Source organism: Rhineura floridana, chromosome 4 (assembly GCF_030035675.1).
Source record: "Rhineura floridana isolate rRhiFlo1 chromosome 4, rRhiFlo1.hap2, whole genome shotgun sequence".
In the NCBI taxonomy this organism is placed as follows: domain Eukaryota; kingdom Metazoa; phylum Chordata; class Lepidosauria; order Squamata; family Rhineuridae; genus Rhineura; species Rhineura floridana.
This window is the reverse complement of record NC_084483.1, coordinates 103,080,092-103,211,369: the sequence shown is the minus strand read 5'-3', so window position 1 is coordinate 103,211,369 and position 131,278 is coordinate 103,080,092. Positions and strand designations below refer to the sequence as shown.

At 43.1% G+C, this 131,278-nt stretch overlaps 1 protein-coding gene across 3 annotated transcripts; it reads left to right on the top strand.

The window, feature by feature from the left end:
• Positions 1-18,882: 18,882 nt before the first annotated feature.
• On the top strand, positions 18,883-120,458 carry LOC133384403 (uncharacterized). Of its 3 annotated transcripts, XM_061626322.1 has the most exons (14): positions 18,883-19,055; positions 19,217-19,429; positions 30,519-30,640; positions 58,349-58,465; positions 61,776-61,830; positions 65,596-65,757; positions 68,330-68,426; positions 71,440-71,627; positions 73,721-73,805; positions 76,572-76,699; positions 78,674-78,766; positions 88,240-88,328; positions 107,257-107,464; positions 119,330-120,458. In XM_061626322.1, exons 1-14 carry the CDS (start codon positions 19,053-19,055, stop codon positions 119,498-119,500), a joined length of 1,731 nt encoding a protein of 576 aa, XP_061482306.1. In that variant the 5' UTR covers positions 18,883-19,052; the 3' UTR covers positions 119,501-120,458. The 3 variants fall into 3 exon arrangements, with proteins under 3 accessions (XP_061482306.1, XP_061482307.1, XP_061482308.1); XM_061626323.1 differs by having other exon boundaries at positions 18,883-19,429; XM_061626324.1 differs by lacking the exons at positions 107,257-107,464; positions 119,330-120,458 and adding an exon at positions 107,502-107,648.
• Positions 120,459-131,278: the final 10,820 nt, after the last annotated feature.

Here is a 131,278-nt window from a genome sequence, read left to right as displayed (position 1 = left end):
CATTTAAGAGAAATTGCGGGGGCGGAGGAGTGGCTGACGTTTTTATGTATATCTCTTGAAGCAGAACACCTAGAAATGTAATTTTTTTCTAATGAACGCTGAGAGTCTGGAGATTAAGGGGACTCAGCCAGAGACCCAGAGAGGACCCCAAAAATCCAGAGTCTCCAGGTGAAAACTTGAGGCCTGGCAACCCTTCTACTAAGAAGTAAGGCCTGTTTAGTTCAGTGGGAATTACTGTCAGGCAAGTATACAACCAATTTCTTAGTAAATAAAAACCAACTATGTTCAGAGCTGATGCTACAAATCCTTTAATCAGGAGACTGTTCTGGTGTGGCCAAATCCAACCTCCTAAGGATTTTTTTTTCCTGCCAGGAAGTACTTAAAACAATAACACTGGCTGTTATCTCAAGCCACCAATGAACTAGGAGCATTCCAACAAACAAAGAATACTGACTGTAAATTGCCAGTGGCAGGTATCTCCAGTCCTTTGTGAAACCAGGACTGGTCCTATCATTAAGCAGAGTGAGGCAGCTGCCTCAGGCAGCAGATTTTGCGTGTCATGACAGGGCAGCAAGATGATGATGATGTGATTGCCAGGGAGGGGGAAGAGGTGCTTGTGAAGTTTTCTGTCTGAAATGCCAAAATAACTTGGCTGGAGTTGATAGGTATGGGACACCATTTGCTTCTCCACCTCAGGCAGCAGAGTGTTCTCGGCCAACCTTGCATGAGGCCCTGCTCAGTGGTAAATGTAGACTTCTATGCCAGATCTGTAAACTTAGCAAATGAACATCTGAGATGTTTTCCTAGAACTCCATAATATTTTGCTCCAGCTCTATACTCGTCTGTGCCTTTCCACTTATTTTTACCTCTCTCTGCCAGTTCAAATGCAATGAAAATCTACAATTTATCCCACGCCCCACTCATTTGTCCAAGCTTTCAGTGTTGGGAATTTGGGTTTGTCTAACTGGCCACCCACTCTCGTTCCAGTTCAGATTCTATTTGCACCCTTTTATTTTGAGAAAGTTAGAGTGGCAAAGTATGAGCAAGCTAAACTAAGGTGCCAAAAATCCACAAACATCTGTTTCTCTGGTGGTGCAGGGATCCAAAGTCAAACAATATTTTCTTTAAGTTTGCCTGAGCAAGTATTGGATTTAATCAATGTTCTCATGCCCTGTCCAAACTTTGTGCATTTTCCATTTTATAAAGACATATGGAGGAGACACTCTTTAAATTGTAACAGAGACAAGAATGTTAGGTCAAAGTCAGATGCCTGAAGTCTATGGTTTCTTCTTCTCTTTCAAATTCTATTTTTCAGATGCAAAAAAAGATGAGCCGCTCACAAGAACTGTACTCTGCATCCCAGTCTAATTTCAAGTCTGATTCTGAAGGTGGGCTAAATGGGTTTTGGATATTTTTAGCCATAGAATATGCAAACCACAGAAAGTATGTAAACTACATGTGCATATTTGCCTGTCCTTTTCAAAGGAACTGCAGTAGAAAAAAAATTGTTGCCCACAGAAAGCTGGCAGCCTAGCAGTCAGTGTCACAGCAGAAGCCCCTGGAATGTTCCTGACTGCTTTGCATGCTAAAATGTACTGGATCATAAATAGTGTTAAATATCCTAAGGGCTAAAAAAAAAGAAAAGAATGTTGCACTTTCCTAAAAAGCATAGGGACAACACGCACCCCAAAAACATGATAATCAGCCACTCATAGCTGCCAGTCTCAGGAACTTTTAGAAATATAAAGCTGCCTAACAAAAGCATTTTTTCCATAAGAGAATTTGCTTTTCTGAACTTGCTTTTGACACTTGTCCTGTAATATTAGTGATCAGTTGGTCACAAGTGCCATCCTAAAACAAACACAAAATAAAAACAGTGCTATAAAAGTGTGGGGAAACATAGATCACACAGCATACATGTCTATATATAAGCATACGGGAACATCATTTGAGAAATATATTGAATAAGTGCTCACATCCTGTGTGATTGGCTTTAGTTGAGGGAATATAAAAATGTGTCTACCCCAGCTATTTATCCTGTGATATGCCCCAGGGACACCACATGTCAAGTGCTATTCCTGATTGGCTCTGCTTCTTGGTTGGGTGCTGAGAAGAAAGTACCCCATAACGGGTGATATCTAGTGTTGGTCATACTCAGAGTAAATGCCTTGAAATCAAAAGACTTAAGAAATTAAGTCTATGAGTATGACTTTAGTTAAATATCACCCAGTATTCCGTACAATGTCTAGGCAGACATCATACTAGGAACATCAACTCCACCATGTTTGCTGTTACAAAATGGAGTCTAGGATGCTTTTTCACAAATGGATTTTCTCAAGGGTGACTTTTCAAACAGCAAGCTAACTGGAGCATCCCCACCTGTTACATCTGCTGGGTGACGTGATAAATCCTAAGCTTTACCAAGTTGTTCTCTACAGCTATCCCTTTAAAATCCCCATTTTGTATTGCTTCCTTCCCCCATAAGTCAGTCTTTAAACATGTGGCTTTTTCTAGGAGAGACGTGGTACTACTAAGCCAGTAGTACATCTTTAGCACCCATGTATCTTTTTCAGGGGAGAAAAGATGCATGCATAGTAACTTCTCATGTTAAAACTTTTATACACAGAAGTGAATTACAGGGGTATTCCCATGATGCAATATGGGATCAGTCCTAAGTGTGTTGATTTACAGTGGCACACATCAGCATAACAAAACATATTACCATATTCTTGCTGCCAAAACTAACACAGAATCATATTGTAGTTGGAATCACTGTTCTTTTCCACCCTGTTCCTTTGACTCCCAGCTATCATTTGAACTCAGCCATGTAGGATTCCACTTGAAGGACTTCTGCTACTGTACTGAGACACCTGGGGTCTGCTCTGGGTTGGATTACTGGGTATCCTGTGACAATATTTATCATTTAGATAGTACTTGAAGTTTGAAAGTGTGATGCTTCTGTCTGTCCTTTTAGAACTCCTGCAAAGACACTATTATTCCCATTGTACAAATGAGGAGCTGAGGCTGACAGTAATTTAGGCCACTTTCAGATGACCTAATTATTGAACACTCCTCCTGATTTGTTTACACAAAACTTTCAGGAAGGTTATATGGCATTGGCTATTTAATGAGCACTCATTCTGATTTGATTGTGGAGAGGTTACATAATGTTGTGTCAAGAAATGTTTTCCCTCACTTTTCAGTGCATTTTGCTGATCATAAATATCTGGTTTATTTTATTTTATTTTATTTATTATTTGATTTATATCCCACCCTTCCTCCTGGCAGGAGCCCAGGGCAGCAAACAAAAGCACTAAAAACTTTAAAACATCATAAAAACAAACTTTAAAACATATTAAAATGAAAACATCTTTAAAAATATTTCTTAAAAAAGCTTTCAAAACATCTTCTAAGATTAAAAACATTTTCAAAAAGGTTTTTGAACATATTAAAAAGCAATTCCAGATGCAGACTGTGATGATTTAGAGGGAAATGGGTTTGTTGCTCAAGAGGTCAAAATCAATTTCAACTGTGCAACCTGAATTTGCTGATATGTAATCAAATCTCACTAGAAAACAGTGACAGTCTGGAAGGACCCTTACTCAGAACTACATAATGAGGGGCTGTTCACACAGCCCTTTGAGATTCTTAGCTGCCATGGTTTTCAATCAGCCCATGTTCTCAGTGTCCTGCTACTGAATACTAATCATGTGCAAAAGCTCAGTGTGGCTGTTAGAAATGGTAGAACTAACAAGACAGCTTTATCCACCTTGGATTTCCCACTTTCAGCCAACTAGACCTCTCTACTGCAAGTAATTCAGTACCACTGTGATTATACAAGGGTTTTCAGTGGTATGCTCTGTTTGCATGGATGGACAGAAGAGCCATCCAAAAACATGATTATTGCCAATCCACCCCTATACAAAGTGGGAGACAGCTTGGCAGAATCATCATTGCAAAAGGATGTGGGACATGTTCTCACTCTCACAGGAATAGAGGGGTATCTGTGAGACTGAAAAATAGGTGAATGATTTGTTCCTGTGTTGCTTGTAGTCTAGTAGATGCCTCTTTCCAGATAGGAAGAGGCAGAATGATGTGGTAAAGTTCTGAGGTGGCCAAGTAGACTGTACCACTTCAGATTGCATGTGGAGAACACTCCCCCACCCCAGTATGCATAACAAACCTGCATAGCAGGGATTAAGCCCAGCCCTTAGTGTGCTATGCTACTTTTGTACTTGCAGGGAGTTGTTTGTTTTTATTTTACATATAGGAGAACTTTGAGAAAAGGCACCCTTCTCCTGCAGCATGAAAAGGTACATTCAACCACTGCAGGTGTAAAGTGTAACATGAGATCATGCCCCCAGGGCCCTTGCAGAAGCCCCTGGAGATACATTCTCACTTCATACATTTCATAGGCCTTTACTGGTGGCTATATTTGAGTCCTGTACATCTGCCCTGGTGGCCTCACCCACTTGGTGGCTCTTCTACCCTTTGTCAGGCTAGCTGTTAACTTAACAGAAAATGTAATATTATTTCTTTAAAATAATGGATTGTTAATCTTTTATTAATCACTCTCCATCCACTGCTGGAGTGGAGGTAGCAGGCCTGAGGTAGCAGGCCTGTGAATACTAGTTGCTGGGAATTACAAGTAGGGAGAGTACTGTTGTATTTGGATCCTGCTTGCAGGTTTCCTGTAGGCATCTGGATGGCTGTGAGAACAAGGATCTGGACCAAATGGGCCTTTGGCCTGATCCAGCACAGCTCTTCTTATCTTCCCTCGTAGCTGTCTAGGGTTCTTTGAAATTTTTCTGTAGGCATGAAAAATAAAAGAATTAGAACACACATAGGATAGAAGTAAAATCTAGTTCCTGTCATACACAACTTTGCCTCTTACCTTGAGGAAGGGTGGGGGGTTGTTGCAAATTGGATGACAGATTAAGGTATTGACTAGTTTGTAAGTGTTTTTAAAAATTATTTTATTAAAGATTCCCAAGCACTTTTGGATACAGCTGTTGCAGAGTGAAATTTGTATAGCAATTAAGATTAGACGTTTAGGATTCCTATTGTTCAACAGATCTGGTGTCAAACATACAGGCCTGGATATGAAAACAAATTTTTATTTACAATGCATCTTTGTTGCAACAAGGGCTTAATTTTAGTGCAGCAAGGGCTTAAATTTAGACTTGTTTAAAATAATCTGCAAAGAATCATGAAAGAATATACTTTTTTAATCGTTTGAGTAAAAAAAGTCAAAAGCTGAAATGGCAACAGTTTCAGTCTCCGGCTGATAGACTGTCAAATGCCTGCCCAAGCAGTTCTTATAGATATCTGAGTTAGAAAGCATTGTGTGATCAAAACTTTTTGGTGCTAAAATAGCACTGAGAGGTCCAGAATGATCTGATTCCATCATTATTGGAAGGATGCTTTGCTTTTTGCCACTGGCATCAAATGCCCAACTTCTAGCTTTGACAGATCAACAATTCAAGACCCAGGAACTCTTTGGCGCTTTAGAATCTGAAAAGGGGGACATCTTCAATGTGCTGGCAAGCCTGGCCATGCACTGATGCTGCATTTCAGAAAGAATAACTCTGCAATATAAAGGAAAAACATAGCAGTCAGACGGTGGATCCTTTAAAAAACACCGTAAAAACTTTGTACACTTGAAGGGTTCTTTAAGTCTAGAAAGTTTGAAAAACAACATGGCAGACCACTGCATATCAGACACCTTTCTTTGTCATACCAGCTGGCTGGTATGCAGCGTAGCTCTCAGAAATATTGTCTGCTTTCATTAAAAAATATATGTTGTATTTCTTTTGACTCTGTAAAGAAGAACTTGGAAAAGTGTGTGTGTTGAGTGGGGCGGCAATGTCAGATGAACTCCTAAAAGACAAAGAGGGTCTGAGCCAGGATTTCCAGTGCTCACTCAGTAGCTGATGATCCAGTGCCCTTGATAATTCCGATCTCCTGTAGCTACCCTTTTCTGGTCATGGAAAGCTTTGGGTGCCAGATTTCACAACTTTAAAGAGTACTTGACTCCAGTTCAGCTAACATGAAAGATTAATTAAGACACAACAATTTCAGTGAAGCACATCCAAGCCAGGCTTTCCCCCTTTTTTTCCAAATTCATGTTTTGCCTCTCTCATTGCCTTGGATCAAGGTGCACCTTCATTCCAAGACATTTCCATGAGGACATGATGATGAGAGAGACCTTTCTGCGGTCTGTGGTCTGAGAATGCTCCAAGAGCTGCCAGTTTCAGTCCATTGCAATTGCAATGTGCCGAGGGAACCAGAAAAGATGCATATGGCCGATAAGTCAGGCATCCTTCATCTTTTCCTGACAATATTCTTGTATGGATTACAGAGTAATCTGAGAAGCAGGTTTTTCCAATTAAAACAGCCATGGAAATGACTGCAAATATTTGCCCTGGCAACATATGGCTGTTGTTACAATTTTAAATGAACACAGGTTAATTTGATTTACTGCAGGTGCAAAGTAGTATTCATAGGAGGATATCTCTCTCATTTTCAGTGTTTCTGATCAATCGTTTCCACTGATCCTGTCCCAATATTAGTGAGTAAAACTCTCTGATTTAAATCAGAAAGAGCTGAACAGTTTCTTGAGGAGGGGAAGTGGAAGTCCATTAATCACCTTTTAATGGAAGTCCTCATTAAAGGACTAAGATTCAGTTGTCTCAGTCAAATATTTAAGGAACGTGTTAAAAAGCTTCCCACCCATCTACATCCCTTCTGAAAAATGCAACCACATTTAAGATTTAACTTAATCATTGTCAGATAGGTGTGGAGAGCCAATGCCTCTCCAAAAGTTGCTGGATTACAACTCTCATCATCCCTGAACATTGACTGTGATAGGAAATGGAGTCCAACAACATATGGAGGGCCATATGTTCCCCACCTGTGCTGTAGGACCATTGAGGAACTGTGCATGACTAACTGCTATCAGTATGAGAGATATAAAGTTACCCAGGTAGAATAGTAAACAAACTAAAAAAAAGATGCTCCAAAATGTAGGGAGCACATATGCATCCACTTGACTGCTTTGATCTGTGGAACCAACTGTTGTAGGTGCCACATGACATTCATTCGGCACTTGTAAGAAATTGGCCTTTTAGTGTGGCAGCACCTGGAAGTCCCTGCCTATTGACATCAGGCGGACGCCTTCGCTGTGTTCCTTTTGATGCCTGCTTAAAACCTTTTTGTTAGGCAAGCCTATCCAGACATGTAGATGTTGATGTGTTTTAATCTCTTTTTAATTTAATGTTAACTATAATTATCTTTTAAATATCTAATTACTTATTTTGAACTGTTTTTACTGAAAATGTTAATATTTCTTGTAAACTGCTTAGAGCAGTGGTTCCCAAATTCCCCCCCCCCCAAGACCACTTGAAAATCGCTGAGGGTCTTGGCAGACCACTTGGTAATTTTTGTTCCTGTTATTGCAATTGTATTGCACCGGACTGTTGTTGTTGTTGTTATTTATATTTTTTAGCTGCTTTTTTCAAATAGAAAATTCAGAGCAACTTACATTAAAACAAATATAAAAGCAAGAATAAAAACATCCTAAAATACTTAAATTACATTAAAACAAAATCCAACTTCTCCCCACCCAACTAAAAAAAACAAGATGCTAGATGTTGTATGATTTTAGTTGTATATTTCTTGTTTATTTTATTTCCTATATTGTATTGTATTGTATTGCATTCCATATAATTCAAATGGTATTAAAATAAAAGAAGCAATAAGAAGGCAATTAAAATCAATATGAATATTTAATGTGTAGACGACCTGAATGAAACTTGTGGACCACTGGTGGTCTCTGGACCACAGTTTGGGAATCCCTGGCTTAGAAGTTTTATTACATTCAACAGTATATAAATTTTGTTAAATAGAAATAAATAAAAATATCTTGACATTAAAAATTATTAACTCTCCTATGTTATATCTGATTTAAACAGACTTTGCCACCTTTATTTCTGTTCTTGAATTCTTTCAGACAATCATAAAGTGAATAGTGTTCCAAATAAGGAAACCTCATTGCTGTCAACTGTATCTCTTCAATCAACTGGCATTTCTGAGGTTAGAAGCAAATTAGACATGAATTTACCCTTACAAATTAGAGCAAAAATCTACTGCATTTTAGTTACACTGTTACACAGAATTGCTTAAACCCTACATAGTCAAATTGGATAGAAATTTACAATATCATGTAGTCAGGACCGGCACCAAAGGGCGGCCAGGTTGGACCCTGGCTGAGGGCCTTTGGGACCCAACCCCTGAGGGGGCCCTCGATAAGGTGGGAGAGTAGTGCTCCCCGTCAACGATCCGCAGCAGGGTAGCTGCTACCGGTCACAGGGAGGGAGCTTCCAAGCCACCTGCCCTTTTGCTCGCTCCACCTACCTGTCTCTCCTGTCTTTTGCAGCTGCACGCACAGGCCTACCGTTAACTAAGATAGCGGCCAAGGTTTCCCTAAGGTGGTGATGCACCTGCCGGCATCTTGGTTGATGGCAGGGACGAACATGTGTAGCATGCATGCGTGCCATCAATGAAGATGGTGGTAGAGGCTTCAGGTAGGTGGAGCAAGCGAACAGGTGGGTGGCTTGGAAGCTCCCTCCCTGCAATCCGCAGTAGATACCCTGCTGCGCATTGTGGCAGGGGAGCACTACTCTCCCACCTTGGTTGATGGCAGGCAAGGTAGATAGGTGGGGCATGCGTGCGTGTGTTTGTGTGTCTGCCGGGCCCACGGGCAGGCTAGTGTCCAAGGGCCCTGGCATGCCTGGCGCCAGCCCTGCATGTAATGTGAAAATAGAAATGGACTGCCTTGAAGTCGGTCCCAGCTTATGGTGACCCTATGAATAGGATTTTCATGGTAAGTGGTATTCAGAGGGGGTTTACCATTGCCTCCCTCTGAGGCTAGTCCTCCCCAGCTGGCTAGGGCCTGCTCAGTTTGCCACAGCTACACAAGCCAGCCCCTTCCTGTCTGCAACTGCCAGCTGGGGGCAACTGGGCTCCTCGGGACTATGCAGCTTGCCCACAGCTGCACAGGTGGCAGGCACGTAACCCCTTAGCCATTCACTGTGGGGCTGATCTTTACCTGGCCCTTGACACCCAGGAGACACAAGCAGGGATTTGAACTCACAGACTCTCGACTCCCAGCCAGGCTCTCCTCCCACTGTGCTATACCAGCTGTTTGCATTATATATACATATATAGTACAGCATTTTCTATTTAGTAAGAGTTCATTATAAATGTAAAGATGGCTGTGCAATGCAATCTTACACTATGGGATTTGTTCAAGATTTATATTTTTAAAAATATATGGAAGGTGTGGTTCTGTGTGACTTTATTCACATTGTGCAGCTTTCCTAGCAGCCAAAGTATTCTGGAAAAAGGAGAATGAAACAATTGTGAAAATAATGATTCCTTAATTACCTTTAGATATCTTCATATTTTGTTGAACCATCTAAAAATTATTTCCTCTTTATAATTATATTACTTTATGCTCTGGTTGGAGCAAGATTGCCTTTTTATTAGAAAGCAAACACTGAAGTAAGTAAAACCGAATGGCTTAGATAGTTATGGGTGATAGCCAATAGTAGTCATACACAGAGAAGACTTACTAAAATCAATAGACTTAGATTGACTTAGATCCATTGATTTCAGTAGGTTTACTCTAAGTATGACTAATGCTGGATATTATCCTGTGAGAGTTACTTAGGTCACATCCACACCATACATTTAAAGCACATGGCTTCCCCTCCAGAATCCCGGGAACTGTAGTTTACCCCTCACAGAGCTACAATTGCCAGCACCCTTGACAAACTACATTTTCCATGATTCTTTGGGGAAGTCAGGTGCTTCACATGTGCTTTAAATGTACGGCATTGCTGTGGATTTGACTTTCCTTTGGTTAAGCTCTTAATCTTTTAAAAGTCACTGTTCCAATACATTTAATGGGCAATTGAAGTCTACTTATTTTAATTAATTAATTTATACAATTTCATAGCCCACTATACAGTCCAATACAATTGTCAGAGCATCTTACAGAATAATTAAAATGGAAGAGTAATAAAACTAAACACTACAAACAATTACAAAATGCAGTTCACAGTATGCCAATACCAGCATAAAACAAGAATAAAATCAGGTCAATTAAATAGGTAAAGAGAGTTTGAGGAAAGTCAGACTGCAATTAATGTTAGCTTTTGTAAGAGCAGTATTGCTCTTATGGAATTGTACATGAGTCCAGCAGATGGGACAGCATTCACAGCCCTGTTCAGATGATCAGCAATAGCATTGATCAGCTGTTTGGTGGAAGATGAGGAAGCAGGAAAAATGAATCCCCTGCTGAACAGGTGATCAGTGCTATTGCTGATTATATGACTGGGGCTATGCATGTTTTGCCTCTACAGCTAGATAGACTGGGCATCTAATGTGTAGCAGGTGTTAGCATGCAGAGTTCATAATCCCTTTCCCATATAGATGTGCCCCTAACTATTTCTTTAAATATTTTTGGCTACTAGCTGAATTTCTGATTCTCACCCATGTAATCAAGATTTTTGTAATGCTCTGTATTCCCATGTCATAGGTTTCTCTTTCCTTCAAACCAACAGAGGTCAATTGTATATGCATCCTCTAACTTCCATAGTCCTTCCCCCAATTAAGAAATGCTCCTCAATCATCCAAAACTGTGATAGCTAGTTTAAAGCGTAATCTGACTACCAGGATATCTCAACTGCATAGAGACTATTGAGGGAAAGCCTACATATCCTTGAAATGAATACACTAAGGCCAAGTCTGACACCAGGTTTATGGAATTTTCATCCACCTTGAGCCATGTCTAGGCTTTATAAACTACAAGGAATGGAAACTTTTCTCATTATGGGGCTACATTATATTTTCCCAAGCCAGCAATCAGCAAAGTTTGCTTTCACAGGATTTGTTATCTTCAGTGAAACTGGAGCACATAGGGGAGATTCACTGTGTGGGTGTGGTCATGTCCACCTTATTAAGTGCTGTGTCTTCATGAAACAGCCATCTGTGTTTAGTTACACAGTTTATTTGAAGGCAGCTATTTTTGTCCTGTTTCAAGGAAGATTCCATGACTGGAGTCCTCCGGGTCCATATGGCAACCCCCAAAATAGCTCTCTTTCCTTAAAAACAACGACACAACAACAGGTGCACAGGAATAAAGAAAACAAACTTAAAAGCAAAACAGTTAAAAAAGAACTTGAACAGTTCTGTGCTCTGTGGGTGTACGTTCATGTATCTGTGTATAAAAGACAGAAGAAGTAGAAATGGTTAGGAAAGAGACAAAGGTTGCCTTTGATAAAAGTGAGAGTTAAATGCATTTTCCAGCCATTACCTGCAAATGAGTAATAAATATACAAGGCTTTCAGACCATGTCCACTCAGGCAAGCAAACACCAGACCTAAAATGCTCTAGATGTTTGCTTTTTTAAAAAAAAAAAATTAAGATCTCTTTGAATAGTTTGATCCATCCTCCTACGTTTTTGTGTGTGCACACTTAACAATACCTTGTAAAGCACTGAGTATCTTGATGATACTAAATAAATAGTAATAGTGTAATAGAAGTAATCCTCATAAATCTTTGTCTTATGAGTTGACATTGGTATGTTGCAAACTCTTCCTGTATTATTTATTTTAGACACAAAAGAGGCATGTATTAATAGTGCCATGACTTGTAATATGGAGAAAGTCATTGAATTTGATTCACTTGTAATTGTATTGTCACCTAAGGAAGAATTGATTTTGCTTGTATTAAAAATGTTGTTGAAATGTTTTAAGATTTGGAACCTCAATTTTCTTGTCAATTTTTATATTTTTGCCAATGTGCTTGCCCACCTTATCCATTATTTGCTTTCTCAGTGGCAACCAAACACAACCAAACATCATCCAGAAGGACATTCTCAAGATATTTCTTATGGATTGGATACAGTGGTGAGTCAAGAGCAATCCTGAATTATACCTTGTTAAAAAAAGGTTTGCTATTCCAATGATTATTGGAAACTCTGGGCCTCATAAATGACACTGATAATCCTAACAGAGCTTGGAAGTAACTCGTTAGAAAAAGCAATATCATCGTTTTTCAGGGTTTCTCCCACCTTTTTATCTACAGCAGGCACATGTAGTTTCCCACCCAAATTTAAACCAAAGCTGTCGCTGGCCACATCTACACCAGACCTTTATTCCACTTTAAATAGTCATGGCATCCCCCAAAGAATCCTGGAAAGTGTAGTTTGTGAAGGGTGCTGAGAGTTGCTAGGAGACACCCTATTCTCCTCACAGAGCTACAATCACAAGAAGAAGGGCTGATTGTTAAACCACTCTGGCCACTAGAGCTCTGTCAGGGGAATAGGAGCCTCCTAACGCTCAGCACCCTTCACAAACTACTCTTTCCAGAATTATTTGGGAGAACCCATGACTGTTTAAATTGAAATAAAGGTGTGGTGTGGGTGTGGCCACCTGATTAGGTAAGCCAAACAGCTGTGAGTCTGGCTTTTAGAACACTGACACTTGGTTCTTACTGATCATGCCCGACATTATCATGGAGTTCAATGCAAAATTTCTTAAATTAATTAAAAATCAGCCATGCATTTTTTTTGTAACCTTTAAACTTCAGAGGATGAAGGTCAGAGTATGGGGCAAGGTCAGTAATAGGATTACAGGTACTCTGTGAACATGGTTGTTTTTTAATTAATTTCAGCAAATTGTGGGACCACTGACAGAAAAATGTCCAACAGGGATCTGGTTTTTTTCCTCTTGTTTTACACTTTAAACTCTAGATTCTCTCTGTTTTGTGTATTGCCATGAAAACGTAGAGGGCTGTTAAGCAAATGGCTGAGTTCAGGACTATAAGTTTTGTAAGGTTTTGTTTTGAAATGAGCTTATGGGAACCAGCAGAACGGCATGGGGGGTATTTTCAATTTAACATTGTGGAATGCAAAAAATCCATGCTGACTATAGTATACAGCCACTCTCATGACTGTATAATATTCTATCACTTTTCCCTTACATAACTTAATCATCATTAACTTAGGTTTTTTCCATCAGAAGTATGTATTGTTAGACTATTGGGCAGCTAATCAGCTCTAGAAGAGTCTTCTAATAAACACAGCCTGCTAAGACTGCTCCAATAATTTTATGTCAGTGGCCGTATTAACTTTTGATTAGGTCCAATTTTGGGGCGTGCTGATGCTAAAAGAGTCAATTGTTACAGAGGAACAAACTTGTTCAGTGTGTAACTTACTACCCACCAGTCAAATATTGTGCTACTCACATACCTCTAGTCCTAGGGAGGAGCAGAGATAGGAAGTTTATTAAACCCCTGCCCCTCTGGTAGGACACTAAGCAGAGTTGGTAGGTAAGATTCAACAACGGATTACAAGTTATGTAGGCCTGCTGTAGCACTCACCTTTGCACACACACAAACACCTGCACCATGCATCTAAGGTTGTCATTTGAATCAATTGGAATAGCTCATGCAAGTCATATGAATAACTCAATGAACATGAGTTATTGGTTGAATTAAAATGGAATCAATAATGGAAACAATGTTATGAAAATGCATCCTTTGCTGACATACATTTGTTTCAATACTTTTGTATTTGCTTTTTGTACAGCAAAGAGAAAATATTTCGGATACTAAGAAGAACAAGCACTTATTTTTTTCCACTGACCAAATGGAATATAATATGCCACATCAAAGAGAAACAGATTCCCTGGTACATCGTGGTATTTCTGCTCAAAGAATAAAACCATATCCTGTTCAACCACTCACACCCATGCCGTCTGATGCCTTAGAGGAATGTAAAAATGAGTGCAAACCAAAAGTAGTAAGTATATCAAAACCAAATTAACACCTGAAAGTAAAGATGTGGTTTTTTTTAAAAGGACTTCAAGCATGTTTGTGTGTGTGTGTATTACATGCATATGATTCTTATCTGTAAAATAAAAATATCAGCTATTAACTTAAGGAAAATATTCCCAGTTCCATTATTTTAAAGTGTGCCATAGTGAAATATCATTGACAGTGCAATCATATACATATCTACTTAGAAGTGAGCCACACTGAGTTCCTTGGGGTTTATTCCCAGCTAAGTAACTGCAGCCGATGAGTGAAATAAAGCACAGACAACAGCAGTTGAAATAAAGGGCCACTTTATTAAATTATACAAAACCCATTAAAGCGACCTGAAGAGGGTAAACCTAGGTGCGGGACTAAACCTTAGGCAAGCAGCTTGCCCCACAGCTCTTGGGCGACCAGCCCCTCCTGGGGCAAAGGGCAAGCCCCTTTTGCTTACCCCTTGCCCTGGCCACACCTTGTAAGTGAGTAGGGGGGCCTTCCCACGTCACCAACCCCCCAGGGCCATAGAACCCTCAGGTGGATGAGTTAAGTTGGCCCCAAAAGCAGCCCATATCCTGCCCTCAGGCTGTAAAACCCTGAGAAACAGGCCTCCGGAACTACCAATCACCTCCAAAGGTGCCTAAGGGGACCACCTAGCTGATCTTTACCTAATTCCCTTCCCGCACCTTACTGCCACAAAAGGGGGACAAATCTCTATTTAGTCCCCCTTTACCCCGCTGCCGAGAAGCACCTCTCACAGACACCTCTGCAGGTCCCCCAAAGATTGCCGTTCCCTGCATCTGACAGGTGAACACATTGGCTCTGTATAGTTCAACCTTCCAATGCTGCATGAGAGGATGCTGAATAACCAACCCCCCATGTTCCAGAAGAGCCAGCCGAATCTGCCAGTTGGCCTTCTTTTGCGCTCAGTCCATCCCTGTTGGGCTCCAGACACCATGCCAAACCCTTCATGGGAGCATGTCTGACCAAAGCAGATGTGCCCAAGGCCAACGTTGCCTTATTAACAGCATGTCCATACATGCCTGCCAACGGAGGGTCATGCCCTTACATTGCAACTGAGGGCCATGACCTTAAGTAACCGAGGCCATTGTTGCCTCCCGAACTGCATGTCCTCACACGCCTGCCAAGGTCATTTCCACCCAGGGGAATGACCACCACATGCAGAACCGTCCGTGTTGAATCTTGCTGGAACAAAGTGGGTAGGAGCCCATCCCAACGCATTTCTCTCTGGCCAAGCCACTGAGGCCCAACTGTGAGCCCATGCTCGCTCCGTCCCCGTCCAGCAACCTGTCAAAATAATTATAACTTTTTAGGCTTCTGAATTTCCAGGCCCTCTAAAAGGGGCAAATATAGCCCTTATAGGCACCAGAGGACCAGTATCCAAAGGCCTGCACCTTTGCCTGGGAGAACCCAAGACCTGCTGCCACAGAAGCACCTCCAATTCCAAAAGAGTGGATTCCAAATTCGGAGGGGTCATGACCTAGTCCCTGCAGACCCACTTTGTGAGAGCTCAAACTGTTATTTTGTGAGGGGATCCTCCCTTGCATGGGTGAATAAATATCCTTCTCTAGATTCCCTGGCCCCCAGGAACTCTCAAAGCCCACACAAAATAGACTGTGCCAGGTAGGCAATTCCACTACCATGTAGGCAACCAAATTCTGGAACAGCACACCCTTAAAACCCCCATGGGGTCCAAGGCCTTGGATGCTAAACCAAACTTTGTGTGGGGAGATCTCTCCTCTGGATATCAGACAACCATGCCTGGAGCCTCAAGTATCCAAGAACACTATAACTACCTCACAGGGCAGCTGTCCGGTGCTGGGGCAGGATAAAATGATGGTGTGACCCTTGCACCTCCGTTGTGCCTGATAACTAACCTCGGCCACAGGCTCGTAGGGAAGAGTCTGACCTGGCCTCATCAACCCCTGCCCCACCCAAAAGGCTCCCATTTAGTGAGGACCGTTGCATGCAACTGCTGAACTTTGAAGGGTGAGGACCACCGGGCACCCCCTGACTAATGTTCCCAGGTGGGGAGAATCAGGGGTATGGGGTGTTTACTGAAAGCCCTCTGTCTTGGCCTAAAAAGAACAACTCTGCCCACATACCTCGTAGCATACTGACCGATGGGTTTTTACTTCTACCATCCACGGAAATTCCAGTGCGCAATTCACAGGAATAGGCCACCTTTGCACAGCACCTGCGGCCCAGAACTCCTGGGAATCCCATAGGCTTATGGCCATCTCTGACTCCGTTCCCCAATCTCCCAATGTGGTTTGTACAGCACTGCCGAAACCTCTCCAAGGACAAAGGAAGAGACAAGGGCCCTAAACCTAGTGTTCCTAAATATATGGGAGTTACAAAAACTGGCCCATGATCATGAGCCATTCTGCCCATAAGTCAACCCCCAACACACCGGAAAGAATTAGTGAAAGGTGAAATCCCTAGTTAACTCCTCCCTAATCCAGGCCTGCAGCTGCAGGAAAGAGAGCCACATAGCCAGGTCGGCACCTAAAGCAGCCTGAATCCCGAACCTATTGTGAGGCTGTGAAAACTCTGCCATGGCATCATAACCCACCGTAAAAGACCCCTAACACCTGGAGGGCAGAAAAGAAACACTTTCATGGTCCATGAAAACTCAAGGATCCTGATCTGCAACTGTTCAAGCTTGTCCCCAGGCAGCCCGCAGCCCTGGGCCCCAGAGTCAATCTTGATACCAGAAAGGTGAACACTGGGGCAGGATCTACCATATTCCCCGCTGTCAAGGGAAACCCCAGTTACATAGCAATACTATAACTGTGACCTCAGGTGCTAACACGCACCCCAAGATCTGCCATACCTATGAACAGCCAATCAGATAGTACCTCCACTGCTTCTGAGCCCACTTGTCTCTATGACTGCCCCCCCAGAAGGAGCTGAAGCACTCCATGTGAGAAATATAGCAGTCCATAGATAATGCTCTGCCACATAAAAATGCATAAGGCATCTCTATCACAGGCGCCCACCATGTTGAATGAAGTGCAGCGCACTATCCCAGACTACCCAGTATAAACCCATCACTGCCTGACCCCTTAAATAGGACTGGTGGTGAATCAGGTGTAATATGCCCTCTGCATCCTAGGGCCATAACTACGACAGATTTAAGACTGTCAGCTGGGAGTTGGAATCTGGGATCAGGAATCCAAAAGAAAAACACCATAACACAGACAAACCTCCCTTTAAACCGGGTAGCCAGTAAGCGAAGTTCGTAGTACCTCAGGTCTAACTGGGGAGGGACACATGTCCCTGAGCAGCTTAAGCTGGGGGCTTCCTCTTACCCCCTTGAAGGCCTCCGGCCTAATATCTCACTGTTGCGCATATCCTTCTGCAAAGAAAGGAAGTAAATCATTTATGAGTAAGTACACTTTACCAACTACTATTTCATGGCAGCTAATCCAGTTCCCCTAAAGCACAGAGACTGAGGATATGCTGCTGTCACCAATATTTGAACACACTGCAGCTTTCTCCTAGTGGGTTTCCAAACAACCATCAGAATAAATGTTCAAATGCAAAAATGTGCATGCTACATTGATTTCAAGTAACATATCAAAATAGAAGTGCCAATGTATGCTATATATGACTGCAGGTAAATGATATCAGAAATCCTAACAAAGAAGGTTTTTGTTGTTGTTGTTACAAAATCATCAGGAAAGGGTGAAGAGTCTGCCTGGAACTTAAAAGCCAGCCTCTGTGTCAACAAGAATCTAAAATCCTGTCAAGGCAGCCCCTGCTTTAGTAAAGTCTAAGATCCTGGAATTAGGATAAGAGCCTTATAAGCAGTCTGGCTTTCCTTTTTATTCCTATCCTCCCATCAAGCCACATTATAATCTGCTAGACCTTCAATTCCCTGCAGAAGTTTGCATGTCCTTCTTTAAATACAACAAATGCCATATGCTTTGTTTTTGATACAAGACCAAATTCAAATAAATGCAACTTCTGTCTCAGAGGTAATAATTAGCGTGGCACTGACACTTGAAAAAGGATCACTGTCACCTAAGTTATGGTGATTTAGACATTTTCTAGCAAAACCTTGTCATCTGTGCACACCACTAGTATCTAAATAGGACAGGCACAAAGTCCCAGAAGGCTCACCCGGCCCCACAAAGGCCACCATATAATGTAATGATAATAGAATTAATTACCTCAACCTAATATATTCCTGGGCCTAGCAAGAAGTCGGAAGCTTAACCAAGAGCTCCATATCCCCCAGATACCACCTTTTCTCCCACAATCTGCCCTGGGCTAAGGGTGTGTGTGTAGCTTTAATGCCCAAAGGCCTAGGCAGCAAGGGGTTGCCAAATATATATATAGCATGCTTGTTAGTTTGATATGTTTATTGTATTTTACTTTATTTTATGAATGTGTTTCTTTCTTTTACCATCATCTGTCCAGACGCTTCCCGCCTGCTAGGACCTTTTAACGAGGCCTGCTGGCTAGACACAGGCAAGGCGTCATACTCCTTTTGTCCCAACTCTCCCCTTCTTAGGAGGCATTGGGCTCATATCTATTTATCATTAATTATTTAATATTTAATGTAAATGTTCAATATATCTAAGTGGTACTCTTATTATTACCTTCACCCCCTTCCTGTTTTATTGGGGAGGGGGGAGAAATCAGCAACCCACAGGGATGCGTCTGTCTGTCTGTCTGTCTGTCTGTCTGTCTGTCTGTCTGTCTATCTATCTATCTATCTATCTATCTATCTATCTATCTATCTATCTATCTATCTATCTATCTATCTATCTATCCCTTTAACTGCCTAAATATACTTGCTTAATATTTAAATGTATGTGGTTGTAATCCTTGTTTAACATCCACTCCCTCCTCCCTGTATTGGGGGGGATGTTTGTGTAATCTTGCTTAACTTGGCCAGCACCTGCAGCCACGCAGCAGCGTTAACAGTCGTTGCCCTCGTGGCTGCAACCTTAAATGGGCTGATCAGGCCCAGGCATCGACCATGCAGCCAGAAAATGGCAGCCGCTCTCTGTCCTTCGCTGTTCAGTAGCTCGTCTGTCCCACAACGTCTCGAGACAAAGAGGATGAAGGAGGGGCGGCGCAGGCTTAAATAAGCCTCTTGTCGTTCTTCCCCTCCATGCAGCACATCGCGCGCGCCTATGGTGTGCAACGCGCTACTCAGCCCTTCTTTCCAATGGTGGCTGTGGCTTCATGAGTTATTGGTTGAATTAAAATGGAATCAATAATGGAAACAATGTTATGAAAATGCATCCTTTGCTGACATACATTTGTTTCAATACTTTTGTATTTGCTTTTTGTACAGCAAAGAGAAAATATTTCGGATACTAAGAAGAACAAGCACTTATTTTTTTCCACTGACCAAATGGAATATAATATGCCACATCAAAGAGAAACAGATTCCCTGGTACATCGTGGTATTTCTGCTCAAAGAATAAAATCATATCCTGTTCAACCACTCACACCCATGCCGTCTGATGCCTTAGAGGAATGTAAAAACGAGTGCAAACCAAAAGTAGTAAGTATATCAAAACCAAATTAACACCTGAAAGTAAAGATGTGATTTTTTTAAAAAAGGATTTCAAGCATGTTTGTGTGTGTGTGTATTACATGCATATGATTCTTATCTGTGAAATAAAAATATCAGCTATTAACTTAAGGAAAATATTCCCAGTTCCATTATTTTAAAGTGTGCCATAGTGAAACATCATTGACAGTGCAATCATACACATATCTACTTAGAAGTGAGCCACACTGAGTTCCTTGGGGTTTATTCCCAGCTAAGTAAATATAGGAATGCAGCCCTGAGCATAGGAATGAACTCATCTACAATTCAGTTTCTCTGTTTCTCATTTTTCCAGTCTTAAATTCAGTTTCCCCCATTTCCACAGAAACTGGGGGGGGGGGGTTGCAAAAACATCCTTATGAAAATATATAGCATTTTAGTGCAAATTTCTCCTAATAAATACATTTTGTATGTAGTTTTGAGTAATATGCATATTTTGTAAGCAATTTCCCTAATATAATAAATCAATAAATGACATAATACATTTTAAAACATTATTTTCACTAATGTATTAATCTTTATGCACACTTTTATGTACATTATCCTTTTTGTGAAGACATTTTGGGATGCATTGTTTAATTGGAGAACTGCATTGCAAAGTTTGGAGAAGTGCACATTTCGAAGGGTGACTGTGTTTCAGTTCATCTCTTGGCTCATGGAGTGCAAATTAGGTCTTTTCTCAGAATTCAAACAAAATCAAATTTCTCCCCCATCTCTACCTGAGAATATTGTCACATGTGAATAATGGGTGATGTCCAATGTTAGTTCCATTTATTGCCATTGATTTCACTGTGTCTACTCAGAGTATGACTAATGTTGGACATCACCCAATGGAATTACAAGTCTGGAATGCATTTGAGGGCCCACCCTTTCCAACCTCCACTGTATGAAGGAGAAAGGAGCATCCTCCATGGCCAAACATTCCTAGGGATTGAAGACTGACATTCCAGAGAATTTACCACAAATTAAGTTGATTTTTGCCTTTCATTTAAGGGTTTGGGTTGAAGAAAAGAATTTGCAACATCAAGCAGAAGAAATTAAGCCACATAAGCTGCTGTTAGTAATAAAGACAGCAGGGAGTTCCGATGGGTACTTTAGATGTCAAAAGAAAATTACTCTGGTGAGACAGAAATTGTCTCAAATAATGTTTTCCCTGAAGTTTTTTCTCAAAACCCAATGGCAGTTCTTCCAAAAAAGAGAAAGAATGAGAGAGCTTCTTGGCACCTGAGAGGTCTTCCCATATTTCTGATTTTTCTTTTAATGCTATAAGTCTCCTTACAAAACACTTTCTGGAAAGTAAATTTATGATGTTGTTAATCAAATAAAGGAGAAAGGACAGGGCAAAATTTTGTATATGGAGCCAGCAAATAGAAATCTTTTAATATAAAAATACAGGCAAGCTCAATATATTAGAAATGTTATATGTCAGTAAAGAGTCATGCTGAATAAAAACAGGCAGTCATGAGCAGGATGGAGCAAAATAAACAGGGAAATATATTCATTCGATCTCAAAATTTAGAAAAGCTCTTGGCCTTCAAATTACAATAGACAGATGTTTAAGACAACGGAAAGAGATATCTCTTCACACAAAACATAACCAACTTGTGGAACTCATTGCCATAGGATTGTTATGGTTTCAGTTCATATTAAAGGCTTTACAAAAGAATTAAAGATATAGAAGATAGCCTTATTAATGTTGAGAAGTGGCAGTGACAGCCAAATGAGGACGTCCATTTTCAGAACTGTTCTTTTCACATGGCATGGATTTCATTACCATCAGCCTGCTTATGAACGCCCTAAGGTATAGTTCCCACCTGTCAGTAGACAGGATGTCAAAAATTACAGTTCATTTTCTTTTTCTGCATTCTAATGTCTTTAATGTGAATTCTTTAAATAAATAACTTGAATTAGAAGCTATATAGCAAGCTTTGTTGACCATATGCACACCAGGCCTAAAGCTATCTGGTTTCTTAAGGGGGCTGGAAGGGCCCCTCTCAGACCCTGCTTTCAGGAATATCACAGATGTTGATTCCATATTTCCAGATTTAGAATAATTAAAGAGATGGTGGTAGCTGCTAATTAGTAAAGAGAAAAACACCCCTCAGCATGTTCTACCTAGCAAGGAAGGTGGAAGCACATACACCCTTTGTTATACCCTGTTCCGGGCCTCCGGCTTCAGTCCTCTCAGCATACTCACCACCTCTCAGCATACTCACTCCCTGTTAGAAGGAGTGTTGCTTCCACTAAAAACAAATCCACAAGAATATTTATTAGTTTTTTAACAATGCATACTTCCTCCTGGTTAATTTGAGAACATAAAGCACTTCACATATATAACATTAATTATGTTATGTTGTATGTTTTTATCTTGTAAACCATCTTGAGAGGGCTTTTTCCCTTAAAGCCAGCCAAAAATAATTTTAAATAAAGAAGTTATTTCCTCTGAAAATAAAGCAGAAGAGGAGATATCTTTCTGCCACTTTGAAAACATAAAGGAACTTAACATTTGTTAAGTGGAAAGAGACCAATGCAAGTCAAACTTGACCATTTCCACAAAGTTCTTGACATTTGTGTCAGATGAAACAATGCCCAAACTCAATTCAGTTGTGAACAGAATGGGTTTGGATATGAATTTAAACATCACAAGGTGAAAACAATATGACCAAGTTCTGAAGTGCTCCAATTTCACATCTGCCCAGCTAATCCTATAGCTTTCAAACATCCCTAGATTTCCAGTACATAGAACACATGGAACTAATCCATATTTGTATATTTTGGTGGGGTTAGTGATGTGTTCTTGAGTGTTTTTGTATGCACTGTATTTTATTACATTTTACAGCGCCCTGGGCTCCCACGGGAGGAAGACCAATATACAATTTTTTTAAAACTTATGATGACGAAGATGCTGATGAATAAGTGACACTGTTGACTATATAGTTTTATTACCAGTGTTATTGCATGCACTGCTATTCTATGTACGTTTAACCTGACTAAATGCATTGAATGAGGTTCACTCTCAGATAGCTGTGCTCAGTGGGACTTACTTCTGAGTAAACATGCATGGGATCAGGCTGTTAGTCTCTTGTTGTCCATCCTGGTCCTTTATTAGGCTGTAATAGTTAGCTGCAAATGCCCCTGGCTCCATGTCTACCAGTTGTTTTCTAGGCTGTCGTCTTCTAGATACTGTAGGCTGGATGGCTTTGCGTAGACTGTTGTGTTTATTTTATTTATTCTTATTTATTTAACAAAAATATATATACCATTGGTATATATTGTAAAAAACCTCTAAGCAGTTCTCAAAATACATTAAAATTAGCTCAGTTGGATTGGCAGAGGCACATGACACTGTCCTCTAAATGTGCCTGCTTCAGTGTCATCTTGCTAAGTCAACAGATATAATATTATGTGGTCAGCTATGCTGTTCATTTGTGACTAGGAATGGGCAAGAAATTAGATTCAGTTCACATTTCAAGCTGAATCTATCAAAGCTGCACTTTCTGAAACAATACGAGAACTGAAACACAGCCATCCTTTGAAATTTGCACTTTTTTGAATTTTGCAATGCAGTTCGTCAGCCAAACAATATTTTCAAAAATGTATATGTTAGGGGAAAGTGTGCATAAAAATGAATAGATGAGTTAAAATAACATATAAAAATGAATTATATGAGAAATTGCTTGCAGAAATATGTGCATTCTGCCTAAAAATCTGTTTATTAGGAGAAATTCACACTAAATGCAGGGGATTTTCCATATGAGTCCGGCCCTCACTGCTGGTTATAGCTCCACCTATCGTGTGAAGGCAAGAATGTTTTTGAAGTCAAGACTAGGGGCGTCAGGCCCCTCCCACTCCCCAGTTCATTCTTGCCTTCGTACGAACAAGATTGATTTACTAAATAGCGTAGCGTCTGGCTAAGTCTTTTGTGTTTGTGTGTATATTGGTCTGACAGGGTGTGGAGGTATTGTTGTTTGTGTGTCTTCCAAGTGCTTTTCTTCCCTCTGTTTTGTTTTTTGTCACTGCCTTCTCAATCCCCGGGGATTTTCCTTGGGGCGGGGTGTTTCTCCCTTGCCCAGGCCGTTTCTTCCCTCTGTTTTTACCCTGACGGCTCCTAGAGAGATCGCGGCTGCGATTCTCCACGCTTTGGGCCATTTGACTTAATTTTCCCTGGGGTTTTTTGCCGCACCCCTCGGGTGCCTGCGACTGCGACTCCACTTAGCGGCTTTCCCCGCTGGACTGCTTCGAGCCGCGCTCCATGGCGATATTGGAGAGACCGCGGCTGCAGTTCTCTCTCTCATCTCAAGCGGGAGCTTGCGGCTGCAGCTCCTCCTTTCCCGTCGCCTGTTTTGTGCCTTCAGACACCCATGCAGCATTTATTCGTTTTTTTGACTGGCTCAACTCCTAAAGAAACCCCTGTCAGTCTGACCGCGGCTTATCATTGCGGCGGTTTATCTCAGAGCCTGCAGCTGCGGCTCTTCATAATTCCGTTCGGCTTGCTCTGCAGCCGCATTTTTTTTTCTTGCTGCGATGGTCTCCCGCTGTCAGCTAAGGTTCTCTCAGTATCCCCACTCGATCCCTTGTAGGGGATTCTGCTAGCCGTACTTCCTGCATGGCTGATTTTTCACCTTTTAAATTGGCGGCCATTTTTTCGTTTGCTGGCTGCCATTGCTTCTTTATCCTACTAGCCCTTTCCGATTGGCCACTTTTCCCACGCCTTTTCGCGGCCGCCATTTTGAGTGTCATTTTCTCTCGTCCGTTACTTTTACTCAAGGGGGGTTTACCTGACACGGTCCCTGGTAGCAGAGCCCAGGCTTTCTGTCAACTCCAACTGCGTAACTGCCCCTTGTGTGTGTGTGTGTGTCTTAGGACTCTATAGTTCTACATAGGTGCCTTCATCAAATCTGCCCTTTGCTGCTGGCCCTGACAACTAGTTGATTACTGCTGCAATCTGACCCAGTACAAAGCCTGTCTTTTGCTGCAAGGACTGTGCCCTGTGGCTGTTCATCAGATCAATTCATACTGCACTGACTGTGCATCTGACTAGCTGATACCTTGCAAGGTGTTGATACCATATACACCCTGGTGGGACCATACATTCTGTCCCTCATCTGTGGCCGCATATCAGAGCCATTGACACCGTGCACAGCGGTGCAAATATTATAAGACTGTTCATAGTGTACATTCTGCCCCATCGTGGCAGTGTACTTAGCCATCTGCCAGTGCATTCTGCCCCAGTCGTGTGCCGTGTACTGAGCCTCTTCGGATCTGTGCATTCTGCCCCAGTCGTGTGCCGTGCACTGCTACCCTTAATATCTATATGATGGCAGAACAGCCAGAGACCACCCAGGCGACCATGCCCAGACAACACACAGAGACAAACCAGATGACCAAGCCTAAACCACCTAAGGCGGTCAAGCATAAGCATGCGAAAGCAGTTGCCAAAACAAAGCACCTTTCCAGCCACAACACTACCAAGCGGCCTCGCTATGTCTCTGCTCCGGCTCCTCAGGGGTCAACACGTGCACAGCTAACTACCCTTTTTCAGTCTCCTGCGGCTTCCTCTGATAAGGAGGACTTTCCGGGCTTTCCTGAGCAGCCAACGGTCACCCAACCAGGAGCTTACTCTTCTACACTACCTGTGGGGCCGTCCACATTCCCGCCTGCCCAAGAGCAACTGTCCACAGTTTCAGGACTACAGCTGTCCCACAAATTTATTTCACAACTCCAAGGCATGCTCTCGTTTTTTGCTCAAAGACAGTCATTGTCACAAGTTTCCGCCATCCCGCAGCACAGCGGGGACCAATTTGTTCACAGTGAGACGAACCCGTCCTGTTCTCCAAATCCATTTGACGTTGCCAGGGGCAGGTTTGTGGATGACGTCTCTTACACGGAGGACTCCGCATTTGCGCCGCACAAGGAAGGAGACAACTGGAGTGATCATTCGGAACATGAACAGGATACTTCCTATCGCCTCTTCGATGCCTCAGATTACCAACCCCTGGCGCGTAGAGTGCTGAACACCCTCGGTCTTCAATCCACTTCAACTGCAGCTGCCACCCCCGCCTTAAAGAGGGCAGGTTCTTGAAATCCCCCACTCCAGCTGAAAACTACCTTCCCGTGCCAGACCCCATTGCCAAATTGGCCAAAGACGAATGGGCTCACCCTCTACAAGCACACCGATTTAATAACATTGCGGACAGACTTTATGCTTTGGCACCAGACTTTGCTGCCAAACTGGCCGTCCCTGGCATAGACGAGCCTATTTCCAGCTTAGTCTCCAGATCCCTCTTGCCAAGGGAAAGAGAATGTCATTTAAAGGATGCTACTGAGTGGAGACTGGACTTTGCGTTACGCAAGACTCATGAGGCCACCGCCTTTTCTATGCGTGCATCTACTTCAGCCTCTCTCTTCACCAGGGCAGCGATGATGTGGCTGGATGATCTCATCGAGGATCCCAATTCAGATCCTGTTTCAATGCGCAGATCGCTTATAAAATTGCGCAAAACAGCTGCCTTTGTGGCCGACGCCACCTTGGACACGAATCAGCTAGCAGCACGCGCAATGGCGTCTCAAGTCGTGGCCCGACGGACCCTCTGGCTGCGTCACTGGCAGGCCAACCCTACTGCCAGAGTTAATCTATCATGGGCACCCTATGCCGGGTCATTACTTTTCGGCGAGGAGGCACTAAAAGCAGTGCTTGTTGACCCTAAGGACACTCGAAAGCCCGTCTTGGCCGCCGTCAGAAACCTCGAGCGCAGACCCTTTAGGCATTTCGCTTCGTACCGCACGTCTCAGCCCTTTCAAGGAACGCGGCCCAGGGGACGAGGCCGAGAGTTCCCAACATATGATTTCCGCTCCTCCAGAGGAGGCTGGAATAGACGTTTCCAAGGTAGAGGTCAGTACCAGGGCCGCAGAGGAGCCTCCACGTCCTCATACAGGGGAGGGTCTCGCCAGCGCAGACAGTTTTAATGCAATACCAGTTGGGGGCAGACTGCTTCTGTTTAGCGGACAGTGGCTACGCCTGACTCAGGTCTCCTGGATCAGAGATCTTTTTAGTTATGGATATTCAGTTGAGTTTTGGGCAATACCTCCAGACAAGTTTCACCCCTCCCCTTGTCCCAGAACACCAGCCAGGCACTGCATCATGCAGACAGCTATACAGCATCTCTTGGACATAGCGGCAATAGAGCCAGTCCCCACTGCTGAGAGGTCGGAAGGGGTGTACTCCCTCCTATTTGCTGTGCCCAAACAAGATTTGTCATGGAGGGCGGTATTGGACCTCAAGTTCATCAACCATTTTGTTACATATTGCAGGTTCAAAATGGAATCCCTCCACTCCATTACAGAAAGTCTGCAAGAAGGAGATTTCCTGACTTCTATCGACCTAAAGGAAGCGTATCTCCATTTGCCCATTTGCATAGCCCACAGAAAGTTCCTTCGGTTTGCTTTTGGCCACCAGCACTTTCAATACAGAGCGATGCCGTTCGGCCTCTCCTCTGCTCCAAGAGTATTTACCAAAGTGCTACTCATCTTAGTGGCTTATCTCCGGATTCAGGGGGTCCATCTCTACCCATATCTGGATGATCTGTTAATACGGGCAAGTTCTGAGCAACTGACTCATTGTCATTTAACGCTCACCCTCAATGTCTTGCAGGCCCACGGTTGGCTAATCAACTTCAACAAAAGCCATCTACAACCAACACAATGTCTACAGCATCTAGGTGCAATGTTGGACACCCTGCAAGCGACAGTGTTCCTGTCATCAGATCGCATAACTGCTATCACAGACATCGCAAGATCTCTGATGCACAAAACCTTTGCAGATGTCATGCTTCTAGCCAGGGCGCTCGGAATGCTCATCTCTACTATCCATATTGTACCATGGGCTCGAGCTCATACTCGCCACCTTCAGTGGGCCTTGCTACCGTTCCAACACGACATTGCCAGCTCAAACCATCGAGCAATCCCCTTGAACTCCGCACTCCGCCTTTCATTCCGCTGGTGGACGAGGGTCCAACATCTTTCCAAGGGCACTCTGTTCAGAGAACCCCGCAGGACTGTTGTCACCACAGATGCCAGTCTCATCGGCTGGGGTGCCCACTGCAACTCCCAGTACGTTCAAGGGGTTTGGTCCACAGCAGAGCAGACTCAGAGCATCAATTGGCTGGAGCTAAAGGCTGTCCACTTGGCTCTACTTCATTTTCAGTCTCTGTTCCCTTTGGTCCATGTCCTCATTCGAACGGACAACACATGCGTAAAATCACATTTGAACAGACAGGGGGGCACCAGGTCCCGTCCTCTGCAGGACCTAGCTTTCCTCATCTTCGGCTGGGCAGAACAACATCTACAATCCCTGAAAGCAGAACATCTCAGAGGGATTTGGAATGTGACAGCAGACTGGCTCAGCAGACAACAAGTCTTCCCGGGAGAATGGAAACTCCATCCAACCATTTTCCATCATCTCCAGTGTCAGTTCGGCGTCTTCTCCATCGACCTGTTTGCTTCCAGTCGCAATTACCAGCTTCCCAGGTATTTTGCCCGATACCTGGACACAACAGCGGAAGCAGTGGATGCTCTGTCAACACCGTGGCCAGACGGTCTTTTGTACGCCTTCCCTCCAATACCATTGTTAGCCAAAACCTTGGGGAAGGCGCGGAGCGAGAGGGCACAGTTGGTTCTGATAGCACCATATTGGCCACGCCGACCGTGGTTCTCAGATCTTCTTGCAACATCGGTGATGGATCCTTGGACACTGCCAGTCAGGCCAGATCTTCTCTCCCAGGGTCCAGTATGGCATCAGGACCCCACTTGGCTCAATCTAACAGAGTGGCGTTTGAACGGGGACATTTGAGGTCAGCTGGCCTGTCTGACGCTGTTATTGATATTATCTTAGCCTCGAGACGACCATCTACCACCCGTATTTATCAACATACTTGGGTGGCCTTCTCCAAGTGGTGCCAGTCTCACCACTGCGATCCATCCCAGGCCACTATGCATCAGGTGCTGCAATATCTCCATAGCGGCTTTATGATGGGACTCAGACCCAACACTCTACATCAACATGCGTCCACTCTGTCGTCCATTCTCTCAGTGTCTTCCACTGGTGCCCCTATTTCCTCACATCCATTCATTAAACGCTTCCTCAGAGGCATTGCTTTACGTTCACTGGCCGTAGTTCACCGCTTTCCCTCATGGAGTCTGCCCAAGGTCCTCCAAGCTTTACAACGCCCTCCGTTTGAACCCATTAGGACTGTGCCTCTACGTCTACTGTCCTTCAAGGTCTTGTTCCTGATCGCCATCACTTCTGCCAGATGGGTTTCAGAACTGGGCGCATTGTCTTCTGCCCCCCATCTCTGTGTCTTTCACAAGGACTCTGTTGTGCTGAAAACTGATCCTTCCTTCCGTCCCAAGGTCAATTCAGTTTTTCATTGCAATCAGGACATTGTGCTTCCTTCGTTTTGCCCGAACCCCACTCATCCTCTAGAGAAGGCTTGGCATTCGTTGGATGTTCGGAGGGCTCTCAAGACCTACCTGTCTAGGACCCAGGAGATTCGACGAACGGAGTCTCTGTTTGTATCCTTTCATCCAAGGTCTATGGGGCATAAAGTAACCAATTCTACCTTATCCCGTTGGTTAAGGGCATGTATTACCTTAGCATATGAGTCCCTTAAGCTGCCAGTTCCAGCTAGTATAACAGCTCATTCTACTAGGTCAGCTGCCACTTTGGCTGCTTTTGCTACTAATGCTCCGGTTGCTGATATTTGCAGGGCTGCCGTTTGGTCTACCCCACACTCGTTTATAAGGCATTATAAAATAGATCGCTATGCCTCTGCTGATGCCTCTTTTGGCAGACGAGTGTTGCAACAGGTTCTTAATGAGGATTAGCATGTGGGTGGTCCCTCCCTGTATGGGCTGCTTTGGTACATCCCGCAGTGAGGGCCGGACTCATATGGAAAATGGACCATTGGTCTCACCTGAAGGGTGATTTTCATATGAGTACGGCCCTCACGACCCTCCCAGTTGGAGGATGACTAGATATTTTCTAATGTGTTATATATTACTGTTATGCTATTATACTTAAATTTTCTAGTGAAGTCAAGACTGCTAGTTCTGTTATCTCGCTATGTTGGAGTCACGTTATTATGAATGTATTATTGTGTTATTTTACTGCTGGCAGGCCTGTTGGCCTTGTTCTTGTGTTTTTAGATATTTCTCTTTAGACTCGCTGCGAATGAACTGGAGAGTGGGAGGGGCCTGACGCCCCTAGTCTTGACTTCAAAAACATTCTTGCCTTCGCACGATAGGTGGAGCTATAACCCGCAGTGAGGGCCGTACTCATATGAAAATCACCCTTCAGGTGAGACCAATGGTCCAGTTTGTATGAGGATTTTTTTTAAAAAAATCACAAAATGCTGTGGAAATGTGGAGAACTGCATTTAAGATTGGAAAGTTGAGAAACTGAGATAACAAAAATTAACAGATCTTTCTATCCCTATTTCTTTCTGAGAAAGGTGGTGGGCTCTGATTGTTTCACATACTTGACTGGAAAAAGTAAAAGTACCAAAGACCTGATTAATAAGGGCATTGTGCTTTATGAACCGACTATTTCCCACATAAGTTAGTTAAATACTATACTTTTCTAATGTTTCAGTTCTAGTCTTTTAAAGTAAAAGTAAAACTTGGGCAGCACAGAGAATGATTGCATTGTGGGGCCAGGGAATGTTTGAAAGACTGGTTAGTAGTTGCCCTGAAATGTAATCCTCATCAGGACTAGAGATCTGATTTGTCTCATTATTTGAATATCCTCTGCAGTTAAATAATGAACCTTGTCTATGTTCTGTCTTTCTTGAAGTGGCTTACTTAGACAAGTTTGTATGCTTAAGGTCTGTTTAGAATTAGTTCCAATATCTTCTCACTCTCCTCTCTCTTTCACCCCAAACTAGCATTTTTGCAGCTGAAGCAAAAGCCTTATGAACAGGAAACTCTGAAGCAAAACATTACCAAATATGTCTGCTCTCCTGCCCATATCTTTTTATTTCCACAGGAAAAGCCTCCAGACGCTGGTGATGACAGGCAGGCCAATGAAAAAGCAGCAGAGGCTATCGTCACTGGGAAAGAGGAGAGGGAAAGCCTGCCAAGAGTTAGCTTCACAAAGAGGAAGCCCTTGTAGGTACCACAGTCAGCTAATGTAAAAGGGACACTGTCAGCTAAAAGTTCAGCACCGTAAAAACATATCTGTTTGAAAAGCGTGCCCCACCTTTGGGTATTCTCTTATTTTCCTAACCAACTTTTTTTTTTAACAATTCTCTTTTTCTTTCAAAGCTGCATTTTACAGTTGGACATGTGATAAGTGCTCTTGTTTCTTAAAGAAGGTGGCTCATAAATTTCCCTTTCAGGCCACTTCCTTCTTCACTTTTAACACTTGCACATATTGCTGTCACCATCTGTGAAGTTAGTTTTCATGCATATCCAAATGCTGTCAGCAAAGCTGTGCTGTTAAACAGCATCTGCACTCAGATGCACATTTTGATGTGCACCCAATTTTTCATGGGTTTAAACTTGTTATTAATGATTTATACTTGATAGATTTGTTCAGGGAAAATGTATCTGCTGCAAAGATTTTGCGCTGTTGTTCCAGCTTGTCCTGCATAGTTTTCTGTGTAAGGATGAAGCTGTGCTTTGAAAATTACTGTTGCATGTATTTATGTTTGTTTGTTTTTGAGTGTATATATGACGCTATTAGAATAACAAAATCTGCATGTCCACTGTGGGTTTATTTTGGTCACTGCATAATGCTGCACACCGCTCAATAAGTAAACATGACAAGCACAACATCTCACATCTGTTTTTAGTAACGTCTCTGTTCACAGCATCAGTAAAACACAGCCTAGGGCTGCTTTTTATGTAGAAGCATTTCTTTCCCCCCTCCGCCTAAAAAATAGATATGTCCTTTCTCCCCTTTGAATGTGTCCATTTCTGCATGGTGGAGATGGCATGCAAAAGTGAAAACAGCAGCAAATTGCCCGTGCCAAGCTGCTGACAGTTGGAGGTTCTCCACAGATGAATTACTCCAGTGCTTTGCTCCCTGAAAAAGAATAGCCTGTATCAAGTCAGGAACAGACCTTTCTCCAGCATCTCCTTGTATATCTCTTTGAAAAAGTGGTTCCTCAGTAGCCGTTTCCTTGAATTGCTCTTTGTTTGAATGTTCGTTGTTGTTGTTTGCATTGAACCTAAGCACTCTTCCCGACTGTCACTATTTTGGGGTGGGATTCAATAACATACCAGCAAATTCAGGGTGTGCAATTAAAGTGATTTTGGTGCTCTTGTTCAACAATCTTGTCCCATCCCCCCCAGACTTTTTGCATCAGTAAAATGCACTGGAAACTATGGGATAACAATTGTTTTAGGTGATGTCATATGACAACACATACACATGACAGATGTCAGAATGAATGATTAATAAATAGCCAAGACCATCTAATCTCCCTGCAAACTTTATGCAAATCTGGAAGTGACCTAAATCTCCCTTCCCAATTATCATGATGCACAGTGGATAAGTTGGATGAATACTCTCCTTTTCTCCTTTGTTCCGACTGGTACATACAAAGATGTGAACATGTATGTTTGGTTTTAATGGGGTTTTTGGTTTCCGTGAGTTCACAGGCCAAAGAGACCATAGAGGAAGATAAATCTCTTCTCATGCATGGCTTTCAGAATGTGTGTGAATTTGAGTCCAGCAAAAGAACTGCTATCCTCAAGTGCCCAAAAGACAAGCAGACTGTGATAAAAATCAGCTCCACCACAGTTCTTTGAAGATGTGGGTGTATAATGGGGAAGGTGCATTCCACATTATGAGGACATAAAGGGTTTCCAGACCTTGATTTTACTTTTAGTCATTACAAACAACAGCAGTTTATAAGTTCCAGCTATGTCTGTCATTTCCTTTTAATCGTAGTTGTATGTAGAATCCCATTTCCTGTCTGCATCCTTGTTGGTTCTGAGCAGAAAACAGTTGAATTAAAGGAGAGAGAATTATTTGGGGGGAAGGGGAGTGGTTAAGTTCACAGTGTTCCTGTTCAGCCTTGCTCTGCTTAGATGCTTTACTCTGGCAGTTGTCCAAGTACAGCTTAGATAAAAATAGCCAGGACTAAATATTTACCTCTCTTCTAGCAGACAAACTCAGTATCAACCTTCTAACTGTGCAAATCCCAGGATTTACCAGTGTTTGTTAGCTGGAAATCTTTGAGGGGACCAATCTGATGAAATCCCAAATAAATGAATACTGCAACACAGAGTTTCACAAGATGTTGCAAGGGATTAGGGAAGAACTAAACACAGGGGTGCCATTTTTGGCAGCAATCCTTTGTCACCATAACATCTCATTCGGACCAAAATCTAACTGTTAGGGATGCAGATTCAAATCTGTGTTCTAGGGAAATTTATCACGAGTTCCTCAATGATAAGATCAGTAGTGGACAAGCTTCACAAAGAAGTAGGGAAGGGGGAGAAATTCAATTAAGTTCATGTTTTAAGGCAAACGTACCTAATTTATACCCTCTGAAACAACATGGAAGCCGAAACACAGCCATCCTTCAAAACTTTGCATTTCTCTGAATATTGCAATGCAGTTCTCCAGCCAAGTAGTGTTTACAACAATACATATATTAAGTGCTTGCAGGAGGAAGGGGACTACCACCACCCAGGGAAGGAGAGCCGTTTGCTGCTGCTGTCTGCCTGCCTACCTGCTTGCTTGCTGCTGCTGCTGAGCTACTGCCACCGCCTTCTCCCTCTTGGACTTCTGCTCTGCAGGTGTCACGCCTTGCAGGACCAGGCCCCCAGGCACTCAGCCAGCTGTTGCTGATATCGTCCACCCTTCCCTGGAGGGGATACATAAGCTGGCTGGCTGAGGTGGCTTGGGAGACCCAGTGCCTGCAGGAGGAAGGGGATCACCATCGCCCAGGGAAGAAGGAGAGCCTGCTGCCACTGCTGCCACTGCTGCCACTGCTGCCACTGCTGCCACTGCCGCCACTGCCGCCACCGCCGCCACCGCCGCCACCGCCGCCACCGCCGCCACCGCCGCCACCGCCGCCACCGCCGCCACCGCCGCCACCGCCGCCACCGCCGCCACCGCCGCCACCGCCGCCACCGCCGCCACCGCCGCCACCGCCGCCACCGCCGCCACCGCCGCCACCGCCGCCACCGCCGCCACCGCCGCCACCGCCGCCACCGCCGCCACCGCCGCCACCACTGCCACCACTGCCACCGCCCTCTCCCTGTTGGACTTCTGCTCTGCAGGTTGTCACACCTTGCAGGACCAGGTCCCCAGGCACTCAGCTGGCTGTTGCTGATATCATCCACCTGTCCCTTCCCTGGAGGAGATACATAAGCTGGCTGGCTGAGGTGGCTCCTGCTCCGCAGATTGCCTGGCTTTTTGCGGGTCTTGAATCATGTGCCTGGGAGAGAGGACTCAGAGCCAAGTGGGGAGACTTGAGGGGGCCACAATCAGTGTAGTGGCGGGTCGAGGGAGATATGGTGTTGTGAGGAGGACTTGCCAGGTAAGGGGAACACAGCCCAGGCAGTTAACGACTTAGCCTTGTTCCGGTCCTCCCCAGGCAGTTAACGACTTAGCCTTGTTCTGGTCCTCCCCACACCTGCAGGTTTGTTGGTTGCCCTATCAGCCAGCTCTCAGACCTCCGGATGCTGCTTCTAAATGCCAGATCGGTGCATAATAAGATCTCCCTCATTCATGGTTTAATTGTGGATGAGGCAGCCGATCTGGGTGGGCAAGCAGGGAGGAGTCATTCTCTCCCAGCTATGCCTACCAGGGTACCTGGTTCAGCATCAGGGTACTGGTTTTGAGTGTTTGTGACCCTTGTGTTGGGTCAGCAGGATAGACTGGGGATTCTGTTGGTGTACCACCCACCCCGCTGCCCAACAGACTCCCTAGCTGAGCTGACAGAGGTGGTCTCGGGTGTACTGTTGAGATCCCCCAGACTGTTGGTTCTGGGCAATGTCAACATCCATGCCGAGGCCACCTTATCCAGGGCGGCTCAGGATTTCATGGCCTCCATGATAACCACAGGACTGTCCCAATATGCCATTGGCCCAACACATGTAGCAGGGCATACTTTAGACTTCGTTTTTGCAACTGGACATGGAGATGGTGATCTGAATGTGGGGGGCCTACTTGCTGAAGTTTAGACTTACAGTGGCTTTTCCCCTCTGCAAGGGCAGGGGACCTATTAAGTTGGTCCGCCCCCAGAGACTAATGGATCTGAATGGTTTCCAAAGGGCTCTGGGGAGTTTTCCAGCTGATAGGGCTGGCGCTCCTGTCAAAACCCTGGTTGAACTGTGGAATACAGAAATGTCCCAAGCGGTTGACATGATTGTTCCTGAGCGCCCTCTCCTGTGTAGAGCTTGTACGGCTCCATGGTGTACCCCAGAGCTGAGAGCGATGAAACAATATAGGAGATGGCTTGAGTGCAGATGGAGACGAACTCCTGGTGGAGGCAATTACACACTGATAAGTGCCTGTGGTAAGCTGTATTTAGGGGCAGTGAGGGCAGCAAAAAAACAATATTTTGCTGCCACTATCAAATCAACAATCTGCCGCCCAGCGGAGCTCTTCAGAATTGTCCGGGGGCTATTGCACACTGGCCCCAAGGACATGGTAGAACCATCTGAGGCCCACTGTAATGAATTTGCTAGGTACTTCCAGGATAAAATCTTTAGCATCCACCAGGACTTAGACTCCAGTGTTATAGCAGGTGAATCAAGCGAGGTATCCATAGCACAACCTTGTCCCGATTTCTTGGATGAGTTTCAGTTGGTACAGCTTGAGGACGTTGACAGGGTGCTTGGACAGGTTTGTGCAACCACTTCTGTACTGGATCCTTGCCCTTCTTGGCTAATAAAAGCTAGCAGGGATGGAATAGCTGGCTGGGCCAGGGAATTGATTATTGCCTCTCTGAGAGACAGAGTGGTCCCTGGCTACCTGAAAGAGGTGGTAGTGAGACTCAGGGCCGGCTCCAGGCACGTGGGGGCCCTTGGACATCAGCTTGCCCTGGCCCCCTGGTGGGTGGGTGGGTGTGCACGCGTACGCATGCACGTGTGCCCCCCACGGCCCCCTACCTGTCTAGTCTTTACCATTGTCCTTAATGAAGATGGTGGCCATGGTTTCCCTAAGGGGAATGAAGCCTCTGCCACCATCTTTGTTGATGGCACACATGCGTGCTATGTGCGCACATCTCTGCCATCAACTAAGATGGTGGCAGCAACTTCAGTACCTTAGGGAAGCTGCGGCCGCCATCTTCATTAAGGGCAATGCTAAAAAGCCGGCTGACAGGTAAGTGGGGGTGTGGGGGGGCACAGATCGTGGAAGGGGAGCAGAAGGCCCCTCAGTGGCTCCTGTAGTTTTGGGGCCCTCGGGCCAGTGCCCAGCCTGGCCGCCCTTTAGAACCAGCCCTGGTGAGACCACTCCTGAAGAGACCCTCCGTGGACCCAGAAAATCTTAATAACTATAGGCAGGTGGCAAATGTTCCATCCCTGGGTAAGGTCCTTGAACGAGTGGTGGCAGGCCAGCTCCAGACACTCTTGGATGAGACCGATTATCTGGATCCATTTCAGTCGGGTTTCAGGCCTGGTTTTGGCACGGAAACAGCCTTGGTCGCCCTGTATGATGATCTCTGTTGGGAGAGAGACAGGGGGAGTGTGACTCTGTTGATTCTCCTTGATCTCTCAGCGGCTTTCGATACCATCGACCATGGTATCCTTCTGGGAAGACTGGCTGAGTTGGGAGTGGGAGGGCCTGCATGGCGCTGGTTCTGCTCCTACTTGGCGGGTGGGCTGCAGAAGGTGGTGCTTGGGGAACATTGCTCGGCACCCTGGACTCTTCAATATGGGGTTCCGCAGGGGTCAGTTCTGTCCCCCTGCTGTTCAACATCTACATGAAACCGTTGGGTGCGGTCATCCGGAGCTTTGGAGTGCATTGCCATCAGTATGCTGATGACATGCACCTCTTTCTCCTTTTCATGTTCTTCAGGTGAGGCTGTCAATGTGCTGAACCGGTGCCTGGCTGCGACAATGGACTGGATGAGGGCTAATAAACTGAAGCTCAATCCAGACAAGACTGAGATGCTGCTAGTGGGTGGTTCTTCTGACTGGATGGTGGATGTCCAACCTGTTCTGGATGGGGTTGCACTCCCCCTGAAGGAGCAGGTTCGTAGCTTGGGGGTTCTCCTAGAATCATCTCCGTCACTTGAGGCCCAGGTAGCCTCGGTGGCACGGAGTGCCTTCTACCAACTTCGGTTGGTGGCCCAACTACGTCCGCATCTGGACAGGGATAACCTGGCTTCAGTTGTCCATGCTCTGGTAACCTTCAAATTAGATTACTGCAATGCACTCTACGTGGGGCTGCCTTTGAAGATGGTTCGGAAACTGCAGCTTGTGCAAAATGCAGCTGCCAGATTGGTAACAGGGACCAGATGGTTCGAACATATAAAACCGATTCTGGCCCACTTGCATTGCCTGCCTGTATGTTTCAGAGCTCAATTCAGGGTGCTGGTTTTAACCTATAAAGCCTTACACAGCTTGAGACCACAATACCTGATGGAATGCCTGTCCTGACATGAACCGACCCGTACACTATGCTCAACATCAGAGGTTCTCCTCTGGGCGCCTACTCTGAGGGAAGCTGGGAGTCTGGCAACAAGGGAGAGGGCCTTCTCAGTGGTGGCCCCCAAATAATAGAATGATCTCTCTGACGAGGTGTGCCTGGCGCCAACACTGTTACCTTTTTGGTGCCAGGTCAAGATTTTCCTCTTCTCCCAGGCATTTTAGCATGTGTTTTTAAATTGCTGTTTAAAAATGTGTTTTTAAATTTATATATTTGCTTTTAATGTTTTTAATAGTTGTAAACTGCCCAGAGAGCTTTGGCTGTGGGGCGGTATACAAATGCAATAATAAATAAATAAATAAAAATGCATATAATACATTATTGCATTGCATTAGGGGAAGTTGCACTACCAACATTTGTTTGTTTATTTATTACTACATTTATTTCCCACCTGTCCTCAAAGGATGTCAGGGTGGGATACAAACATGGTTCTCCCCCTCTTCATTTTATCCTCACAACAACCTGCCAGACAGGTTAGGCTGAGAGAATATGACTGGCCCACGGCCACCCATTGAGCTTCAGGGCCAAGCAGGGGTTAGAACCTGGTCTCCCTGAACCCAGTCCAACACTCTAACCATTACACCATACTGGCTTTCTCCTAATATGTGTATATTAGGCAGAATGTGTACATTTGGAGAAATATGCACTAAAATACTGCTAAGAATCACTACCTAGAAGAGGTACCCTACAATTATCTATCTTTCCCTGTAATGTGCAGTCACAAGAATGTGCTAGATGCAGCACACTGTGCACTCTCTCTTCATGGAGGGCAATGGTGAAGCCCAGCTAAGTACCATTCATTCAATATGTGTGTGTCTTAGAATTTGTGTCACAATCCTTGGCAACACACTGTTATTATGAAGCAGATTTGCAAAGGTTCCTTGGCAGATGAGTCTTATCTGGATAGGGTTTCCTGATAGCTAAACATTTTTTTAAAATGCTGGTCATAGGACATACATGCACCAGCTGAGGTCCTGGGTCTGCCCTTGTATACACCTCTTGTATATATGGAAGAGTTTCCCTATTTTGAAGCACAAGCCTGGTGCCTGAAGGACATTGCTGGGCATTTTTTAGTACTACAGTTGTGTGTTTTATTTGTTCTTTGTATCAGTAGGAAAGGAACACAACTGAACAAGAATTTTAAACATTAAAAAAGCCATTGTTCATCTGTCTGTCCTTCCTTTTCCCTTTAATTAACAATAAATGAAGCTCAATCTGCCTTTCCATTTCCATCATGGCTATGTAACTGACATGCCTTGTTGTCATAACAAACTGCTGACTTTCTTTCTGACACCTAACACAATTCTACCCATCAGGCTAAGGAAACCTTTATATTGGCACATCTGTATTTAGACAGCCAGTTATGTGGCTACTGTGTGCTGATAACATACCTTCCCAGCCCACTGCCTTCACATACACACCTTTTACATGGCCTCTTCTACATTTGGGCTCCTATGTCTGCTTCGGGAAAGCCACAATGAATTTCTGCTCCTTGAACTTTGTTTTCTTGGATCTCTCTCCACATCCATTTCCCACTCCAGACTCATAATATTTTTCAGACTCTGAACAATGGATTAGCTGTTCTCTCCAAGTAGGTTTCCAGAAACAGGCTTTAGAGTTTTGCCATCTGTTTATCTTTCTTAGTATTCCAGTGAGTAGCTCCTTTATAAACCTTGCATGCAAATAACACCAAAACACTGAAAGGAGTTGTTTGTTTTTGCTTCTGAAGTGGATACCATGGCACATGAGTCTGTGCGCGGGCAGCAGATCACAGAAGTAGTGACAAAGGTGACAAACATTTCTTAGGGCCAACATTATGTATTTATGACGTATAGTGGACATGGTCTGGAGCAAAAAACACTATCGCAATTCACAGTTTAAGACATGGGACCATCAGCCATCTCAAGCAAAGAACCAAGGGTGGAGGCCCCTCCAGACTTCCTTTTTATTGTGCATTCATGATGATTTGTGATATCAGGGAGGTTACACACCATCCCATTTTTTAAACTGTTTGTGCCTGCAAAAGTTTGAGAGCAGACATATTGCTTTGTTTCTAATCTGTCCATGTCCCGTAGCTTGCTGCTGAATCCTGTAACATTTCATACTGCAAATGTTCCAGGGTGTGTGTGTGTGTTGCTTTTGTTGCACTATAGCACAAGAGTGTCCCTTCAGATGGCAAGAATATGGTAACATTGGAGAAGCATCGCAGAACAGCTAGTAAAGTAGAATGATGTGTAGATGACCAAGTATAAATCCATCAGCAATGTACTATTATTGCATCAATGACAGGTTGCATGGTACACCTACAAAACAACAAGACCTCAGTCTGGATGGCCTTGTGGAAGGAAATAAAAAGCAGGGCAAGTGTAGGAATTCACATGGGAAAGGGCACAGCTACAACTGGAGAGAATAGGACCAGCCATGCATCTGATAGAATCGGCTGCACAGGCTAATCAAAGCTATACTTGCAAGCAGAATAGTGTACATCAGAGGTGGGGAACCTGTGAACTTCCAGATGTTGTTGGACTCAACTTCCATCAGCCCAGCCAGCATGGCCAAAGGATGATGGAGGTTGCAATCCAGCAACAAATGGAGGGCCAAAATTTAGCCATGCCTGGTGTACAGGAATGTACTTTTCAAGTAACTGGATACTTCGTATCTGAAACTTACCAAGGGGAGAGAACATTTCAGTCAAATTCTAATAGGTGGAGTGCAGATTTTTTTGGTCATGCTTACCTTACTTTCAAAGTGGCCAAGGGGTGTTTGTGAGAGTCCTTTCTTTTGTGCTACAAATAAACTCTCTGGTGGTCTGTTCTCTACAGCCTTCCTAGGTGCTTTCATTTCCTGAAAAGCCTACAATGTCTTCAGCTAGGCTTTCCTATAAGCACAGGAAAGTCGAGAGGCTACCTACAGTATGTCTGCCAGTTATTTGTTGCTGTTTTGTAAGTGAAGTCTGTTTTACTTTTAAAGAAATTAGTATAGAAAGTTTTTTTTCTAAAGGTAAAAAAGTTAAAAAGGAAGACTTCCCTTAAAAAAGAAACCAGTGACCACACCGATCTCAGGCACTCAAGAGGCACTTAAATATCAGGGGAAGATGTCACAAAATAGCTTTTCCCAAGGGGTCAGGAAGTACAGGCAGCTAGGGAGGCTGCAGATCACTGGGAAAATCTTTAATGGAAAGAAACACACATACACCCACATACTACTCACAGTCATCTTGTGATGGTAATGTAAGCTCAACCATACACCCATCAGAATTATAAAGCAATTCTAAAGTTCCCTGAGAAAGAGGCAGCAAAATAGAACCCTATTTCATAGGGTAAAAGAACTTTTGAGAAACTGGAGGATAGGTTTCAACACAGTACTACTTGGAAGTATGTTCCATTGAGATCCGGAGAGATTACTACCATAGGCATCCCATTGCTCCTCATTGCAAGGACCAGCTCATAATTGGTTTTAATTTGTAACAAGATCTTATCTTCTCCAGCTTTGCAAATTTATACCTGCTTCTTGACCATCGTTGGTGAGTGAACCCCTTATGTAAATTAGTATGAGATGATCCCATAGATATGACTTTTCCCCACAGTTTGCTAGGAGACAAATCAAAGCAAGAAATTCAGCATTTTAGTGAGGAGAAGGTCAGCTTCTCATGAGAGTTGACAGTAGGACATTACATACCATATAAGATGGGAGGTCTTGCATCTGTAGGTCTGCTTATCCATCATCACTGGCTTGTGGCAAGACGCTGCTTCACTCTCTGGCTTCTGTAGAACTGCTGACATTATTGCTTCCAAACCCCCAAAACAATGATCTAATTATTTGTTTTTTATTTTTAGTCCATCTTTTGCACAGATGGAGATGTTGCAGTCTTATATCATCAGTTACACCCACATCAAGTATAAAGAGTAGAGTTTCTGTCCTTTGCTATTTTTTCTTCACAAGATACATGAGGATTTGAAATATTTGTAAACATGTTTCTCAGATTGCATTACTGACATTCAAGACGCAAGGTAGATACACAGTAAAAATGGTAGTAATTTTTCTTTTTTTCCCTCACAGCAGTTTTAAAAATGGTAGATCATGATAATTTTGATCATTTCCCCCCTCCTCCTAGTGAATCATTCTTTTTCTGAAGGTACATGTTTCAGGGCTTGATACAATATGGTGCCAGACTTCAGGAACATGACACCCTTCTGGGCCACCCTTTGGACTACTCTCCTGTAAAGGGCTGTCTTGATGGTGCAATATAAATAAAGTGAATATTGAAGGATTAGAGCCAACAAAGTCATTGCATGAGCTGAATAGCTTTTAACAGGACTTTCCCTCCTCTCTCCTTGCATGCCCCCCACATCCACTCAAATCTGGTCCAGCAAGTTGGGTAAAAACCAAGAGCAGATTTGGGGGGTTGCAGGGGGCACATAGCAGGAGGAGGTAAAATTCATTGCATGAACGGAATTCATTCCGTGCAATTTTATATATTTATTTCATTTATATCCTGCCTTTCTTTCATCATATAAGCCAAAGCAGCATACCTGTTACCAGGTGGTCTCCCATCCAGGCACTGCCAGACCCAGACCTGCTTAGCTTCAGCAAGGTGGTGGCCTCATGTGCCTTCAGACCATAGCCTGGGACCAATGACTTGTTGGATTCAACCCTATCACTAATAAGAAAAGTTTTCTCAGGTGACAGTTTCTACCACCAAGGAACTGCAGTAACAGGAGAAATTCTGCCTGGCAGACCTCCACTTGCCACACAATCTGTTACAAACACAGAGGATTTGTCTAGGTTGGGATCAGAAAATATTTTGTTCTCTGGTTTTGCTTTCTCTCTTTCTTCAGGCAGCATTCCCAGCCAGAAGGAAGTGAATTTCTGCCAGAATATAATGAATTTTAATCACCCTCATGTTCAAATGTAGGGTATAAAAAAAAACAACCCACCAAACCTTCTCCTTAGTTGTAAGTTGATTATTTGCTATGATCAACAATAACCAGAAGACCAACATTTCTTTTATAATAACGTAAACCTAAATGACATTTTGGTTAAATAATTTGACAATGTGGAAAATAATCCGGCTGCAGCACATTTCTATAAACTCCAAAGAGCAAACAATGATCTCATCGATACTGCAGTTGCTTGCCAATGGTAGTGGAAATTAGCAATTTGTAAGCACAGGAAGCCTCATTCACCCCAATGAAAAGTTCAATGAAGTCAACAGCACTCCATCACAAGGAGACCCCCATTGCATAAAAAGTCTTTAGTACGTGGTGCTCATATATGTTTCATATGTTGTCAGATGTATAATGTTTTGAACTTACCTGAGCCATAGGAAGCTGCCTTATGCTGAATCTGACCATTGGTCCATCTACTACCATTGGTCCGACTACTGCCAACATTGACTGGCAGTTGCTCTCCAGGATTTCCAGGGGTCCAGGATAGGGGTGTCTCTCAGCTCTAATTGGAGACTGCCAGGGAAACCTGGGACCTTTTGCCTGTAAAGCATGTGCTGTACCACTGAGCGACACACCCTGTTAGGATAGGGCGGTGTATGAATTAACATCAATATGCAAATAAATATCTTCTAACTTTATAAACAATGTTTATCTCTATTTTATGTAAAATAAATACACATAGTCAGATACAGATTAATATTCAGGAGACAAAATGTAAATACTGAGAGAAATACAACTAGCAGAGAGAAAGAGGTCAAGTTGGATGAGCCCAAAATCTGAGATTGCTCACCAAAATTGCATCAATAAGATACATAAGATAATACATATTATGGAAACTGAAGGTTGTGTTATTGACATATCCATTTTAGAAACATCTAGTAACTGTACATTCAAATATGACCAAACAATTTCATTGCACAGCATCATTTTTCCCATTACAGTTTTGCTTAGTGAATTAATGCCCATGCCATGCAATGCTAATGCCATTGCACTGGCCACTTTTCACTACCAGAATTGCTATTGGCATTTTGTAGAATTAGAAAGCAACTGAAAGTTATCTAAAATGCAAACCATTAAGATGGTTTTATTTGGGTATATATCATTGATGACCCCTCCCCCAAATATCTCTCCTTTAAAGGACTAGAGGAAGTAAACAATGCAAGATGGCTACTAGCCACGATGGCTAGATTCTGTCTCCACTGTCAGAGGCAGTATGTCTCTGAATACCAATTGCTGGGAATCACAGGTGGGGAGAGTCCTGTTGCTCTCAAGTCCTGCTTTCAGGTCTCCCTCAGGCATCTGGTGGCCACTTTGAGAATGGGATACATGACTAGATGGGCCATTGGCATGATCCAGCAGGCTCTTCATATGTTCTTAAGGGAAGTGCATTTGATTGTATCCAGTTCCACTTGTGACCAGTCAGCTAGTCTTAAATAAATGACATGTAGTCCCATGGTAGAGCACCTGCTTTGCACCAGGTTCAATCGCTGGCATCTCCTGGTAAGGCTGGGAAGGACCTCTGCCTGAAACCTTGAAGAGCCGCTGCCAGTCAGTGTAGACAATACTGAGCTTGATGGACCAAGGGTCAGACTCAGAATAAGGCAGCTCCCTATGTTCCTGGAATTTATCTACACTCTCAGTTGGGAAAGAGTAAAGAATTTTGTATTGGTTAATTAATGCAATATACAAAAGGGCAGCTTTTTGCTTTCGATTTGGCTAACAGTGATGGTTAAAGAGCAATCAAAGTAGCATACCTTCTTAGTCATTTGCTAAGCCAACTCAAATCCACCTGTATAAAGGGTGGCTATGAAATTGCCTGGTCTGGTGGCAGGTTGTGAGACAACAGCTCTGCACTTTGAATGAGGCTAGACAAAACCTCTAGAGAGCCAGTGTGGTGTAATTGTTAAGGTGTTGGACTACGACCTGGGAGACCAGGGTTCGAATCCCCACACAGCGATGAAGCTAGCTCACTGGTGACCTTGGGCCAGTCACTGCCTCACAGCCACAGAGGAAGGCAATGGTAAACTACCTCTGAATGCCACTTACCATGAAAACCCTATTTATAGGGTCGCCATAATTCGGAATCGACTTGAAGGCAGTCCATTTTTTTCAGACAAAACCTCTAGCCATTATGTCCATACAGAAAGAATGCATGTGAGGAAGTGGCACTGCAGCAGTGCGCTCCGCCCCCTGACCTAGGTGTGTGCAAAAGGCCTAGAAATGTTCAGCTTAGGACTACAGATGTGATGGTGGTGTTTTGGGGACTTTGCCTATTCCTGTTTGTTTGTTACCTGCTCAGTCTGTTTACTGGTAAATAAACAAAAGGAACTAGAACTCTCTCCAGTGCTCTCCAATCTAAGAGGAAAGTAATGCTGTAAAAGGCTGCATTATAATATTGTGCATACTTCAAGTGCAAATTCCTAGGGGAATAGGAAAGAATGGCCTTGATCTACATGAGGCCACAACTGGCCTAGTCAGGATGATTGTATGTTACCTCCAGAAATCAGAAGCAGCAGGCCTCTGAATACCAGTCCTGGGGAACAACAGTGTGAGAGGGCTATTGTGCTCAGAGCCTGCGTGTGGGTTTCCCTTATGGCATAAGCATCTAGTTGAGAAACAGGATGCTGGACTAGATGGGTCTTTGGTTTGATCCAGCAGTTCTTATGACCAGCTCCCTGCAGTAATGCTGATGCAACTTTCAAGGTTTTGCCCCAAAAGGTAAATATTATAAATATTTTAAATGAATGAAAAAACAAACAAGCAAAAACCATGGGCACACGATCTGTTGCAACAGGGATGTAAAAGCAGCCAAGGGTTCTGCTGTTCCAGATCTTGGCGCCTAGAGTATCATGCTGTAAAAATGCAGTTCATCGATATCAAAGGTTGATGAGCCAAGGACTGAATATTTGTGCTATATCAATCCTGTCATTAGGACCCATAGTCTTTTTTCCTAATCCAATGCAAATTGCACAGCATAAAGTTAGAAACTAAATATATTATTCAAATATTGTTTACAAATTGTGGCAATATTTTGATTCAATCTTCTACCCCTAAGAAGTACCAGACTGGGATTAGGGAGGTACTTATGGACATTGGTTTGGAAGAAATGCAGCCCTTTGTTGGATAGATTCTTCTGCACCTACTGCGATATGATGAGTTTGTGGATTATTTCATGTTTAGGGATTAATCTCCTAAAGAATTGCATTAGTCCATCTCTGCTATCATTCAACAACAGCATAACCAAGTGCTTTCAAATATCCTTGTTGGTATGGCACATTCTACATTTACATAAGAACATAAGAACATAAGAAGAGCCTGCTGGATCAGGCCAGTGGCCCATCTAGTCCAGCATCCTGTTCTCACAGTGGCCAACCAGGTGCCTGGGGGAAGCCCGCAAGCAGGACCCGAGTGCAAGAACACTCTCCCCTCCTGAGGCTTCCAGCAACTGGTTTTCAGAAGCATGCTGCCTCTGACTAGGGTGGCAGAGCACAGCCATCACAGCTAGTAGCCATTGATAGCCCTGTCCTCCATGAATTTGTCTAATCTTCTTTTAAAGACATCCAAGCTGGTGGCCATTACTGCATCTTGTGGGAGCAAATTCCATAGTTTAACTATGCGCTGAGTAAAGAAGTACTTCCTTTTGTCTTTCCTGAATCTTCCAACATTCAGCTTCTTTGAATGTCCATGAGTTCTAGTATTATGAGAGAGGGAGAAGAACTTTTCTCTATCCACTTTCTCAATGCCATGCATAATTTTATACACTTCTATCATGTCTCCTCTGACCCGCCTTTTCTCTAAACTAAAAAGCCCCAAATGCTGCAACCTTTCCTCGTAAGGGAGTCGCTCCATCCCCTTGATCATTCTGGTTGCCCTCTTCTGAACCTTTTCCAACTCTATAATATCCTTTTTGAGATGAGGCGACCAGAACTGTACACAGTATTCCAAATGCGGCCGCACCATAGATTTATACAACGGCATTATGATATCGGCTGTTTTATTTTCAATACCTTTCCTAATTATCGCTAGCATGGAATTTGCCTTTTTCACAGCTGCCGCACACTGGGTCGACATTTTCATCGTGCTGTCCACTACAACCCCGAGGTCTCTCTCCTGGTCGGTCACTGCCAGTTCAGACCCCATGAGCGTATATGTGAAATTCAGATTTTTTGCTCCAATATGCATAATTTTACACTTGTTTATATTGAATTGCATTTGCCATTTTTCTGCCCATTCACTCAGTTTGGAGAGGTCTTTTTGGAGCTCTTCGCAATCCCTTTTTGTTTTAACAACCCTGAACAATTTAGTGTCATCAGCAAACTTGGCCACTTCACTGCTCACTCCTAATTCTAGGTCATTAATGAACAAGTTGAAAAGTACAGGTCCCAATACCGATCCTTGAGGGACTCCACTTTCTACAGCCCTCCATTGGGAGAACTGTCCGTTTATTCCTACTCTCTGCTTTCTGCTTCTTAACCAATTCCTTATCCACAAGAGGACCTCTCCTCTTATTCCATGACATAGTAAATGTATACTTAAGAGTGATTGAAACCAATGGGACTACACTAATGGGAGTTCATTTTAGCATTTGACTAGGGTGCATGTGTGAGAAGAAACTACCACCAGATTTCACTCTGTAATTATCTGTAATATTCAGACAATTTCCTCTCAATGCATGTTGGGAAGCATAGCCTTTTGTCCTGCTATTAACATAACCTACTGGGGGTGGGGAGTGGAAAGAGAAAGAAATCCCAGCTTCTGATAAACCAGTAGAGAATGAAATGCCTGGGTTGAAATAAGCTTTTGTGGTAAATGTCACTTGGCTATTTACTGATTCCTTTGCTAATGAGCTGGTTTTGCAGTGACTTTCCTTAGCTGATATTCCTGGAGGGCCCTTGACATTCCATGAATATTTTTATTTTAAAAAAATGTTTTTGCTGCCTCACAGTCCCTTTCCAGTTGCAAATCTTTCACTCAGACGCTCAACTGATGGACGGGTTTTAATTAGCTGGAGTCTAATTGCCAAGGAGACCTCATTATTTAAACCAAATAAGAGGGGCTTCTTTCAAAATCAAATGTGCCCATAAAGGACAGCTTTTATACTTGGGAGGGGGCAATAATTTTATCACTGTGGTCACACATAATTCACATGGGTTATGTTGGAAAGAGACTTGCAATAATATTCATTTCTTGTCCCCATATTATAGCCCATTCGTTGCCAGGCTGCCAGGGAAATTAAATCTTTGTTGCAAAAACACAGGAAACAGTTGACATGGGTCTCCAAGCACTTTAATTTAGCCTCTCTTGGAGCTGCTGTAATAGTACCTATATTTTTAGTATGTTGCCCTTGGCATTTTGCATTCTGAGAGTCAGTTATAAAAATAATAACAACCAACCTAACTTGTTTTTATATAGTTGAGAACAGTCCAGTGTTCCGTCCACGTAGGCCCTGGGCTAGGAGGTGCTGAATGACCTTCACCCTATGAGTGATAGTGAAGGTCAAAGCAAGAAGTGAGAAACAGCACTGCAATACACAGCATTTCAACACCCCTGAAGACCGCACTAGAGAACAAACACTTCCGCCTACAAGTCAGTTTAAGTGAATTCTTTTTATACCATATCCTAACTGACTGTGGCAACACAAGATTAATAGACATTTAAATTAACAGCAAAGTACGCATGTAACATTTCACAAAAGGCACTCAGAATTTCACAGTACTGGGTGGTAAATAAATTTCAGTGGCTTTCGCTCACCATTTCACATTATACCTATGAAGTGAGCAGCAAGTATTCTGTGGAGAGTCATGGAAGCTATTTGCACATTCACATGCTTAAATGTCTAGTTGTACTGATCTAGAGCTCTAAATACAAGCACACTTGCTTGAAAATTATACTCTTTTGAAATCAGTGAAACTCAGATTTTTTAGTAAGCTGTTGGAGGAACCTACAGTTGTGGCATAGCCAAAAGAAAAGAGAAATAAAGATTGGCAAACTTTAGTTCTTTCTGTATTGTCCCTAGCCTCAGAAGTAGAAAGCCCCAACAGGCTGTGAAATGCATCATAGAATAAACTTTACTCACATGGAACTTTGAAAGTTCATGCTTCTGCTTCTTCTAATAGGCCACTACTTGGCACCCATCAGTCTTTCTCAGGGCTGAGAAGTGGGAATGGGGAGGTATTAATTGGGACCATCACAAGGCAGAGAGGTTAATCCTCTCTCCCCACATACCATAGTTACAATCCTATATTTTTAGTATGTTGCCCATGGATTAAAAAAAAAAAGCTGATTTTTTTAACTTATAAAACTAACATATAGTTTGGTTTTTAGCTGAGTTAGATCACAAGGAAATAGCCTACTAGGTGACAGCTTCTTCTTTTTTAAAAAAAAAGGAGGCACCCAGCATGAATACATAATAGTTTTCATTCTGAAAAGGCACATTAAAACTGGGGGAGGCATTTCAAATTTAACAGACCTGAACGGAGCTGTGTTCTTAGGCTCTTAACTCTGGAGCCTTGTGTGTTCTGATTTAAATGTTAGCCTCAGCAGTACAGAGGAGAGGAAAGGCTTCAGTGGTACCCTGGACTGCTATGTGCAGGGCTCAGGCTGGAAACCCTGTAAGAGCAGAGCTCAGATGTTGTTCCAGCAGCAGTCATCTGCACACTAAGCGTTTAAAAAATGCTGCTGGTCTATCTCAGGAGTTGGCTCTGCCCTGTGTAAGAGGAATGTCATCATTTAAATGAGCCCAGCCTTCTTTTGAAGTTGTCAATTCTGACAGTGCAGGGGAGGTTGTGATTCCACTAGGGCTTCCAACGTGGAATACTCAAGGTCAGCTGAGGGCAATGCAACCTTCTTAGACTGGAGAGTTACTAGCACAATGGTATCCTATTGTGCAAGCATTTCTGGTGTAGTATGTACATCTGGGGCTGGCCCTGAAGGAGAGTCCCACTCTGAATCCCCAGCCCCATCCCTTGAAGAAAGGGAGTCTGACCCTAGGGTTATAAGACTGCCCATAATCAATACTTCCAGAAGGGTCAATTATGGACCTAAAATCTAATGAGGAATTAGAATCTGCTAAAGAAGGGCCCCTAAAGGGCTCCTGCTGGGAGGAAGGGCAGGATATAAATAAAATAATAAATAAAACAAATAAAGGCATCATATCATTTAAAGATGATCACCCTAGGGACCCCAACAACCATCTCCCTCCTATATTCAATCCCTGTGTTGATATTTGGCTTGTACTTTTCACTAACAGAATTTCCATGAAATAAGAATCCAGCATCAACTGCTCTAATTTTCCTCAAATGGCTCAACCACCAGAACCCCAAGATGTGATGCAAAAAACATGTGGTTTAATTTAACAAATGATTCTGATAGACCAATTCTATGGTCTCCAAAGTCCCCCTTAACACTGGGCTTCTTGACTCAAAGCTGTCAAAGCTGGACCCAGAAATATTTAGCAACTATTGCCGAGTGGCAAACATCTCCTTTTTGGGCAAGGTGCTTGAGTGGATGGTAGCAGTCCAGCTTGAGGCATACTTGCTCTAAACTGATTACCTGGATCCATTACAGTATGACTTCAGGCCTGGCCATGGAACTGAAACTGCTTTGGTTGGCCTGATTGATAACTTTTGTTGGGAGAAAGATGGGCAGGGGAGTGCAACCCTTCTCACTCTCCTTGATCTCTCAGCTATGTTTAATACTGTTGACCACTGTATTCTTCTGGTGCATCTGAAGGAGGTGGGGGGCACTGTGCTTCAGTAGTTCTGCTCCTACCTCCATTGCCGTTTCCAGAATGTAGTTATGGGAGGCTACTGTTTGGTGCCATGAGAGCTGTCCTGTGGTGTTCTGCAGGATTCCATCTTGTCCCCCATATTATTTAGCCACTGGGAGCTGTCATCAGGAGATTTGGAGTGAGGTGTCATCAATAAGCATGTGACACCCAGGTCTCTCTGTTCAGTCTGAATTCAGAGAGGTAGTTGAGGTGTTAGACCAGTACTTGGAAGCAGTGATGTGCTGGATGTGGGCCAATAAATTGAAGCTGAATCCTGAGAAGACAGAAGTGTTATGTGTGCTGAGCAGGGCTGGAGGCAAGCATGCCAGGGCCCTTGGGCACCAGCCTGCTCTTGGCCCCAGCACCCACATACACACATACAGTCAGGCATGCACCCTGGGCTCGTGGCTCCTGCCTGTTCCACCTACCTCTCTCCTGTGTCCTGCTGCTGCGTGCACAGATCTGCCATCAACCAAAATGGCAGCGGAGGCTTCTCTAAGGGGCTGATACCCCTGCCGCCATCTTGGTTGATGGCACACATGCACGGTACGCTATGCGCACATGCCTGCCATCAACCAAGATGGCAGTAGGTGCATCAGCCCCTTAAAGAAGCCTCCACTGCCATCTTGGTTGATGGTAGCTCTGGGCGCGTAGCGCGTGCAGCAGCAGCAGACAGGAGAGAGGTAGGTAGAGAGAGCAAACAGGCGGGTGGCCTGGAAGGTGTTTCCCTGTGATCCACAGCAGAAACCCTGCCATGGATTTCGGAAGGGGAGCGCTACTCCTCTCCCTAACAAGGGGCCTTTTAGGGGGCCCTGTGGGCCACGGAGCCCTTGGCCAGGGCCCAACCTGGCCACCCTTTGGCACCAGCCCTTGTGCTGAGCGTGGGAGGTGAGGAGATGGTCTATAAATAAATAAATAAATTTAATTTCTATGTCGCCTATCTGGCCAATGGCCACTCCAGGCGACTTACAAAATCGTTAAGATACAATTGATAAAATACAGTGATACAATATAAAAACAATACATCTGCAACAACAATATTAAAACTGGGCAGGAGGCATTACAGTTATAACAATTAACCCTCCCTGGATACCCCGAAGGCCTGTTGAAAGAGCCAGGTCTTTAAGGCTTTCCGAAATACATTTAGGGAAGAGGCGTGCCGGAGATCTTGTGGGAGGGAGTTCCAAAGAGTGGGGGCCGCCACTGAGAATGCCCTCTCTCTTGTACCCGCCAATCTGGCTGTTTTTGTTGGCGGGATTGAGAGAAGGCCCTGTGTGGCCGATCTTGTCGGGCGGCATAATTGGTGGCGTTGAAGGCGCTCCGTGAGATAAACTGGGCCGAAACCGTGTAGGTATTTAAAGGTCAATACCAACACCTTGAATTGGGCTCGGAAAACAACTGGAAGCCAGTGTAGATCGAACAACACTGGTGTGATGTGATCTCGGCGGCGACTATTCGTAAGTAGTCGAGCCGCCGCATTTTGTATAAGTTGTAATTTCCGGACCGTTTTCAAGGGTAACCCCACGTAGAGCGCATTACAGTAGTCCAAATGAGAGGTGACCAGGGCGTGTACCTCTAGTGGGAGCTGATGAACAGGAAGGTAGGGTTGCAGCCTTCGTATGAGGTGTAGTTGGTACCAGGCTGCCCGGCTCACTGCCAAAATCTGAGCCTCCATGGACAGCCTGGAATCAAGCACAACCCCAAGGCTGCGGACCTGGTCCTTTAGGGGTAGACTCACCCCATTGAACTTCAGGTCAATATCGCCCAACCTTCTCTTGTCCCCCACAAGTAGTACCTCAGTCTTATCAGGGTTCAACTTCAGCTTGTTCCTTCCCATCCATCCACTCACGGATTCCAGGCACTTGGACAAGGTCACCACAGCCAACTCTGGTGAAGATTTAAACGAGAGATAGAGCTGAGTGTCATCCGCATTCCCCTGGAAGGAACTGGTACATAGCTGGGGTACTTCTGGATTCAACAATGTCACTGGAGGCTCAGGTGGACTCAGTGTCTAGAAGTGCCTATTTCCATCTCCTTCAGGTTTGCCAGGTACAGTTCCTTCTGGACAGAGAAAACTTGGCCACAGTACTCCATGCTCTGGTTGCTTCTAGACCGGACAATTTCAATGCACTCCACATGGGGCTACCCTTGAAGATAACTCGGAAACTTCAATTGGTTCAAAATGAAGTGGCCAGAGTACTGGCTGGTGTTCCATTTAGATCTTGTATAATTCCCGTTTTAAAACAGCTGGATTGGTTTCCATTTCATTTCTGAGCCAATTGAAAGTGCTCACATTAGTGTTTAAAGCCACAAATTACTTAGGCCTCAAATATATGAAAGACTACCTCCTTCCCTACAGACCCTCTCAGATGTTAAGGTCAGCAGAGGGGGCCCTATTGGTAGTTCCACCACCTTCAGAAGCTGGGGAGGGTGGCCTGGAAGAGGGCATTCTCTGTAGCAGCCCTAAGTTGTGGAACTCCCTCCCCACAAAAGTGCATCTGGCAATTTCACTGTGCAGTTTCCAGTGAATGCTGAAGATGCACCACTTTGCCCTGGCCTTTGATACCTGGGATGTATATTTTTAGGACCCACCCTACTTTTGTGATTGAAATTTGTTTTAAAAAGTTTTTAATGTTGTGTTTAAATTGTTGTAACCTGTCTTGGGACCTTAAGGTGAAGGGCTGGAAAACAACAACAACAACAATGCGACAGAAACAACAAATGCAGGCCGGCAAAGATGCCAGCATATGAGAAGGAATTTCCAACAAGAGCGATCATAGATCTGGGTCTGGCCATGCCTGGATGGGAGACGGGTGTCTTGAGTTTTATGGTGGAAGAAAGATGGAATATAAATATACTAAAATATAAATATACTAAAATATACTAGAATAAGAAAAGTAAATTGAACAAGAAAGGGCATATAAATCTGGGGAGATTTCAAAGAGACATGTTATGATTGGTCATAGTCATGCACTGTGTACCACCTGCATTGTATTAGATTTCTGTCACATGCATTAGATTTCTGGCACATGCATTGCCCCACATTCCTGCTTTTTCCATTGCCAGGAACTGACACCAAGAACTGGCCACAAGAACTAAAATAGGGCCTATGTATGATGTATGGGTACACTTTCTTGGGGATGCTCTCTGATGCTATAGATTAAAGCATTAACCTTGTCAGAACATCTCCACAGTTAGAATAAAAACACAAACTGTCCCAAACTGAAAATGATAGAAGTCACTTTGCCTTCCGGAAATGTTTTGCAGTAGCTGTAATCTTTTGTTGCTATTGACAGAAAATAAGCAGCTAACTGGTAAACAACAATGCTTTCAATTAGTCATTATGGTCATTCTCTGGAAGTCGTACTGTCACTTTTCTGCTGAAAAGAACATTAAGTGCCAGCAGTGATAAATTTATCCTGGCTTATTCTTCCAGAAAAGCTCTTTAATACATGAGTTCCATTTCTTCTTACTCCCTTTACATGTATACTGTACATAGGTCTTAATTCTTCCAAATCCGTGGGTGATCACATGGATTTCCAAAGAATGGAAATCTAACACATGCTGAGGATCTCACAAAACACCAAGTAATGGTGGTGTGTGTGTTTTAACAGAAGTATTTGTTTCAATGAAAACTGAAGGAAACATGAAAACAATGATTTTTTTATTTTTATTTTTTGCTGTAAAATTATTTTTTATGGTTAGGTTGATTGCCTGGCTGCCATGTGTACACCAGAGTCCACCCGGAGGATGGGTGGTATGTAAATACAATAAATCAACCAATAAAATGCAGTCAAGGATAGTGTGGTAGGGCATCGGCACTCACCTGACCTCCAGCCAGTCACATTGCTGCTGCTTATCAGGAGGTAGAGGGGCAGGGGCGAGGCAATAGAGAGGCTGGGACAATGCAAATGTACTGTTGAAGCCGCTGCTACCTCGCTACTCCCCCTCGCCACTCCTCCTCTACCTCCTGGTAGCAGAAGCATACAACCTACCTGAGGTCAGGTGACCCCACCATGCCTTCTGCAACTGATAAAATGTGAGTCCCTACTACAGTGAAGCAGTCAGCTTCCACATGGTGGCCATAATGTAAGAATCACCCCTCAGTGATTTGATTGCATGCTTCACTCTTCCATTTTCGATACTGCTAACAAATGTCTTTCTTATACCATTTAATCATTAGAATTCCTGCCTTTAGCCAAAATTGGTTAGAAGAGACAACAACAATTTGTCGATGACCCATATGTACCAAACAGACATCAGCAAAACAGATACATTAGAGCCTTTGTGTATAGTTTAGTACACTGTATTCAGTTCAGATCTGCAACAGAAGCCTGCTTCTCTGTTCAGATTCCTCTTGTTAGATCATTGTGCTCATCTGCCCCAATGAATTGGCTGGATATGTATTTTGATGATGGTGGGACTGTGCATTTCCACCCAGAGCCAATAATGGTTGCAAGCCACTAGTTAAGTATCCTTGGGTAGTTACTGGGGACTCAGCCTCAGGCAGGAGTCCACTTCTGACATGCTTGCATACCCTGCACCTTAAAAATGTTCAGCAATTTAATACAATGAGATCTCATCTGGGTCTGGGGGAATTGCCAGATGAGTGCTCATTGCATCAGAGTGCTGGGATTTTTAAAAAGGCAGCCCAGGGTAGGCAATGTATCCCGGCAACCCCATCAAGAAGCAACCACTGATATGGGAAGGCACTTTGCCTTGTGCCCTCTGAAACACGAAGTCAGCCCTGCATATGGCTAGGGCTGGATTGGGAACTGTCAGTTTAATGGCTAGTTGAAATGTCACATTTCTGAGGCAAGGTCACTATATTAAAATAAAAACAGGAATTAGAGCATCCAAAGAAAATCAAGCCTGATCAGCCTGTATTGGTGAACAACAGTGTGTTCTTCCAGCCCATTGACAAAGAGACACTTTAAAAAAAGATGCTGGCAGGTGCACAGTAGGCAGCTTCCCCACTTTCCTGTACTTACGGGGGTGCTTACAGAAAACCCCAGCTGGGGCCGCCATTATCTTTTCAGGACATGCTGGCACCCAGGAAGGGTGCAGTGTGCAGGCCACAGGAAAGACAGTTTGTATCATGAAAGAAAGGATACCCTTGGTCATCTTGAATATAAGGTAAGCACAAAAAACCATACACCACACCTATTATTACGGTTGTTATTATTTACATTTCTTACTGGTCCTTTATCATGAGATCACAGGGTAGGTTACAACAACTTAAAAATATAATATTAAAAAAAGTTTAAACAGTTTTTAATATGAAAATTTGACCAAAATATTCTCTTCCCTTTCATAATTTTTGAATGCAATTTCTTTTCCCATAAATTGATGGAGAATGGTTGGAAACATGCAGGAGGAATTTTGGGCATAGCATTACCATCACAGTAGCTGCTGTCATGACTGAGTTGGAGAGAGCACAGCCCTCATGAAAGCAGATGATGATGATGATGGGGACACTATCAAAGAAATGTCTGTTAGGACTTGTACTAAATTATCCAGGAGGGTGAGTTAAGGACATGGTGTCGGCTGTCCTTGTGAATATTCTGGCTAGAACTGAATCCTTTTATTAATGTATTTTGAAAGCTTATAGACTGAAATTTCCTGTGATCCTCCTCACATTAAGGCTTTGTCCTGCACACAAGGAGCTATCTGATCTTTACAGATGTTGCTTTGTAAGCCCTTGCACCATATCCTTACAGCTGTCCTATTTCACATAATGCTCTAATTGAAAGATGTGACTTCAAAATCTGTTGATGAGATCATGGTGCATTTCTTTAAACTGTTAATAAAACAAAGAAAGTCTGAGAGGGGTGGGTAGGTTGATTTTTTTTTTACTTGCATGGATTATAGAAGAGATTTTCAAAATCCTTTAACGCTGACTTCACTGCAGAAAAGCATCCGTGCACTAGACTATCATTTTGAATCTGGTTCAAGAATATCCATCATCGTCCTATTGTTTGTGCACTCTTTTTCATCCTCACCCATTCCCCATTTGCAATATGAGAGTAGTGCAGACCTGCCTTGCAGAACAGTTGTAAGAATTACTGAGATAAATATATGTGAAACACTTCAATCATTTGTTCCTAACACCATAGCCTCATAGGAAGCTGCTGTATACCAGGTCAGACCATTTATTACTCTGCCCCAGTATTATCTACTCTGAGTGGCAGCAGATCTTCAGAGTGTGTGGCAGAGAGGTCTTTCCCATCACTTGCTATGTAACCCTTTTAACTGGACTTGCTGGGGATTAAGCCTGTGATCTTTGGCATGCATAGCATGTGCTTAGTCACTGAATGATGGCCTCTCTCCTGCATTCCATGTATGTATAGCTCCACCCTCTTTTTTATTTCTTGGTCACATCAGAGTGTGAAAAAAAAGATGAAAATCGGAAATGCTTGTCTCTCAATATAAAAATGTAAGTCATCATGATGTCACAGCAAGACGGTACGAGTGGGGCGCAGCAGCAAAGACCATTGAGCGAGCCAGCAAACTACATGATGGGTTCAGTTTCTGTGGCTTAGGCCTTGGCCTGGGTGGGAGGCCAGTGGCAGCATCAGCTGCAGTGTGGGCTGGAGGCCAGTGGCAGCGGCAGCAGCAGCAGCTCAGAGGCTGGGTGGGAGGCTGGGTGGCAGCTTTGGTGACCCATGGGCGGCGTGGGAGCTTTGATGACCTGGGAGAAGGTGGGAGCTTTCAACTCGGGGGGGGGAAGGGGAGAACTTTGGTGATCCATGGAGGGAAGGTGAAGCTTTAAGGGATAAAATGGAGGGGTGGGGGAACAATGGTGATGGTAGGAGGGGGGGTGTCACAATAATATAAGATAAAACACACCATTAAGCATCAAAACAGCAATATCATGGAAATTGTTAAACAGATCATTTGACCTGCCCCCTCAGGCCATAGAAATAATTCCATCACTCTCTCTAATAGCAAACTGAGCTGGTGTATGCTTGCAGAATTATAGCCAACACGGGGCCACTGAAAAACAAGATGGAGGTATCAGCATTCTTGGGGAAATCCAAGTTTGCAGACAAACAAAAAATCAGTTTGGGGGACCCAGGACCTGACCCAGGCATACCGGGGCCCTTGGGCACCAGCTTGCCCTGGGCCCCGGCATGTGTGTGCATACATGCACACACACACTCGCAGTCATGCACATGTCCCACCTACCTGTCTCCTGTCATTTGCAGCTATGTGGGCTGCTCACGCAGCACTACCATTAACCAAGATGGTGACCAAGGTTTCCCTAAGGGGCTGAAGCCTCCACCGCCATCTTGGTTGATGGCACTCATGCGTTCTATGTGCATGCATCTCTGCCATCAACCAAAATGGCGGCAGGGGCATCAGCACCTTAGGGAAACCTCGGCCGCCATCTTGGTTAATGGCAGCCACAAAAGAAGTCAGCAGAGAAAGGTAGGTGGAGCGAGGGAATGGTGGGCAGCTTGGAAGCTCTGCAGATGGGGAGTGGAGGGACCCTCAGGGACCCTTGTAGCCCCAGGGGCCCTCAGCCAGGGCTCCACCTAGCCGCCCTTTGGAGCCGACCCTGGGGGGACCTAAGACAGCCAAAAAGAATAACCAACCCATTCCAGTTTGGAGCACACTAGTCACCACAGAATAATAAGTGTCTATTGAGGGAAAACTGGGTAGGGAAGGGAAGAGAAATGCAATCCAGCATTCTGGAAGAGGGTATTGCTGGTCAGCTGGCTGATTGGCTGGAACAGTGAACAGGAACAGTTCACATTTTGTTTCAGGACCCACTTCGCTTTGCCAAAATGTGGAGTAACCCCTTTGCAAATTGGCTAGCATAAGAGGATGGGGGGGATGATTAACATCTATGTCGGGTAGGCAACATGGTGCCCTCCAGCTGTTGTTGGATTCCAGGTCCCATAAGCCCCAGCCAGCATGACTAATTATTAAAGCTGGTGAGAGTTGTAACCCAACAATATCTGGAGGGCACCACATTGCCTACGCCAATCTATGTTGTTCTCTCTGTAAATGTGAGGCTGGCACTGCAGGCATGCCAATACTCCTGATGCTGTCTGGATCTCCTAGATCCAGAAAGGAGCTGGTTCAACAGCACTAACAGGAAACAGCATGTTAAATTACTAGTTTATGATAACAGAGACTAACTGAGACTTTTAATCAGGACATTAGTGGAGTTGAGAGCAAATTACTGAGTGGGATCAAATATTTTCCTACTGAAGTTTATTTATTTTATTTTAAAAATACTGTTTTGCCCCATATCCACTTTCGGTACAGGCTGAGAATGGTGGCTCTTCCAGATTATGTCATAAACCTTCCGTGAGGCTGCTGGATTATGCTGATATCATACATTCCCCCAAAACTCCATAATATTTTCTCATTCTTCTAAAGGAACAATGTGCAAAGTGTGCTTTTCTTTCAAAATCCCAGTTATGACTCATTGTCTCCTATTATGTGGGTGTTGTTCTTGTTTGTTGCCACAGGCCAAGTATCAAGAGAGGCCTTCAGAGGAATAGCCAAAATAGTAGAGTTATGATGGAAGAAACACAAAGATTCAGGCCAAGCATTCTGGATTTTTTAACCAAGTACTGCATCATTAAGTAAGTCTCACCCACTGTTAGTTATAAATAGACACTTGTGCTTATCATATTCACTCACTGGGAAAGAATGTAAACCAGTTTAAGAATGAAACACCCAGGAAAGCTGCCTAAATAATATTAGTAGCTTCATGGTGGAAAGACACGTACATGTATATTTTACCCCCCCTCCCAGCCTAGTGGAATGACGCGATGGTTTATGTACAAAAGTGTTTGAAGGAAGGCTGTGTCACTGGAAAATATGTGCTGAAATAAGATTTTTTTTCCCCTTCTCACCGGCCTTTAAAGGAATTCTGATAGCCAGAACAAGAAGCCTTACTGTGAGTAATAATGCCTTTAAAAACCTGAAGACCATTTTGGTCATGGTATGAGCCATGAGGTTTAAAATGCCATGGAGACAGGCGGAGAACGCCCTGTTCAAATGTAAGGATGGGAAGGAATTTGACTCAGTCTGCATTTAAAGGTGAAAGTACCTAATTCACACTCTCTAAAATGCTATGTGAACCGAAACACAGCCATCCTTTGAAACTTGCACTTTTTCCAATTTTGTAGTGCAGTTTGATCAAATAATGTATACAAAAATGCACAGATTATTGGGAAGTGTGCAAAAAATGCATATATTAGCAAAAACAAAATACAAAAATGCATTATCACAGGGGAAATTGCTTTGCAAAAATGTGCATAGGCAAAAGTGCATACAAAAATGTGTATATTAGAAGAAATTTGCACTAAAATACTGGTGAATATTCATGAGGGCTTTTTTTTAAAAAAAATCACCAACTGATGCGGAAATGTGGGGAACTGAACTTAAAGTTGAACAAAGCAGAAAATTAGAGAAACTTAAATTGTCAGATTTGTCCATCTCCACTCAAAAGTCAGTATAGCCCAATATTCCTTTTCTCCAGCTGGGCCAATGCTAAATTGGCCATTTTTTTTCCTGACAGAGGTTATTTAAAACCACACCTACATCCAGAAATTTATAGGTGCAGCTTCACACTGGAAAAGGCTGCACCAGTTGAATTTCATAGGTGTTAAGAGCACAAAGCCACTGCCCCCCAAAAGGTGATAACCCTGGTCTTGGACCTGTATGCTATAACCCAGCTAAGAGGAATAACTTGATTTGTTTTTTATCTGTTTCTTCAATTTAAGATGTACCATCTACCTTTTCACTTATCTAAATGCTGTCAGCTATATTCAGGCTTTTAAAAAAAATCAATGCAATTTTTAAAAAACAATCCTAATCTTAAAAAAAAAAGGAATCAGAGCTTGGAAAAGTTACTTTCTTGAACTACAACTCCCATCACCCCCAGCCAGCATGGCCACTGGATTGGGCTGATGGGAGTTGTAGTTCAAAAAAGTAACTTTTCCAAGCTCTGCAAAGGATTGTGTCCAAATGAAGTCATTCCGTTTGTACAAGGACTTCACCTTGTGCCACAAACCTTCCCCTCCTTCTCATTTTCCCATGTGCTCCCTGTGTGCCCCCAAATAGGGTTGCCAGGGCCTGAGACTGATCCTGTATCTTTAGGAGAAGAGAAAGTCAGCCAAGTGCAGGTGTTCTTGCAACACTATAATGGGAAAAACCACAAGGTGGAATTCTCCCTTCCCCCTGCCCAACTTTTAAAGATACAGAAGACCTCTTGGTTGCCAGAGGGGGAGAAGGGGAGTTCCATTGTGCAGGCAACAGTTCTTGTGCGAACAGGACAACTTCACTGGATTCCCAATCCAAAACACTAGTAGTAGCAGCGAACTGAGACAATGTCAGAGCAGGACAGTTGATGGAGTCTTTAAGGACCTCCCCCTCTCCTACCTAAGTAAAGCCATGGGTGCTACTTTGTGCACACATGCCCTCGCTTAGGAAAAGTAGTGAAAAGACCCCCCAAAAAATCAGGCAGGTACATAATTAGCTAAATGTTACTATAGACAAGGATGCCAAGGCTAGGATACAATATTCTCATTTGATCAGAGTGTCCTGCATCAAAGATTCAGAGCTGCTCACCAAACTGATGCACACCCTTTGTGCTTGGAAGCTGCCGCCTTTGATCTCTTGTTACAGTTCAAACCACAGGTGGGTTCCAATTTCCCTTTCTTCACATTTTAAATGTCTCAGACCCAGTGTCAGCAAGTTCTCATCCTCTCCTGCACCTGGGCAAAGTGCAGGCCAAAAAAGGATGGGAGAACCTGCCAAAAGAAAAAAAAGAGGAGTGTTCTTAGGCTGCCTTCTCATTACACTCCTTTTCTCTGGAATAAGAAAAACAGACCTTGAAGGAAAAGGTTGAGTAAAATAATACTGTCGAGGAATACTACTTACTCCTGCATTATTTCACTATAACCTCAGCAGTTCTTGAAGATTAGTCAAATGCAGATGTTAAAACATGGAAAGTCTACAAATTGGTGGGTGAAGACAGATGTAAGATTAAAAAGCAAGCCCAGAAGTTTTCTTCACTCTTGGTGTGAGACTGGCTTGGCAATCTGCATGATAGACATACCAGAAAGTTGAAAACTGGTTCACCATCCATCGTGCCTTTCCCTTCATGCTTTAGGCAGACTGTTCTCCCCTAAAATAAAGAAAGTGACACATGCACACTTATTAGGATATATATGGTCATTTGTCATCTTATTTGAAAGCTTGCAAATAATAGATGGGGCTAAGAGATTAGGCTCAAAAGAAATTAAGGCATTTGTTGTAATTATTGGGTTGTACACACAATGACATACAGAAATGGTCTTCCTTGTCAGAATGCTAGTCTGGTTTTACAGACCTAGCTTTGGATAGATATCCAAATGGCCTACAGTCCAGGATATGTTTTGCCCTTAAGGCAAGAGTGGGATACCTGTGGCCCTCCAGATGTTGTTGAATTACCATTGGCCATGCTGGCCAGGTCTGATGGAGGTTGGAGTCCAACAATATCTGGAGAGATATTGGTCAAGATCTGGTCTCCCCCTCCCCTTCTTTAAGGGCAAAAAGGTACTTAAAAAATACCTCCACCTATTTACACCCCAGCTTCTGCTGCCCTGGGCTATTTTTTGGAGGAAGTGTGGGACATAAATTTAATAAATAAAGTAAATAAATTAGTATGACCATTCTGCCGGTCCCATGTCAAGAAGGCCTGAATATGCATGTCCATAATCAGTGGCTCTCGACTGAATGTGTAAACTACCTGCATTGGAGTGTGTTGTATTTGAGATTAAATGTGATAATAAAATTATACTTGTGGTGTTTGATCTATTATGGCCATTTTATACAGGCATGTTATCATTTGATGCAAGATAACTCTGCTTTCCTAATTTTTAATTTATTTACCTTCTTTCAAAGTCCAGAACGCTTATCATTTTATGAGAGAATTTTTCTCAAATACTGCAATCATGAGGTAAGGCACCTTGGAAGAGAAAATATAACTTAACTTGTGTTCTGTTCAAACAGGAGTTCAGCCTCTACCAAACTGCTGCTCTGGTGGGCTACTGTGATGTAATAGTTGGAGTACTGGATTATGACTAGCACTGGGGAGGCCCAGATTCAAATCCCCACATGGCCATAAAGCTCACTGGTTGCCCTTGGGCCAGTCATTGTCTCTCACCTTAACCTACCTCACTAGGTGTTTGTGAGGATAAAATGGAGGGGGGAAATCACGTATGTTGCCTTGAACTCCTTGAAAGAATGGTAGAATATAAAATCACTGCTAAATAATATAAATCAACTGCAAGGATAGGGTGCGAATGAATAGTATGATACAACAATAGAATACCTCTGTATTCTGTTACTGTACTCTGTAGTCTGTGACTGCCAGAAACATGCAATATAATGAATTCCTTTACATGCTATGAAATTTGAAAAAAAACAGTTGGTCTAGTTTCTCTTGTTGCTTTAATTTACTAACAGGTCAATTCAAACCCAAGATACGCTGGGATGACAGAGTTTGGATTGGGTGGATCTTGGACTTCCCTAGTTAAGCTGGGAGTTGATGAAGTCATGCTAGTGTAAATCCCTCACCCTGGCCGAACCAGAGATACACCGGTGTAAATCCCTCAATACCTGGTTATACATGAAAAATCGTTATGAAAGAAAGAAAAATACTTGTTAACAATATACGGGACAACAAAGACGGCTTTGATGACCTTGAGGCAGTGTACCAGTTTCTATTTCCCCTTTAATCTTGTCCTCTTTGCCACTATCGTACCCTCTGTTTTGATATCTGACAATCAGAAGCTAAAATATTTCCAGTTTCTCCTAATTGTGACTGGAGCCATAGCAACTGTGACAAACGTAGTATGCTATTGAAATAGAAGATAAGGACATATATCCTGTTCAACAGCTTGGAACTTTTTGGCCCCCAAGTGTATCTCTTAGCTTTTATCATTTCTTTTTCAATACCACAGAATAGTTTATTGGTAATTCCTTTTGTCCATTTCCCTGAGAATGGTACAAACCACATTGCTTTATCTGTTCTGGCAGACCTTTCCTTACCACTGCATTTACATTGTCTTTAGCAGTGGAGACTGGTGGTTCTGATGTCTGTGGAACAGTGAATCTGCTCTGGGCTTTTAATATGAACTTGCAGGTTCAGACTAGTCAGACTAGTCAAATTCAGGCTAAAACCTGGGCCACATTCACACTGTACATTTATTCCACTGTTATTCCACTTTAAATAGTCATGGTTTCCCCCAAAGAATCCTGTAGTTTGTGAAGAGTGCTGAGAGTTGCTAGGAGATTCCTATTCTCCTCACAGAGCTACAACTGGCAGAGTGGATTAACAGTCAGTCCTTCCCAGGGAACTCTGGGAATTGCAAGTCTGTCAGAGGAGTATGGCTTTCCTCAGCACGCTTCACAAACTACACTTCCCAGGATTCTTTGGGGAAAACCATGACTGTTTAAAGTGGAATAATAGTGGGATAAATGTACAGTGTGAATGTGGCCCTGGAGCAGATTCACTACCCCACCGACATCAGAGTCACCAGTTACCACTGGTCTTTAGGCTGAAAACTCAATCAGAAGAATGCACATCGCACTGGCTATCCTTTACTTGCATATATTAATTCATTTTCCAGTGAATGCAAATGTACACACTTCTCCTTGACTAGCATGAGGGAGGAATTTAAAAAAATAACCTGCCAGAATGTATAATAATAATAATAATAATAATAATAATAATAATAATAATAATAATAATAATAATAATAATAATAATTTCATTTATGAATTGCTTCCTAAGAAAGTCTCAAAGCTATTTAACAATTCAATAAAAACATATGAAACAATTGTATATTTAAAAGCAATTAAAAACCACTACATACATAAACACAGTTAAAATAATTGCATATATAAATGGAAAATGGAAATGGACTGCCTTCAAGTCAGGGTTTTCATGGTAAGCGGCATTCAGAGATGGTTTACCATTGCCTTTCGCTGAGGCAGTGACTGGCCCAAGGACTCTCAGTGAGCTTCATGGCTGTGTGAGGACCCTTACCCTGGTCTCCCAGGTCCTAGTCCAACACTCCCACCACTATGCCAAAAACAACTTCAAATGCAATACAATTACCAAATGGGTTTTTTAAAAATTAGTCTAGAAAATTTAAACAAAGCAGGCAGGTAGTAGGTGTCAGGGTGTTGCATTTTGAGTTTTTTATCACCAGGTTTTCTATAACAAGCATCAGTTTGGATTTTTATCCTTCAGCCTAAAAATATTAAATATGAAGCTTGGGGGGGGGGAGGGATAAAAAGAAAATGAAGCTTTCCTGGAATACTTATAATCAGGTGCTCTCCTTCAGAAGTCAGGATGTTTGAAAACCTTGTGACATCTGAACAGGAGTGGGCTAAACATATAAAAAAAATAAAAAGTATTATCTGAATTTCTCAAAAGAGATCAGGATGGTGTGCATTGTTCTCTCTGCCCCTTCTCATATTTATCTTCACAACAGCCGTGTGAGGTAGCCCTCTGTGGGGATTAGCCTTAGACAGCTATCAATCAGCCCAAATCCTAACCTAACTGACCTATAGTACTTGGACTTAAACTGAACCACTATCTAGAATTTAAAGAAGCCTTTGCAGAAAGCCCACTTCTGATGCCAGATTAATATCACAGTTGTTGCTGAGAAAGTAAACATCATGGATGCCTGTATGTATAGGAAGGTTTTGTGTGAAGCAGTTCCCATATGGCTCAGGCCAGTTTTAACTATGCCAGCAAAACACCCAAAAAGAGAGATTTGATTGGTTAAAATCAACCTCAACCACATAGGAGCCACTTCACATAAATGGCTTCCTCCATTAACTAGAAATGGTTGAGTTGTATCCAGCAAAGTTGTCCCATCCCTTCAAGGACTTCTGTTTGCACAATGCAATTTCCCCTTCCTCTCCTCTTGCCATGTCCCTGCGCAACACCCTTCCCCCCAAAAAAATCTGCTCTGGAGGGTTGGGGGAAAAAACAGAATAGATTCAGGGGTGCATGAGGGAAGAGAAGTTGGGGAAGTTCTGTTGCACAAATGGAAGTCTTTGGACAAGAGGAAACTCTTCAACCAATTATGTTTATTTTCCGTCAGTGTAACATTGAAGAAGGCCTAAGCTTGTTCATAGCAAAGAGATAACAGCTGATGTCCTGCCTCCTACCCACCACCTTTAGTGTTTGGGTGTTTAAATATTAATATTGTAAATGATCGTTGAAATATTGCAGATAGACTGTTGTTTTTTAACTCATTGGATTTTCTCTGGAAAGGGCAAATCAGGATTATATGGGGGGGTGTAATACAGTCTGACAATGATATTATGTGGACACTGCCAAAAAAACCCAAACTTCCATGCATGAGGAACACCAGTCCCAGAACAACCTGTCTGAAACATCTTCTGTCATACTTTTTCCCCTTTGACAGGACAAGTACGTGTATTTATTTTTGAAAGGAAACAGTCCTCAGACATTTCTATGTAACAACTAACATATGAAAAATGGGAAAGATGTTTTAAAGTGATCTCTTGACATGGCAAATTCTGCTCCCCCCCCACACGCATTTCACATGTCAGGGCTCCCCTTTGTGTTGCCCCCTCTTTTGAGCCAATGTGCACCAGCCCGGCGGGTGCATCATGGTACACTTGAAGCTCAAGTGCTTGTATTTTAAAAGTATAACAGTTCATTCTTCATATTTTTAAGGACACGGAGGAAGTACCTAGACATCAGAAATCTATTGATACATCAAATGTAAATTTCAATGAAATGCCTGGTGGCTTTGATCATCTAGAAGAAATTTTTATACAGAAGAAAGCAAAAGAAAACATAGACATTGAAAGAAATATTCAAATGATTCTTGAAAGCGTGAGTGGAGATTTTTGGTCTGTGTGAGCACAATCTGCATTCCATTAATGCTAATGATGAATTTTCATTGATGTATATACATATATCACTGTAGATGTAGACAGAGAGACTGACATGCCCATAGCTTCCGAACACAAACTTCTCTAGATGATTATTTCTGTGGAACAGTGGAAACTCTACACCTAACCACTACTATAGCATTCAACTTGAAGCTTGGTAATTGTGTACAGACATAATGGAAAGGGCAGGGAACCAGGATGCCATTGTATGGTGAGCAAGCCTATCATGCTGTCTTCTTGCAATTGCTTCCTGAATCCCATTTAAGTTAAAGGAGTGGTGAAATTGACTCGTTCAGGTCACTGAGAGTCTAGTGCAGCCTTTCCCAACCAGTGTGCCTCCAGATGTTGTTGGACCACAACTCCCATCAGCCTCAGCTAGCATTGCCAATGGTCAGGAAGATGGGAGTTGTAGTCCAACAACATCCGGAGACACACTGGTTGGGAAAGGCTGGTCTAGTGTAATAAATATTTCCCCAGAGAAATGTTAAACAGAATAGCTAGGAAGGAGAGGTAGTACTGTATTTCTTCTTTTTAAATGACAACTTGAGTTGATATGTAGATAAGCACTCTTTATTTTCACACAACAATAACTTGTTATTATTGTTACTGAATACAATAACAATATTGTAGTTATTGTATTCAATACAATTCAATTGAACTGGACTATCAATTGGTGATAGTCTATTGGTGGACTATCAGCTTCCACCACTGAGCACCACTAAATGTGGTGGTGTTGGGGGACCCAGTGCTCTGTATCAGAGCTGAGGACTGTTGGATGGAGGAAGGAAATCTGGTGCCGCAACTAGACAGCACCACAAGGTAGCGGCAGTGGTACTGTGGCTTCTACTTCAGCATCATGCAGGGACATGACTGCTGAATGGATACTGGCACACAGTATAGTTTATTATTTATCATTTATTTACAATATTCTAGGCCACTTTTCAGGGCCCAGAACCTGCCCAAAGTGGCTAACACTCAAAGCCAGAAGATTAAAAATAGTACAAAATTCAACGCTTTAAAAATTAATGCTACAAAAGTATCGCAGATTCAGAGACAACATAATTTACATAGACCATCACCTAGCTAATGAATATGATCCCTGGAAAGCCAGCTGAAAAAAAGACAAGTCTTCAGGGCCTCCAAAAAAAGCCTGCAGCATAGTGATTTGGCACAGAGTTAATGAGAGGGAGTTCAATAGCTCTGGGGTCACCATAGAGAAGGACCTCTTTCTTGTGCTCACCCACCTGACTGACCCAGACGCTGGACAGACCAGGAAAGCCTTTGAAGCAGATCTTAAGATGGTATGGGTGCAAACGGTCCAATAAACTAGTATAAGCTACTCTTTTCATCACACATGCCAGGTGCTGCTATTTACTGGCATCTATGTGTCTGCATGGTACTGAACTTGCAGCCCTGGTGCTTTTGCCGCTGCCTTGTGGTGCTGTCAAGGAAGGGCACCAGATTCCTTTCCTCCATCCAACAGTGCTCAGCAGTGCAAGGTGGTAGCCTGCCAGGGAATTGCTTCAAAAGCTGCTGCTGCTGCTTTTACATACTTAAAAAAACCTATAAAACATTTCTAATTTCTGTAGGCATTGGTGGTGTAGGGGACCAAGTGACACTCAATCCATTGCACATATTGCACATACAACAGGCACAGACAGGCATGCTCAAATGGTTATTTTAACTGTGAACGCCTCAGTTCATTGATTTTTGTGCATTTAGGGAGCCCCAAAGGTACACAGTATGCCACTCTATAATAAGAGCCCTTTTCTTTGTGAGTGTCTCAGGGTACACACAGAGCTCTAGGCCAAGCTCAGGGCAAGAAGATCGAGACATCTGCTTGACTATTATTTAGTTGCATAATTTGTAGACTATAAATGCAAAACTCTATACTCTGTTGGGGACAAGATTTGGATATTCAGAAGCTGATTTACTCAAAGAAAAAATGAACACAGAGACATAAATCAAAGCACATTTTACCTTTACATGAAAATGGGAATCCAGCCTAACAGTACAATTCTTTAGATGTTTACTAATAAGTTTCATTATATTCAATGGGGTTTATTCCAAGGCATGTGTTTATAGGGTTGTAGCTGCATTATGGGTTGGTTTTTCTTCTTCAAATTGTTTTTCTCCTCAAATGTCACTGAAACATTTGGAGCATCATACCTTCATCCCTCAAAGCTCTTTTGATACTTGAAATAAACAGTAAAATAGGAAAGGGGGCCTTTCTAATTTTCAAAAGCCTCTTGCTAAAATAACTAGGATCCAAGAATACTGTGATGGCTGCATTTGCCTGGGTCCATTTGATACAACAGCGGGGGGGGGGAAACACCCCCAGCTTTAAAGAACACAGACACCTCTAACTGTGCTCTGACATAATTATGGATGGAACTTAGACAAGCCTTTTTATTTCTTACTTCACATTAACAGGGGAGAACAAATATGAATGGTTGAACATTTTTCTCTCGCCACTTTAAAATCCCAAAGTGCTGTTCCTTTTTACTTCATAGGGATCTGTATCAGACCAACTGGAAAAAATGCAGTTTAAGATGAAGAGGCTTTTGGAAAGAAAAGAGTACATTGTGAACACAGTACAAGAACTTCAAGGCAAGATTGTTTAAACAATGAATAAGCTTACAGAAAAACAGGAATAATACTTTGGAAAAGAAAGTGCCGTGGAAAATAACAGATTCTATAAACACTTGAGGTGCAATAAAAAAGAGTTAGGCCTCTTTTTTACTTGACACTGGTGATGTAAGTGCTGCTACTGCAAGGCAGCCGCTTTCACATATTGTGTGAAGCTCTAAATCACATGAGAGAAGCCTTGCAGTGCAGCAATTCCCCATGCTAGCATACTTCCAAAAAAATAGGGACAGTGCCATTGTAGGGAGTGTGGGCTCCTCTCATGTACTCCAGGGATGGGAGCTGAGTTCAGCAACATATGGAGGATCAAAGATTCCCCACACGTGATTTACAATATATTAAGCATGAAAGAAAAATGGAGGGGGAAGAAGAGGAAAATAAACAAATTCTGGTATCAACTATTTAATAATGTTGAATAATGAAGTTATGTAATAGAGCTGGAAGGGAAAGTTCTGAGAGGAAAAAAGCCAAATGGCAGTTGGCCCATCTGAGCAGATGAAGGGGGTCTTACTGCCTCAACTTTTCCTCCGATGCGGCCAGGTGGAATGTCTACTGATGACATCTGTGTGATGGATAATGTATTGAATGGTTCATTAAAAGTAATGAAATGAAACCTGCCCAGTGCCAGCAGTCAGCCAAAGGCCCTGGAGGCTCAGAAGGGCTCCTCACTCGTGTGACCCAGCTGTGCCACCTTTATCTGTTCTTCCTGCCAAGACGTGAGAAGCCGTTCCATTGGGGGGGGGCAATTTTCTAAATTCCTCTCATCTATTGTGGCCACCCACATATATCCAAAATGTAGTGTCCCTAGCCTCTAGATTTATAAAATAGATTTCATTGCTCTATAAGCCAGCTAACATTTTGGATGGGAGCCATGCTTGACCTTCCTCTTTCAACAAGCCTTTTAAGTTGAGACCTTATCCCAGTCTGTGTCTGTGTTGGAACTGCTTTCTAATATGTTTTAAAACCTTTTTTTAACAATATGTCTGCACCTCTTCATAACTTCATTCTTGATTGCACAGTTTGCTCATTGTTCCACACTGTGAACTGTTCCATGTTCATGTTCTGGAGCACAACCACTTGGAACAGGAAGAATGTGCCACTACCACATGATCTCATATTACTGTTGATCAAAAGATCACAGCTAGCCATGACTTCCCAGAGATGCCTTTTCATTCTTCCCAAAACTGGCAGTGAATAGAAGCAATGAAAGTCCTCCTCCACTAGGCCACAATGGAGGTCTGTAGTTCACCCATCGCAGCTCAGGGAAACTGCCAAAGCTTGGGAACTAAAGCTTGTCTGACCATGAGTTAGAAAGCTCCCTATCACAACTGAGTGAAAGCTTCAGCAAAGTATCTTTGCGTACTCTCTATAAGCACTCAACCCCATCCAGCCCATGTGACTGGACCCTCCAAAAGCCTTGCCACCATCACATAAACTAAAGGCAAACTTACAGAAAGTATATAAAGGACCACTGCCTAAGCCTTAGTTCAGTTGGCTGTGGGACCAAACCATATTTGGGATAATTTTCCTAGCTCTGCATGAGCTGTGATTAAAATTCAGGACTTGGAGGAAAAGTAAAGAAATACATTCATTTTTGTACAAGTTGCTTAGCTGTTGGGCAAAAGGTTTTATCTCACTGAATATGCAAATGTTGACATGAAAATGAAACTCATCAATATTTGGCTTGATTCTGTTTGGTAATTTCCCACCAATTTTGTGGCTATTGTGCACTTCTGAACATAGTATTCTGTAAAACTGACTTTTGCATACATTTTGTTATGCAAACAGATCATACATTTTCAAATCTCAAACCTTTTCAAATTTTAAACCTTTTTTTAATAATATGTTTTTTAACCTTTTTTTAAAGTCTTCAAAGCTTTTAAAAATGTTTTTAAAGATGTTTTAATGCATTTTAATGTCTGCTTTTATGATGTTTTAAAGTGTTTTTAGTGCTTTTGTTTGCCACCCTGGGCTCCTGCTGGGAGGAAGGGCAGGATATAAAACAAACAAACAAACAAATTTTTGTACAAATGGATGGAATGTTTTCATATCTACAATCTTCATTTTTCAATTTTCTGAATGACTATCTTATTCAAAATGAAGAAAGAAAGCCCTCACTTGAATAAACAAGCTTTCTTTATGCTTGGAAATGTTGCATATTTGCTTATAAATGGTAGCCAATCCTGGTAAAATCCTACAAGGGTGCCAGTTCATGAACAGTCGTTTCTTGGGGGAGTCAAACTAGATGCTATGTGAAACATGTGATTGCAGTTCATGTATCCATTTTGTTTTTATTTTATTTTATTAAAAAAACCCAAAACCCAATTTTTAAAAAGCAAGCTGATCAAAATCAGGATGATGAAGAAAGGGGTGGGATTAATCAATGGTAGTTTCTCTCTCTGAGTGATGAATGGCTTTGGGGAGCAATTTTCGTTGGGATTATAGTGCAGGAGGGAAGGGTTAACCAGACATTTCATGTATCATCTAATTTGGTCCTCATGATTAAGCTGAATGTTGCATAGCTGGCTGTGACAGAATATCAGAATTTCTCCTATGTTCTGGGGGGACATGTAAGTACAATTTTCAAAAACCTGAGAAAGCATTGCCTGGCCAGGATCATAATTAGTAATCTCCATATCCTATTGCTTATGCTGTGTTTGATGTTAGTTACATTCAAAATCTACCTATGTCAGATATTGCTTTCTTGCAAATTGCACGATACACCCCATGATGTGGTCTTCAAGAAAGTACAAATTAATTTGCCACATTACATGCCACTTTTCTGCAAACAACACTAGATCATTCTGGCTTCACGGAATATCCAAACAAACTCTGCCAATAGCTCCCAGTGTTGAAAGTAGATTATGTGTTTTCCTGCAACTTCCATCATGTAATGCTGGCAGTCTCAGCCTAGTGATGAATGTGTGCCAAACAGACATTATAAAATGGCCAAAGCTTCATCTTTCTTAATGGTCAGATCAAAGAATGCAGCTCCAGGCAACACTGATCAAGCAGCTGTCGAATACAACTAAGCAAAAGAGGAAAAAGAAGAGAAAAGAAGGCAAAGACACAACACTTCTAAACATGAATGGAAAGGAAGGCAACCTTTGTGGAATCCCATCCTCTGAACTCTCATCTATGTCTTCATGTGTCCCAGTCAAGCAGGTAAAAGAAGCTGCAAGCACCACTCCGTTCATGTTCATTATTTGATAAAATATTGGCACATAAAGTAATGATGTTTATCCAAGAGGGTAAAATACATTTTGTCCTTAGCTATATGGGTGCAAGTCATGTTAAAATCAATTGACTTCACTGCATTTATATAATAGGAAATGCGAGTTGACCCCCTAGAGCTTCACTATGCGTACTCAATTGTAAGCACTCAAGACAGAACATACTAGTTTATACAAGGTTCAAAGGCACAAGCTTTCTAAATGGGCATTTGGCCATACAAAGGCCAGCTCTGCCTGCTGTTGTATCACATTTTGCATTCTGCCTTCAGACTGAGGGCCAGCCGTTTAAGCATAATAAAAAAATGAAAATAGCACTTATAATGCACGTAGGTAATTGTGCTGAGTTAGCATGCAAGAAAAATCTCTCCCCAGTTTTTGCAGAGATAGATATGTGCTGAAAGTGCTACATGCATTTTAAATGCTAAGTGTCCTCAACTAACACTCGAATAGCATAGTGTGAGAAAAGCTGTGCAATATGCCATTCGCAGGGTAGCTGCTGCAGCATAATCAGTCACAACAGCTAATCAAGATCGCACCATAAAGGGAATATTACTGCTATTAACCAATCAGATATTGGCTTTATGCAGACATCGCTGAAGGGAATTAAAATCAATTCAGAGTGAGGGCAAAGCTTCCTGAATTAAAGTTAAAAACTTACAAACTTGAGCTTCTGGGATCTGGGGGCAGCTGCTCAATGCGGTGAGTGACTGAACTGCAGGTAACAGCTTCTTTTGTGTCTTCATGTCCTGGACTGACTCTTCCCACTGAGCCTGACCATTGGATCCTCCTGAACAGGAAGACATATAAGAGGACTTCCTGTTCCAGTTGAAGCTTGCTTGAGCAACAAGCTTTCCTGAGCTCTGGGACATTCCAGTATCCCATGTGGCTTACATGCAATTTACATGGCCCTGATAGCTGGGTTGTCCTACATCCTGGTTTGTCCCACACCTTGTGGTTCACATCAGATTGCTGCACACAGCCCATCCCTGACACAAACATGTTTAAAGGAACCTCTGAAAAATTGCCAAGAAAAGAGGGCATCTTTTGATGATGCTGAAAATGTTCGTGCAAAGCAGTAATTACTTTCAGCTGAGTCCCACCAACTGAGTCCCATCTTTTGTATCCTACCAAAGTTCTCATACATTTAACCTGAGAATTTTAGATTCTTCTTGTAAATTTTACTTTGGGCAAACTTTGTTAGCAACTCTAGGGAAAGCAAACATTTGGGAATGGAAGGCAGTAGTGAAAGTTTTACACAGGAAATCATGAGAGCAGCTACTCTCCAAGAATCAGAGAAACTACTTATTTGTCATTCAGGAAGTATGCTTCTCCAAACTCCACCCCAGTAATAAAGCCTCTTGCTTGGATGGATGGAGCAATGTACATGTATAAACCTCTGACATGCATGGCTGAACTGTTGCCTGCTGTACAAAGATAGGAGTCGCATCCATTATCCCACCACAACTGACATGTAGCCCCACGAAGGTTGTTTGCTAGGCAGTGATAGCTGAAACACCTTGGACAGCTCCTTAAAGTTCAGACTAAAACCCTGAGTGGATTCCACTGCCCCACTGACATGGAGCCACCAGTCGGCATTGCCACTGCCACTAGGTTTTTATGTATTGTGTATGTATTTTAGGATGTTTTTATATCTGTTTTTCATATTGTAAGTCACTTTGAGTTTGTTTTTTTTAAAAGCAACTAATAAATATAATAGTAGTAGCAGTAGTAACAACAACAACAATAATAGGAAAGGTGGTCCTTGCACTGAAAAGGTTTCCGCAGCCCTGTGTAGACAACATTGACCTACATGGACTGACAGGTACAAGGCAGCTTCCTGTGTTTCTATGTCCCAGCACACAGAAAAGGCAAAGCAGAAAAGACAATAGTTCTGACCTGTATGAACAAGTGCAAATTGCAAAGAGGTCTTCTTTACTGTGTTTATCTATTCATAAAAGAAGGCATGAAAATATGTTTGACAGGTTCAGTTTAAACTGAAGCTAACTTTTTTTTTTCCAATTTGAGGCTGCATACAAAAATCTTGATCTTAAAATAAAATTCTTCTGGAACAAATACAAAGAAATCACTTCAAGATTATCAGAGCTGAGTGGTAAGTATTTTGATGAACATGACTTTTTTAAAAAAAAAATACTAAAACATGAACCACTTTTCATTGTACAGATATGATGACCACTACTCCAGCCTCACATTTCCTGATCTTATTGTGGAGATTGACATCTCTATAAATTTCTGTTTCTCAGTTTCTCATTTTTCCAGTTTTAAATTCAGTTCTCCACATTTCCACAGAACTGAAGGATGAGTTATGAAGGAAGAAATTTGTGGGGTGGGGGTGTAAAAAAAATCCTTACAAAATTAACCCACATTTTAGTGTGAATTTCTCCTAATAAATACATTTTTGTATGCAGTTTTAACTAATATACACATTTAGCAAGCAATAGTCCCTAATATAATGCATTATATTTTACTAATGTATAGATTTTTATACACACCTCCAAAAATGTGCATTTTTGTACACATCAGTTCGTTGGAGAATTGCATCTTGACTCTTAGACTGGCAGAGGGAGGGGGCTGGATGGGAGAAAAGTGAGAAGGAGAGGGATCAGGCAGAGGAAGGGTTCGGTCTCCCCTTTTATCTGCTTCTTTACAGCATTTTGGTGCAACTGAGGTTGCATGATAGCTGCACTGGGCCCTCCTATACTAGCTTGGGAGATCATTTTCCTTGGGGTCATGGCATGGGAGAAAAGGGTAGCTGTATGTTCTGGTCACAGAACTGCTCAGAGGCCCCAACAGATGCTGTTTACAGTTGTTGTTGTTTTTAAAAATCACACAATGTTAAATTCACATGTTTCATGTAACATGTAGTTTTGACTTTAAACTGACTCCAGTTAAAGGACCACTGCAGCTTTCACCTGCACATCTATTCTGATTGTTTTATATCAAAGGTGGGCAAACCCTAAGCTACTTTCTGTGCATGCTCACACATCCCTCTCTATCCTCCATCCAGGCAAACAAGAAGCTTTATCAGAGTTCGGGAACACATTCCTGCCAGGGAAAAAACACTCAATAAGAGTGTAAAACTGGGTTGGTGAGGGGTATGGCTCGGAAGGATGTGTGATCTCAGGAGATTCCCAAGGGTCAGATAGAGAGGTCTGGAGGACCATATTTGGCCTCCAGGTCTCAGGTTCCCCGTCTCCCTTTTACATCATGATACTCTACTATGAAGGTTTTCTGACCATGAGTTTTGTCTTTCCGAACTCCTGTTGAGCTCCTGTTTGCTGTTGGAAGGGTTCATTTCTTAGCCCATAGCAGCACATGAGACTTGGGCATGGTCCAGTTCCATTCTAAGCTCCCCCATCCCAAAAGGAGGAGATAAACTCTGTAGGGACAAATATCCCTTTAAATGATGGATGAGGAGTCAAGGAAAATTAAATATGGAGGCAAAGAGTTGGTCATCATTTCTGTTTTTTCCTTCCTGCTATGACATTGTCAGATAAGAGAGTGAAAAGGACTTCCTGAAGTTCCATGGGGATATTTTTGTTTCTCAGATGAAGACAAATTTGCCAGTAAATGAGAACCCACAAGAATGTGATGTCCAAGTTCAGCTTGAAAGTGGCCATAGTAAACAACTGGAGGGCTCTGATAGCATATTATATGGCATGTCTTCTCCACAACATCCTTGTGCAAGTCATTAAAAAAAAGATTTCCTGCCTGGGAACAAGGCAAATACTCTGGAATTAGACAAACTATCGTCATTCAAGTAGCAATATTAGTTCAGAGTCACATTGTATCACCTTTGTACTGGAATATTTTGAAAATGTGTTAATAAGAAAAAAATGAATGTGACTTGCAGGGGGGGGTTGTTCCACTATGGCAGGGCTAGCCAACTTGGTGCCCTCCAGATATTGTTGAACTAACAACTTCCATCATTCTTGACCACTGACAATGCTCCGGCAACATCTGCAGGTTGGCTGCTCTACAGGGTCACACTCAGTGGGACAGGTTATCTACCTTTTTATTTTTAAAAACTCATTTATTTGTATATCTATGCATTTAAAAGTTAAGTCAGTGGTAGGAACTCAATCATTTTTTTCATCACTTCATATACTTCATGTACACATAAGGGTGAGTTAGAGGTGACCCCCTAGGTATAGATAAATCAGCCTATTTCTGGTCTATGTCACATTCTTGTGTGTTCACCCATCAGTCTTGTTCATTTGCCACATTAATCTACTATTTTAATCAGCATTAAAATTTGTGTTTACTACAGGCTCCTCTAGATGTCCTGCATTATTTTTGTTCCAGTTTTGTTGCAGTACAGCCCTTCTGGACAGCAATAATATGATAGCTATTGGAGAAATATCACAAAACAAAGAGAATAAATCCACTGCCATAATGCACTGTTATTGTTTCACAAACATGTTACAGAATAGACCTGCAATAAAACACCGGTCTGGAGAGGCCCTACATATTTTAAGACATGTTTTGTCTTGAAATATACATGTCAAAATGTATTTTCTCTCCAAATACACATTTTAATACATATTTTGATTGAATTATTTATTGAATGGAGAACTGAATCAAAATATTAAGGAAGTGTGAAAAGTGTGGTGGATAGCTAAAAGTTGATCTACACATTAGTTTGTGAGGTGCAGATCAGGTCAGTTTGGATTCACAAAGATAACATTTTGCAGATATCCTTTGTGGCTGCCATATGCTTCAGAGACCACAAAGAACTAAGATTCTGCAGATTATTTCAGAATCTGGAGAATCTGTTTATTTATTTATTTTAAAAAGTTGTTTTATTTTGTTGTTTTTCTTTGTTCATTATTTGTCTCCTTCTCCTTCCATTTTCTAGATACAAAAAGGATTTTAGAACAGAAAAATAAAGATGCTTATTTAGAAGCAATTGTTCAGAATTCCAAGATTCCTCCAGAAGAAAGAAGGTTACAAAGTGCTCTGTATCGGAGATTACACCCAAATAAGGTACCTATTCACTACTTTGTAAACATATTTAAGTCTGTGGGATAACAGACTATGGGAGCAATCCTACTCGGAGGCTGGCATCAATGGAGCCGGTGCAACGAAAGTTAGTATAAACCACATCCTTCCTCCATTCAGAGGCCCCTGGGAGGAGAGCATGCTGGCTGCACTGGCAGAGGGCAAAGAACATCAGATAAGACAGACAACATAGTATTGCTAGCTCAGCTGCCATCACCATAAACTTCCATTAGGTATGCTTACTTAACGCCACCCTTTTCCCGGCATATTGTATGGGGGCCGTAGGAGCAAGCAGAGCATGCTCATGATGCAGCATAAGTCCCCCTCCCTTCAGTTCTGCCCCAACACACCCCCAGAACACCCCTTTTTCTGGCCTTGTGCTGGCTTCCCTTATGCCAGTCTCAGCTGAGCCACCTGGGCCTGGGTGGTTGCACATTTCCACAGCTGTGCTGCAGCTGTGCCCAGGTGGGGGACTTCTGTTGGTGCGGCCCAGCTTTGCTGACACCCTCCCTCCTCCCTCCCTCCGCCACCAGAAATATACCACAGTTTGTATCCCCTGGATCCGGCCTAAGTACCAGAAGGATTGCACCCTGTGAGTCAGTGCTCACATTAATGTAAAAATCCTGAAGATGAAAACTCCCCGGATTTTAAATTATAAAAATAATTATTTCCAATTATTTATAACCTGTTGTAAGGCTGTGGCCAACGTGGCTGATTAACTATTATTTGTCAGTCCTTAAGGAAACACCATTTTCCTAGAGAGCATTGTGTTTCCACTTTGCAAGTGCAATGACATTTCCATTTATACCAGTGGCTTGGGAGACATTCAAAAATTAAAGCACAGCTGTCAAGTCAACCTCTTTCCCAGAGCACTACCATACTGAAGCTGCCAATGGCTGATCAAATTTAACCAAAAACTATTTGACAGTACCAGCCCTACCACAAGGTAAGTTTAGTCCTTTGCCTCAGGAGGCAGATTGAGATGGGCAGCAGAGTGAGCATGCACCTACCCACTGCTGCACATTTGCCAAGCATTTAGGATTAGGGATAGAAGGACCTGTTAATTTTGGTTCTTTTGGTTTCTAATTTTTCCAATCTGTAATTTTCTTAATCCTCATGAAAATTCTTCAGCTCTTTTAGTACAAATTGTTCCTAATAAGCACATTTTGATTGCGTTTTTGACGAATACACAAGAAACTTGTCCTATGATGCAGTTTTGAATGTTTAAGTAAAAACATTTATGCAAGTATATGCATTTTTATGCACAATTACCCCTAATATGGGCATTTTTGTAAGCAGAACTGTATCACAAAATTCAGATAAGTGCAAATTTTGAAGGAATTTCAGCTCTCATGTTGTTTCGGAAAGTGTGAATTTGATAGATTCGACTTCTCACCCATTCCTATTTCTCTTGCATGGAAGTGTGCTGCATGGGTGCTGCCTCTCATCACACTTCAATCCAGTGCAAAGGCTGCCGTCTGCCACTTTGCCACTCATGGGTAGGAGCTGGTGCCACCTCAAATCTCATTCCTGAGAGGTGATGCCTGTAGAAGCTCATTGTCGTCTTGCCACAGCAGGAAAAATTGTTTTAAAAAACAAATATTGCCTGCTGATGAAAAGGAACATCAATGGCACTCCTATGGCTGAGTACAGGTATTGAGGGACGAGATCTGAGATGGAGCCAGACTCACCTGTAGGAGCCACTTCACTTCAGCAGATGAGCCAACAGGAACACAATCATGGGGACAGAGCCAGCAGGCATGATGGAGAACACTCATGTAAGGCTACTTGATACGGCTAATGTAGGCTCTGCTGTACTGTGAAATGTGGGAGATACCCTAAAGAAAAATGTTAAATGCCAGTAGTCCAGAACACAGCTCTCAGAAGCAAGTTGCACAAAGCAGAGAGATGTAGACTGAGTTTTCATCCAAGAAAAGTTTTTGCATATTTTCTTTCCAGGATCTTGTGCTTGACCTAAACGACCTCGAAGAAGCTCTCCAGGATGTTAATAAATGCCTGGTTTCTCCAAAAGAGTTCTCTTATATTTTCCATGTAAGTATCACTACTGTACCATTTGTCAGCAGTTAGACTGTTGTCACACAAACTGTCCAAGACTTCTGCATTGGGGCCAAAGGCAAGATGTTGGAGCGTCTTCTGTGTGTCTTGGAGATTACAAAAAAAAAAATTAGTGACTGACTCATGAGGTTTATATTTTATCAATTTTGCCAACATTGTGTTCAGTGTCTGGAAAGCCAGTGCAGTGTATAGCTATGTGTATTGGTAGTAGCAGTGGTTGACTGAAATAGTCTGCAGTGTATTAGGCTCATGTGATAGGATTAACATTTTTCTCCTACTTGCAAAACAACTACTTAAATGGGCCTTCAACTCATCCTTTTGCCCTAGCATTCAGATGCCACCTGGGTGAATCACGTGTGCCAATCAGACTAAATTCTTCCCTCTCAGCCTGCCCAGCTATGATAATGTAAGGCAGAGGGGTCGAGCCACACACGTCTGGGCATCTTCAGAAGCTGATAATACCTCTTAGTGTGGAATGTGCCTCTGATGACTATTGTTATTACTATGGGAGAGAAAGCAGAAGAGAACTGTTTGTAAATCAAATATATATTCCAGCCATTCTGGAAGGATTCCAGCCAATGCCTGTTTCATATTCAAAGTCAAAATATAGAAAATGCACATACACGACAACTACCTCACAAAAAAAAATCAAAATGTCACACATGCAAAAAAAAAATTAGCTACATTTCCATTCCCAAGTTCCTTCATGAACTTTGCAATCTCTGACCTTTGGTCTTTGATCAAGGGAGTGGAGCAACTCCCCTATGAGGAAAGGAAGGCTTTTTAGTTTAGAGAAAAGGCAAATAAGTGGTGACATGATACACATGTAATAAAATTATGCATGGGAGAAGAGGAAAGTCTTGACCTGGCGCCAAAAAGATAACAGTGTTAAAAGATAGCACTAGAAGTCATGGGCATCCAGTGAAGCTGAATGTTGGAAGTTTCAGGACAAACCAAAGGAAGTACTTCTTTACACAGCACATAGTTAAACTATGGAATTCGCTCCCACAGGAGGCAGTGTGATGGCCCCCAACGTGGATGGCTTTAAAAGAGGATTAGACAAATGCATGGAGTAGAAGGCTATCAAGACCCCACTTTTCACTATATGTCTTGAAGTGGCTTATAGAAGAAAGCATACAATATTCAAAATTCAGTTCATAGATTAAAACATCAGAGAGCAGAACATTAGAACAGCACTCTCATGTTGTCAGAATGTGCCCTGCTGGATCAGGCCAATAGCCCATCTAGTCCAGCCCTCTGTTCTCACAGTGGCTAACAAGATGTCCATGGAAGCCCATATTTCAGGAGGCAGAGGCCTCCTGAAATAAAACCTCTTCATGCTGATGGATGAACCTTAACAGGAACGGTGCCGGTCTGATTTCTAATGGAAGGCAGTTGACCCCACTACACTGAAGGCATGACTCTTGGTTGACATGAGTCATGCTTCAGCTTCATGGGTAACCACTAATAGTGCTCCCCCAGATGATCTCAGTGATCACTTTAGGGCATACAGGGTAAGGTAGTAATGCTTCATGTGCAGTATCTCAGTAAGCTTTACAACAGCCCTGCAGGATAGGCCAGTGTTATTAGCCCCATATTGCAATTGGATGTGGAAGTGAGGGCTGAAGAAATAGTTGCTGATCTAAGGCCAGTTTGTGAGGTGATGTTTTAACAGAGGACTTCCAGCTCACCCTCTTAGCCACTATGCTACACAAGTTCTCAAGAGACTTCATTCCTATACAATTCCTTTTTATTATGATTTGTGTTTCTGAAAACTTGACTAGTAATTCTCAGAGCTTGGAAAAGTTACTTTTTTAAAACTACAACTCCCATCAGCCCCAGCCAGCATGGCCACTGGATTGGGCTGCTGGGAGTTGTAGTTCAAAAAAACAACTTTTCCAAGCTCTGGTAATTCTATATGCCCCCACCATCCTAGAGTTCTTTGCTCAGGTTGTGACTGACAGGCATGAAGAGCCAGTATGGTGTAGTGGTTGGAGTGTTGGACTAGGACCTAAGAGACCAGGGTTCAAATCCTCACTCAGCCATGAAATCACAAGGTGGCGTGGGGCCAGTCACAGTCTCTCAGCCTAACCTACTTCGCAGGGATGTTGCAAGGTTAAAATGGAGAGGGAGGAGAACCATGAACACCACCTTGAGCTCCTTGGAGGAGAGGTAAGATACAAATGTAATAATAAATAAATAAATAATAAAATAAGATAATTCTGAGAATTAAAAAAAACCAGTTCAGAGCATTAATCAGATGAAGATGTGTTAACAATAGTGATGGGCAGCACCCACCTGGCTGATGTTTGCTTGACTCAGGAAAAAGCTGAGCTACTTCTTCCAAAACTGGGAAGATCAGCTTAATTATGACCCATAGCTGAATTCCCTACCATGAAGCATAACCTGCTGTCCCTCCCACCCAGCAGTGGCAGCAAAGGAGGCATTGCTTCCGCTACACAGAGACAGAAGAAGGAAGATCTCCTTCCACACTTCTAGGTCACACCATGATGGGGAAATATCTATTTTCCAAGTGTACTAGGGCTTTGCATGTCAGCTCACTGCTACTACTCTCCTGATAGGGGGGAAATTGTGAGATTTCTGTTCCTGTGACCAGAATGCCACCAGCAGCAACTTATTTGGTAAGTGGGGAAGAGGATAGGTTTTGAGGGTGGGAGGGGGTAAACCGGAAATTCTCTGGTTCAGATTTTAATCCAAGCCAGAAAAGGATTCAGGGTTTTTATTGCTCCCTTCTTTGCAGCCACCAATGGGTAAATTTCACTGGCATCATTATTTAGCAGCACTGCAGTAGATAATAGGCCAATGACATTGTAATGTAACAGTGATACTATCTACAGATTATCTGTTGTAATTTCACCATGTTTAAAAATGGTGCTGTAAACAAAAACGTAAATTCTCCACATTCTGACTGGACAGTTTTTTTATAAGCTGAAGGATAGCTCTTTTAAGTGCAAAGGTTTCAAATGAGCAGTTCACCTAACCCCAGCATCCTTATTTTGGACTTACCAAAGTACCATTCAGGACAAAATGGAAGTCCCATTCCAATGTCAAGCACTACTGCTTCCAGGATCAGATGTGCAATGCTTCTGAATTACTGTTGCTGGCGAACAACTGCAGGAGAGATCTCTTGCCCTTAGGTTCTGCCTGTGGACTTCCTAAGAGCCATCTGGCTAGCCACTGTGGGCAACAAGTTGTTGGATTAGATAGGCCTTTGATCTGAACCAGCACGGTTGTTGCTGTGCTGTTATGAGAACTTTTCGGCTTTGAGAATCAGCTGCATTTACAGTGTTTGCTTTAAATTTTGAATGTGCTCCAAGTTATGGAAATGAAGCACTGGGACAGAAACAGTTGTGTGAAGTATTGCACTTAATAAATATAGCCTCATATTCAAAAAAGCAGCTGGAAATGGTAACTGGAGAGTCTCCTGATTGGTTTGAAGAGCCAATAAATCTGGACTTAAGACATTCCAGTGGTTTCAAGAGGGATGTTTCCTTGGTCCATTTGTGACACATGTTATTTTCACTCTTAGCAATATAATTAGCGTTATAATATAGAGTTCATTATTTTGTAAAGAAAATCTATGGAAAACATGCTGTACAAAATAATATTTGAGGCTGATGTGGCCCCAAAAAATAAAACTGGGCCTACAATTTATAATTTGTGAATTATAGGTTCAAGTGTATTGGGAGGGAAATGGTTTAGTCCACTTCACACCTCAAACACCCAGGCTTCCCATCACTTTACGTCAGGGTTAAGTTGCAGTGCTCTTGTGTGTAGCCCTTCAGCCTGAGTACATTTGCGAATGCCAACACAGAATGACATTGACCCATTTCTTCCCCACTCCCCAACTATCTTTAATGGGAAGTGTGAATGTTTACAGATTAACTGAGGGCTAATCACTGAACTTCCTAGCTGAAGAAGAAAAACAGTTTGGTCATATTTTGCCATTCTTTTGGGGGGCTGGAGGGGAGATGTAAAAACATTTGCATTGGCCTGAAATAAAAGCACATGCTTCACACACTTGTAACCAACCCCAGAAAGGGGAAAAAAGGCCCAGTCTTCTTGGCTTTGAACATTTTGAACAGGAAGCCATTTAGAGCTGGAATGCATGCTTAGCAAGTCCAAGAAACACCCGTTCTTATTGCTTCTGGGCTATCAAAAAAAACTTGAGGTGAAAAAAGTACAATTTATAAGCAGAAACTCTTTTCCTGACTTGTTTTGATTTTTTTTTCTGCCTCTGCCAAGTCTGTTTTTCAAACGCATTAGGAAACACGCTTTCCCTCTTCTCTACTTATCTTTCGTTTTATTTACTCAGCTGTGCAACCACCTCAATTGATAGCTGCTGCTCTTACCTGACTTCAAATCCAACAAAGAGAGAGAAAGGTGCATGTTATCCTTTCATGGTTTCTGAGGCAAAGGAGGAATCTGGGTGGAGGTGAGGGTGCTGTGGGATTGATATCAAGGCGAGTTACCAGCAGAATTTCTTCCTTTAAACATATTCAAAACTGTGTGCTTTAGGGGGTAATGCAGAAGGCATGAAAAGGCGAGTAGCACAAGGGGAATGTCTATACCAGTGGTTCCCAAACTATTTTCTCCATGGACTATTTGAAAACTGCTGAGGGTCTGGATGGACCACTTAATTATTTTTCTGCCTGTTGCATCAATTATAATGTGCTATGCTAGATGCTGTATACAATAAAATATAAAACAAATATAAGAAAAATCAATATGAAAATTTAATACAATGGGTGTGTCATCTCCCACCACAAATCCCCAGACATGCCACAGACCACCTTAATGAAATTTGTGGACCCAGTTTGGAAACCTCTGTTCTATACCATAAAGTACTCTAATCCGTGGGTACAATTTCTTTTGCTTAACCCAAGTGTAATTTCTACTTATGCCAGGTTCAGAAATTACTGTATCGTTTATTTATGCATTACTATCCTATGGATGCATCAGTGCTTTTTCATAAAAGAATACACCCCCAAATAAATATTCCTATAATTTTCTAAGTGTTGGCAGCCCTTTCAACTATACTAATTGTTGTTGTTGTTGTGTGCTTTCAAGTCGATTACGACTTATAGCGACCCTATAAATCAGCAACCTCCAATAGCATCTGTCATGAACCACCCTGTTCAGATCTTGTAAGTTCAGGTCTGTGGCTTTCTTTATGGAATCAATCCATCTCTTCTTTGGCCTTCCTCTTTTTCTACTCCCTTCTGTTTTCCCCAGCATTATTGTCTTTTCTAGTGAATCATGGCTTCTCATTATGTGTCCAAAGTATGATAACCTTAGTTTCATCATTTTAGCTTCTAATGATAGTTCTGGTTTAATTTGTTCTAACACCCAGCTATTTGTCTTTTTCGCAGTCCATGGTATCCGCAAAGCTCTTCTCCAACACCACATTTCAAATGCGTTGATTTTTCTCTTATCCCCTTTTTTTACTGTCGAACTCTCACATCTATACATAGAGATCTGGAATACCATGGTCTTAATGATCCTGACTTTAGTGTTCAGTGATACATCTTTGCATTTGAGGACCTTTTCTAGTTCTCTTATCGCTGCCCTCCCCAGTCCTAGCCTTCTTCTGATTTCTTGACTATACTAATAAATATCCTTAAAACTGCAAATATGGATGTGGTATGTTGTGGACACCAGTACAGACACAATATGTCAATTTCCAGTCCTTTTAGAATGTTCTATAATTTGCCACATTCAAGCTGACCAAGCATCTCCATTTCATGGAAAGGGAGGCAACATTTCCTGAAGAGACCAACACTTTTTAAACACTATCAAAACAATTTCAAATAATAATGATAATAACCAAGAGGGTGTTTTCCAGTACTGCTGCAAAGCATCATCTTCTGGCTTAACTCTAACACAGAGGGTTGAATCCAGTGAATTCATTACACATGCAGAACTTGTCGAGTGGAACTTCTCTTCCCTCCCCCCATGCATCCTTCCCCAAAATCTGGTCCAGAGGGTTGGGGGGAGCATATGGAGGAGGAAAGGGGAGGGGATGTGTGCAAATGGAACTCATTCCACTTTTGCAATGACTTCATTGGATATAATACCTAATATGTTTAGAAAGTCACGGAAGCATACAGGGACACAAGGGTCATTCAACCACACATGCGAGTCACCACTTGATTCTGGTCATGAAATAATGAGCATGCATGTGTGTATTCCAACCAGCTCTTGAAATATATTTTACCTGCATACAATGTCCATTGAAGTCCAGAGCTTGTGGAGTTCTGCACCTAATTTAAAATATGAACAACAAAGGATGCTGTCAAAGGATGTTCAATAGGGCGTGTTTTGATTTGACATCTCACCCATGTCTGAATTTGGAAGTCAGATATAGGGAGCCTTTGCTGCTGCAGCACATATCACCTAGCTCATGAGGAAAAGGTATTGAGTGCTTGCTATTTTAGCTATTTAAAAAAAAATCTGCAAGAGATGAATCCCACCTTCAGACACTGCAGGTGGGGAAAGACCTCTTCAGTCTGACAAAGTGTTTGCAATACAAATTTGGGTTATGACGTTTCCTTACCAACTGTAGTATAATTTTTTTTCTACATCATGGACTATTTCAAAGTTTATAAGGTAACCACTACCAATAAACATATTGCTTCAGTAATTTAATGCAGGAATTATGGTAGGCAAGATGCTATTTGGGGTCTAGTGTGGAATTCTGCAATAAAATCCAAGCCTTGGTAGAATGTTCTTATCTCACTGCGAGGACTTGCATACACACTACGTTTTTATTAATGAAAGGGGCATTAAAGTATTTGAGGAAAGGCTATTTTATTCAAGAACTCTGATAGTGGCACCACTGCTAGTAAGCTATTTAACCATTCTCCAACATGTATGGTTCTTTGTATTAATATCACTGCAGCCTGAAGTAGTGAAGAGCTGATATAGTCCTGAATACCCAGCTGCCCAGGACAAACAACTCGAGATGGTCATGATCTTCATACCTTCCTTGTGAACTTTTGGGGAGATCAAGCTTAGTGCAACCAAAAGCGGAATGCAGAACTAGATTGCTCTGATCCATTAAGCTAGTTCTTATGTTTTTATCCTGAGGTATAGCCCCTAAGCTAAATATTCCATTTTTTACCATTTCTGGATCCACTATTAATTTTGGGACTCATGTCATATTTGAGCAATTTATTTCAACCCTGGCTGAGGAACCAAATGTGCCTCTCTATCTGGACCTTACTGGGCCAGACCCTTTCCCAATCCACATCCATTCTACCCAGTCTACCCACCTCAATAGCCCTGACCTGTACCCTCCATAAGTGCTTTTTCTTGAACTTTGTTAATGCCTCTTGCTTGTCTGGCTGGCTGGAGATACAGAGATGTGTATGAGTTATGTGAGCATATATGGAAAAACCTGACTGTACAAATAAGCTGTACAAAAATAAAAATCACACATGTTTCACCCACTTTTGCATCTGGCCCCACCCACCACTGGCATGTGCCCCCCAGAAGGTTGTCCATGAAAGGACAGACAGCTTCCCTACCCCTGACTAAAGCCTTGCCCAGTCTCCAGTTTTCTTCTGGGATACTCTGCAGAACTTCCTTTTTCCTTCTGGCTGTATCTCTTCATAACTCCTGTTTAGCAAAGGTTCCTCTTTATTGAACCTTTATAATGATTCAATAAACAGTTATAAAATCACTTTGGCAATCCAGGGTCTTGAAATGACAGAGGGTGTATATGATCATATCACACTTTCATCCCTCCTGTTTCAATGATAGCAAATTCTATCACAACAGTTCAATGAATGGAGTATGGATCCTCAACTGCAAATGAAAACAAAACATTGTTTTACTGGGTAGCTTTGGGCAAATCACTGCTTCTCAGCCTCAGTTCCCCATTTGTAAAAGAGACATCATAATGATTCACAGAGAGGCCTGGCATCAGAACATGGCATGGTTGGGCAAATGCTGGAGCCTCAGAGGGCCCACTCTAGCCAACAACATTTTAAACAAATGTTAAGGGCTTGTTGCTAAGAGGAGAAGCCCCAGGCCAGGTAGCTAAAGAGGCCTCCATCTTTCCCTCTGAGTCTTGTCCTCATCATAGCACCCCTTTGCAATGTGCATCAGGACCCAGAATCATTTGGGGGAAAGAAGATTGTGGGCACTGCACCCATCTGGCCCATCACTTGCCTCTTGGCACTGGGCCCTTTAAAGAAAAAAAAGTACTAAGTTCATCAGCACTGCTGCATTTTCAAAGCACCTTTCTTGTGAACCTTCACACACTTACACACACACACACACACACACTTAAAACAGGCACACATGTGGTGCAAAGTACCATGGAGAAATCACAATAAAGGCCAGTTCAGATACATCCAAAACCTCTCCTTAACTTTGCTTCCAGTTGTGCCTCAAACGCAGTAACTTTTTCAAGAGTCCAAAACGTCAGATCTTTATCAATATGCCTTAGATCTACAAAATTTTGCAGTCTTTCTTCCTAATACAGCTTTTGTGTTCACAGATTCTCCTTTTGACCTTTCTCATAGACATTTCAACATAAATAAGGTTAAATGGATATGCAGCACAACTTTGTATTGCAATCGAAAAACTTCTTGAAATATGTTTCTTTTCATCCACAGGATTTACAAATTCCTTTAGCTTAACACAATTAGTATATACACTACAATGGTTACAAGAAAATGGTCCATGATTTTATTAATTCAATGATGAATTATTATGTTTCCTGACACTGCTGCATATTAACATATCTCTTAAGTCAGAAATGGAAATGGAAATGGATTGCCTTCAAGTCGATCCCGACTTATGGCGACCCTATGAATAGGGTTTTCATGGTAAGCGGTATTCAGAGGGGATTTACCATTGCCTTCCTCTGAGGCTGAGAGGCAGTGACTGGCACAAGGTCACCCAGTGAGCTTCATGGCTGTGTGGGGATTCGAACCCTGGTCTCCCAGGTCGTAGTCCAACACCTTAAATACAAAAGGGGGGTTTTCCTTCTATGACTTCCTGACAGCAGCTTTGTACTTGACTTGCTTCAGACTTTTTTAAAGATGTCGAACAACCTTGGTGGTCCACCATTTGTTTTTAAAGCATTGATACATTGGCCCTGTGTTGTGCACATGGTTCCTGATGCAGTGCTGAAACATGAATATTATCACCAAGTATTGGCGGGAGAGTTCTAGGTCCAGTAACCATGCTGTTCAGTACACATGATTTCCTATCTAGCAGAGGATGCTTAATCGTCTCCATGCACACTGACCTCCCTAGATCAGCCAGTGACGCATGAGATCAACATCATAAACCATTATGTTACATTTGCCGGCCAATGCATCACTTAAAAGTCACAGGACAAAGGTTTCATTACTTTAGCCCTAATTGTTAAACCAAATGACCTTCATCTGTAGCATTTTTTCCTTCTTTTCCAGATTCTTGAACTTCCAGGTCAACAATACAGGCTAAACCTTGAACTCTTCTGTATAATAGCAGCTCTGTCTGAGAAAGTGACACAGCTAGAGTAAGTAAATATATAAACCTAAACCCATCTGAAATTACTAAACTGATTAGTGACTATGGCCATTTTGTAGTCTCAGATTTAGCACAAGAAGGAGACCAAGACTTCTGGAGAAAGATGTTTAGATGGAAACCAATTCATACAATCAGTTTTGGGGCTTTGGGACATGCTTTTAGTCTTAGACCCTCCAGTTAAAATATTCCCATAGGTGCTAATCTGAAAACATTTCAGTAGATAAATCTTGCTGCTCTAATATAAATTATATCATGGTCATTTGATCATCAGAGTAGAAAAGTAAATAAATTCATGTATATATAGGTACCATTATACCTGAGATATTTTTTTCTACCTGCTTCTGATTTCTGGTTTTGAAGGATTCATATTTTTACTGGTTAATTTAAAGCCTATATGAAGAGTACAGTTCCTGCAGTAAGTATTGAAACAAGACACTTAATCATTACAACTACTGACCGGTCCATGCTCAAATAACTTCAGAGGTACTTGGTCTGACCGACCACAGTTTATGTTAGTAGTTTGATCCTGCTTAAGATCTATTGGGTTCATCAGGAATTTATGCAAGTGTTTTGTCTACTTATATAAAAACCCAAAATAATTTTTATCATCTTCAAGTGACTTCATATCAATTTACTCATTTTACAAGGACCAAGTTGTTTATTTTTCTAGCAGTCAGTCTGATGAAGTCATCCTTGGATGGGAATGTCAAGCCTTCTGGTTAATGTGTCATCTTCATCCTTTTTGTCAATGAATATTAGTTAGCTGAGGCAAAGTATAATATATAGTCAGGCTGTGGTAGAGGGCAGAACTCACAATACATATTGCTCATGAAAATATTTTGTTCCTAAAGGAAGTTCATTTATTCTTAAAACTAGGTGCTAGCATGAAAACCAGTCAAATGAAGAATTCAGGAGTTCCTCAAAAGATGTATGAGCATTTTGTATTCTCACTGTGCCTGCCTCCTTCTAAACTATATCAAAGAGGCATATGGAATAAATATGCATGTGTAATAATGGCTTATGTTTTTAGATTCTGTAGCTCAAGCCTAACTATGTTAAACTAATTTAAGGAATTCTCTGCATTGCAGGCATAGTAAGGTTTCAGGCTGAGCCTTGGTGATTTTCCTTGGAATGAGAGATGGGAGAGAAATTTGATTCAGTTCATATTTAAAGCTGGATCTATCAAATTTGCACTTTCTGAAACAATATGTGAACCCAGCCATCCTTCAAAATTCGCACATATACCAATTTTGCAATACAGTTCTCCAACCAAACAATGTTTACATAAAGGTAAATATTGGGTAAAAGTGTGAATGAAAATGAATATATTAGTAAATATTATATACAAAAATGTGCTATATCAGGTGAGATTGCTTGCAAAAATGTGTACATTATAACAACAACAAAAATTGCATGAAATGCATAACATTTGTTAATTTGGAGAAACTGATTTTTATGAGGAATTTTGAAAAAACTGTATACAAAAAAAGTGTTTATTTGGATAAATTTGCACTAAAATGCTGAAGAACTTTCAGGAGGATTTTTTACAAAATAAATCTGAACATTGCTGCAGAAACTGAATTTAAGATTGGAAAAATGAGAAAAGAGAGAATCGAAATTGACAGATCCTTCCATTTCTATGGTCAGCTAGTGCTGTTTAGACAGTTATTTGAAATAATCAATAATAAAATGAAGATGGGATCCCAGATCTAGAGCACTTCAATATGAACACAGAGATCTAAACTGAACTAAAATCAGAGCTTGGAAAAGTTACTTTTTTGAACTACAACTCCCATCAGCGCAATCCAGTGGCCATGCTGGCTGGGGCTGATGGGAGTTGTAGTTCCAAAAAGTAACTTTTCCAAGCTCTGACTGAAATGGAACTAAAATGGAATTGTCGTAATCTAGCCATTTACTAAATTATGTGGTTAGGCTTAAAATATTCACATAGCTTCAGCAGATTATTCCTCAAGTGTCCAACCTGTTCTATGCCATAGCTTTTATCTTGATCATTGCCCAGTCTCTGGACATTCCAGTGATGCATGCTTCAGTTGCAGTTACTTCATATCATGGGTTTGGGTACATGGGTCTGCTGTAACCAGGGTGTATGAGAACATCCAATGTATACGTAAAAGACGTGGCAACACACACAAGAATGACTGGAACATGATGGACCAGGTAGAACTTTGCAGGAGAACTTGGGGAGCCCCTTAGGGAGTCCAAGGGCAAGGGTGCTACCCATTTCTATCTCTTTCTTTTCTTTTTTCTAACCAATCTGGAGGAGAATATGGCTCATGTGTAGTTCCTGCACAGGGTGAGAGCCTGTGCAGTGAATTGAATGATAGGAGAAAGTTCATGACAACCATGGGGCTGTCTCAAGTTGTCAACAGCTTGACGCATAGGGCAGGGCACACTCTTGACTTGGTTTTTGCTCCAGATGGAGGAAGGGGTGGTCTGGAGATGGGGTGTGGAAGTCACTGCATTGTCATGGTCAGATCACTTCCTGGTGATGTTTAGACCTATGGCTCCGATCCTTCCCTGCAGGGGTCGTGGACAGATTAAGATGGTCCACCCCCGGAGACCAATGGAATCCAGTGGATTCTTGAATGCCCTAGGGGAGTTCCCAGTAGATAGAGCAGGTAACCCTGTTGAAGCCCTTGTCACACTGTGGAACAGAGAGGCATTTTGGGCTCTTGACACTGGAGCCCAGCTTGCACCTTGGTACACCAGTGAGCTAAGGACAATGAAACAGGTTGGACGACGGCTACAGCACAAGTGGTGAAAGACGTGCTGTGAAGCTGATCAGGCACGAGTAAAACATCATAAGTGTGCCTACTGTGCGGTGATGAGGGTGGCGAAGAAGGCCCACTTCTCTGCCTCCATGCATCCTCAAATAGCTGTCCAGTGGAGCTTTTCTTATAGTCAGGGTCTGTTGACATCAACTCCAGGAAATGGAGTTTTAGACCCTTTGGAGGCCCACTGTGAATTGTTCACAAGGTATTTTGAGGGTAAAGTTGCTCGTCTCCGTAGCAGTCTTGATGCCCCATCCACATCTACTGTAGTCCCCAGTGAGGTGTCCAGTGCAATGTCTGCTGCAACTTCTTGGGAACGGTTACAGTTAATGCGGCCTGATGATGTAGACAAGGTGCTTGCGATGATGCTGCCAGCTGCAATGATGCAGCCAGAAACGTGTCCTCTCAACCTTTGCCCTTCTTGCCTTATTAAAGCTTGCCTAGGGAGTTTGACTGATTGGATCCAGGGTGTGCTCAACGCATCCTTGTGGGAGGGAGTGGTTCCAGGTGCCCTGAAAGAGGCAGTGATCTGACCACTCCTGAAAAAGCTCACCCTGGACCCATTGGTCTGTGACAATTACTGACCAGTCGCAAATAACCCCTTCTTAGGGAAGGTGATTGAGAGGGTTGTGGTGCAGCAACTGCAAGTACTCTTGGATGAAACAGATTTTCTTGAGCCATTCTAGTCTGGGTTCAGGCCTGGTTATGGGACTGAATCGGTCTTGATCATCCTGATGGATAACATTTAATGGGAGAAGGATAGGAGGAGTGTGACCCTGTTACTCTTACTTCATCTCTCTGTGGCTTTTGATACCATTCACCATGGTATTCTTCTGGGTCAACTTGAAGATATGGGTATTGGAGGCACTGTTTTACAGTGGTTCCAATCCTATCTGCAGGGTTGTTTTCAGAGAATAGCATTGGGTGATTGTCTTTTGGCCCCCTGGCAGTTGTGCTGTGGGGTGCTGCAGGGTACCATTTTGTCCCCCATGCTGTTTAACATCTATATGAAGCCCTTGGGGGTGGTCATCAGGAGATTTGGGGCAAGGTGTCAGCAGTACGCTGATGATACCCAGCTCTATTTCTCTGTGACATCTGAATCGGGAGATGCCGTGCAAGCTCTGGACTGCTGCCTGGACTTGGTGGTGGGCTGGATGAGGGCTAATAAACTGACTTTGAATCCTAGCAAGACAGAGGCGCTGGGTTGGTGGTTCCCGAGTTTGGATAATTGGTCAGTTGCCTGCTTTGGATGGGGTCATACTCCCTCTGAAAGAGCAGGTCCGTAGTCTGGAGGTGCTCCTGGATCCATCTTTGTCACTAGAGGCCCAGGTGACCTCAGTGGCTAGGAATGCCTTTTACCAGCTTCGGCTGGTAAGGCAGCTATGGACGTTTCTGGACCAGGATAGCCTGACCACTGTTGTCCACCCACTGGTAACCTCCAGGCTGGATTACTATAACGCGCTCTATGTGGGGCTGCCTTTGAGGTTGGTTTGGAAGCTGCAGCTGGTGCAAAATGTGGTGGACTGCTCCCTGGGGCAGGGTATCACCAACATGTCACCCTGCTGCTCAAAGAATTGCACTGGCTGCCCATTTGCTACCGGGCCAAGTTCAAAGTTCTAGTTTTGGCGTACAAAGCCCTTTACAGCTTGGGACCAGGATACCTGAAAGACTGTCTTGTCCCTTATATACCCAGTTGATCACTGCACTCTGCAGGTAAGGGCCTTCTGCAGATACCATCTTATCAGGAGGTCTGTTTTGCACAACATAGGAAACAGACCTTTAGTGTGGTGGCACCTACCCTGTGGAATTCCCTCCCCTTAAATATTAGACAGGTGTCATCTCTGTTGTCTTTTTGGCACCTTATGAAGACCTTCCTCCTTCAACGAGCCTTTTGAGTTGAGACCTTGTCCTAATCTACATCTGTGTCGGAATTGCTTTTTAATATGTTTTTAAACTTTTTTTAAAGATGTCTTGAAAGCTTTTTAAAAAGAAGTTTTTAAAGATGTTTTCTTTTAATGTATTTTAAAGTCTGTTTTTATGATGTTTTGAAGTGTTTGTAGTGCTTTTGTTTGCCGCCCTGAGCTCCTGCTGGGAGGAAGGGCAGGATATAAACCAAATAAATAAATAAATAATCCCTAGACCTAGATTTCATTATGGAAAGGATTTCATTTCTGCCTGGGGGTTTCACATCCCCCTTTAAAAGGAGGACAAACCTTGACAGAGGGATAACAAACAACAGGCCAGAGGAGTTTTTGGAAAATAAGTGGGATTTAAAGAGACATTTTAAAGGGAAGATAGAGTTGATTTTTATGGATAGAGTGGGGAAGACTGACATCTCTTTGATATGTCAGCTGGACAGTTAGAGACAATCACAGATATATAACTGGAAAGGTATTGTAGTGACATCATGTCATCAGCAAAGTCACATGTTTTTATTTTATTTATTTATTTATTTAAATATTTCTATCCCGCCCTTTTACCCAATAATAGGGCACTCAGGGCATCTTACAATAAGATCAAACACATACATAATAAAACTGTACACAATAAATAAAAAAAAACATTAAAATAAATTAATATACAAAAAATACTATATATATACATACACACACATATACAGATAAGACAGTTTTGAAAGCAACAAACAGAACTTCACTCAGGCTTGCTCTGGATCCCTATAAGGATTCCATTAATCACCTAAAAATATGTATGAACATAATTGTGATTAACATAACATAACAGCGATAGAGTTGCCAGCAGATCCAGCAGCATTGACCAAAAGGGAGAACTTTTGGATATACTCTCTGGACACACTGGCACCACATGGCCTGAACCTGGAGGGCAGTACCACCACTACTTAGCTTCTGCAAAGGAAGCCCCTCTGAGCATTCCATCCTCAAAGCTCTATAACTGCCACCTCGGTAACAGCATTTGTGTGTTAGCAGCTGATGAAGGCGGAAGCCGAAATGTTTTGGTATTACAATAAAAACGTCTGTTTTGTTAATCACAATTACGTTCTTACACACACATATACATATATATACACACACACACACACACACACATATGGGTGTAAGCGGTCCCTCAGGTACATTGGTCCAAGGCCATTTAGGCCTTTAAAGGTCAGAACCAGCACTTTGAATTGGGTCCAGAAACAAATTGAGAGCCAGTGGAGTCGATAAAGCACAAGGGTTATATGCTCCCTGCACTGTGCTCCAGTTAACATTCTGGCTGCTGCATTTTGAACCAACTGTAATTTCTGAACTGTTTTCAAAGGCAGCACCGCATAGAGTGCATTACAGTAATCAAGCCTCAATGTCAACAAGACATGTGTCACTGTGGCCAATTCAACTGCTTCCAGGAATGGGTGCAGCTGGTAGACCAGTTTGAGTAGGCCAAAAGCACTCCTGGCTACCGCAGCCACCTGATGTTCAAGCAGCAGGGCAGGATCCAGGAGGACTCTCAAACTGCGGACCTGCTCTTTCAAAGGGGGTGCAACCCCATCCAGAATAGGTTGCAACCCTATCCCTGGTGCAGTTTTCCCCTTGACCAGCAACACTTCCATTTTGTCTGGATTAAGTTTCAGTTTGTTAGCACAGATCCAGCCCTTCACAGCCTCTAGGCACCAGTTTAGGATGAGCACTCCCTCCCTGCAATCAGGTGGTAGGGAGAGATAGGGTCATCAGCATATTGATGACATTGTACTCCAAATCTCCAGATGACCTCTCCCAGTGGTTTCATATATTTGTTAAAGAGCATGGGAGACAGAATGTAACCTTACGGTATCTGAGCAGTAGTCTCCCAGCACTACTTTCTGGGTCCTGTCCATCAGGTAGGACCAGAGCCACCGTAAAACAGTGCCTCCCAATCCCATCCCAGCTAGATGGCCCAGAAGGATACCATGGTCAATGGTATCGAAGGCCACCGAGAGATCCAACACTTCCCCTGTCTGATGCCCAGGGTAGGTCATCAAGCAGGACAACCAAGGCAGTCTCTGTCCCATGACCAGGCCTGAAGCCTGATTGAAAACGGTCTAGACCAGCCTTTCCCAACCAGTGTGCCTCCAGATGTTGTTGGACCACAACTCCCATCTTTCCTGACCATTGGCAATGCTGGCTGAGGCTGATGGGAGTTGTGGTCCAACAACATCTAGAGGCACACTGTTTGGGAAAGGCTGGTCTAGACAGTCCGATTCATCCAGGAAAACTTGGAGCTGAGCAGCCACTACCTTCTCAATCACCTTGCCGAAAAATAGCACCCACAGCAGATTATCTCAGACCACTTTGACCCTCTCTTAATGAAAATGGCACATAGATGTTTTTCAAAGCAAGTCTAGCAGTCCAGGCTACAAATTTTGACTTGTAGGTGGGTAAGAAGAGACATGGAGAGAACACAAACAAATTATTTTGTCCAAGCATGCCTTTTATTGACAGCTACACCATTCACATGATAAAAGTGCTGTATCTGTGAAACTTGACGGGAATGTGATAGCAGCTGTGCATAAGCATACTACCAAGAAAAACATTCCTATTTTCCTCCACTGACTGCAATATTGAAAGCACGCTTGTCACTACAAACAGTGGTCCAGCTGATCCTGGAAGCTTTCTGTCAGGGAAATGACCTGTTCAGTTCCACAACACTTGCAAGTGTGAAAAACTGTGGTGTCAAATTGGAGTGATGCCATGGTGGGCTTATTAGTCCCTGTGTCCCTGAAGCTAAACCATACCCTTGGGCAATATCTAAATCAGCTTCCTGTGCAAAATTAAAAATAGAACACGTGTCCTTTTGCTTCTCTCTATAGTATTGAATATTTTCTGCCACCTAAGAAAGCTAGACAGTTTTGGTCTCCAAGGAAGTGAGCCTGTTACCTTGGAGACTGTTTCCTTCAGACGCAGCAGACTTGCTGAGGGAATGCCTTTACTGCTTACCTTGGCAACCATGAATTGCAAAATACTCTTCCCATGAATGCAGGCCTTTCAGTGCTCTTGCCCACAGGTATAAACATTCTTTCATGAAAAAAAGGTTGGCAGGGCTGTACGCTACATAGATTTTGTAAAAGTACAATAAACAAATGCATATTATCTGAAAGAATAATTCCATGAAAACACAATTGGCTTGAAGAAGAGGTGCGCCTTTAATTAGGTGGATCCTGATTATGGTCCAATTTCCTGTTCCATGATCAGCAGCCATAGTGGGCTATGGCCATGAAGAAAGGGAGCAAGGAAGAGTTGAATGGGAAGTTTTGTGGTTTATGTTAAATGGTACACCATAGGTGATATATATGTGGAAGATAGCTGCATAGGAAAAGCATGATCCCCACTGGTGTTTCTTACTGGCATGAGGCTCAAGAGGTTGAGTGCAGCAAAGATATGACTGAATAGTGTCAGTAGGGAAACACTAGAGGCAAAATTCTCAAAATATTTACCAATACAGTCCTTGTGCTGGAGTAAAAAGGGATTTGTTTTTCTCTTTTAGTAAAAGAGGCAGCTGGATCAAAAATAATTCACTGTCCTGCCTAGTAAACTGGAATTTGGGGCATACTGTATCAGTCATGGGGTTTTATATTACATTTTCTAAACGAGTTAGCCGTTCCTGTAACTTCATGAATACTTCACGTGGTTGGGAGGGAGTGTGAGAAGGTTTAAAAAACATAATGGGCATAATAGCTTCTTTGTACTTACTGAATGGAATATGTCCATACTGCATAAGCAAAATACTAGATGAAAACCTTCACAAAAGTATGGTTGGGGTGTGGTTTCTTTTTTCTGCCTATGAGACATTTAATGAGTTTGATTGATCAAGAGCCAGTGTTAAAGTAATTTAACCTAAAGCAGATAGTACCTTTGCCTGAGAAAACAGCCTGAAGGTGGCCAATGCACTTCCATTATTGATTTGATTGTGTCAGTTCTTGGAGTTGGCAGCTTCACAAGTTTCCACTGTGTTGTAGGTTGGAGACAATCCATACAAAGGAGAAGAACCCTGATGGAGCAGATCAAATGTTCCTCTGGTCTAGTATCCAGTTTCCAAAAGGGGCCAATCAGATTCTTATGGGAAACCTCCAAGCAGAGTATGAAGGCAAAAGCAATTCCCCACTTACCTCCCTAGCAACTTCAGTGGCATATTTCTGAACATAAAACTTCCATCTAGCTATCATAGCTAAAAGCCACTGATAGCATTAAACAGAAGCCATTTTAGCCATTGATAGTTTTTTGTTGTTATGTGCCTTCAAGTTGACCACAACTTATGGCAACCCTATGAATCAGTGACCTCCAAGAGCATCTGTCATGAACCACCCTATTCAGATCTTGTAAGTATTGATAGTTTTACGCAGAGGTTATTTTGAAACCTAATGAATCGTAGAGAGAACCATGCATGCTAGTTTAAGAGTTTGTAAATCTGGTTGGTTTACTCAAGCATATAGCATAAAATATCAGCAGGCAAAGCACAAAAATATATTTCTCAGACATTAGACCATAACATGCGCCTGAGTTCACAATGTTAATCTTTTCTGTTTCTCTCGGTGACATGGACAGCGAAGTATGACGGAGTGTTCAACTTCTGATGTTGTCAGTTTCTTGTTTGCCTTCCATTTGATCTGAATCTTTGGATGTTTACTAGTGGATTCTTATATTACAACTCTTCAGTGCAGTCCAATGCAACTCTGTTCAGGAGTCACAGAAAACATCTCTCATTATAGTTCTCACAGATATTTGGGCTCTTCTCCTCAGACATTGTTTTTACTGCTGCAGAAAGATAAAACACTCCTAGCTTTTTGTATTAATTTATTTGACAATTTTATAACTCACCAACAACAACAACTAGCTAAGGCACTCAAGATGCTTCATACAATTCAGAATCACAAATTCTATGAACCTTCATCCAGAGTGTTAAAAAAACCTCACACTGGCTGATTTTGGGGTATATTTGGACCGCAATGAGATTTCCAGTGGAAGGGTGAAGTCACTTTGTCCCTCAGATACCATTTTTTTCTGTGCTGTCAGCACAAGCGTGCTTGACAATACCAAAAGACCTTGAGCCAAAAAAACCCCACACCACTTATTCAGAGAAGGTAGAATTTTTCTGAGTGGTAACCTTCCCCTACCACATTGATTAAATAAACAATTTCTGGGGTAAATTTGACCCCAGGTGTTTTTTTTATTTCCAGAAGAAAAATAGTAAGTGGTAAGTGGCTGAAATTTGGGGGTGTTATACAGGTGACAGTTTGTGACAATGTCCTAGATTAGGAGAATCCTGTAGGACTACTCAGGTGTGAATGACACTATAAAAAACAGAAATTTGCCCCCAGGGCTTTTTGCTGGGCTAAACTTATATCCTAGTTGTGTTTTGTTTCCAGAAGGAAAACAGTAAGTAGTAACTGGGTGAAATTTGGAGACATTGTGCAGGTTAAAATTTGCAACGCTGTCCTAGAAGGACAACATCATAGGTCTACCCATGTGTAAATTACACAATAAAAGGCAGAAAATTGCCCCTAGGGCTTTTGGGTTATTTTTGGGGCCCAGTGGGTTTTTGTTTCCAGAAGGAAAATGGTAAGTGGTAACTGGCTGAAATTTGGGGTTGTTGTACGGATGACACTGTCCTAAAAGGACAACCCTGATTGTCTACTCATGTGTAAATTACACAATAAAAGGCAGAAATAGGCCCCAAAGGCTTTTTGCTGGGGTATTTTTGGACCCCTGAGTTTTTTTCCAGGAGGAAAACAGTAAAATTATGCTGCAGAAATATAGTACAGTGTGGTACTTGACTTTTACAATATACATATTTTATGTACAATTTTGCAGATAATTAGTGGACTTTTAAAAAAAATGGCAATGCATGAGTGGCTGAGACATAAGCAAGCACTCAGTACAAGATGCAGTCCTATGCAAGCAAAGCTAGATAGAATCAGAACTGCCAAATTCCATGTATAAAATCCATTTCCTCCTGCTCAGTCCCTACTCAAAAGCAACCTGGGGATCACATCATGTAAACCATGGGTAGTCAACATGGTGCCCTCCAGATGTTTTTGGCAACAACTCCCATCAGTCCCAGGGGCAAAGACAGAGCTTGGAAAAGTTACTTTTTTAAACTACAACTCGCATCAGCCCCAGGCAGCATGGCCACTAGATTGGGCTGATGGGAGTTGTAGTTCAAAAATGTAACTTTTCCAAGCTCTGGACAAAGAGAGTTGAAAGCCAAAACATCTGGAGTGCCCTACATTGGCTACCCTTGATGTAAGCCTAGGATTACCAAATTAAACATGCAGAGTACATCATCCATTACAAGTAGGAAATGCACACCAAGAGAGTCTGGAGGGCAATCAACAGTGGAAAAACCTCTTTGCCATTTTCTTCACTTCCTGGATGGAATGTGAATACATGAGAAATTTGTGAAGAAGAAAAAATACAGTACATCCTAAGCCTAGTTTAGAACTAGGTAGCCAAAACAAGAGCAGCCTTTTATTGGCTAAAGGATTAGCAGATGAAATCTGTTTCATCACACTGAAACATTAGTCTGATAGAGAAAACATTTCCTTTTCAACAGTTCCTTTTCTTCTTACAGTTGCACTCGTTTTTTATTCCTTGTTGATAACATAAAGTTGTTGGGTGTGTATTTTTAGCAAGTCCATCAAAAAATGCTGTAACTAGCATACTTAATACAACTTACTTTACTGGTCATCTTATGACATACTGGTCTCCTCAGCATGCGCTGCCTTTCTTTTTCCCCTTAGTATCACTTCCTCTTCAACATCTTTGTGCCAAATTGGCTTCCTCCCAGTAATACATCAGGTTGGCACCATCATACTTCAAACTGTGTCCCAAATGGAAGGCTGCCCATTGCCCTGTGAGTGCCAACAATTAATCCAGCAGTCTGTGCCATTTATATGGCACATGGTCAACTCCTTTTTACTGTCTTCTTAAGGCTTTGTGGAACAAAACGTAGTGCTCATTGCTTAGAAAATTAAGGAAATAATGCCACTAAATTGCTACTGGGATTACAATCCTGAAACCATTAGCCAGAAAGTGTTTCTTTTGATATCATTACTCCTAAAGAGTCAAGTAGTCTCAACAGCTTGAGGAGCCCAGAACAATAGTGCTGGGTGATTTCAATGTCCATGCTGAGGCTGCCTCTAGTGTTCCGGCTTCGGACTTCATGGCCTCCATGACAACCATGGGGCTGTCTCAAGTTGTTACTGGCCCAACACATAGGGCAGGGCACACCCTCGACTTGGTTTTTGCTCCAGATGAAGGAAGGGGTGGTCTGGAGATGGGGGCTGGACGTCACCCATTGTCATGGTCAGATCACTTCCTGGTGAAGTTTAGACTTATGGCTCTGATCCTTCCCTGCAGGGATCGTGGACAGATGAAGATGGTCTGCCCCCAGAGCCTAATGGAATCCACTGGATTCCTGAATGCCCTAGGGGAGTTCCCAGTAGATAGAGCAGGTGACCCTGTTGAAGCCCTTGTCACGCTGTAGAACAGTGAGGCACGTCGGGTTCTTGACAAGGTTGCCCCCAAGCACCCTCTCTTGCTTGCACCTTGGTACACCAGTGAGCTAAGGGCAATGAAACAGGTTGGATGATGGCTAGAGCGCAAGTGGTGAAAGACATGCTGTGAGGCTGATCGGGCATGAGTAAAACATCATAACCGTACCTACTGTGTGGCAGTGAGGGCGGCGATGAAGGCCCACTTCTCTGCCACCATTGCATCCTCAAGTAGCCGTCTGGTGGAGCTTTTCTGTATTGTCAGGGGTCTGTTGACATCAACTCCAGGAAATGGAGTTTTAAACCCTTCAGAGGCCCACTGTGAATTGTTCACAAGGCACTTTGAGGGTAAAGTTGCTTGCCTCCATAGCAGTCTTGATGCCCCATCCACATCTACTGTAGTCCCCAATGAGGTGTCCAGTGCAACATCTGCTGCAACTTCTTGGGAACGGTTTCAGTTGATGTGGCCTGATGACATAGACAAGGTGCTTGTGATGATGCGGCCAGAAACGTGTCCTCTAGACCCTTGCCCTTCTTGGCTTATTAAAGCTTGCCGACTAGGTCTGACCAAGTGGATCCAGGGTGCGGTAAACGTATCATTGCGGGAGGGAGTGGTTCCAGCCGCACTGAAAGAGGCGATGATCCAACCACTCCTGAAAAAGCTCACCCTGGACCCATTGCTTTGTGACAACTACCGACCGGTTGCAAATAACCCCTTTTTAGGGAAGGTGATTGAGAGGGTAGTAGTGCAGCAGTTGCAAATACTCTTGGATGAAACAGATTATCTTGACCCATCCCAGTCTGGGTTCAGGCCTGGTAATGGGACTGAATCGACCTTGGTCGCCCTGATGGATGACCTTTATCGGGAGAAGGACGGGGGGAGTGCGACCTTGTTATTCTTACTTGATCTCTCAGCAGCTTTTGATGCCATTGACCATGGTATCCTTCTGGGCCGACTTGGTGAGATGCGTATTGGAGGCACTGTTTTACAGTGGTTCTCATCCTATCTCCAGGGTCACTCTCAGAGAATAGCATTGGATGACTGTCTTTCGGCCCCCTGGCAGTTGTGCTGTGGGGTGCCGCAGGGTACCATTTTGTCCCCCATGCTGTTTAACATCTATATGAAGCCCTTGGGAGCAGTCATCAGGAGCTTTGGGGGAGGTGTCAGCAGTATGCTGATGATACCCTGCTCTGTTTCACCATAACATCTGAATCAAGAGAGGCCGTGCAAGCCCTGGACTGCTGCCTGGACTTGGTGGTGGGCTGGATGAGGGCCAATAAACTGACTCTGAATCCTAGCAAGGCGGAGGCGCTGTGGGTTGGTGGTCAGTTGCCTGCTTTGGATGGGGTCATACTCCCTATGAAAGAGCAGGTCCGTAGTCTGGGGGTGCTCCTGGATCCATTTTTGTCACTAGAGGCCCAGGTGACCTCAGTGGCTAGGAGTACTTTTTACCAGCTTCAGCTGGTAAGACAGCTGCTGCCATTTGTGGACCAGGATAGCCTGGCCACTGTTGTCCACACACTGGTAACCTCCAGGCTGGATTATTGTAATGTGCTCTATGTTGGGCTGCCCTTGAGGCTGGTCCGGAAACTGCAGCTGGTGCAAACTGCGGCAGCCAGGCTACTTCCTGGGGCAAGGTATCACCAAGATGTCACCCCGCTGCTGAAAGAATTGCACTGGATGCCCATTTGCTACCGGGCCAAGTTCAAGGTTCTAGTTTTGGTGTACAAAGCCCTATACAGCTTGGGACCATGATACCTGAAAGACCGTCTTACCCCTTATATACCCAGTCGATCACTGTGCTCTGCAGGTGAGGGCTGTCAGGCCCCTTCCTGTGGTCACCGCCTTGTCATGGTCCCACCTCAGGGTCCTGCTCTCAAAACAGTTTTCTCACCGGCTCTAACAAAGATCTCTCAAGATCCCCCTGCTAAGCAGCACCACCAGACACTCTCTGTAAACAATATTGCCTTGAGACTGTGCCTTCATCTCCTCCTGGCTTATTGCTACTTTGTGTCTGAGTGCACTTACAGGCCTCAACCCCCCTGTATATTTGTGCCTATAAAGATTACAGCCCTGATGATGTTACACTATCTCTTCACTGCTGCCACCATTGGTACTGTTTCCCAACCTTGGTATATGCCCTGCCCACCCTTCTGGTCTGTGTAAACCCAGCCAAGGATCAGGCGTTTTGGTAAACCAAGAAATATTTATTTATATACACAGGGAATAACAAGATTACTTAAAGGTATAGTCAACAAGCTTGTGGTTTCATAAGATGTGTTACTCTTTGTTCTTAGTCATCAATAACCTGCCTTACTACCTGCCTAATCCAATCCACCCTCCAAAACCAACCCACTCTCAACTGTCATCCTCTCATTTATACCTTCAGACACTCAAGCGCTCAGCCAATCATAATACAACACTCATCAACATTCCAACCCATGTACTCCCCCCTCTCACTCAGTCTACTTACCACATATACTCTAATAAACCCGCACTTACCATATTTACAGTATTATATATATACAGGGACATCACAAGGGCCTCCTGCAGATATCATCTTATCAGGAGGTTTGTTCTGCACAATATAAGAAATGGACCTTTAGTGTGGTGGCACCTAACCTGTGGAATTTCCTCCACTTAAATATTAGACAGACGCCATCTCTGCTATATTTTCGGCACCTTTTGAAGACTTTCCTCTTTCAAAAAGCCTTTTAAGTTGAGGCCTGCGTCTGTGTTAGAATTGCTTGTTAATATGTTTTTTAAAGATGTTTTTAAAGCTTTTTAAAAAAATGTTTTTAATGTTTTGTTTTAATGTATTTTAAGGTCTGTTTTCATGATGTTTTAAAGTGTTTTTAGTGTTTTTGTTTGCCGCCCTGGGCTCCTGCTGGGAGGAAGGGCAGGATATAAATCAAATAATAAATAAATAAAATAAAATAAAATAAATAGACATTGTAGGCTTCTCCCATGGCTGACATGAACAAGAGATTCCAGTTCACAAAAGGGCAGAGAAATAGGGCTCCTCCAGACAACCATTTTCTTGAGCATTCCTTCTGATATGCTTATGTGGAGGCTAGATTGTATGAAGTCTTCATTATTTCTTCTGATTTGCTTGTGAAGTGGTTTTTATGGTAACGAATATCCATCCTGATTTGCTTGTGGGTTGTTTACATGTCTTCCCATTAAACATTTGTTTATCCCCTCGTTTTAGTATACAGTATTTCCCCATCAGTTTCCTAACTGCAAAAAATCCATTTTAAAGGGGGGGATTTGCTGCAAAAGGGCCACAGAACATTTTAATTCACTTCAAATGCATAAATCTAAATTTCCTGTAAGGGCTCATCTACATGGTGATTTAGTGTGTTTGGTGCTATTCACATCTCCTTTAAATTTGCATAGTTCACATGACATTACCAGCAAACAGAAGCTATCACACAGTTTTCCCCTGTCAATTTGTACTAACCTAATCCTCTAATAATATGAAAAGGGAAGGAAAAGATGTCTTCACTCCATATCTCTAGTGCTTGCAGACACTTTGCTCCAATGCTTTTAGGTGGGTATGTTAATCATTCCCCTCTCCATGCCTCCTCCCTTCATTCATTTTATTTCCTGTAGGCTGACAAGCAACTTCCAGCTGCTGTCCCCCATTCTGCTAGCCTTTTTTATGTTGCTAAAAACGATGCCTTATTTTTCTTTTCTCCCTAACTTGTGCGTTAAAGCATAACACTGGTCAAGCAAAGATTTGTATTTCAGCTGTATTATACCAGTGAAAATACAAATAATCACACTTCTGGATTGTTGTTTTTTAAATGAAACTTACCAGTAGAACAAACTGAGCATGCTTGGTTGCCAATTAACCAGAGGGAATGGAAATGTTAAATTAGAGTGCATGGTCATCAGGAAACTGCGTGATTGATCCTTCCCCTCAGTGTGAATAGAAAACACCATGTTTTCAGCTGGCATTGAGTCCTTACTGTGGATGGTGCAAATAGAAAACAGATATAAAAACAGCATATTTAGTGTGGTGTAGTGGTTAAGGTGTTGGACTACAACCTGGGAGACCAGGGTAAGAATCCCCACACAGCCATGAAGCCCACTAGGTGACCTTGGGCCAGTCACTGCCTCTCAGCCTCAGAGGAAGGCAATGGTAAACCACCTCTGAATATCGTTTACCATGAAAACCCTATTCATTGGGTCGCCATAAGTCGGGATTGACTTGAAGGCAGACCATTTCCATTTTTTTAGTATGAACTAATGCTCCCATGTGGATACGCTCAGTGCTTGAATCCCTCTTGCAAAACAATGAGAAACTGGAAACACCCATAATTATTAGAGTAATATATACATTCTTTCATCTTTGAGCTTGAAGTCAAGATCTGCAAATTCAGAGCTGCATTTGTGCACACAACCTGTTGCAAAATTTATTATTATTGTTATTGTTGTTGTTATTACTACTACTACTACGACTACTTATTCATCACTTGTTACTCGAAGTTCTACAAGTAACTTACAACACATTAAAAACATAAATACATAATACCATAAAAACAGAACGCAAAACTCCCATAACAGCCACAGGAAGCTTGACAGTGCACTAATAAAAGAACATAATTTCAGTTTATCAAATGCCTGGAGGAAAAAAATAAGTGTTTACTTGGCACTGGAAAAGAAATCAATGAAGGCTTCTCGAAAGCTGTACTACTGATGTGCAATTGGCAGCCATTCTAAACAATCACTATTGCCTTTCTCATAAAAAACAGCCATTGGTGCCATTTTGCAAATTTTTTGTGGTTTACTTGGGGACTGCATGGAGATTTAGTGTTGGGATGACAGTTACTTTGGACCTAAGATTGGCACAAGGGGAAAAGATGAAAAGCTCCTCTACATTTCACCAGCATAACATTAGGGCACAGAATAATGCATGGGCTCTGTAGATCAGGAGGAATTTTATGTGGAGGGAATTATGAGTTTGCTCATTTAAAAGAACACAGATGCTAAGATAGCTGATGGGGAAGGGAGTGCTTGCAGGATTATTTTGTCGTTTTCTTGTCTTTCCTCTTGATCCTCATGCACACCATTTATATTGTCAGCCCTTGAGGAAGATAGGGTGCCATCTAGCAATAGAAGGATCTGTCAATTTCAGTTCTATTTCTCATTTTTCCAGTCTTAAATTTGGTTCTCCACACTTTTGCAGCAATATGTGAATTCTTTTTTTAAATCCTCATGAAAATTCTCCACCATTTTAGTATAAATTTCTCCAAATAAACACATTTTTGTGTGCAGTTTTGACTAGTGTACACATTTTTGCAGGCAATTTCTCCTAATGTAATGCATTTTATATATTGTTTTCACTGACATATTCATTTTTATGCACACTTCCCCTTAACATTAATTTCTGCAAACATTGCTTAGTTGGAGAACAGAATCACAAAATTTGGATACGTGCAAATCTCAGAGGATGACTCTGTTTTGGTTCTTATGTTGTTTCAGAAAATGTGGATTTGGTAAATTCTGCTTTAAATGTGAACTGAATAAAAAATTTCACCCATCCCTAGTGCTCTCTCCTTTTACCATTGCTGAGCTCTAATAAGCCTTTGGATAAGGCAGGCAAGCTTTCTAAGTATAAATGTGACTAAAATATTCCAACTGAGATACTTGAGTGGCACATCCACCAGGTAGTACATCAAAGATGAATGATGCACAGGCATTCAAAGTGGCCAGCTTCCTCTAATAGACATGGAAACAACTATCAAGAAAGGACGGCGTTTATTACTGGGAAACAGCTATTTAAAGGCACTTGCACTACTCTTGATCTGCTGTGTATATATTTTGTATCTGCATACCTATTCCAATGTACAAAAAGTAAAGTATGGATTAATTACTGATTAATTATCTGATTTGGTGACTGCTCCATTTGCACCATTTGTATTAGATTTGAAAAAGATATGTAATTACTTTATTATTATTATTATAATGATAATGATAATATAATGATAATAAATACTGAAATAATAATAATAATTGTCCGTTTCTCTCACCCTGTTGCAGAGGGTACTTGTGGGCATAAAATAACCCCATGTATGGAAAGAGTTATGTAATTAATAAACATTCTGTTGAACCACTCCAGTATGAATAATGTTCAAAGAGAAAAAGACCGTGATGTTAGTGATCTAATTCTGTCAAACTCTGAATTATATTTCTTTCAGCTTTCATTCATTGTGTGAGTTTTATCAATGAAAGACATCTACAATTTCAGTCACCCTACTGTTAAAAAGCTGAAGAAGATTATTTCATTTATGTGATTCAAAGTGTTCTATTGTTTTGCTATATCCCAGCTGTAAAGATGGTTTTCATGAAACACTTAACTGGGGAAGAGATCAGATGTAGTAGTTTTTAAGGCAAGGAATATATATTGCATTGAATTATGTTTTTAAAATTATCCTGTTCACAATGCAAGGCTCTTTTTGACAGTGCATTTGTCTTCAGGACAACTATCTTACAATAAAAAAGATGTACTGAGAAACTGATTTTGGGAAACTGCAGCCAGCAGCTCTTTCTCATTAAAAAAAAATGAAACAAGTAAGTGTAATTCATGAAAGGGAACAGATGTTCAAATAATCTTATCTTGGTTTCCTCACCATAGCCCAATGATTAAAAAATTGATCAATAAACTGGATTTTGAAGCCTTAAGCATTCGTATTGAGAAAGCAAAGGACCTCTGGCATCTACTCCAGGATGACGAAGGAGGGAAAGAAAGGGAAACAAACAGAATGTCTGGAGGCTCAGTCAGCATTCACAGCCTGGCACTTGAGCTGGCAGCAGGTGGATTTTCATTGGAGGCTATTAATTTTGTAAGTCAAACTCATTAAAATCCCATTTCCTTTTCAGGGCTGAATGGCATCACTCCAAAATCTCTGGCTGCATTTCCTGAGATGATCACTTTCACCCACTTCCCTTGAAAGACATACATACATGTACAATACTTTTCAGAGGCTGGGGCAATTTTTAGCTCGACAGTGAAAAGCTAAACATAAATCAGTAGAGATGGATATCCTTGCTATGACTTAAGCCTTTCAGACTTTGGCTTGCTGCAGCATGTATGATCCAAAATGTCATATATAAATCATGCCTTGGAGTTAATAAAACAGATCAAAAGCCAAATTTAGTTTGGCCTGGTTGTTCATTTCCATTTTATTCTGTTTTCAGCTGAGAGTAGCATTAGTGTTATGAAAGACTAGCAAAGAGAACCAGCATTTAGTAGTTTCAAAGGAATTATATATTTTTATTTATTTTATTTATTATTTCAATTTATATACCGCCCTTAGCAGAATAGCTCTCAGGGCGGTGAACAAACAAGATAAAATACAATATATCATAGTAAAAAATCACAAAAACATGTACAAACAAACAACAGAAAGCACAACAAAAACGAAATACAACACAAATTAAGAAGGATACATGTTAAAAGTAGAAAGATTAAGAAAATTAAAAGAGTAAAATGCCTGGGAGCATAAAAAGGTCTTTACCTGGCGCCGGAAAGATAGAAGTGTAGGCGCCAGGCGTACCTCTTCGGGGAGGCTGTTCCACAACTCAGGGGCCACCACAGAAAATGCCCTAGATCTAGTAACCACCCTCCGGGCTTCCCGATGAGCTGGTACCCGGAGGAGGGCCTTAGATTCTGAACGAAGTGAACGGGTAGGTTCATAGCGAGAGAGGTGTTCCACAAGGTATTGAGGTCCCATGCCGTGTAAGGCTTTATAGGTCAAAACCAGCACCTTGAATCTCGCCCGGAAGCAAATAGGGAGCCAGTGCAGACGCGCCAGAATAGGTGTTATATGCGAAGACCGACTGGTCCTCGTCAATAGTCTGGCAGCCGCGTTCTGCACCAGCTGAAGCTTCCGAACTGTCTTCAAGGGCAGCCCTACGTAGAGCGCATTACAGTAATCCAATCTTGAAGTTACCAGAGCATGAACAATGGAGGCGAGGTCGTCCCTGTCCAGATAGGGGCGTAGTTGGGCTACCAGACGAAGATGGTAAAATGCATTCCGTGCCACCGAGGCCACTTGGGCCTCGAGAGACAAGGAAGAATCGAAAAGAACCCCCAAACTATGTACCTGTTCTTTCAGGGGGAGTGTAACCCCATCCAGAACAAGGTGAACATCCACCATCTGAGCAGGGAAGGCGTTCACCAGCAGTGTCTCGGTCTTGTCTGGATTGAGTCTCAGTTTATTAGCTCTCATCCAGTCCATTATCGCAGTCAGGCAACGGTTCAGCACATCAACAGACTCACCTGAAGAAGATGAAAAGTAGAAATAGAGCTGCGTGTCATCAGCATATTGATGGCAACGCACTCCAAAACTCCTGATGACCGCACCCAGCGGCTGCATGTAGATGTTGAAAAGCATGGGGGACAAGACTGACCCCTGAGGAACTCCACAATGGAGAGTCCATGGTGTCGAGTGATGTTCCCCAAGCACTACCTTCTGGTGACGGTCCGCGAAGTAGGAGCGGAACCACTGCCAAGCAGTGCCCCCGACACCCAACTCCGCGAGTCTCCCCAGAAAGATACCATGGTCGATGGTATCAAACGCCGCTGAGAGATCAAGGAGAATCAACAGAGTCACACTCCCCCTGTCCCTCTCCCGACAAAGGTCATCCTACAGGGCGACCAAGGCTGTTTCGGTGCCAACACCGGGCCTAAAACCGGATTGAAACGGATCTAGATAATCGGTTTCATCCAAGAGCGCCTGGAGCTGGCCGGCAACCACCCGTTCCAAAACCTTGCCCAAAAAAGGGACATTCGCCACCGGTCTATAGTTGTTCAAGTTATCTGGGTCCAAGGAGGGTTTCTTTAAAAGAGGTCTCACTACTGCCTCCTTGAGGCTACCAGGGACTACTCCCTCCCTCAAGCAGGCATTAACCACTTCCTTGGCCCAACCGGTGGTCCCAGCCCTGCTAGCTTTCACTAGCCAAGATGGGCAAGGATCCAGAACAGACGTGGTTGCCCGAACCATTCCAAGCACCTTGTCCACTTCCTCGAGCTGCACCAACTGAAACTCATCCAATAATGAAGGACAAGGCCGTGCTCCGGACACTTCAATGGATTCATCTGTCGCAACATCGGAGTCAAGATCCCTGCGGATACATGCGATCTTATCTTGAAAGTGTCCAGCAATTTCGTTGCAGCGGGCTTCCGATGTTTCCGTAGTATCGTGGGGGCCAGAGTGTAAGAGCCCACGCACGACTTTAAAAAGCTCCGCTGGGCGGCATAGGGATGATCTAATAGAGGCAGCAAAATAAAGCTTCTTTGCTGTCCTTACCGCTTTTGTATACAACTTATTGGTGGCACTTACCAAGGCATGATTGTATCCACTGGGAGTTTTCCTCCATCTGCACTCCAGCCTCCTCCTCTCATGTTTCATCACTCTCAGCTCCGGGGTATACCACGGAGCTGTATGAGCTCTACAGCGGAGGGGGCGCGCGGGAGCGATCGTGTCAATAGTCCGGGTCATTTCCGTATTCCACAGTGCGACCAGGGCCTCGACAGGAGCACCAGTCCTATCAGCCGGAAAATCTCCCAGAGCCCTCTGAAAACCTGCAGGATCCATCCGGCTCCGGGAGCGTATCAACTTAATAGATCCTCCACCTTTGCAGAGGGAAAGAGCCGCTGTAAGTCTAAATCTCAACAAGCGGTGATCTGTCCATGACAATGGGGTAGATGAAAAACACCCCACCGCCAGATCACCATCTCCATGTCCAGTGGCGAAGATCAAATCAAGAGTATGTCCCGACACATGCGTTGGGCCGGTAGAAAATTGAGACAGCCCCATTGTTGTCATGGAGGCAATGAAGTCCTGAGCTGCGCCAGATAAGACAGCCTCGGCATGGACGTTGAAATCCCCCAGTACCAAAAGTCTAGGGGATCTCAAGAGCACCTCCGAGACTATCTCTGTCAGCTCAGCTAAGGAAGCTGTTGGGCAGCAAGGTGGACGGTACACCAACAGTATTCCTAGTCTGTCTCCCTGGCCCAATAGAAGGTGGAGACATTCCAGACCAGTCGCCGTCTGGACAGGGTGCTTGGTGAGAGGGAAAGAACTCCTATAGACCACAGCGACCCCCCCCTCCCCGGCCCTCAGATCTACCACAGTGCTGAACCAAATACCCGGGTGGACAAAGCTGGGAAAGAGCAACTCCTCCCTGATCAGCCACCCAGGTTTCGGTTATACATGGCAGGTCGGCACCCTCCTCCAGAATTAAATCATGGACAAGTGAGGTTTTATTATGTACCGACCTGGCATTCAAAAGCAGCACTTGGAGATCCGAGAGCTGGCTGATAGGACAACCAACAAACCTGTGAGTATGAGGAGAACCGGAACAAGGCACAGACACAATTTGTCTGGGACGAGTTCCCCTTACCTGGCCTGTTCTCCTCCTAACGCCATACCTCCCATTACCCGTCACTACGTTAATATATGGCAGGAAAAGCAGATGATAAGGTCAGATGTTTATCATTTTCTTTTCTTTGACATGTAGGTCAGGTCAAATTCAGATTTGTTTTCTGTGAGCCATTTTGTTTCTTATTCATGAACACTTTAATTCTTATTATCTTCATAGTAAAGGGTATGAATTACATTTCCTTTCTTTGTATTACAAAACAGATACAGGGCTTTATTGTCCCTTAATTTTATTTTGTTTTGTATATTAACCGACTCTACTCTTATACATATACAAACATATTCTGCCATATTGGATCAGACCAATGGTTGATCTAACTCAGTATGCTATATTTGAAAATGACTAAACACTGCTTCATGGAAGTTCACTGATTGATTTTATTTTATTTATTATTTTATTATTATGCTTATATTCCACCTTTCCTCCAAGGAGCTCAGGTGGTGTACAAACCTCCAATTTTTTTCCTTAGAACTACCCTGTGAGATAGGTTAGGCTGAAACAATGTGATTGGCCCAAGGTCACCCAGTGAGCTTCATGGCTGAGCAAGGATTAGAACCCTGGCCTCCCAAGTCCCAGTTCGACACTATGACCACTACACCACTCTGGCTCTCATTTTGAATAATTTCCTAATGATTCCCATTCTTTTCTTTCCATTGCTGGAGATCACTTAGTAGATGCTACATTGAGCTTCCTACTATGGTCTCTTTTTTGAGAGGATGACTTAGCTTCATCATGTGGGTTGTATCCAATGTTAGTCATACTCAAAGTAGTCCCATTGAAATGAATGATCATGTCTAACTTAAGTCCATTAATTTAAATGGGTCTACTCTGAGTAGAATTTAGTTGGAGAAATATATGGTTACACACACACTTAGGCTTATATGCCTCATTGTGCATTAGTTTACAGACTATTGGCAATCAATCTTCTCTGCTATGATTTTGCCCTGGATTTCTCACCTCAAAACTATTGGTCTTCACAATCTCAAGCACATAGTAGTAGCCCAATACTATGAGCTGCTGCGCTGGTATTGTAACTCATAGGATCATGTGCAAGGATTCAACACAGCTTTACTCATGCCAATATTGGCAAAGTGGAAGCTATCACAGCACTTGTGGGCTAGAACTTTCAGTAATAATCATTTATGTAGCAACCCATGAATGAAATGGAATGCAATTATTATGAACTATAATTTTTATGACACTTTTGAATGTGCAAAGTGCTTTGCAATTCATACCTCATTTATCCTTGCAATGACCTGTTAGGAGGTTTAGACTGGCTGATCATGACTTTTTCCAGCCCACCCAGTGAGCTTCATAGCTGAGCAGCTACTTGAACCTGAGCAACCCACTGTGACCAATTTCAAATTATACCATATCCAATGCACTACATTACAATTCCTAAGCACAACCTCACACTTCCCTTTACCCTGTTCCAAGGATTTTGTCTGGCAAGCAGAGCGGAAATGGCAGCTTTGAACCATTTACCAGGAACTGGATCCAGCTGTACTGGCAGAAGCACAAATCACAGCCAATCAGTAGGATTTGAGCATGAAGCTACAATTCTCAGCTCACTCCTGGAATGGTCAAAACTGAAGTCAGTTGGACATGTAACTGGAAGAAGAAGAAGAAGAAGAAGAAGAGGTATTAAGGGTCATAATGACTAGTAACCTGAATGGATATAATGAAACGTTAAAGAGGATTTCCAGACATTTACAGAAAAGTCACCACTTTGTATGAAGAGAGAGATGAAAGCTTTAATATAACTCCTAATTTATAAGTTATAAGTCCAAAGTGATAAGTTATAACTCCTTGATTCAAAGGAAGGAAAAACAACAGCTGTGAAAGTCAAAATCACTGGGTTCAGCTTCATTGGCCAGCTCCTAAAAATAGGCCTGCTTTCTTACAGAAAGGTATACAAAGTAGAAGAGCAAAAACAGGCCATTTGAATGAAATTTCTCCAAGTCGTCTGAATTTGATGCCAACCATACAGGACAGGCTGATAGTTAAGAGGCCTCTTGTGCTATTTTTGGATCTTTAAAGGTACTAGTGACTAAATACTCCATGCTGGGAAGCAACCATGGAAAATAACCTGATCTTATAATGAACAAGCAGTCTAATCATTTTAGCCATTCTTTGAGGTTTGCTTTATGTAATTCATCTTAATGACTTGAGCAGACTCCTCCATCAGGTTTTGTTTTCACATGCAGTGGTTGAAAACAAAACAATATGATTCCAAATACAACTCTCTGGAGAAGCCAGAGCGTACCCTATTTCAGTGATTCCCAACCTGGGGGCTGCGGCCCCCAAGGAGGTCATGAAGAAGACAGATTTTTTTTAAAAAAGGAACCTCAAATAATGGTAAGCCACAGATGGAGTGTTGCCTCTATCCCTTTTCTATCTCTATGGTGACTGCCCCTCTGCCAGCACCGTATCCTTTGCCACCCCTGAAGTTGTCGATGTCATGACGCTCCCATTGTCTCCTCCCACTGCACAGGATGAGCTCACCCTTCCCACCTAAATCCACGAAGGGGGCACGTGGTTGCAGAGAGGAAGTTATGCAATCGGCTGGAGCTCCGCTGTTGCTGTGTCTTTTTCTGGCCAGCCCAGCCCAGCTACTTGACCACCTTTCCCTCCCTTCTCCCCTATGGGGTCGTCGTCTTTCCTTTCTTTCTCCTCCTCCCCCCCCACCCCACCCCACTTCCAGCCCTGCTTGCCTGCCATGGGCTCCTGCTGGGAGAAAGAGCAAAGCGGTGAGCGCAGAGCTACGGCTGGGGCGGGCTGCAGGTGAGGGCATGGAGGGTGGGAGGTCTTTGGAGCAACCGAAAACTACACAGAGGCAGGATCACTCCTGGGGTGGTGTTAGTGTTATGCTCTCAAATGTATATGGTGCCTCATAGAATTAGATAAGCAAAATCAGATCAGATACCTCCCCCCCTCAAGTCAACACCTGTGTAAAATCTCGTGCCCACAAATAGGCTTTCGGGTACCCTGTCTTTCCTGGGTGGGTAGCAGATGAGGCTGTGTGTGTGTGTGTGTGTGTGTGTGTGATGTCATGCTAGAGAATTTTGTGAGAAATCCTTAAACAAGTTCAAAACTAAAGGCGCTGCAACTGCACATTTGTTAACTGTGCTAAACGCTTCTCTTCCCCAGTCCCAGATATAACGCTGCTGCACCACCTACTAGCCGCCCTCCTCCTGAACTAGATGGTTTGGGCTGAACGGGAAGGTGTGCACTGCAAGCTCTCTTGCATAGGAGTGATTCAGCTCGCATGCATAGTGGCTGCACAACTTAAAACTACTCAACATGCATTCTATATCTGGTAATTCTCTGCCAGGGAACCACTACACATGCAGTCTGGATCACTCCCATTCTAGAGTGCCTACGCTGCACACCTTCCCACCAAACACGGCATGCAGGAGGAAGCCAGCCCGGATTGAATTGAAATCAAAATATCGAAACAGATGTGCAACCAGATTTAAGGTTGAAACATACATCTCTTCAACCAGACTTCCAATCTCTGACATCTGCAAAACAGCACCAGCCTCCTCATTAACTCAGTTATACCATGGATGTATGAGCTTTATTTTAAGAACTTGTCAACAGTAATCATTTGGTCACCTGGACACTCTTGGGCTGCATTCACTGTACATTTATTCCACTATTATTCCTCTTGAAACAGTCATGGCTTCCCCCAAAGTATGCTGGGAAGTGTAGTTAAGGGTGCTGAGAGTTGTTACGAGACCCTTGTTCCCCTCACAGATCTACAATTCCCAGAGTTTCCTGGGAAGAGGGTTGGAACGTTAAACCACTCAGGGAACTGTAGCTCTTTGAGGAGGAGCCTCCTAACAACTCTCAGCACCCTTCACAAACTACACTTCTCAGGCTTCTTTGAGGGAAGCCATTAGTATTTAAAGTGGAATAATAGCGGAATAAATACATGGTGTGAATATGGCGTGGTTTCACTCTTCTTCACATTGTGGGTTTCAGAAGTAATTAACTGAGCAGATTCATTTGGGGAGGGACCTGTTCTGGAGTCCCTGTGTGTGTGTGTGCATGTGTGTCCTGGGTGTGGGTGTGGATGTGAGTGTTTTGGGAGCTCCAAGTTATGTGTGTGCATGTTTGGGGAGTGTGCGTGTGTATATATGTGTATGGGGTTGGTGCATGAAGCCCCTAGTTACTAAGTAAGTTGATGATCCTTCAAAATTTGTTAGAAGTTGTTTATATTCTGTAATCTGTCCTGGGACTTTCTGGTAAAGGGCAGATAATAAATTTCATCATCATAATTGTTGAGATGAATAAAAAATGACATTACTTAACACTTCATTATGTATTTTTTTCAATTAACAGAGACTATAATTACAATTAGCATGTGGGGGGGTCACAAAAATTTTTGAGTTTACAAAGAGGGTCCCGTGCTCATAAAGGTTGGGAACCACTGCCCTATTTCATAGTGGGCATCTCTGCTAGCCACTTCAAAACAGTCTAACCTTTGCAGTAAATCTCCACTTTTGGGGGGCGAAACTATTTCTCCATTTGTGGGGGAGAGCTGTTTTTCCATTGAAGATCTATGTACACATTTGGTTTTGCTAGAATCGGCTTTATTATTAGCTGATCATTCGCCATTCCCCTTCAATTTAGGGGTAGCTTTCCAGAAGCAAGCGCAGGAAGCAACAAGTAAAGCAGAATGCAACCAGGCTGATGTAGATTTTTTCTGTTAGCCATATAAAGAAAGGGACACAGATTCTTTGTTAAATAAGGATTCACAGCTTTACTTAAATAATTCACAGGATCTGTAGCAAGCTGGCGTGAATTTATCTTTAGCGCCATATTATAGTAGGTAGATATTGTGGATGAGGAGGTGGTAGGCATCCTTTCCCCATCATTTTCCCATTCTCTAACAACTCTAGCCTAACAGTAGTTCACAATACTGTTCTTGGCTGCTCTGGATGCATTGAGGGAACTTTGTCTAGGACATTCAAGCCAATAGCTTTAGGTAGCTAAGGCAGGCATGTTCCAAGTGGATTCCTGTTTCCTTGATGGTATGATCTGAAGAAGTCCCCTTTGTTTTCCAAATGGTGCATCACCTGGGGGGGCACATGGTGAGGTGAAAGATCAGGCAAGTGGCATTCCTGCATTGTTCTAAAATAGGCTGCTAAAATTTTATTTATTTATTTATTTAGCAAAATTTATATAGTGCTTGAATGTAAAGACCTCTAAGCAGTTTACAAAAAAGATTAAAATTATCAATAAAACAGTTAAGACCAAGTAATTAAAACATATTTAAAACTATTAAAACAGCTACTAACTAAAAAGATTAAAACAGATCAACATCTATGTGTCTGGAACGGCTTGCCTACACAGAAAGTTTTTAAGCAGGCACCAAAAGAAATACAGTAAAGGCACCTGTTTGATATCAATAGGCAGGGAGTTCCAAAGAGTAGGTGCTGCCACACTAAAAGAACAATTTCTTACAAGTGCAGAACAAGTATTATGTTGCACCTGTAGCAGTTTAGCCCCATCTTACAGCAATAAAAACTTCTTCTTGTAGTTCTGAGCAGCAGGAATGGAATATCAAGTTTCTACATTGATTAACTATGCATAATGAAGACATAGTAGAGTGTGTTAGACTTCTTGGTCCAAACATAGAGTTAACTTTTTATTAAGATTCTTCACCCACTCTTTAAGAAAGACTTGTTTATTTATAAATAAACTCTGTTGTGGCAAATCCAGAAGTGCAGGGTCCCTTCATGTTAGCCACTTCCCCCCCCTTTTTTGCTGCTGGGTTGAGAATGAGTCCTGTTAATCCTTTCTCCCACAACACAGATATCCCTAGGAGCCAATAAGCATGAAATGGCAGAGTGTTAGCTGCTGAGAAGAGTCTTCTCATTGGCTGACTTGCCTCCTTTCACTCTGATTGGCTTTAATCAGCAGGAAAGGACAAGGAAGCATGTTTGAAGACTCTTCTCAGTGGCTAACACACTCCCTTTTCATGCTGATTGCCTCATAAGATGCTGGAGACATAGAGACCCTGTTCCTAAAAAGGTTAGGGGTCTAAGACTCCCCAAGACCCTGGACAATTACACCTCTGGATAAACTTCTAGATTTAGATGCACCCTGGATCCGAGCTGTTTCTCTGTGTAGAACATCTGGTATCTGGTTGAAGAATAATGTATAGTTTCTGCATACCAAAAGGTTTTTGTCCTTGATTCCTATCTTTTGTAGATCCTGGACAATTTTCTTTTTGTTTTAGGAACCATAGAGGTACTGCTAGACTTAATTGCCTTGTGTCAGGTTCTACTTGCAGCTTTTTGACCTGCTGCAAATCTGTCATGAGACACATTTGAAAGCACTTTGATGCATTGATCTTGATGTGATTTTGGACTGTACTATTAGGAAGCCTATAGACAATAAGTTTTTCCATTGCATGTGTGCCAACAAATGGTTTTGCTATACAGGCTGTACTATGATCAACCACTTTCTTTTTCCAACAGAAATACTGTAGGGATGCTGTGGTACACCACCACTTTCTGACAGGATATTTTTCCACTAGAATGAATGATTGTCCCAAAACGTCTTTAGTCCAATTCCATTTGCTGTACTTTCTACTAGGGAGAATCCCATGTGTCAAATGTGCATCAAAATGCACTTCCATGTGCAGATTTTTGCCAGTACTGCATTACTCTCACTGGGTTGCATATTCCAAAGGGCAGTCACATCCAGTAGCAGATGGCGTGGTGGGGGTGGCAGTGCTTACTTGACCCTTGGTTGATCATGTCACTGCTGCTTACAGGGAGGCAGAAGAGGGAGGTGGCAGTGTGGACAGCATAGTGCAAATGCACTTTTGGGGCCAGTCTTGTACTCTCGCTGGTGCATTTGCACCATGCCTTCCTTACCGCTACATTGCCCCTCTGCCTCTACCTCCCAGTAAGAGTGATACGACTGGAGGTCAGGTGAGCACCACCACACCATCCACTACTGTTCACATCCACAACTACTAATCATGACTAGAGGTGGATCAGGGCATAAAACCAAAGACAAAGCACAACAATTTTCAAATTGAAAACGAAAGGGTCTATGCTGTCTGAGGGATTTATTTTATGGTATAGTTCCTTGGAATGGCACACAAATAAATAATTGGGAATAATGAATGCTAACTGGATGATCATTCACCAAATAATATATCCAGACTACTAATTATATATCCAGACTACTAATTAAATACCAGGTCACTACCACTAACACCCATGGAACACGTGATTCTCAACACTTCTTATACTGAAAGACTCTAATATCAATAGTTTATAAGGTCTTGTATAAGGAGCTGACAGGAAATCTTGATGTCTTAAAACCACTATAGGAAACTGATCTAAAATGTGTTGCTGAAGAGCACGGTTGGCAAAGTCTTTGGGACAAAATACCCTTTAAGTCAGAATCAGCGAAAATGAAAGAGTATAGTGTAAAAATAATACACAGATGGTATTTTAAACCATCAAAATGCCACAAGATTAGGGAAGGGTGAGAATTTTGATTCAGTTAGCATGTCAAGCAGAATTTGTCAAATTTTCACTTTCTGAAACAATATGAGAACCAAAACACAGCCGTTCTTTCAGAATTCGCATTTGTTAGAATTTTGGAATGCAGTTCGCCAGCTAAACAATATTTACAAAAATGCATATATCAGGGGAAAGTGTGCATAAAAATGAATATATGAGTGAAAATAACATGCAAAAAGGCATTATGATGAGAAATAGCTAGAAAAAATGTGTACCTTTGTAAAAACTGCCTACAAAAATGTGTTTATTTAGAGAAATGCACACTAAAATGGTGGAGAATTTTCAAGAGGATTTTTAAAAAAAAAAATAATTGCAGATTGCTGCAGAAATGTAGAGGACTGAATTTAACATTAGAAAACAGAGAAACTAAGAGAACCAAAATTGATAGATCTTTCCATCCCTACACAGAATAGGTCCTCATATACAGTACCTGGCTATATACTCGGATCTCAAGGGAGGGGCAAACGGGTTTATAATGTGTACTTTTTCTTTTGTTTTTGTGTTCTAAATTTGCACTATATTATTATACAACTGTTGACTGGAAAATGAGAAATTGGTTTTTTTAAAAAAAAATATCAGGCATATATGGGAGCAGCCTAGTGCCACAAAGTCAAGCAAAATTATGACACGTTTCATGCATCTCTAATTCAGAATTTCGTTATTAAACCAAAATAACGTTATTTTCTCTTTTTAAAATTTCCTATCCAGGCCTTGCAGAAGTTCAACCGCACAAAAGCCGGTGTTCTATCTTTCCTAGATTTTGTTACCTACATCCCCCTGTTTGTAGAAATCCATGAGGGCATAGTTCAGAACCCACTGTCACTCATCCCAAATACTATTCCAAATCTAGAAGATGAACTTCACATGAATGTAAATTAGAACACAGAACCACCAAGTGGATTTAGCCATACAAGAAGATTCAGAACTGGAAATCTCCAAGACAGTTTTTATTTCAATAAGAATTTGCTTGAAATTGCTGCTTATTCTTTATAAACCTCAGAAGTAAGTCTTAATGAATTCAATGACACTTACGTGCAGGTAAGCATCTATAGGATTGTAACCTTAATGGATGACAAACTGGGTAATATTTTCATGAAACAACCGCTCACTGTAGTATTGATATGAACCATGTATTCAAATGATGGTGCTTGAAGTCCTATGATGAGTAGATCAACTCTGGTAACATTCACAGAACCAACAGCAGACCATTAAATGCAAATTAATAACTTAAAGTGCTGCCTTTGAAAAACACAGTTTCAGTTTCTGTTCCCTAAACAACTTTTGTGTGGCCTTTAGAATAATAATCTTAGTTCTATTGATCAAGATAGAATATATGCATTGTAAATTGATTGGCACAATGTTTATTTTTGCTACTTCCTGTTGGGCCTTTTTAATAATTGCTTTTATGTGTTAAACAATTATTTGTAAAATCAGCCTGAGACATTGGCTGAAGTTGTTACATTAAAGTCCCATAGAAGTCCATTGGACAAATGTGCCATGACTATGTGTGGATTTCAGTGGAACTTAAAAGTGACTATATTTAGTTGGAGTGGGCCACTGAGTGCAAATTAAAGTTTAAACAATGAAATCCTCTGCAGCTTTACTCAAAAGTTAATCCCATCTAATGTTCAAAGGGACTTACTCCAAGTACATGGGTATAGGATTGCAGCCTAAGACACCAACCATTGTTTATGAGCATTATATTGTAAAAAGCATATGAGTCTTTACATAATAGTGTGATGTCAAGTTGTATATTGAAAATTTAACACAACTTTTCTGGTGGTCTTTCCCATCACAGCTGCTTTGTTGATAGGAAAGAAAATGAATGTATTTTCGAACTATTGCAACTTGATGAGATTTAAATTTGCCCCTCTCTTTTCACAATCATAGGGAGACAAGTTTCATTTTTAAACATTCATTTTGTCAGATATTGACGAGTACTCGTTTTGAAAATGCTGCTTATGAATTTGCATTTAATCTAAATATATTAGACCATTTCTGTTATTATGGGACTATGTGATCCTCACTGTGAAAACAAAAGCTGTTTTGTAAATGGGTTTTGGGTAGACGTAAGCAAAAAAGCAAGTAATCTGATTTAGGGATTTTTGCTGTTTCATTGTGTTCTGAGTCTGAAGATCAGTAAGATTTTAATCCTAATCCATTTTACACAGAAATGAGTTTTAAAAGGAAAAAAATATTGAGTACACCAGTGTATTTCATAATATGCAAAGCAATCCTTACTTCTAATCCATTCATTTGTTTGTAACTCAGTTATAGAAAGTTCTCAGTTTTAAAAGTACACACAAAATAATCCTGTAATTAACAATAATATAATTATGTGGTAATGTTCAAATCGGAGCTTTCAGGAGCCTTCTTAATGCATATCACACCCACAAAATCATATTCTGTGAAAAATTAATTCTAACCACCACAGTATAAATTATACATAATTGAATATATAATAAATGCATTGTAACATTACATCAGCCATACCAATTCCTTTATATTTACCTAGAGGCCCAAGAAGGAGGTTTCAAAAGCTAATTATCCTTTATCTTTCTTGAGGTAGCTTGAGTAAAAGGAGAAAAACAAACCTGTATCATCACAGAAAGAATCGCCACAAGCTTTCCAGAACACATTTCCACACTAAGACACTTCCAGAACCTATAATTTGTCCACCACCCTCAACTAGAGCAGGCAGCATCCCTGTTAAGTTTCAGATGCCTGGTTAAAATGGGTTTATTCCAGGCCATCTTTGCACTATGAACGCTGTTCTTATGTTTACTCTCTGATGCTTTAATCTATGGTGTTTAATTTATGTTTTAAATTTTGCATATACTATATCCTTATTTTGTAAGTCTCTTTGAGATCCAGATGTAGTGAAGAGCAGTGTATAATATTAGGCAGACAGACGGCAGACAGATGATAGATAGATAGATAGATAGATAGATAGATAGATAGATAGATAGATAGATAGATAGATAGATAGATAGATAGATAGATAGATAGATAGATAGATAGATAGATAGATAGATAGATAGATAGATATGTTAAGGGAAATGTAAACTGAGCTGTTATTGCGGCCTATTGCCGAAATAAAACACAGACACCATTCCTTGGGTTAAATAATGGGCCACTTTATTTAAACAGAATCAATTGAATAATGAACCTGCAGAAGGGAGATTAAGCGCGGGAGCATTCTGGTGATCCAGGCAAAGCCTGTTTGCAGCTATCGGGCGACCATACCCTGCCTGAGCCTGGGGCTGCCCTGTGCCAGCCCCCCAGCTCCAGCCACACCCTGAAGATGTGTAGGGGGTCCAACCCACATCACCGCCCCTCAGAGCCCTGAAACTCCGAGCGGATGAGGCACGTTGGCCCCAAAGGCCCTGTCCCCGGGCCGTGTAGCCCTAAGCTGCAGGCCTCCGGACCGCCTGTCACCCCCAAAGGTGCCTAAAGGTGTCACCTAGCTGCCCTTTTCCCTTTAACCTTTCCCCGCACTTCTTCGCCTGCACTCCAAAAGTGACCATTGACAAATTAAAACTAAACAGCCCAATCAGCCTATTGACCCCCGGGGCACCCGTGCTAACCCTTGACCCCTCCCCCCAACCACAGTGTGGAGTAGGCAAAAGAAACCTGCCAGCAAAGCGAGGCAGGCAGGCCAAAAATTCCTAGTCAGCCCCGTAGCGACCAAATGGATCACACTGCAGCAGAGGGAGGGTCGGGCGGGTGCCGCCGAAATTCAAAATGGATGGCGGGAAGCAGGTGGGGCGGCCTTAAATAGCCTACAGCTGCCCCGCCGCCCTGCCGCGTCACACAACGGCACGCCGGCGCGCCGTGTGCGCACGCATCCCTGAGATGGCGGCCCGGACATCGGCAGCGGCCGCAAGCTCACCCCTCTGCCCGGTAAGTCCCGGGCACGGAACGGGATTGCGGCCTATTGCCGAAATAAAACACAGACACCATTCCTTGGGTTAAATAATAGGCCACTTTATTTAAACAGAATCAATTGAATAATGAACATGCAGAAGGGAGATTAAGTGCGGGAGCATTCTGGTGATCCAGGCAAAGCCTGTTTGCAGCTATCGGGCGACCATACCCTGCCTGAGCCTGGGGCTGCCCTGTGCCAGCCCCCCAGCTCCAGCCACACCCTGAAGATGTGTAGGGGGTCCAACCCGCATCACCGCCCCTCGGAGCCCTGAAACTCCGAGCGGATGAGGCACGTTGGCCCCAAAGGCGGCCCGTACCCTGTCCCCGGGCCGTGTAGCCCTGAGCTGCAGGCCTCCGGACCGTCTGTCACCCCCAAAGGTGCCTAAAGGTGTCACCTAGCTGCCCTTTTCCCTTTAACCTTTCCCCGCACTTCTTCGCCACAAAGGGGGACAAGCCTCTGCTTAGTCCCCCTTTACCCCACACCCGATAAGAATCTGGTGTAAACCCTTCTGCAGGTCCCCAAGAAAGATGTCATTGCCCATGTCAGTCAAATGGACGCCGTCAGGCCGAAACAGCTCCAGCTTGTTGTGGCCAACCTCTGGGTGGTGGATGACAGAACTTCCCAAGTCCCTAAGGGCCCTCTGAATTTGCCTGTTCACCTTTTTCCATGCCCTGTCCATCCCACGTGGATCACCGGCACAATTCCACCTCCTGCACGGCAGGATGTCTGACCACACTAAGTGCACCCCTGGCCAGCGACGTGCAATGGCCCAGAGGTCACCGCATGCCTGTTAAATTAGGGCCTTGCCCTTTAACAGACCCAAGTCGTTGCCCCTGAGGTGGATGACCAGCACCTGGGGCACCGCCAGTTCCACACCCGGTTGAAACAAGGCTGGCAGGAGCCCGTCCCAACGCATCCCCCGACGTCCCAGCCACCGCACTGCGGCCCATTGACTGAGCCCCAGCTGCGTGCCAAAGTGAGACTTCGCTGCCCTGCGGCCCGCCCAGAAAATCATGCTGTGGCCACATAGGAGGATGCGTGGCTGCTCCGATCTTGTCCAGCAATCTGTTGAAACAACAACGACATTGGGGTAACAAGAAGGGGGGGCAACATCTAGCCGCTGGCGTCGTGTGTGTCAGCAAGTGGTCTAATGTAGGCCTTGTACGCGTCTGAGGACCACCCACCCACAGCCTGAAGCCTGTCTTTAGAGAAGCCCAAGAGGGCCGCCGTGGAGGCCGCGCCTATCAGGAAGGAGTGTGTCCCAAACTTACTGGGGTCCATGCCTAAATTCCCCAGTGCGGCCTTCGCCACGGACCAAAACTTGTATCTGGTAATGGGCTGGGAGTTCCTATGTATGAATAGGTACCCTGACTGCGACCCCCTCACTGCCACAAAACCGCGCAGGGCTGTTACCAGGCAGAGTTCTTGCTGCTGGCATGGGTCCAATACCACCAGGCGCCCCTTACCGTGCTGGTCCGTTTTGGACCGCCTGAGTCGCAGGAGGGCCCGCTTCGCCCTCCAGCTGAGATCGGAGACCAGCAGAGCCCAGAGGGAGTCATCCGTCTTAGAAGCCGCCACCACCTCCCCAATTCGGAAGGCCCCGAAAAACAGAGTGAGGGCCGCAGCATGATATAGCAGGGCCTCGAAAGGGGAAGAACACAAGTGCTTCCACTGTCCCTGCAGGCCAAACAATAGCTCCGGGGAAAAGGGGAGGCGGGCATCCGGGGGGCAAGGGCGCTCACGGGACCAACCCTCCAGCATCCGGCGCACCCTAAAGTCACCCGTGTAGTCCTGAAAGCCCCGTGCCTTCGCTAGGAAAGCGAGGCCTGAGAGCTTACCTTTGATGGTCCTGACTGAAAGGCCTCTCCGTTTCCCCTCCATGCAGAACTCCATAAGCTGCTCGACAGGGATGGGCCACTCCTGGGCGTAACCCCTGGACTCTCTGAAGTTTGATAGATCCCTACCTGCCCCCTGGTAGCCGGCCAAAGTGCTGGGCGCCACAGAAAGGCTTGTGGCCCTTTCTGATTCAATCCTCCAATCTCCCATAGCGCTGGGGGGAACACCTCCAGCAGAGCCCTTGCCCACGGTGCCAGCTGGCAAAACCTCTCCATCTGGTTCCGTGATAGAGCATCAGCAATACTATTGTCAATACCCGGAACATGGTGCGCCAGGAACTGGATATTATAGCGAAGACATTGGAGCACGAATGCTCGCACCAGACGCATAACGTTGGGGTTTCTAGAGGACAGGGTGTTAATAACGTGCACTGTGGGGAGGTTGTCGCACCAAAAGTGGACTGAGGAATTACCCAACTTGTCGGGCCAGAGGTGTACGGCCACGACAATGGGGAAGAACTCCAAGAACGTCAGGTCTCTGGTCAGGCCAGCCAGTGTCCAGCCCTGCGTCCAGCTGCCGTGGCACCATGAGTCATGAAGAATGACCCCAAAACCAAAGGCACCTGAGGCATCGGAGTGCACCTGTAGCTCTGCCTCCAACAGACAATCCCTTCTCCATAGGGAGACCCCATTAAATTCCCGCAAGAAGGTGGACCACACTGTCAGGTCAGCCCTAAGAGCGGCTGTCACCCATGTGCGGTGGTAGGATCATGATAGGCCAGCCATGGTGTCATATACGCGCCGCAGGAAGGCACGGCCAGGCGCTACAACCCTGCAGGCAAAGTTCAGATGGCCTGCCAGCCGTTGGAGCGTGGCTAATGTCACCTTATTAGAACTGACCACCTCTGAGATCTTCTCCCTGAGGGCCCCCAACTTGTCATGAGGGAGCCTGCAGCATTGGGCCACCATATCTATCTCGATGCCCAGAAACGTGAGAGCGGTGGTCGGGCCCTCAGTTTTCTCGGCCGCGAGGGGGACACCCAGCTCTCCAGCCAGCCCCGCGAAATGTGCCATAAACGCCGTACAGGTGCCTGAGTCCGCAGGGCCCGCAAACAGGTAGTCATCCAAATAGTGTACCACTGATTGCAAGCCTGCGCGCCTCTTGACCGCCCATTCCAAGAAGGAGCTGAAGCGCTCGAAAACAGAGCATGATATAGAGCAGGCCATAGGCAATGCTCTGTCCACGTAATATTCACCCTCAAAAGCCAAGCCCAACAGCTCGAAGTCCTGTGGGTGGACCGGGAGGAGGCGGAAAGCAGACTTGATGTCACACTTTCCCATAAGGGCCCCGACCCCGCAGTCCCTGACCATTCGTACAGCACAGTCGAATGATGTGTAGCAGACTGAGCACAGCTCCGCTGGGATGAAGTCATTGACTGACTCACCCTGTGGAAAGGACAGGTGGTGTATCAGGCGAAATTCACCTGGTGCCCTCTTGGGGACGAGGCCCAACGGGGAAACTCTGAGTGAGGGGATGGGTGGTGCCGCAAAGGGGCCCAAAACCCAGCCGGCTACTACTTCCTTCCTAATTTTTTTTCTCAGAACTGATTCCATGCCTTCTACTGACTTAAGGTTGCGGGACATGAAAGGTCACCTGGGACCCAAATAGGGGATCCGAAAACCCACTGTGAAGCCTTCAAGTAAAAACTGGGCATCTTGGACTAGGGGGTAAAGGTGGAGTAAGTGTTGGAGTTCAGCAATTTTAATTGGGCTGGGGCCCCTTTCCCTGAGCTGCGCCTGCAGCTCCTGGCTTTCTTGCGCCAGCCGAATCCCTGTTTCCACCCCTGAAGGGGCGGCCTCTGGGGCAGCTAGTGCAGGCGTGAGGGCCCCCACATACGGCACATTCATGTCTAAACCTGCACGGGCTCCAACCGCAGAGGCCGTGCGAGCTGAACTCCCAGCAAAGCAGGCGGGGTTGAACCCCCTGCCCCGCAGGCCCGCGGGAAGGAGTTGCTGATGCCTGGCGCACCAAGAGATGGCCACTGTCTGCCCTATCACCTGCCATGGGCTTAGAATGTGCCATAAATTGCAGCCACAGGTCAGCCTCCTTTTTGTCCCAGGGGAGGGATGTATCAAAAGCCGCCCTCATACGGAACGCCTGGTCGTAGTCCAGCCATGCTGTCCCCTGGAACTCAGAGTAGCCCTGATATGATATCGAGGTATTTGATCAGTACCGAGGCCCTATGAGTCTGCCTCTGTCCGCACACGCCAACAATTACCACCCCCATGTACGTAAGGAATGCAGGTAGCCAGTTAGACCAAGAGCGCTCTACACGTCGCTGCTTGGGCCTATCGGGCTCTGCATGTTCCCCTTTATCCTTATCCTTCCCAACAGGCTCCCTGTACAGGAGTGAAAATAGGTCCACGTACTCTCCCTTCCATATTCTGTCCTTCGTAGCAGGCAGCAGATGAAAACCTAGTGGGGCAGACGTCTCCCCAAGAGGTATGGCCCCCTCTCTGACTGATCCCAGGGGGTCGGATATCTCTGCAGGGGGGTTGGCAGACAGGGCGGGCTGATTCCCTCCTTCCAACGCCGTCCCAGAAACGAGGTGCCAGACCTGCTCGCAGGCCTCCCTTAGGGGATGCTGCTGCTGTGGCATAACCTCCCCCCCGCCGGCGGGAGTCCCTGCCTGCCCATATCCCTCGGTTACCGCTGGTGGGGAAAAGGGCCAGTAGGGGTACCCCCAGGGGGCCCAGCTCCACTGCTGCTGCCCTTGTTGGTGTGGCACAATAGAGGACTCACCCTGTGTGCTTTCCGCCGAAGGTCCTTGTGTGGGCTGCATTGTCGGGGCTGCTTGCAAGGTGGGAGCTGCGCCTGTCTCTATGCTGGGCGTCCTCGCCTCAGCCCTGGGCCCGGCCTCCAGCACATCCAGCCACGCTAAGATGGAAGCAACATCCCCTGCATCAGCCCCGTTCACTGGCCACTGCGTTTTCCACTGATAACGTTTAGGTGGTGGGTCCTTCACCTTCCCTGTCACAGGTTGGTCCCGAGGTGCACTAGGATGGCCTGAGCCATGCTCTAGGGCCTCCAACCTGGCTAATATGGCCGCCCATGGTGGCCCCTCCCCACTCCTTGCCCCCACCGCCGCTGGGGGTGGGCATCTCCCCCCCGCTTTGGGGGCCTTTCCTTTCCCTTTTGGCCCCCCTTGCCCTTTCTTGGGTGGCATATCTAGCTGATTTGGGTATCCCTGGCCCAACCCTGTCTAGAGAGGGAGATAGGGGCCCCGCTTATAATACAACGTGCTTTCAAAACGTCGTGAAGGGGCCTGGCCTGCTTATTCTATACACCCTCCCGGCACCCAATTATCCAGGGGGGGAGCCTAATTGCCCTACACGCGCCAAGGATTGATGGTTGGGGTCATGCACCACCCGCCCCCGCGTCAATTAAAATTAAAATTTAAATTTGAAAATTGCTGGCCAAAGGCCGCCTAGCCTGTGATCCTCGCCGCTGCTGGATCCGATCCTGCGCTGCCGCCTCGTAGTGTCTGCGCTGCCGCTGCTGCCGCAGGGCCTCCCAAGGCCAGGGGCCTCGCCGCGTAGGCCTCGGTGCCAGCCACCAAGCCTCGCTATACACAGCCTCGCCGCTGCTGTCTCCCGAGGACAGGGGGGGTCTCGCCGCCGAACAGCCAGCAGCAGAACAGCCACAGAAAGCCTCCGGAGGCCCACGTGCGCCGGCAAAGGAGCCGCGCCGCGCTGAAGCTGCTGCTGCTGCTGCCGAGATTGCCGCCGAAATTCAAAATGGATGGCGGGAAGCAGGCAGGGCAGCCTTAAATAGCCTACAGCTGCCCCGCCTCCCTGCCGCATCACACAACGGCGTGCCGGCGCGCCGTGTGCACGCGCATCCCCCGAGATGGCGGCCCGGACATCAGCAGCGGCCGCAAGCTCGCCCCTCTGCCCGGTAAGTCCCGGGCACGGAATGGGAATGTGCATAATAACCATTCATTGTGCACATTCACTAAGTCTCATGGAGAATGTTCACATTAACCTTCCATGAAGAGGGACTTGTACATATTTCTTAGTCAATATACATAATCTCTAACAGGCTTTGGGAAATGGGCATATGTTACCCAAGATGTGCACATTCCCCAAGCCTTGTTGTGGATTATGCATAATGACTAGAGAAAATATAAAAATCAGCCACAATATACACATTCTCCAAGGTCTGTTGGGGACTATGCATAATAACCAGAGAATGTACAACATTCAGTCAATATATGCACATTCCCCAAGGCCTGTTGGAGATTATGCATAATGACTGGAGAATGTACCAAATTCAGGCAATATATACATTCCCCAAGGCTTGTTGGAGATTATGTATATTGACCAGGAAATGTGCATAATTCCCTCCTTATGTAAGCTTCATGAGGCCTATTGAATGTGCACAATGGAGCAAACAATTCAAAAAAGAGAAAGCAAAAGTATGACAGATGTTTATCTTATTTATTTGACATTTATATACCACTTAATAAGTAAGCGATGTACATAAAAACAAGCCATACATAAAAATGAAATAATAAAACAATAAAATCATCATAAAACTAAACACTACCTTAAAATGGAACAAGAAAGTCTTAGACGTGCCTCAAGTGCAACAAGGAGGGTGTGTGTCTAATCTCATTTGGGAGAGAGTTCTATAGGTTTAGGGTGACTACACTGAATGCTTGGCTTCCAGTCATTACAAGTCATACATCTGGGCCATAAGGAACCACCAACAGAGTCTCCCCAAATATCTCAGTGATCAGCCCATGATCAGGATCCTGGACCTAAGTTTTTAAGGGCCTTGTAAATCAATACAAGAATCTTGATCCTGGCCCAGTAGCATATGGGCAGCCAGTGCATGCTTTTAAGTACCAGAGTTATGTACTGGTGGTAGTGTGAACCCATCAACAGTCTAGCTGTAGTATTTTGTACCAGATGGAGCTTCTGGACCAGACATAAAAGTAGCCTGACATACAGCACATTGCAATAATCAAGTCTATCCATGTCAGACTATTCCTATCCAAGAATCGCCATAATTGGCATACCAGCCGTAGCTGGGAAAAGATATTCCTAGTCATTGAGGCTACCTGAGCCTCAAGTGACAAAGATGGATCCAGGTGCATCCTTAAACTATGCATCTGTTCTTTCATAATGAATGTAACCCTATCCAAAACAGACAAATCTCCCAGACACTGAAACCATTCACCCAGAGTGTCTCTGTCTTTCCAGGATTCAAGCTCAGTTTATTAGCCCTCATCCATTCCACAACTGCATCCAGACAACATTCCAGACCATGCTCAGCCTCTCCTGGCTCAGATGTTATGGAGAGACAGGATACTGATGATACTTTGCCCCCAAACTCCTACTGACTGCTCCCGAAGGCTTCATTCATATAGATCTATGTCTACAGGATTGTGCCCTGTGACACATCACAGCACAAAGACTGTGGGGCCAAGACACGCACACACCCCAATGCTATTCTCTTGCAAGTATGAATAGAAACATAATAAAACAGTGCCTCTCATAGCCATCCCACAGAACTGATCCAGGAGGATATTGTGGTCAATAGTGTCAAAAGGTGTTGTGTGTCTGTGTACTTGAAGAACCTTCATAAATAATAGCCCCAAGGCTTGAAGCCCCTTCATCTAGTGGAAGTCCTGGGGTAGACAAGTTTGCAGTCAGGGTCTTCTGAAAACCTGGCTATCATCACGAAACAGATCCATCAAAATCACTATAGAAGGCATGCATTGGCATCAAGTGCCAAAAGAAGGGGGGGGGGAGAGAACTTGGCTCCATGTAAAAAGTGTTACCATATATTCAAAAACCCATGTCATACATTCCAGGACATGTCTTCTCCCATTTCAGACAACAGGCATTCCTATTTTGTTAAAGAAAATCTTTAAGATTGGTTTCAAGAAATAAAATGAGCCTTAAAGTTCCTGTTTGGCCTTTGGTACATAAAGCTACTATGAAAAATCAGTAGATTGTCAAATATCTTTCACTCTTCATTTAAAAAACAACAACCAGTTACTACTTTCAGAAAATATCCTGTCATTCCATCTGTATTTCATTCCGTAAGTTAATTCAAGGATTTTTCACTGATGTGTAGGTTAACATTCAGAATAACTAGTGTATGAATAATGTACTTCCCAGCAGAACTTGGAAGCATTTTTTGAAGGGCTCCCTCATATTGCACAACCAAACTCTGTTGGCTTATCTGCAGGTGTTACATGTTCCTTTCACTCTGTTAGACTGTCTGACCAGTGAAAATAATGTGATCACCATCCCTATTACGTTTCCCCATAGGCTCATGCCTTGACCAACATGTAAGATTTGCGAGAAACATTTCCATTTTCACCTAAATACACAACAGATGTGTTCCAAGATATAAAGAAGCAAGGCACAGAAAATATTCATTGTAACTTTTTCCAGATGTCACAGTGAACGTCAAAACTTTGATGAATAAGGTCCAAATCAGTTCCATTTTAGAAGAGAAAACAAGGAAGATACCAATAAATATCTTTATATTATCTGTGCTAGGCAATGATTTCATTGTTTGGAAAGTCGTAAATACATCAGGCTCAGAGAAAAGACAACTTGGAAGCATGACTGCCTCATGTTATACATTACTTGAAATCATCTATGACTCTTTTAAGACCCTTTTTTACCAGTGAACAAATGCAGTTTTTTCATGTACAGTAGGAAAAGTATTTCCTGCCCTGTGTGGAATCTTGATTATGCAGGGGCAGTGGAAACTGTTGGCTCCCGTGTCAGTTGTCAGTGGGGCAATACATCTGCTCTGAGTTTTAGTTTCAATTTTCAAGGCCAGCTACTTGAAAGTTTGGGCTAAAACCC

Excerpts from the sequence above, each read along its gene's own strand:
- LOC133384403 (XM_061626322.1), top strand. Across the intron at positions 58,466-61,775 it reads ACCAAGTACTGCATCATTAA|TCCAGAACGCTTATCATTTT; the intron begins GTAAGTCTCACC and ends CTTCTTTCAAAG. Across the intron at positions 68,427-71,439 it reads CACAGTACAAGAACTTCAAG|ATCAAAGAATGCAGCTCCAG; the intron begins GCAAGATTGTTT and ends CTTAATGGTCAG.